At 31.8% G+C, this 144,179-nt stretch overlaps 1 long non-coding RNA gene across 1 annotated transcript; it reads left to right on the forward strand.

Moving 5' to 3' along the window:
- The first annotated feature begins 6,302 nt into the window (after positions 1–6,302).
- On the forward strand, positions 6,303–99,718 carry LOC142330597 (uncharacterized). Its single transcript, XR_012757816.1, has 3 exons — positions 6,303–6,327; positions 20,451–20,503; positions 99,660–99,718. It is a non-coding gene; the product is annotated as an uncharacterized LOC142330597 (long non-coding RNA).
- Positions 99,719–144,179: the final 44,461 nt, after the last annotated feature.

A 144,179-nucleotide genomic window follows, 5' to 3' on the forward strand; every position in this document is an offset into this window, starting at 1 on the left:
ACTAAAAAAAAAGGTAAAAAAAACTTTAACATTCTATTTTTTGTATAAAATAAAATATAATAGTAAACTGTAAAATTATACCATAATATATCCTTTAACATGATAAAAAAATGAAATTTTATTTTTATTATGATGTCAAGTATAATGTCATCTTAAACGACACTTTGTATTGTTGCTTCTTTTTGTAATTTTTCTTTTGTAATAAATAAATAGGAAAATGTTTGGCTCGTGTTCTATATGAACTACTGGGAGTAATAATTTGACACAATCTATTCAGCTGTCAAAAAAAGAGGAAAAAATGGGTTAAACATCTTTACAAATCTTCCTAGTTTTTCTATTGTTATTAATACAGAGTTATAAAAGTAATTTGCAAATAAGATTTTCCACTAGAATGATACAAACACTATGAAATAACTGAGTACCGATAAATTTAGATGTCAGTTTGTCAGATTTTTTAACTCGCAAGTAAAAGCTAAAAAACTTATTTCCTTTAAGTCCTTTGAATATAAAATTTCTAAAAATAATTTTGTACCGTGATATATAATTTTTTACGGTTACATCAGATTAATGAAGGTTTATGAGATTTAGTTATATAGAAGTAGTAATGATTAAAGTGTAATTATATCAATTTAGTTAGATTATATTACCCACCAGGTTGGTTTAGTGGTGAACGCGTCTTCCCAAATCAGCTGATTTGGAAGTCGAGAGTTTCAGCATTCAAGCCCTAGTAAAGTCAGTTATTTTTACATGGATTTGAATACTAGATTGTAAATATCGGTGTTCTTTGACGGTGGACCTGAGACCATACAAGACTACACTTCATTTACACTCATACATATCATCCTCTGAAGTATTTTCTGAATGGTAATTACCGGATGCTAAACAGGAAAAATAAAAGTTAGTTATATTAAATTTTATTTTGAATTACAATAGCTTGGCTTCACTCGATATCACCTCAGCCATGCTTAATGGACTTAGGAATGCCTGATAGGTATAGGAAATTTGAATTAATATATTTTGCTTCTTTTTTTTACTGGCTGTCAGTTGGTACAGTAAGTTAAGATAAATAAATAGTAAGTAGTGGGTTTTAACAAATTCATTAAAATGGTAACAACTTGTGGTCATCTTCCACTAGAAAAATAATTAATGCATACTGAAATTAATAAAATATATAGAAACCACCATTTCTTGTTTTATTTTTATTATGATATAAACTGCAAGCCTATGTATTATATGATTTAGAGTGAGTGATCAACTATAAAACAAAGTGATCCAAAGTGGCTTGATTTCTTTTGAGAATAAAAATTAGTTAAAGATTTTATTTATTAATAATAAAATCAGTCCTTGTATTATGGGTTGAATAAAGCGAAGTTTATTTTTTCTCTGTTTACAACATAGTTAATGTCCAAACATATTTTCTAAATTTTTATAAAGTTCCTTGCTATTAGGCAGAACAACAAACACCAGATTAGAACAAACCCACCAGGTTGGTCTAGTGATGAACTCGTCATTGCAAATCAGTTGATTTTGAAGTTGAGAGTTCTGATTTTGTTGAGATTTTGAGTTTCAAATCCTAGTTACTTTTGTACGGATTTGAATACTAGATCATGGATACTGGTGTTCTTTTGGTGGTTGGGTTTCAATTAACCATACATCTCAGGAATGGTCGACCTGAGGCTCTACAAGACTACCCTTCATTTACATTCACATGTATCATCCTCATTCATCTTCTGAAGTAATACCTTGTGGTGGTTCTGGAAGCTAAACAGAAAAAGAGAGAGGCAGAACAATAAATGCATAATTTTCCATAAGATTCTCTAATTTAAAATACTTTTATTAAACATGGGATGTGGGAGATTAGTAGAAAAGAAGTTTCTGTCACCAAGCCATCACTGCTAAAAGACTGAGCACATGGTTTCTCCTCAAATCATCACACAATCGACTCGTGAAATCTCCCCCACTTCTAGTTTATCCTTAATGGTACATATAAGATACTTCATTGTGTTATGTTTTACTTGTATTTCATCTGCAAGTTTATATTGTCTCTTAAGACCATTCTCCTACTTTTATACAGTGTTGTGCCTTTCTTAATGAATTCTTAAGCATATAATGTTACATTGATGATTAACTTATTTTTCATTCGGACTCTGTACTTATAAAAAAAATGTAAAGTCCAAAAAACATGGAAACATGGAAGAACTTTATGCCAGGATCAGATCACTAGAAAATAGTGCTAACAGGAGTCTGCTATTACAGTCAGATAATTTAAACACTGCCTGAAACTTACACAATTAATTATGATTAGGGATTTCATTTTAACTTTATTAATTCTCTGCTTTTCCTGTTTAGCCTCCGGGAATTACCGTTCAGGTATTACTTCAGAAGGTAAATGAGAATGATATGTATGAATGTAAATGAAGTGTAGTCTTGTTCAGTCTCAGTTCAACCATTCCTGAGATGTGTGGCTAATTCAAACCCAACCACCAAAGAGCACTGATATCCACGATCTTGCATTCAAATCCGTATAAAAATAACTGACTTTACTAGTACTTGAATGTTGGAATTCTCGATTTCCAAATCAGCTGATTTGGGAGGATGCGTTTACCACTAGACCAACCCAGTGGGTTTACTTTATTAATTCAGTTTCATTGGACAGTTTGATTTCTTAAATTCAGTACAAATTGAATAAGAGCTACTGTTCACTTAACTATTCATATAAATATTATTATAAGTTACACTTCTTTAAATTACATTATAAGCTGACATGAATGTACCTACTCAATATTATTTTCCTGTATAAATAACTATTAAATTAAATAGAAATTTCTATTAGCGTAACAGAAAATTATAATATTAAAATATTAACACAGGTGTCTTTAGGTATACTAGTTCACGTATCTGTCTGTGAGCAGTACAATCAAGTGAAAAAAAAAACAACTTTAACAGGAAGGACAAGGCTGGACAACTTGTGTCTTGTACAGTTATACTGCCACCATTTTACTTAATGTGATACAGTATTAAATGCTGCGGGCTATACCGGACTGCACCGAGTATGCGGCACCGGTTCACTTACTGACAACAACTTGACAACTTGCCCTCCTTTCACAAACTGAATAAAATAATTTTTTATTGATTTTAAATATTTACAAATGTTTAAATAAAAGAGTCCGTTAAAAAAAAAAATATGCGTGTGTTTAGACAGATATGATACTTCCAATTTTTAAATAATTTCATTAAAAGTTATTAAATACATTATAAAAAATTATAATCCAATATTATTAAGTTCTGTGTTTCTGTCACTTATAAATATATATATATTTTTAAATCTTTGACGTTAAACTTTGCTTTAACAGATGTTATATTAAGAGTATTAACTGAATAAAAAATAACATAAATAACAGTTAAAAAAAAATTTATCACCTAACTGTAGCAATTTTATGACAACATTAAAAGTCAACTTCTGTCCTACACACAAGAATAAAATTATATACATTATTTTTTGTTAAAATATATTTAAATGTTAATCGCTGACAATATTTCTTCAGTTAAGAATAACAGGAACACAACTACAAAATTTATATAACAAATACTACATTTTATTAACTAATACAAAACAAAGCTAATTTAAAAGTTGTGGTTCCATTGTTAATTTGTTATTATTTACTCATATGTCTAATAATTTTGTTTATTTATGTTTAAAGAATTATTGGCCATTCCAGTTTGTAAAATAAAAATGTAGAAAAAGTATATTGCTGTACAACTTTCTAAAACTTATCGTGAAAACTTAATATTAATGCATAAGTTAAACTAACTAAAACCAAGGTACTAAATTGAATAATAAGACCAAGGTCATCAACATTGCTGCCGGAAAGCAAGAAGCGACCGGCGGAGCCACCGACCACCACGGTGGTGGTCAAGGCGGAAGGAAGGTCCTACGCTGATCTCCTCCGCTTTGTGGACGGTGAAGTGTCGCCGAGTGAAATCCGGGTCCTTTCCGTACGAAATGGCCAAGGGGAGGATCTACACCTCCGGGTGCGAGCCGATACTGGTGCGGCCGAACAGTTGAGCAGAGATATCGCCGAAAAAGTGGAGTGTGTTAATACGGCCCTAGGTACAAGAGAGTATCCACGACCTTAACCAGGACGTGGATTTTCTCACGACGCAGGATGAGTTTCTCAGGAAAGTTCGTAAAATAACTGGTTAGTCGATCATTATAAATGTTTTATCAATGCGGCCGGCTTACGGCTCGACGCAAGTAGTAACATTAGCTGTGTTCTCCATCCTTGCAGACAAACTGTTGTCTGATGGGTGTGTTTGCATTGAGTGGGTGGCCTGTCGGGTGATACGACGTGCCTCCCTTCGATGTTGGTGTCCAGGCCACAGGGCCAAGTTCTGTTATGGCGCAGATAGAGGTGTCCATTGTTTTACATATGGTAAGGCCGACCATATACATAAAGATTGTAAGCAGGAGCCTCTATGTATATGCTGCAAGTTGTACGGTCGAGGATGCAAGACGGGTCCATCTGCGTCAGGAGTTGTGTCTTCAGAGTAACTTCATGGTGTCTTTGACGGACAGCTTTACCCGGGAAGGGAGGGAGGCTTCGGTCTTCCACCTTCAATGATCGGTTGGAACTCCTTTGAGATGTCATTGGGGGGGGGGGGGGATGTAAGACCGGAGTCCCGGTGCGGAGTGTTCCCTTTTGGGAACTCCTCATTTGAGGCATGGCATGCAAAAAGGACGAACCCGGCTGCCTGGGCGAGGCCTTGCGTCCTTCCGAGGTAGTTTGAGGCGAACTCCGAAGCTGAGTTTATGCTTAATTGCGTGTCCGGCTCTGGAGGGCGGGGAAACTACAGATGTATAACAAAAACGGTACTAAATTACATAATGTACATAGTAATTTCAGATAGTTTTAAAACCCCACTTAAGTAATGCTGCATATCTTGTTTTATTCATGGAATTTTAAATATGATTCAATTCTATTTCTCTCAAAATTTACAATGTAGGAATTTGTAATTACCTAATAATACTTTGGGTTCTTTTCCGTTATCCTCCCTCAAAACTTCTACCAATTCCGTTAGCGTTCCTACAATTTAGCTTATAATTTGGATTTTATTAAACTTACACAAGCATTGTTATGTGATATACCTTGCAGACTGGGGTTTGGGTAGATTAAATAAACTATCGGAGGTAAGAAAAGAAAACAAAAGTTATACGTATTTATGCTACCTTATATTGTGGCTTGCTGAATACTAACAAAATATTACATTGAAACTAAATAAAAATATAACTTATTACACTGCCAAAAAAGCAGCAATGTCTTCCAGTTTAAGTTAAAACTTAACTTCTTTGCTTTTTATAAAGGATTCTTTTTCCTTTAATATTTTTGGTTTATTTAATGATTTTTTATATAAATTGTTTATTTTTGTTACGCTTGCAAATACTTTTATACATTTTTTTGTTAATAAATTTAAAACAGATTAGTTTTCATAAAGAAAAAATTCATGAAGTTAAGTAACGTTTACTAAATCAAAAATTAAGTTACTTTGGGGAAACGAGGTTTAAATGTTGGGAGAAGGATAACGGGAAATAAACATACATTGTATAAAATAAGAATAAATAATTATGTAAAAAAAATTCTTTAAACAACAGTAAGATTACAGAAAGTGAAAATTAAAGTGCATTTTCAAAAAGAAATAAACTACTGCACGAAATAATAAAAAATGTATGTTTTGTTTAAACAATTATTAAATTTGAAAAGTAACATTTATCAAAAATATTTTTTTTTAGATTACACTTTTACGGGGTAGAACTTTGGATACACAAATTCCACACCAAGCAAATTCAATAGCCTATTACAAACAATATAATAAAACTTAGAAATAATCGTAAGATTACGTAGTTAGATTTTTAAAAAAAGAAGACAATAGAAATTCTTAATTACAATAAAAGAAACGCTGAACGAAAGTATTTTTCATATTTTGAAACATACGATAAAATGATAGGTTAATGATAGATGTATGGAGTTTAATAAAATACAATTAACCAAAAGTGAGGTTAAGCCTGGACTAATTGAATCATTTCACCCCTTTTATAATGGACTCGCCTGCAAAATTTTAACAGATGTGTTTCTTACTACCACTCTAATTCTTCCCTTGTGTTACGCAATTAATAATAACAGATTTCTTGACCACTGTTGCTCAGATCACGTAATAATATATTATAGATAGCGTTACAGTCGCCTGTAACTAGCAAATTAAGAAAGTAACCTAGTAAGACTGTGCGTAAAACAGTGATAAATCTGGTTTAGTGTTCAACGTCTCTAATTAGTAAGTTTTCTCATGTATTTACTTTATAATTTGTTTCTTATGTATATGCAATTGTATGATTATTTAGCAATTACACTTTTTTATATACCTTATTTATATCAATGAACTGGACTTGTTTTTTAACCGGATTTTTTATTTCTGTTTTTGAAATCTTGAGTTCTGACTAAAAAAAAACTTTAATCTTGGTCACAGAATTCTATATTTATATGTTATGATGAAACTTGAATTCAAAGCAGTAGATTAACTACTTTGAATAGTAGACTAATTATAAAAGTGAAACTAAAAAATGTTATAACTGTAAAGAAATATTTCATGTGTAAGCTTTGAGTTTTGTAAATTTAAGTACCGAATATTAGTTTAAATTTAAAATATCTAACATATTTAAATTCTCGTTACCGTAAATAACTGTACTGTTTTGCTTACGTCTTAGTAAATAACGTCTTGGTGAAACGTTAAACTTGTAATCATTATTAAATTTATTATTCCAACAAATAATTTCCGTCTGAAATATAATGCACACGCGCGTATACAACACACACACACACACACACACACTCAGTAGTGTAATCATAGAATAATGAAATTTCGTGTTGTACATTTCCACTGAGGGAAGTGTTGTTAGGCTTTGCTGTCATTCCCTAAGTAGCCACACTAACCTGACTTATTCGATTATAATCTACAACTGGTAGGTATGTAACATATCTTTTTGCGGCCAGGAAGTGAGAATATACTTAATCGTGTGAACTACGTATTTTTTCTCGTTCATTCTGCTTGTCTGCAGTTATAATCCTTTCTTTTTTACACTATTGTATAAAAAAACACACATGCGCATGCACCCACTCATACCTCTAATTAATATTAAATTCAGATATATTTAATTAAAAATAATCAATGATATTTTAAATATACATAGTGATTTGGGGAAAAGGTTTAACTGATTAATTCGAAAATGTTTATTAATAAATTACGTTAAAACTAATTATTTTTTTTCTTTTAAATTTTGATAAATTTTCACTTTACTTATCATTAGCCTATTTTCTTTAGAGCTCTCTTTTTCTGTTTAGCCTTCGGAAAAACCGTAAGGTATTAAAGAATGTTGGAATCCACGATCTAGTATTCAAATCCGTACAAAAGTACCTCCGTTTACTGTGATTTGAACCTTAAACCTTCTCGACTTCGAAATCAATTGATTTGTGATGACGAGTTAACCACTAGGCCAGCCCGGTGGGCTAGCCACGTTATCTTTTTCTTTACTTTTGCATATCTCATTTCTAATTAATGTTCTTTTAGATTCTTTTTCTTTTTTATATTTTAGTCATTCATCTTTTTCATGCCCTTTTCCATTTTCTTAGCTTTTCTGATTACACAGTTGGTTTTTTGTGTAATATTTTCAATTATCGCTTACTAGGTTAAATCAGTGACTACGTCGTATTGCTTTATTTCATAAAAGGAAAATAAAGTTTATTAACTTATTACTTGTCCCAGTATTTCTTATAGCAGAATGTAAAACACCTTGAGATATAAGTGTTGTTTCTTTGAGAGTAAAGATGATCGCTATTCAAACAGTTACTACTGTAAATGTAAATAAAAAAAAAATAATTTATACGGAGTATTCCGGACGTATTCTTCGAACTTCGGATACTGACTCAGGACACTAAAATGAGCAAAAATATTCGGTACTTATGGGTTATACCGGGACCCCTACTAAAATCTAAATGATATTTGGTTAGGTTATATTGATATACGTGCGCGATTCGTCATTATTCGGAATCAACATAATATAATCAAACATAATCTACGCTCGCTTCGCTCGCTAACCTCGTCTGATTAACGTTAAAAATAAAATAAATTTATTGCGGCAAATTGATGAAGAAAGAAGCGTTTGGAAAAATATAGTTACAAGAAGAGACAGACTTATAAGCCACATATTAACGCATCCTGGAATAGTCGCTTTGATATTGGAGGGACAGATAGATGGGAAAAATTGTGCAGGCAGGCGACGCTTGGAATAGGTATAACACATTTTTAGGGTTGTAGGATGTACGGAGTATACCGAAATGAAACGCCTGGCAATAGTTAGGGAATCTTGGAGAGCTGCATCAAACCAGTCAAATGACTGAAGACAAAATTTTATTCAGTAGGGGTCTCGTATAACTGATAAGTACCAAAAGTTCATTTCGACATAAGTCTTATTTTGCTTTGTTTTCCTTCTAGACGCCATTTTGTGATTTTCAACAAAAAAATATATTTCTTAGAAACAGTTAAGCCTAATTTAATTAAATTTGGCACATCTAATACTAGCGGCTTATTCTACTAAGTAACAAATTTTGAAAACGCCAACTTCGAAAACTTCAAAATGGTGGCCATCTTATTTTTTTTTTAATTTTTAACATCTTTATAATTATTTATTTGTTCAAATTTCTACTTATTACAAAATTTATTAAGCATTTTATTTTGAACAAAATTATACTTTATTTATAAAAATCCGTTGGTAAACAATCGAGTTATTGCAGATTATTAACCCGCAGTAGGCTTGCGCACCGTAATGAAGCTGATAATTTTTTGCCTGTTTTTATTTCCTTCATTAAAGTAATAAAAATTATTAATAATAAATAATAATAGTAGTGAATTAATAAAAATTATATCGCTTTACTTAGAATCATTGAATTAAATAAACGAAACAAATATTATATTTAAATAAAATTATAAATATTTTAAATTAAGTTGTATGTGTAAGCCGTGGATCAGAAACAACCTACAACTTTTTTTTGGAGGGGAGCTTTAACCTCTGGGACTTAGGTATTGTTTCAGAGGATGAGATATATGATTTATAGCGTGTGTGAAAATGCCATGCCTGACTGGGATTCGAACCCGGGACCTCCGGATGAAAAGCTCCGGGTTCTACCCGAGTGTGAAACAACATATAGCTGTCAGCTTTATTTTTATTTTATTTTATTTTAATTCATTTTATTTTAGTAATAAATTATGATGCAACGATGTGTGTAATAATGATTTTTCATTTGATAAGTAAACGAATTAGATAATAAAATTACGATTATAAAGATATTAATTTTTTTCATTTTTTATCTTTAAATTTTAAAGTCTTTGAGGTCAAAATCTGTTATATGCACACAACGCTTCCGTTAGTTAGTTCTTAGATGGCGCTACTGAAACGCTATATTGAAATAAGAAAATAAATAAATATAATCTAACCAGACTTAATCTACGCTCGCTTCGCTCGCTAACCCTGACTAGCGAGCGTAGGCTAACTTTGGTTAGATTATATTTATAATTTTTTTATTTATTTTCTTATTTCAATATCGCGTCTCAGGAGCGCCATCGAAGAACTAACTACAGAAGCGTTCCGGGCATATAACGGATTTTGACCGTCTTTGAAAATGCTGGGAAACAACTCTTCAAAAATATATATATGTATCAATACATCTAAACGATCAATGACAAAAAGTGTTATTTCTCAGGATTATATAGGATATACTTTTTTATAATACGACTGTACTCGTACAGTCTGTATAATACTGTACTCTTTTCTATTGTATTGAATGAGCTTACGGTGTTGTAAATTATTTTTAAGACATTATATACTTTTTATACGGTTTATACGTGCGAATAACTTAGCCCGATTTCTTTTTATAATAATAGTAATAATAATAATACGATACTGAATAGTTTTTAAGTGAAACTGAATAAGTGTGAACAAAAACAGAAGAAATATAAGGGTTGTAAAATATATTATTCGAGTGTATTCAATTGATAAAATTAATTCTTATAAGAAGAAATTTTTATTTGATATCCTGGCCTCTTCTTATTTTTATAACGTAATCTATAGTTTCATATGTAGTTTAAGCATTCTCATCTTTCCATCTGATTAATCATTTTTCATATGTTCTTTATTGTTTTTTTTTATTATAAATTATTATTTCGTGTTGAAACTAGTTACGTAGTGCAATTTTTAATATTATATTACGTGAGTGAAAGTAGAGCGCATCATCATTAAAAAAAAAGAAGTAATCAAGCCGTCGTCTTCGTTTTATGTTTATCTTTGCATCTTCTGTTTGTACTACACTCTCCTCTTCATCATCTACGTACGTTTGACTGATGTTAAAATGTTATAATATTACAGTTATGCTTTTTCTTCATTAATCATTTTTCGAATTTATTATTATTATTATTATTACTATTATTGTACCACGCCCCTTTATTATTACCTACTATTTTATCATACTTAATCGGCTATAAATACTATAACCTATTTTCGTTTTTATATATTTTAAAACAGGTAATCGTAATTATTATCGTTAATATTATGATAAAGTTTACATATTAATAATTAATAACGAGAACGTGATTTAAAATTCATATTTTTCCCGTCATCATATGGTATTTGCCTTGAGGCAGGTCCTTCACTCTATTCTTAAATGAACTTTTGAGTTATTGACAGCTTCCATTTCTTTTTAAATTGTTTCCTTTCTGGTCTTTGATTTGTTGTTCCATTTACTTATCCTACTAGCACTGTTTTAATTAACCTTTCTCTTTATCGATTTATCCTAGACAGTTAGCTTTCCTTTTCCAGATAATTTTGCGTCGCTTTCTTTATTACTGTATTTCATTTTTTGTACCTCAGATCTCTTCTGTACCTATATTTCAAATTCCTCCTGTTATTCTTATTTTTCTTAATATCCACTAGAAAAAAGGTATTACACGTGATTTTGTTAAATAAATAACTTTTGTGAATTTAGCGTACCAATAACGAAAAGCTTCGAAATCCTGAAACTTTTTACTTGTTTCTTGAGTTGTGATTTTTTAACCCGGTTCTAACCCCAATGTTTTCGATTTTATCCCCAAAACACAAATATCATTTTAGACAAATCGTTCGAGCCAACGCATCATGCTTTTTTGTAATTTTTTATTTTTTTTAATTTACAGTGTTGCGGAGAAATACCGTTTACGTACCCCCCACAAAGTGGGGGAGTGTCGGACTCGTATAGGTTCGGCTAGATGTTGTTATCAGAACCTATGTGTGCCCGTACCCTACCGACTAAAACTCCTATTTCACCGTATCTCGCCACCCGAGGCCGGATCAACAGTCAAGCGTAGCACAACCTCGGGAGTGTCTTTTGGGCTCAGGCGATCAAGAGTCCCCGTGCCTCATCACCGGCACCCATCCGCTCAGATGCAGACGAGTGATGGCTCTGCAGAGGGCTGTCCTTCACCCCTTCGCTCTCTGTTTAATTTACGTCTTGTGGTCTTCCTAACCGCCAGTAGTGTATGTTACACTTTGACGCTGTTTTGTGGAGGTTATCCCTCATCTCTTGTGATTCCGTCCTCTCTGCTTTTGGTTGTGAATACATGTGTTACGTATCTCACCACGGTGTTAAATTTATCTCTGCTGCTTAACATCACCTGTATTATCGTGTCGGTTGTTATAGGTTTGGTGACGTTGACGCATCTGCTCCGTTCACCTTCCCAGTACCTACATTCGAACATGGCGTGCTCTGGGGTATCGGTCTTTCCGCAGTATCGACATAGTGCGTCATCTGCTCTTCTCCTACCGTGGAGGTAGGTTCGGAACATGCCGTGGCCCGTCAGTAGTCGGGTCAACCGGTAGTTCAAGTCCCCGAACTTCCGGTTGACCCCTCTTATTAATTGACCCCTTATTAGTTGACCCCTCTTATTAGTTGACCTCTTATTAGTTGACCCCTCTTATTAACCTCTGACGGTTCGACCTCTCTTATTAATTGGTGGGTCCATCTTCCAGTTGTCGATCGGTCCCACCGTTCCGTGTTTTTTTATTGGAGAGATGTTACGTAACGTTCCACAATTAATATTTTACAAAATGCTTCTTAATCCTTTAACATTTTAACTCTTTCTATTTAAATGCTTCCTTAATCATCAGCATTCCTGTGGTTTTTTTGTTTTCATTTTTGGAATTTACTGTTAATATAATACTTAAACAATCGTTTGTTTTACTCGTTTAATTATTCTTTATTTTGTTTATTCGTATCATTTTAATTTTTCTTGTCGATTCCTGTCTAATATTTGATCGCCACAATCTGTCATGCTGCTTCCTTCCCGGTAATACTAACGGGAAATGATTTTACTTCCGGAACATTTAACAGAAGAAGATTGGCTCGTGATGCTAAAACTTGCAGATCATCGGGCAGATTAGTCACTTCTTAACAGGAAGAGGAGATATTTTTATGCTGCACATAAATCCGGTGATCGGCAAAGTTATTCTTTTTTTAATCTAATAGGGTTTTTCTACATTAAAATAGAATTTTTTTAACGTAAATTTATTCTGGTATTTCTATCTTGAATAAAATTCCCGAGGGACTGTTAGCGGGATGATTGTCTGTCGTCTGGAGAAGATTTTTAGCTGTCCTCTGGATAAGGTTGTTTTGTTCTATTGTAGTCAAATAAAAATTATTTAACGGTCAGGACTTAAATTAGATTTAGATGGCAATAATCGACTTACTTTGAGGTACGGCTTCTTTTTATAGCCTTTTGGGAAGGAAAAATAATTTTTGGAAGAGCCAACCCTTCAAACCACATTAAGAGCAACGTTTTAAGTTAATGCTATAGTTCCTCAGTATTAAATCGCCCTTTTTCTACACCATCCCTTTTAAGAATCCTTGATCCATTTTTTCTAGTTTTAGAATTCTGGTTTAGATCGTATTCTGTTTGATCCACGTTAAGGATGCCAGAATTTGTAGATGTATTGTGATCTGTAGAACTCATGGTTATCTGCAAGGGAAGGGGGTCGGTCTATCTACGGACTAATCTGCTCACTTGAGGTTGCATATAAGCATAACTGGTGAATTAAAGCCTGCTGTTTCATAAAATCTAATCCTTTATAAAATTTGAAATACCGATCACATATAAGATACGTTTTACTGTTAATATTACGATTATATTTTTGAAGGTCATATAGAAATTAAAATTCATGAGGTTGTTGGAATGCGGTTCACTATAACTTCTACTTGGGTATGTCGACATACTGTAGATAGAATCTTTTTATACGGCATTTATAAGCTCGTCATTACGATTGCTATTCTAGTCATCAATGTCAATCAAGAGGCCGGTCTTTTTATATCGGAGAATAGTGAAATTATATTTAAGTTTTTATCCATCTGGCTGCAACGATCCTAACTGGGATTAACGACTGCATTATATATACAGTACATTTATCTAATATACAATAGTATATGATTTGAGAAGTGAAACAAAAACTGGCCCTAATTACACGTTTTCCAGTTAATTTAAATGCTTTATAAGTTGTATTTTATGTCCAAAAAAAGTTTCGATCTGTTTTATCAGTTGCGTACTAATTTTTCTGTCAGCGGTAAGAAAATTTATCTTGATTTTCAAGCGCTTATAATGTTTTATGCGATATTGAGATTTATTTACAAATGTTTTAAGCGACCTTTTTAATAATGTTTTACTATTCTTAAATGAATCGTTTACTTATTGTTGTTAATTAATTTAGATAAGAATGAATTTCGTGATAAGGAAGTAAATATTGTTAGCTTTTTTTTTTGTTTCGTAACCAAGCTTTTAAATACAAAGTGTAGTATCGAAAGAGTAAGGAGAAGCAGAGACAGAAAAGTGGGGAGTCATCGCTGTTTAACGGCATCTAAGTTAATTAGTAACTGTATTACGCAGTCGGTTCTAGTCGTCTTGTTAAGTACAAAAAAAGAAACATACCATTAATGGTTAAAAGTTAACGTCACAGCAGTTGTTCACCGCTACTATAGCCATTCACTCGAACGAACGGCAACCAGTTGTAACTTGCCGATCAAGTACATGAACAGAGAATACTTCATTTGTCTCTGTTCTTTAATAAACTTTTTTTGCGCATGTGTTGTCTACGACCATATTTCAAACGTATAGTAGCCGTTATGTTTAACAATGAATTTCACCAGCACACATAAAACGGACGTTCGTATGTACATAAAAAGAAAAAAAAAGTTGCGTTTACGAACGTCTTTATACCAGGAAATGAGACGTAAGTATAAAATAAATTTACGTTTAGTATCTTCTTACACATAAATTATAAATAAAAATATTTCATAATTAACGTTTACGTAACAATGCGTGAATTTAAAAAAAAAACGTACTGTGTAATTAAACATAACATTATTTACGGCACTTTTTGTTTCTAATTATTAGGTTTTGAAATATTATAAAAGTAGATGTTAATTTTCTAATTTCTTTTATTTGTACGGTATTTATTTTTTGTCGTATGTCATTTGACTGGTCTGATGCAGTTTTCCGATCTGTGATATATTTGAAAAGTTTCATACTTTGGTGTTAAAGTACGGCAACTCTTTTAATAAATTTCTAACCGTTAAACAGAGAAATAATAAATTTATCAAATGCTTTTACCTCGAAAAGATCTTTTTTTTTATGAGGCCACTAAAATTAAACCATCCCGGATGTGGTAACTTAACAAATTCAAATGGAAGCGGTAGGATAGTAACATATAATTTTATAGAGGATTGAAAAAAGATTTGATGTAAAAAAAAAATTGGTTTACAAACATGTTGGCCATTTAATGTTTTTGTAAGGTAGTTTCATAAGTGATTTACGGTACCTTTTAAATAACTGTTCAACAGTGAAAAGCAAAAATAAGATTTAACAAGTGTATCTACCTCAAAGGGTTCTATTTTTTCTTTTTCTTCTTCTTCTTGTAGGCGGGTGTTTACAGCTATAAAGGCCATCATCTCTCACGTCCCAATCGCTAAACTCTTCTATCCCGCCAACTTTTCTCCTCCGAATTCCTTCTCTCCGTCGCTTTTATCATTTCAGAATCCACTGTTTTGGAGGTCGTCCACATTTCCTCCTCTCTCCTGGAGTCCATTCCAACATCCTCCATTCTCCGAATATTCCCGTACTATTGTAGTCTTCTTCTCTCCAAAACATCAGTCACAGTACCGGTTATTCCGATTCTTCTTCTGATCTCCTTATTTCTCACGCACCGCATTCTAGGAACTGCACAATTCCTGTGCAACAAATCCATCTCCACAGGCGATAACCTGCCCTCTTCTCTTTTTCTAATTTCCCAATCTTCTGACCTTTATAATAAAATGCTCTCGATAATAGTCAGTTCCTTTCCGTATCCCTTAAGACCACCGCAACGAATTGCAATTTTGGATAACCATCCGCCCCAAAGCTATACGATGAATTATATCTTTTACACTATATCCTTCCTGTGATAATATAGTGCCAAGGTACTTAAATTCCTCACGCGCCTTGATGATATTCTCATCTATGTTCAAGTCATCTCCTTTTTCATCAGCCGCTTGATACTTCGTCTTACTGAAATTTATCTTCAAGTTTCTGTCACCAAGCCGTCACTGCTAAAAGTGCATGGTTTACCTCCAATCATCACACAATCTACTCGTGAAATCCCCCGTCACTTCTAGTTTGTCCTTAATGGTTACATAAAATACACTTCACCGTGTTATGATTTACTTGTATTTCATCTGTAAGTTTAATATTCTCTTAAGACCATTTTCCTACTTCTATACAGTGTTGTGCCTTTCTTAATGAATTCTTAAGCATATAATGTTACATTGATCATTAACTTAAGACTCCTTACTTATAAAAAAATTTAAAGTACAAAAAACATGGGGACGAGGAAGAACTTTCTTGTCAGTATCAGATCACTAGAAAACAGTGCTAACAGGAGTCTGCTATTACAGTCAGATAATTTAAACACTGCCTGAAACTTATACATTTAATTACGATCAGGGATTTCATTGTAACTTTATAAATTCTCTCCTTTTCCTGTTTAGCCTCCGGGAATTATCGTTCAGGTATTACTTCAGAGGATGAATGAGGATGATGTACGAGTGTAAGTGAAGTGTAGTCTTGTACAGTCTCAGTTCGACCACTCCTGAGATGCGTGGTTAATTGAAACCCAACCACCAAAGAACACCGGTATTCACATCTAGTATTCAAATCCGTGTAAAAATAACTGACTTTACTAGAACTTGAACGCTGGAATTCTCCACTACCAAATCAACTGATTTGGGAAGATGCGTTCACCACTAGAGCAACCCGGTGGGTTTTACTGGGACTCCTATTCCCTTTGAGTTCACCCGTTTGTCGAGAGTAAGTTAACAACCGATGGAATAATCATGTTATTACGGTATTAATAATAATTCGTAACGAAATTAATTATACTATTATTGCAATTCATTAGACCAGTAAGGAAACTTATTAGTTTAATTATAAATTAACTTATATGGTCGCTGTATTTTATTTGTACGTATAATGTATCGTTAGATTACAATTTCATGCTTGTTGAACAGTGCACTCATGAGAATTATTAAATAAATAGTAGGGCTATTATTATCCTCTTGTTTTTACTGCATGACTGAAAATTATAGCATTTTAAATTATAAAGCACCATGTTATATAATTTCATTATTAGTATTGTTCGCTTAACTTAACGGAATATTAAAATGATCGTCTTGAATACTGTATTTTTGAATTTATGTTTTTAAATAATATTTTATTAACTTTTACAGTAAAATAGAGGTATAAATCTGATGATAAGTAAAGAAATCACCATTACGCAATCATACCCGATTAAATTTTTTATAAATTGCCAAATTAATAATAATCTAGCTGATAATTAATGTGAAGCATTGTATTCTAACCTAGAAAAATTAAATTAATTAATTTAAAAAATGTAATTACTATTTTCTCGGATAAATTTCAGGAAGAATCTTAAGCTTATGTTATCTTTAGGTACTTCATTCATTAACCTCTTAATACACTGTAGTTGAACAGGAAACCGGATCTCTGAATAGATCCACAGATCTCTTCAACTAGATCGCATCGAAGATGTAACGCTTTTACATAACCTGGCATCTTCAGCGTAATCCTAACAGGGTCAGAATTTTTTTTTTTTGGTTTGTCTTGTATTTCTCCCACCATCACCCCATTCGGTCGCTCTAAAGCATAAGACCGAATGTCCGTACCACAAACGGCTACTGTGCCTCAAAACGGTTTAGCGACCAATATCCTAATTAGCTCCTAGAGCTTACCTAACTGCGTGAGCGGAATGAGCGTGGTGCAGTACACCACTCGCTTGCGTGTCCCACCGCTCACTGGTCATATATTGACCCACCGGGTTGGTCTAGTGGTGAACGCGTCTTCCCAAATCAGCTGATTTGGAAGTCGAGAGTTCCATCGTTCAAATCCTAGTAAAGCCAGCTATTTTTACACGGATTTGAATACCAGATTGTGGATACCGGTGTTCTTTGGTGGTTGGGTTTTAATTAACCACACATTTCAGGAACGGTCGAACTGAGAATGTACAAGACTACACTTCATTTACACTCATACATATCATCCTCTGAAGTATTATCTAAACGGTAGTTACCGGAGGCTAAACAGGAAAGAAAGAAAATTACGTTAAATATATTACTAAAATGGGTAGGAGCACACCCCGTCTACATACTAAAATATATGACTTGTCAATAAATTAAAATTTATTCCGTCAAGAACGGAGATTCGCTGCCACGCCTAAGTCGCTGAATGTCAGCAGTACCTATTTCGTTTTGACCGACTTTCTCATCGGTTAAATATAGCACTTGGAGCTATATTTGATCGATGGCAAGCTATTTCTCGAGGGTAGCTTCCTATAGCAAGCGATAGGAGTCTTATATCCCTTAAACTACTGATGCCGATTGAACAAAGCAACGGCATCAAGGAACTCCCACACGGTCCGACAATACGGCTTACCGCCACATTGACTCGCCGCTTATGAGTGATTTTTTACTAGGAAAGATTTTTAGATTTAATGTAAACGTTGAGAGCATTCAACGACGTCGTTGACAGCTTTTTAAAAACTAATAACACTGTACGGTTTCAGTGTTACCGAGTTCGATATTTTTGTGCCAAGTAGTATATTCTAGTATGTATCGAAATCGTTTGATTCCTGTTTTTCTCACTCCGTTATCTTTCTTTCTCTGTTTCGCCTATTTCTTTTTTCTTTCTCTTTCTTTTAGTTTTGTTCTATGACTTTTTCTTCAACCCGTCTTCATTCACTCGGAACGGGATCGTGATAACTCATCCATTCATTATTACTTAACGTGTACTACGCTTTGTACGTATTATATTTGTAATAAGATAATTCTTGTTTTGTTATTACTAAACTGAAATTATTTATCCTTATTACATTCTTGTACAGTATCTTCCTTTCTCCACTCTGATTATTATGAGGTGAAAACACTTTAATAGCTTATTCATTTTCCATACTTCTAATAATTGTTTGATCGGTCGTTGTAATATCGATTACATTCTAAAAGGTATTGTCGATGTTAATAATTAAGCACTTCAAGTACAGTATTATAGAAATATCATCGTTATTGTAATAAATAAATATACAATTTTTAAATAGATAATTTAGATTTTATTAAGAAATCTTTTCTTAGAAATTATACTGATTTTCTGTTGTTTGATAATATTTTATTTCAGATCTATTGCGAAAGAGAATGAAGAGATGGCTCTTTAATTCGTCTTTTTTTAGTGAAATACATTAAATAATAGTTTAATTGACGATGTTCGTTAAATAAATAGATTACACAGGAAATTTAGAAAATTCCCAATTTATTTTCATTTATTGAAAATAAATGTTACTTAAAATGTAATACTAGATGGTCGTTTCGATTGTTAAACTATCATTAGCAGGTCTACCCACCGTTAAATTTTAAATAAAGTTAAAAGATTTCTTTTTTTAGTAGCGGTATTAATCTGTTGATAAATTTTTAAATAATATTAACTTAAAAAAAATTTTCTTCATTTGTGTTTATCGAGTACATTATTTTGTTCTCGAATAATATTCATTAACATATTCTAAATTGTGCGCAATCCTCAATTTTTTTTTATTGTTTTTAAAATAAGTTATTGTGACTGAAACAGATAATATACGAAAAATAAAAAATGGCCAATAACTAGAAAAACGGTTAAATTTGGAGAGGCTGTTTTACAAAAAAAAAAAAATATATATATATTTTTGGTAATAAGTAGGGAAAATTTGTATAATGTCTTTTTCAATTGCACACAATCTAGTTAGGTACGTAGTATTAAAAATCTGATATGGACAACACATGACTTCGTTGTACGTCTATTAAATTACATTTACATTGAGAGGTTAAAAATGATTAAAAAATCAATATAATTAAATTTAAAAAAAGAGTAAAAAAAAAAGGGAGATGAAGTCTAATTCGAACCGATGTGCCTTTCCCTTCTAAGATCCAAATATTTCATTAATTAAAATTTCAGTTGGCTATAACTCTGGAACCAATGAAAATGAGTACCGCTTATAATATATCGTTGAAAAACTCTCAATGAGTGCTTATTACTGCAGTTAAGAAAACATCCAAAATCCAAATTGTTTTTGATTTTGGGCTTTTTTTGGATACTTCTGATTCAGCCGATTGCAATCAAAAAGGGAGGCGCAGATTTTACAACAGTCCTAAATCAAAAATTTCAACATCCTACGGCTAATCCTTTTTGAGTTAATGCGAGATACATCATACGGACGTACACACGTCAACGACGAAACTAGTCAAAATGAATTCAAGGATGGTCAAAATGGATATTTCTGTTGAAATCTGAAAATCGAAATATTTTGCGATTACAATACTTCGTACAAGGAAGTAAAAAGTGGCCGATAATTGTAAAAACGGTTAAATTTGAAGATGCCATTATTAAAAAAAAATTATTTTTTTGGCAATAAGTAGGGAAAATTTGTGTAACATTTTTTTGGTTTCTCCCAATCTAGTTAGGTAGATAGTATTAAAAAAGAATAATTTCCTTTATTTCCCTTTCTGGAATTTCATTATTGTTAAATTGAACTGCAAAGATTTGTGATTGAGAAATTCAGTCACCTTTGATTTTTTTTTGTGGTTTGTACCTATTATAAAATTCTTAACTATTAAAATAATTTTTATATAGTTTATTTTGATAAAAGAATAGTTTTTGTTTTTAACAAAAAATATTATTATTTTTTTTTTTTTTTAGAACAATAATTATTTTGCATTTCGTATCTTATTAAATCATAATAAAAGTTTTTGTTTTTTTTCCAGGTGAGTGACAGTTGTATAAAAAAATTGAAATAACATTGAAGTACAGTTGTGCAGTAAGTTTGAAATTTAATTTAATTATTATTAATTTTTCTTTTTTTTTAGTTAAAACTTAGAATAGTTATTTTTCTTCATATTTTTTTAATTTTGAATTGTTCTTTAACAGCAGTGAAAATCTGTTATGCACTTTTTGGTCCTGTACAAGAAATTTTGAACCAGATCTGTTTTCACTTTGCCGGCTATAGCTCTATAGCTGTTGCAACAGCATAGCTATAACACTCGGCCAAAATTTTGGGAATTAGGATTTTTGTAAATTTCGACGTTTCAAGACCCCTTACAAAAAAAAAGTTTTAATCATTTCCGGAAGATGTTTATAAGTGCGTACGTGTGATGGCATGTATTTTGATTTATATCTCCAAACTCAACATAAATTTTTCGAAAAAGGTTCACAAAATATCATGTATATATGGTGTATTGATGATATTAGATTTCTTTTAAATTTGTAAAAAATAGGGGAGGAGGAGAAGTTTTCCCATTTTTTATTTTTAGTAGTCATATAAAACTGAGGTTTACTTCGATCAAAATATCTATAAGATAAAATTCCAGAGTTTTAAGTCGATTGGATTTTGTGGTGGGGGAAATTCAATATTATTTCTAAATACTTTTTACAACTTCAAAAATTTAAAGTTCTGTCCCCACTTTACGACTTGGGGTTTGATCGATTCGTAATTCAGGGACGACAATGTAGGATGTACTTAATATACCGCCTGATTAAAAAAGGATTTCACAACTTTAAAAACATATAAACATTTATTGATATAATTTACAGGTTCGGTTGAGGTCTGATTTTATGAAAAAATACAGCAAGTTTATCACCCAAACTCACTTTGGTTCTAATTAGCTTCCATTTGTAATGCTTCATACATCCCACCTGAGATCGATTTCATTCCGGACTGTAGCCAGCAAGCCGGGCGTTAATTCGAAGTCTTAGCTCAACAAGATTTACAGGTAAAGACGGCACATAAAGCGGATTTTTAATAAAATCTCCGCAATAAAAATCTAGCGGGATCAAATCTGGGGAACGAGGTGGCCATGCGATTTGTACTTCACGACCGATCCACCTACTTAGGAATCGAGTATTAAGAAAGTTTCGGACTTCCACGCGGTGGTGAGGTGGTGACCCATCTTGATGATAGTAATGGCGTATATCTTGGTCATCGTCGTCTAACTAAGAAATTAGAAAATTTTGAAGCTTGTCCACACAAACATTTACGGTTACCTCCTGGAAGAAGAACGTACCGTACAGTCTTTTTTTGCTTAGGTAGTTATGAGTGTTCCCTTGCCGGTGATTTGAAACGTTGATTCGCCGCTAAAAATTACATCGTCTAAAAATATATCGTTGTTTGCAATTTTATCTATCATTTTCACACAAAATACAGCCGAGTAACTTTGTCGTCATCCATAATGCGTTAAACGACGGTAAGTTTGTTTGGCTTCAAGTACGAACGTTTACGTAATATGCACCAAACAGTCGTTTGTGGAATGTCAGTCTCATGTGACACGCACGTCTACTTGATTTCTTCGGATCACGAGCAAAGCTTTCTCGAGTTCTTCCAGAACAGCTTTTGGGACGCTTGAGCGTCCTGGTGATCTCGTATGTTTAATAGAACAACCTCTCTCAAAGAAGGTTTGATGCCAAAAGTAAATTGTATGCATACTGGGTGGCTTCCTACCGTACTCTCTATGAAAATTAGGTTGAACTGCAGTTTCTGACTGCAAATCGTGAAATTAAAACACCCAGCGAGTACGTTTCGGACCAGTAAATCTATCCGTTTTTAACAAAACTGGTGACAACGCCGGTGGCCGAATTCGTTACTAATGAACTACACGAGTCAAACCTCGATGTGTTTTACTATGAAATGAGATCTCAACCTTATATGTATGTTATCTAAAGACATTTTTACAAGTTGTGAAGTCCTTTTTGAATCACTAGGTTCTATATCAAGATAGGTCAAATTAGGACTATACTGGGAATTTAATCAAATTCGGTTGGTCAGTTCAGACGTGATGAACTAACAAAAAATCTTTCATTATTATTATTATTATTATTATTATTATTATTCCGCGTATCGGACGGTCTCCGAGCCTGCAGTACTTGTGGTCGCCGGCGTCATACCCACTGTTATTTTGGCAAGGGAGCGCCAGGTGATCTACAGGAGGCGACGGACAGGCGAAGACCGGGAGACCATTGCCAACCAGGAACGCACTCGCACGTTCCTCGCACGGCAAGAGACCTAGGACCACGAGACCAGAGGACGATGGACCGCAAGGCTTATCTCTCTGGTCAGACCGTTAACGGAGCGACGGCACGGAGAGGTAGAGTACTACATGACCCAATTTTTAACGGGTCACGGGTACTTCCGCTCTTCCCTCCATGTCATAGGGAAAGCGCCGTCCCCCGACTGCCACTATTTCTCCGGTGTACCGGACGACGCTGAGCGCACCTTTTTCAAATGTGCTTGGTGGGCGGCAGATCGAGGGACACTAGAGGCGGATATCGGAGTACTGAACCCTCACAACGTAGTTGCGATGATGCTCCGTGATCTGAGCAGCTGGAAAAGTGTAGCCCGATTCGTCGGCAACATTCTCAGGGCCAAAAAGGTTGACCTGGATTGTCCTGAAAATTATGTAGCACCTAATCAGGCTAGTATAGGAGAACTCGACCGGAAGTAATGTGTTAAACGGTTCCGAGTCGAGTCCTGGTAGAAAGGGAGCTGGTTTTAGTCGGTAGTCTGCTGATAGTGATTGGAAAGTACCATCAGCGGGAACCCGACACTCCCTGAGTAAATGAATTTCCACCTCCCTCCGCAAAAAAAAAACTATTATATATTTTGAAAAATAATTAATTGATTTTTTTTTTTATGTATTCCATTTCTACGAGAAAGATTACGTAAATTCATAATTTAAATTTTGTTGAAGTTCTTCTCTATGTTCCGTCTGTATTCTAAAGAAAGGATGAATAGGGAGGGAGTAAGATGTCGATTGATTACGGACCATTATAAGACATAATCAATCGGGTAAGGAAATTTATTCAAAGCGTAATTCACCGATTTCCTTGGCGGAGTGGTTGTGTCAACCGCTTCTTTCCATCTTTCACCCGGATGACTTAGTAATTTCGTACTACAAGATCTATCAGTAAATCCTTATTGGCCATAAGCCTGCTATTGCTTTATAAATTAAGACAAAATTAAATTGGCGATATCGTAGATTCTGATAGATATTATAACCGTGTTAGTTTGCTGTATGTGTTAATTAATTCTTTTGATTTTCAACATTCATTAAAAAGATCAGTCTTCTACCACATTTGATATTTTAAGGAGGATGATTGCCGTTCATTATAAAGTGATTGAATCTTTAAAAACGTGTACAACGGTTAATGATTTTATGTTCGTCGTACATATTCGACATTAAAAATACAGTACTTTGGATCTTTATTTTATAGATTTTCTCAATATCGGATCTCGGTGTTAAGTCTATAAAAAAAAATAATGGAAATAATAATTTCGTGATAATATATTTTTTACATTTCTGATTTAAAATTTCAATTAAATCTTTACTTTTTCTTACAAAAGAGAAAAATAACTAGGTAAAAATAAACAGTTAATCTTTAATGCATGTTTGTAATGTAAAAAGTATGCAAACTAGTACAATAATCGATTGATCGATATTAAATGGTGAAAGGACTATTCTAGAAAGAAAAAAATCGATATTTTTATAATAATCATACTCAATGTAGAGCTACATCGATGATTATCGTGATTATTGACCCTTGTTTTTACCGTTTAGTGGAAGAAGAAAAGAAAAAAGATAAGTGTGGTCGCAATGGGAACGATCAAAACCATAATATTTTGTCACGCTATGCCGTCATTCAAATCATGGAATTACGGCACACTTTTATATGTAGTACCCTTTACTCTTATAATATTACTACACTAAAATAATGTTTATTGTAACTAAACTGTTGCGTGTCGTTGTAGTTGATTTTCATCTTTTTTTTATTTCTTTTACTTGTTTCTAATTCGTGATTTGTGGCTGTTACAAAACAGTTATGTTTTTCCATCTACTACTATTGTTTTTATTACTGTTTTTTTTTTATCTTTATTTTTGACCAAAAGAGAAACTATAATTTTTAACAGATCGTTTTATATTTGTTTATTTTTTTTGAAAACAATGAAGTTTGGAATTTAAAAAATAGGCGCGTTCCGGGAAAGTCCAACAACTATGGAGTGTTTCTAACGCTTGGCATACACACACAACTTAATTTAAATAGCTACCGTTTTATTTGAATGTAATATTTCTTTCGTTCATTTAATTCAATGATTCTAACTAAAGCGCATACCGTATTTAATTCGCGCGGGTGTGACACTACTAGCGACGACGGTCGGCACTAACTACTATAGTGATGTAATTTCACAACTTACGTAGAACAAATTTCGCTTGTACGGTCGGAAGACTGGTGTAGCCACGAGGCTTAACGCACCAGATACCGAGTAGACCAAGCGATCGAGTTTGAGACCCGGCAGGACCGAGTTACTTTTTTATACTTTAAATACTACTCGTTTATTTAATTCTACCGCTCACCTATGTCGTCATAACATAGCAGACGACTACAACAGCATTTTTTTGGGGTGGGGGTGCAATTTTGCAAAAACCTTTTATTTGAAAATACTATTTTTTATAGTTAAGTTATCTGCCTAAGAAATATATGACCTTAATTAGGTGAATTCTCAAGATAGCAAAGGACCTTGCTCTACAGCATCACTCCCTTGACCTTTGTCAAGGGTATTAAAAAGGCTTAAGTGGAAAATTTAATGGCATCATCGTCCCGTACAGAGAAGTAATCTGACCAAGTTTAGTTAAAATTGGTTCGGTAATACTGGAGATATAAGGTGATTTAGAGGCTGACACCGAAAAAACACACTGCGAATATAAACATCCGGAAATTTTCCATTCGATTTTTTGGGTTCCTTAAGTTTCAAAATGTCAAGATCCGGTAAAAACCGTATCCGCCCAAACTAGACCGATTACAATAATCTCCTTTCTAAAGTTATAGTCCTATAAAAATGGGAAAGTAAAAAGTAATTATGTCGGTTTTATTACGGAGTTCGTTAGAACTTCGTCGGTAAGTGGCGATGAAGTCAACGAACTACGTTTACAGTTCTAAAAAAACGTTTTCAGTGAAATGAAAATGGGGAAAAAATAAGCGTGAAAACATTATATTTCAGTTCAATTAGATTACTAATAAAAAGAATACTTTCAAAAAATATTTCGAATTTTGTTAGACAACGTTTTTTTTTTCCATTTCATAAACCGCGGAACTCGAATATGTTATTATTTTAAGGTGGCTTTACGAATCGTGCCGCTAGATAGCAGTACTTAATAGTACTAGGTAGCGTGCAAAAACTTGATAATGTACTTGAAATAATAAAATTTAAAAGAAAATATACTACAGCTTGTTTTAATAATAAATGCTCTTATGCAGATCAAAGTACTGAAGATGAAAGATTTTTTTTAATTCCCATCACTTCTTTAAAAAAAAAAAAGTATTAGTTTACAAGAGATTATATTAGTTTTATTTAAAAAGGAATAAATAGAACAGAAATAAATCCGATTAGTAAAATCGAATTTAACGATAAAATTCGAGGGTTACACTTACAAAGTAATAAGTGCAATATTACATCACGGATTTTCGATTTGTAAAGGTCATTATACTAGTTTTATTAAAAAAGAAAAAATCCGTATATTTGTGAATTTTTTAAATAAAATTCGGTATCGTGTGTAAAATGAAAGAAAGCCTTTTCCTGTTCCTAGTAGGTTTTTTTTAATAAACGTGTAAATATAAATAATAACGGTAGTTTTCAATGTTACATTTTTAACAGGTTTACCTTCTGTGAATTTATTAGAAATTTTAATAATTTGTTTACTTACCTTACTGCCTGACGTAAAATATTATCACAAATCCTGATTGATGAAAGTTAACCCGTAGGTATTCTGATTTTTAGCCTTCAGGTTTGATTCTAATGAATAACTTTCACATGAACGTTTGGAATTTTAGGAAGGGGAGGTTTTTTGTTACGGGTTTGTGTAGGTATTTGTATTATTATTTGTTATTGGAATCTCTCCGTTTCCTTTCTCATTCTACCTCTGTTTTTTTTTTTTTAATTTTTTTTTTCTTATATTAGTTTATACATTATGATTTCTTCTTAATAATGAGGTTAAGTGTATGAGATAATCGTATGAAGTGGATAAAAACTATGTTGACGACCTTAAAAACAGTTACTGGAATCGATCAGTCTCTCTTTCGATCTTTTTCACCGTCTTTCTCTTTGCTTCATCTTCATTTAACATTACCTTCAAGTTAATGATAACATAGTGTACAACAGCTGTATCTAATTTTACTGTAGAGATATTAAACACAAGAAATATTATCGATTTTAAAATTATGTTTATTGAGGTGATATTACTATAATGTTTTTAGTTTATATATATATATATATGTGTGTGTGTGTGTGTGTGTGTGTGTGTGTTTAAATCTAAGTCTATCAATAGTAGATTTGACTCATTATTATTAAATTTAACATCTTTCACGTAACTGAATTTATTCACTAAAATATTTAAGTACAAAATGCAACTGACGATCAAAAATTAATTGTATGTTTCAGTCAGTACTAAAAAAGAAACTACACGTTCTCTCTAATTACTTGTCAGTTTCTAGACAAAATGGTAACACATCTATTAAGCTTTAAAAAAAAAATAAATATTTTTAATTCCTTGTACGAAAGAAGGAAATATTTTGATCGGGAAAAATTCAGGTTTTCAAATTTCAACGGAAATATTAATTTTGGCCATCCCTGAATCCATTTTGACCAGTACCGGATTTACCTTGGACGAGGCCCCAAGCAAATCGATATTTTTGAGGCCCCCCGGAAGTTCCAATTGCCTATTATCCTACAAAATTTCATTTGATAAACATATAGGTTATGATAACAGAAATAATCAGACACAACCTGATACAATTTTTAATGAATTTTATTGACTTTAATTTTTCGTTTGAGTTTTTAAATAGTATGATTCGAATACGTACCTTGTATCTTTGACTCGAGCAACGAAACAAGATGCTTCAAGAATCTCTGCCGGTTTACACAAAGACGAACAAAACGTTTGACCAAGGCGCCATCTTTTTGTTACGCATGGAAATGACGCGCGGGAAAAAATGGTTTGCATGACAAACCAATTTTAAAATATACTATCATTATAATCTACGCTATAAATATAAATGAAACTTTTACATAATTGAAGATAGCAATTATACTTATGCATAAGTTATAAAAGTAATACGTAAAGTATTATAAATATATTTATTTTTTGTTAATTTTACTTTTATTTTTCAAAATTTTTTACTTCGAAGCCCCTGTCAAAGTGAGGCCTCAAGCAGCTGCTTGTTTTTCTTTATGGTAAATCCGTCACTGATTTTGACAAGTTTCGGTTTGACGTCTGTACTTACATATGTATGTCGCATAACTCAAAAACGATTAGCCGTAAGATGTTGAAATTTTGGATTTAGGGCTGTTGTAACATCTACTTGTGCACCTCCCTTTTTTATTGCAATCAACTGTCCAGAATGAACCAAAACTGTCCAAAAAAGCCCAAAATCCAATTTTCTTGAATTTTGGACTTTTTCTTAACTAAAGTAATAAGTTCTCATCGAGAGCTTTTCAACTTTATGTCACAGTGGTACTTATTTTCATTGGTTCCAAGGTTATAGCCAGATGAAATTTTAATTGATGAAATATTTGGATCTTAAAAGGGGAAGGCAAGTCGGTTCGAATCAGACTTTTATTAACTTTTTGTTAAGACTTTTTGTTTTTAACTTTTTTTTTAGTTTAAATACATTGATTTATTAATAATTTATTAACCTCTGATTGTAAAAACAATTTAGAATAAATAATAATTAAAAAAAAAAATAAATATGAAAAAATATCAAACGTTACTAATGAAATAAAATTTTATGTATTTTCATTTAAAAAAAATGTGTATATGTAATTTAATATGCGTATAAGGAAGTTATGTGGTGCCCACATCAGATTAAAAAAAAAAATCATTTAGCTGTAATAAAATTAAGCCACCGTGTTGGTCTGGTGGCGAACTCGTAATCACAAATCAGCTGATTTCGAAGTCGAAAGTTCTAAGATTCAAATCCTAATAAAGGCAGTTACGTTTGTACGGATTGGAATACAATATAATGGCTTTGGTGGTTGGGTTTCAATTAATCACACATCTCAGGAACGATCGACCTGAGACCGTAAAAGAGTACACTTCATTTACATTCATACCATATCATTCTCTGAAGTAATAACTTTTAACCGTAGTTCCGGAGGCTAAACAGAAAAAAGAGAAAAAGCTATAATAAAATTTATTTAAATGAAACGCTTAAATGTTGATAGTATACAATGTAAAATTGGTCGCCTGTTTAAAACAGACATTTTTATTAAAAATGTTAACACAAGTATGTTGTCTGTAATTCAAGGGAACTTTAGTGCAAAATTTCATAAAAATCTGTTAACACGTTTGGTCGTAATTATATCACATATTCATTAAAAGACAAAATGATGTTGAGATCGCGTTTATAACAGGACCTCGTGCTTCTTTTTATTATTTATTACTAATATTATTTCGATCTCTGGTTTATTAATAAACAAATTAAAAAAACCTCGTTTGGAAAATTTAATACTGTTATTTTTTTAAATCACTTTAATAGACTATTAAATGTTTATTCCATTTAATATGTAAATGATTAATTATAAGATTTTAAATTTATTATTCTAATAAATTAATTGAATTAAGTAATTTAAAAATACTATGTTATAAATTATTAAAATAGTTTTTAATTTTATAAATTCTGTAGATAATTATAATAGTGTATTATTAATTACAAAATAATTGGTATGTAGTGGAATTATATACGATGTGAAATGTTTACCGTGAGAATTTTTCCATCCGATTTTAATTTATAATCTTGTGAATTATATAACTTGTTACTAGGAATAATTATATTTTCTGTTATTATAATTAATATTTAATAAAAGAATTGGGGTATGTTGTAGGAATATTGCAGTACACATATATATATATTTAAAGGAAAACAATAGGATTACAAGTTTAGGATAATATGTTAAATATTGGCCTACATTTAATCTATATTTATTACCGACTTGCTACATAATATTGTATAATTAGTATTGTTTTTTTAAAAAATAACTGTTAAAATAATTTGTAATGAATGAAATATATTACATATACTTTTAATCACGCATTCATATGTTCGTGTAACCACTATTGATTGCCCTTGTTTTTCATTAAAAAAAAATGATTGTTTTTTATGTAATAGTTTCCAAGAGATAAGAAAATTAACATGATAGAATAAAATGGATATTTTTTCAATATTTAAAAAAAAAATCTAATAATTTACTATAACGCCGGCAGCCATGGTAGTGTAGTAGCGATCTAGTCTCTTATGTAGAAGATCCCGGGTTCAAATAATTTCAAACCTATGCGATAGTTAAATCACATGATATTAATTAATTAAGTTTGGATTTAAACTGGAAAATATGTCTGAAGATGGTTAGATAAGTATTTTTACCGATGCTAAAAGATTTAATTTGTTGATAAGAATTAAATATTTTAAGAAATTATATCTTCAAAGTATATACGAGGTGTGTGAGAAAAGTAATGAGACTGACGTTTTACTTACCAAAGTTTTTTAATTTTTTTCAAACAAAAATATTATCCCCTTCAAAGTAGTTGCCTTGGGCAGCCATACACCGGCGGAGTCGTTCCCACTCATGGTAGCAGCGCTGGAAGGCTTCAACTGGTAGGACTTTTATCTGGTTGGTCAGTCTTTTGAATATTCTTCAGAGTTCCAAAATGACGTCCTTTTAAGATATGTTTCAATTTCGGGAAAAGGAAAAAGTTATAAGGACTCAAATCAGGTGATTAGGGGGGTTCAGGAACCGTAAGAATGCGTTTTGAGGTAAAAAATTCCCTGATGGAAATGGCCGTGTTACATGAAGCATTGTCGTGATGAAGCATCCATTTATCTTCAATGTCTGGTCTCACGCGAATCACTCTTTTCCTGAGCCTTTTAAGGATACCTTTGTAAAACACTTGGTTGACAGTTTGTCCTTGGAGGAACAAATTATTTATGTACGATACCCCTACTGAAAAAAAAGCAAATCAGCATGATTTTGCTCTTTGATTTGATATAAAAAACAGGGTATTTTACCCCAATTTATTCGATTTCAACTTGTAGGGCTTTTAACTGGTCGGTCACAGTCTTTTGAATGTTCTCCAGAGTTCCAAAATGACGTTCTTTTAAGACAAGTTTCAATTTTGGGAAAAGGAAATAGTCATGAGAACTCAAATCAGGTGATTAGGGAGGTTTAGGAACCGTAGGGATGCGATTTGAGGTCAAACATTCCGTGATGGAAATGGCCGTGTGACACGGGGAATTGTCATGATGAAGCATCCACTTGTCTGCAATGTCTGGTCTCACGCGAATCACTCTTTTACTGGGCGTTCCGAGGACATCTTTGTAAAACACTTGGTTGACAGTTTGTCCTGGAGGAACAAATTCTTTATGCACGATACCCCTACTGTCAAAAAAGCAAATCATCATGGTTTTGATATTTGATTTGCTCATTCGACATTTTTTCGGTCGAGGAGATGGCGTAGTGTGCCACTCTTCGCTTATTATATAGCCAGGATTCATCACCTGTGCTTACACGATTGAAGAATTCTTGGTCTTTGTCGAACCTCTCAAGTAGATCAACGTACACGTTTTTTCGATTGTCCTTCTGTTCCGTTGTGAGGTTTTTCGGCACCGATTTCGTACAAACCTTTCGCATGTCCAAATCGTCTGTCAAAATTTGATGTATGGTGAAAGCGTTTAAATTTAACTGTTCATTCATCATCCGTATTGTTAAAGACGATCTGATCTCACAAGAACCCCCACACGCTCAACGTTTTCGTCGGATTTTGAAGTTGAAGGTCTCCTTGAACGAGGTTGATCTTCAAAGTATTCTCGGCCTTCCATAAATGATTTGTGGAGAGCAGAGCGGAAAACTAGTGCTCTTCATAAGCAATGTTCCCCATAGGCCTGTTTCAACTTTTCAAAGGATTCCCCAAGTTTAACATAAAACTTGCCGCACAATGTCGCTCTAAATTGCAGTGCTCCATTTTCGTAACACACAACGAAAACATAACTTCACTGATGGCGCTGTCAAAAATAATGTGTTGGCTGAACGGAGTTGAAACTCGTACTGATCATGTGGAAGGGATGAACAAACCGGTCTAGCACAGACCGGTAGATCAGCGTTGCTCGATCGCTTGCAGTGTTACCAATCTCATTACATTTCTCACACTCGTCGTAAATAACATAAATTTTTGTTTTAATATATTTATCTTGTTTAAATTATTTTGAAAAGCGTAATATGAGATCAAAAGAAGAAATTCCTTAACAAAAAACAAATACGGATCGAATATCAGAAATTCATGTTTCTTTAAGCGCGTTAAAAATAATTTTAATGGGTTGCTAGAAAGCCATTCTGATAACCAATCTATTTTACAATTCTATTAAATAATCGTTATTAGTAAATCGATTAAGGATCGTTTTTTAAAAGAAAAATCTGATAACACAGTTGTTTCTGATGCACGGCTTACATATACACACACAAAACTTAATTTAAAATATTTATCATTCTGTTTTAAATATAATATTTATTCATTTATTCAATTCTGCGATTCTAACTAAATGCGCGCATACCGTATTTAATTCGCACGGGTGTGGTGCTATTTTTAGTGCCGACGACGGTTGGCCACTAAATAAACTAATGTAATTTCACAACTTACATAGAATAAATTTCGCTAGTACGTCGGCAGACCGGTGTAGCCGCGAAGCTTAACGCACCAGGTATCCATACGACCGGCGATAGAGTTAATAATCCGGTCAGAGCGAGTTACATTTTTAAACTTTAAATATTATTAATTTATTTAATTCTACCGTTCACCTGTGACGTCACAACATAACAGTCGACTACAACAGCATTTATCGGGTGTGGGTGCGATTTTGCAAAAAACATTACTTTTTAAAATTAATCGTTAATAAATGAGCCTAAGAAAAATATGACTTTAATTAGGCGAAATCTCAAGAGACTGAGGGTGACTTTGCTCTACAACCTCACCTCCTTGACCTTTTACGTTGAAAATTAAATGGCATCAATGCCCCATATATATATATATATATATATATAAGTAATCTAACCATGTTTAGTCAGTCGGTCTAGTAGTTCTGGATATATATGGTGATTTAGAGTCCCACACCGAATTCACGTATATACGAACATTAACATCCGGAAAATTTCCATCCGGTTTTTTGGGTTCCTTAGGCGTCAAAACATCAAGATCCGGTGAAAATCTCAAAAGTCCAAATGGGACCGATTACAATACTTTCCCTTCTAGAGCTACAGCTCCCCTATAGCGCTATCTAGACGGGAAAGTAATATTTAACCATAAAGGTAAGTTATAATTGAAGTTCAAATTTTAATTATTTTATAAAATCGATGAAATTTTGAATGTTCATTAATAAGTTATCAAGTTCCTCGTATTTAATCGACGTCGCAATGCAACTCAATTTTTCTTTTAAGCCGTAGAGTATTTGTCCAATATATAAGCTCGTAGCTTATGCGTGGTAATTTGGAAACTTTTTAGCATATGAAAAATGCCACGTCCTGACCGGGATTCGAATTCGTTATTTTTGTAATGAAAGGCTATTCCGCTACCACTCTACCATGGAGGTAAGCAGTCGCATAAATTCCTGTCTTATTAAAATATGTTCTTTCTTCAATTTTTGTTAAAACAAGTTCTACCGTTCATGTGCAATCACTACAAACAATAAAAAAGAAACATACTGATTTCATTATTGAAATTAAAAGAGCTGTACTTATATCGTTTTTATGAAATAGGTTCTTAGATCTTTTATCATTTGATATCTTTTTTTTTGTCTTCAGTCATTTGACTGGTTTGATGCAGCTCTCCAAGATTCCCTATCTAGTGCTAGTCGTTTCATTTCAGTATACCCTCTACATCCTACATCCCCAACAATTTGTTTTACATACTCCAAACGTGGCCTGCCTACACAATTTTTCCCTTCTACCTGTCCTTCCAATATTAAAGCGACTATTCCAGGATGCCTTAGTATGTGGCCTATAAGTCTGTCTCTTCTTTTAACTATATTTTTTCAAATGCTTATTTCTTCATCTATTTGCCGCAATACCTCTTCATTTGTCACTTTATCCACCCATCTGATTCTTAACATTCTCCTATAGCACCTCATTTCAAAAGCTTCTAATCTTTTCTTCTCAGATACTCCGATCGTCCAAGTTTCACTTCCACATAAAGTGACACTCCAAACATACACTTTCAAAAATCTTTTCCTGACATTTAAATTAATTTTTGATGTAAACAAAATATATTTCTTACTGAAGGCTCGTTTAGCTTGTGCTATTCGGCATTTTATATCGCTCCTGCTTCGTCCATCTTTAGTAATTCTACTTCCCAAATAACAAAATTCTTCTACCTCCGTAATCTTTTCTCCTCCTATTTTCACATTCAGCGGTCCATCTTTGTTATTTCTACTACATTTCATTACTTTTGTTTGATATCAAGGTTTCAATATTTACAAACGGTTTTAAGATGTAAAAATGTTTATAAAAATCGAAATATTTGCTCAGATTTAAATAAATAAAGCCTTTAAAGCAAAGCGCATAACAGCAATAATTTGTAGAATAATTTTAAATGTATCTATAGCACATAGTTCGCTATCTATGCAACCCACCTGGTTGGTCTAGTGGTGAACTCGTCATCGCAAATCAGCTGATTTCGAAGTCGAGCGTTCTAAGGTTCAAATCCTAATAAAGGCCTACTTTTATACGTATTTGAATACTAGATCGTAGATACTGGTGTTTTTTGGCGGTTGGGTCTCAATTAACCACACATCTCAGAAATGGTACGTTCATAGATATCATCCTCATTCATCGTCTGAAGTAATACCTTACGGTGGTTCCGGAGGCTAAACAGAAAAAAAAAATAGCGTTCGTTATGAAAAAATAGTTGTTTAATCTACCTACGGAAATCATGGGAAAAAATTTTTCTGTTAATTAGATTATATTTTGAATCGGCCCACCGGGTTGGTCTAGTGGTGAACGCGTCTTCCCAAATCAGCTGATTTGGCAGTCGAGAGTTCCAGCGTTCAAGTTCTAGTAAAATCAGTTATTTTTACACGGATTTGAATACTAGATCGTGGATACCGGTGTTCTTTGACGGTCGGGTTTCAATTAACCACTCATCTCAGGAACGGTCGACGTGAGACTGTACAATACTGCACTTCATTTACATTCATACATATCATATCATCCTCATTCATCCTCTGAAGTATTATCTGATAGATAATAACGGAGGCTAAACAGAGAAAAGAAAGTAAAAAGGTGATATTTTGAAAACAGTTTATCCGATGTTGATAAATGAAATCAATTTATTTTTGTAAATTTCTCTCGCGGTAATCTTGTATATGGGACATCCCATTCGCGGAATTCTCTTACAGAGTGTGTTGTAGTCAGCAACTCGAAAAATGGGTGTGAAATATAATAAACGTTTTGTTTAAGTTTTACTAGTCACTAAATAAAATTATCCGGTTAAATCTACACCTAAAACCATCCTCAACTTTCAATAAATCTTTCAAATTGTCCCAGCAGTACTTACATTTTATGGCTCAATGGTACATACAGAATATCAGTTTTACATAAGTTATAATTGTATATGTTATATTCTCCCACATAGTAACGCCGTACCTTACTTTATCAATTATTAATTTTTTAATTCATATGTTGCATTCATTGTCATATTATAAATATATATATATATTTCTCTGTTCATTAGGCTTCTTGAGTAAATTAGGCTTGTCTATGTTACTGATAGATAAATAGTAATTAATTAAATAATTATTAATTTTATTGTGTACTTAATTTCTAAAACAATAGACCCTTATTATTATAATTATAACTAATTATATCAATAATTTATCATTTTTTGTTAATAATAATAATATACTGTATTATTATTATTATTATTATACTTAGTGTAGAATTATGACATGGTACAGATTACGTGGTTTATTACGTTGGAGTCTACATTGATTTTTTCACATGATTTAAAATGAGAATATTAAAACAGAATTCTATAATGTTTTACGTAATTTGTTAAAATTTATCTTTAATATAATTTTCTATGTAATTTTCCTATTTTGAGAATTTGGATGAATAATTTTTAAAGTATTTCTAACGAACGGTCTTGTAGTTTTGTTCTTCCAGTGAATGCGATGTTGACACTGCGCTGTAACTTCCTAACTTAAAGTTAAAAAGCTGATGGCAAATCAACTATTCACTAGCTTCTCCGTAGCAAAAAACCTCGTTTTTTTTTTATAACAGGATTGCTACAACACTTGTCTCTACCAGTCATTCAGCAGGGACGTGTTACTATGACACCTACTCGTAACTTCATCTTGCAAATGCTTCTCTCATTAAAAGTACTTTCGTTAAATTGGATGTTTCTACGTATTAATCAATTCTTTGATGAACAAGGGTTTGGCTTGAAGAAAATTTGTATTTTGATAGCACGTTTCAGTATTACAAATATTAAATCTAAAACGTTTGCTTTATCTGTGATTAAAAGCAAATTGTTGTCGCTTACATTTGTAAAGACAAGCGCAAAATAATTGACCGGTAATATTATATACTATTTTGATTAAACAGTATAGTTCCCGACTTAACGAGAAATTAATGGTGTAATTAATCCGTAACCGGGATCAGTTTCCGGTTGTTTTGTTTATTCTTTGATTTTGGGTTCGATTCTTTATCTTTCTTTTTGCGTTATTTTTGATCCCTTCTTTGCTGAGTTGTAGCGGTTTTTCAGTTAAGTAAATCCAAGAGGATTTAATCTAAGTACAATTAGGATGTGAAAACTGAAATCCAAGTAAATTGTATGTACTTATAACGTTTATAGCGGTCGCTATTTTATTTGATTTGATGGGAGTGACTGTGTTTGTGGACTATCTGGCGGCTTTGTTTCTCATCACAAAACGCCTCGCCCACGCCTACGGTTTTCAGGTTAGCAGTCTTAGTAATTTTTAATGTCCAAATCATATATCTTTCTCTTTTTCACTAATCTAGTATCCTTGGTCGGACGACGGATCAAAGACCGCTTTTGGTTCTATATTTTTAACATTCTTCCTCTGTAATCTTTCGTATTTTCATACCTCTTATATTATTATCTTCACCTTTTATCTACCTCTTTTTCTCTTTCTATTTATCGTATAATTAAACATTTTAATTCTTCTTCTCTGTACCCAGTCCTTTACATGTTTATTTGCATTTACTTCTAAATTTCTCACGAGAATGAATTTCTCTTTCACTTGGATATTGCGCTTCTAAGAAATCGGTTGATAACAGCACATACATGTTTGCGTTGTCACTGTTTTATTTGCGGTGCTGTAACCTATTAATAAGACTATAAATATAATTAGCCCAACATTCCGACAAGTGGACTTATGTTTTCCACGATCGGCTTGCAAGCCATTAGTGTACGTACTCCAGACACCACGTTGTCTATGATATACAGTCTACCATCTCTGAAATTACTCGACGTAATACAACAGTGGGCTTCTGCTGGATCCCCAGCCGTATTGGAATTTCAGGCAATGAGCGCGCTGATTATGCGGCAACAGAGCCTTGTTTGCAGCTTCCTTTCGCTAATCGCGTTGTTCCGAATGATCTTGTCTCTTTTTTGAAGAGATGAGAGAGAGTGAATGGAATGCCGCCATCAATAATAAACTTCGTCCAATTAAAGACCCCTGTCACCATGGAGCTCGTCATGTAGGAATGGCCATCAGGAGGAGGTTATTACTTGCCGTTTGCGAGTACGGGACAGTTGGCTTACTCATGGATATCCGATGGCTCAGACTGATGCGCCTTTTGTATTCGCTGCGATTGACAAATGACGATTTACTATTCGGTCGTGGACTATGTCTGTTATGCGGCTTTACGTCGGAAATCCTAAATTGGGTCTCCCATCAGAAATATCCTAGCTAATAATGAGACGATGTTATCAAATGTTTTACGTTTTCTAAGGACCGTCCGGTTTTACTCAATTTTTTTTAGTTTTCTATTGTATGTTTCAGCTATTTATGCTATTTGGCGTATAGCGGAATAGTAAATTTATTGTTTTAATTTAGATTATTAATATAACATCTCATCGTGTTTTTATTTCGCTTTTAGCACACGTCACAGGCGTTTTTCAATTTATGATGTTTTTTTTTTGTTTTAGTTTTTAATTTAATTTTTATTTATTTACTGTGTAGATATCGTGTCCGGTTCCTCGTAACAACAGTTCGTTGTGTGTCCAGAAAAAACAATTCTAAGAAATTTCCGCAGCTTGTAATTTATATTCCTTGTAGCCGTATTCAATCCAAATATCTGCCTCAATATTAGAATTGATTGAAGTAAATATATTGTGTAAACAAGCATATGTAATTCTTTATATTTCCTTGCGATTTTCTTAATCCGTAGATAAAACTTTCTTTCATTCCGTAGTCTACTTATCTTTCTACCGTTCGTTTCGATCTCAGTTTGTTCAGTACTAGAATATTTAAAATTATTTATCACTTCAAGAAATTCGTGTTGTAATATTACGTTTTCTTTATTACTGTTAATACATTTCTCTTTTCGTAACTTACTTTTATACTTTATACTATAATCATTTTACCCGAAACATAAAAGTTCTCCTAACTTCATTTTCACTTTCAACTCTCCCCCCCTCGTTATCCATAAAACTTTTTTCTTTTCATGCCTACAAATGTTTTTAAATTTCATCTATCTGTATTATAAACACACTTAGTTGCAGTATATTTCCATTTTCCAAGCCATCAAACATTAAGTTTTCTTTTCTCACTGTTTATTTTCATACTGTTTCCTTCTAAAAACCCTTCATACAGATTGTCTTTTGTCCGCCATCATGTGGAAAAATAAATCCGGAAAAATTATCCCAAACTTCGTATACATGTATTTGTGTATCCGTATCTAATGGGTGAGTTACAAGGAATTCAGCCGACTCTCCGATATGGAACTCTCAGTCAAAACTCTGACGTATTTTGTAACAAACGTTTTACTGGTAAATAATTTTCAAATTTACATTGTTTTTTTTTAAAAATGTTTTTACGTTTATTTCAACTAAATTATTGTCTTTCTTTAGTAAGTATAAATTTTGTGTGTCATAAAATACCGTAAGATTTAATTATTAACACGCCTGTGTTCCACCACATATAACCGCCTTCCTAATCGGTGGAACGATCATTGAATTATGCGTGTAGTAATTAAATAATTAAATTTATCAAGAAATTATTTTGTCGGTTAGGAAATTTAAGGAGAACATTTTTTTGACGGATGAATTTTGTTGTAAGTTCTTTTTACCCGTTCTCCATTCTCTCTCATTTCTCTCCGACTTTTACCTCTTTTTCTTCAGAATTGCAAGTCCACGTAGGACGGTATCGGGGGATTGGTTTTCCATACTTGGCAGGCTAAACGCGCACATGCGTACATAAGTTAAGTTTTATAATATATATGTGCGCGCGCGAGCGAGCGCGTGTGTATGATAACCGACCAAGCCTATACTTTATTATAAAAAGAGGAAAGCGGATCTGTTTAAGCCGGCCAACTTCTCTCTGTTTAACTTTCAGCCGACAAGCAAGACAGTGCCGGTGGATAGTGGATAATACTAATGTATATTGTGAGGTCGGTCATGTCTCTTTTCTCTCTCACTCTCTCTCTCTCTCTCTATCGTACAGACACAACAAAACTGAGAACCAATCGAGATGAGATCCGGTCCGTCTACATACATACCGCTGCCATGTGTTCTGTTAGGTTCGATTGTGGGTCGAATCGTTAATCTGTAATACATCATTCGATATAATCGATAGTTTACCGACTCTCATTTTATTTATTCATTCATTATTTATCCGTACCAATTATAAAAACAGTTTCCTTGTAAATCATATGATTCATAATAAAAAAGTAGGGTAATGGAATGATTTTTTTTAATTGTCTGATTACGCTTAAGAGGAGGGCAGTAATATTTTTCCGCGCTCCCTTTATTAGAAGAATGACTGTACCGATTTTTATGAGATAATGTATTCTTCTTTATCATTCGATATTAACATTCTGTAGTTAAGTTTTAGGAATACCGTTTGGAAGTTATTTAGAAAATAATTTGAAAAGTAAATACGAGTATATCGTTTTCGTAATTATTTAAAATTAATACGATTAATTTAAAGTAAATTTAAATAGTCTGATATTGCTAGTAGAAAAAAAAAATACGAACTATAAATAAAGTTAGAAATTAACATTTTCTGTTTTTGTCTTATGACGTTAGGGAATAAAAATTTCTTTAAAGAATAAATGTTTAGACTTCTGTTTGTATCGGATTATAAAAAATTTAATAAAAATATTACGTTTCAAAACTTACATCATAATGTTCGCTCATTTTTTATAACTTACGTCATTTCAGTCGCTCTTGCGGTCATCTTCAGAGATTAGTGCTGCTGTTCTCTCAGTGGCGCAAGCTGATGTAATTGCTAATGGCTTTATTATTCGGATTATTTTGATTTTGTGTTTTTTTTGTTTTTTTTTTAACCAACGTATTATTATGAAATATATGAGCATATTGAACACGAAATATATATTTGAAATATATGAACAGATGTGATCGAACTTCAACGTACATTTACAGGTTAATATGTGTTTCCTAACTCAATAAACATCAGCAGTGACATAATTTTCTGAATATGATATTTAAGAAAATATATATTTTTTATTTAAAAACAAAAATCAGTCAGAACTTCTAATAAAAAAATAAATCTTTTATTATAATTGGTGCATAATAATACTTTTCTTAGATCACAACTTTATAAGATACAAAATAGATGTGATTAAAGTCAGATATTAATTATTTAACATTTAAACCCAAGACATGATATAATAATAGTAAATAGTTTAAACAAAACGATTTCAACATAATATTCCACAATACAGATGGCGTTATTGAAAATTATTTTGAGCAGATATTTGTGGATACGTTGAACGGGATGCAGAAACATCAGAATTATTAGGTATTCATAACAAAGTTACCTATTGTAATGGTTACCATGATTCGACTTACGGAAAATTTCGACATATCTTCGTCTTTCACATCCCCCAGACCTCAAAATCACCGTCATCTCAAAATTTTATATATATATTTCACTTTCTTGTAGACACGATAACTCCGTAATTTTGTACCAATTACTTTCAAATTGTTTCCTAACAGTAACTCGACTGAAAATCTCGGTCGAGTTCGTTAACGGCCAAAATCGGACCATGGGGTGGATTATTCGGAAAAAAAACAAAATATTGCTATAACGTTTTTATTAAGTAAAATATCGGATTCGTTTAAAGTTCCTACTATTCTTTGGATAAAGGCCTAAAACTTATGTAAGTAAATTTTTTTGATATCGCCAAACATTGGCCTAGGAGGTGGAAAAAATAAGGTTTTGAAGACAAAAAAAATCATATCTTCCTTAATAGGCATAGTATCACATCGGATTAAAGTGATCGTTATTCCTCGAAACATTATCTAACACTTTTATCTGAAACAATTTTTGATATGACCAATCCTTACGGCAAAGGATGAACAAAACCAAAAAAACATAAAAAAAACAAAATATCGCTATATCTTTATTATTAAGTAAAACATCGAATTTAATTAAAGTTCTTACTATTCTTTGGATAAGGGTATAATACTTATCTAAGTAAATTTTTTTTATATAATCAACCATTGGCCCAGGGGATGGAAAAAATGGGGTTTTCAAAACATAAAAACCATACCTACCTTAATAGGCACAGGATCGAATCGGTTTTAAGTGGTTGTTAGTCCTCTAAACATTACCTAACACTTTTGTCTGAAACAATTTTTGATATGGTCAACCCTTACGGCAAGGGATGACCAAAATGCTGCTGGAATTGTAAGAAGATGGGGCTTGTCGTATGCTAAACTTGTAAAACTTTTTTCACTTGCAACCATTGTCGTATTGAGTAAATTTGAAGTTTTTCTTAACTTTAAGATGGACATTTTTTTTATCCCCTACTTAGCACCGGTGAAATCTTTTTTTTTCAACTTTTTAAAAAAATTTAATTAAATTGATTTATTAATAATTTATTTTTAACCTCTGATTGTAAAAAGAAGTTTTACTATAAATAATAACTCAATAATTGCAATAAAAAAAAAATATATATATAAAAAATCAGAAGTGATTAGTGAAATAAAATTTGATGTACTTTTCTTTTTTAAAAAAAAGGTAATGAAGTCGGATTCGAACCTATGTACCTTCCCCTTGTAAGAGCAAAATATTTCATTAATTAAAAATTTATTTGGTTATAACTCTGCAACCAATGAAAATAAGTACCACTTATTATGATATATCGTTGAAAAGCTTTCAATGAGGTCTTATTACTGCAGTTAATAAAAACTCCAAAATCCAAATGTTTTGGATTTTGGGCTTTTTTGGACACGTTTGGTCAAGTCGATTGGAATCAAAAAGGGAGGTAACAATAAGATGTTACAGCAGTCCTAAATCCAAAATTTTAACATTCTACGCCCAATCGTTTTTGAGTTATGCGAAATACATACGTACGTACAGACGTCACGACGAAATTAGTCAAAATGGATTCAGAGATAATCAAAGGTAAATTTCCGTTGAAATCTGAATCACAATATTTCCTATACTTCGTACAAGGATGTAAAAATCGAGATTTATAAATAACAGTTAATTATTTTAATCGGTCCCAAATTATCTTTATTGGTAACTGGTTCGTGGTTATTGAATTCACTGCTGTAATAATTCAATTTTGCAGATCTTGAAGAGTAGCAGGCTTAATTGGTAAACCCACCGGGTTGGTCTAGTGGTGAACTCATCGCAAATCGGCTAATTTCGAAGTCGAGAGTTCTAAGGTTCAAATCCTAGTAAAGGCAAGAATAACGTTTTTGAATACTAGACAGTGGATACCAGTGTTCTTTGGTGGTTGGGATCAATTAATCATCTCAGGAATGATCGACCTGAAACTGTACAAGACTATACTTTACTTACACATTCATACATATCATCCTCATTCATCGTCTGATGTAATATGTTACGGAAGTTTCGGAGGCTAAACAAAAAAAAAAAGAATAAAAAAGATAACCGTGAAGTAAAAGGTTTCGTGTATATATATATATATATATATATATATATATATATATATATATATGTTGTTGTTAAATTCTAATGTCAACATATTACAAAATAGAATTATAAACGAGGGTTGTGGTCTAAAGTAATAAATAGTATTATTACATTTGCTATTTAAAAATTAAAGAGATAAAACATTTCATATAATATTAAAAAAATTGCCTATTTATAAAAACAAAATAAAAATGAAACTATCTCTTTAAAAATTAGAGAGATAAAACATTTCATTTCATTAAATAAAACTCAATAATATTAAAAAAAAACTGCCTGTTTATTAAAAAAATAAATAAATAAATAAAAATTAAATTATCTCTTTAAAAATTAAAGAGATAAATCATTTCATTTAAGAGATCATAATAATATTAAAAATGCCTATTTAAATGACTTGAAAATAATGAGGTGATATTTAATAATTAAAGGTCCGATGTTTACTGTAATATAAACGAGGTCATGGATTTAATGGACTTTTATTCAAAATCAGTAAAAGATTTTTAATAATTAAAAATAACTTATTTTTTTTATTTTTACGTAAAATATTTTTTTTCAAACCTAATGAATTATTCAATTTTAAGGGGTTGTAAATGGGTAAAATCCCCCAAATTTCAAAATAGTTTATTTCATTATATTTTTGGAAAATCTAATGTTTTAAGCAGATTTCATAAGAAAGCTACCTATTGTAATGTATACCAAGATTCGACTTCCGGAAAATTTCGACACATCCCCCAAAACCAAAAACCACCGTCATCTCAAAAGTTTATATATATATATATATATATATATATATATATGTATATTTCACTTTATTGTGAACACGATAACTGCAGTAATTTTGCGCCAGTTACTTTTGAACTGGTACATAAATTACAATGACCCAAATTCTCGGTTGAATTTGTTAATGACAAAATCGAACCATAGGGGTGAAAATGGTTTTTTTTTTTTGAAAAACCAAAATATTGCTATAACTTTCTTATTATGTAAAATATCGAATTCGTTTAAAGTTCCTACTATTCTTTGGATAAAGGTCTAAAATTTATCCACATAGTTTTTTCATATCACCAACCATTCACCCAGGGGGTGGAAAAAATGGGGTTTCGAATACAAAATTCATACTTCCCTTAATAGGCACAATATCGAATGGGTTTTAAGTGGTCGTTAGTCTTCTAAACATTACCTAAATACTTTTCCCTGAAATAATTTTTGATATGACCAACCCTTACGGTAAGGGATGACCAAAATGTTGCTGGAATTGTAAGAAGATGGGGTTTATCGTGTTCTAAACATATGAAACTTTTTTTCATATGCAACCATAGTCGTAATGAGTAAATTTGAAGTTTTTTAATTTTAAGATGGAAATCTTTTTCATCCCCTACTTAGCAACGATGAAATCTACCTTCACCTTCCGGCGTGCCGAAAGGGAATTTTTTAATTAAAGTTTTACTTCTCCGGTGAATGTAGCTAGATTAAAGGAGAAAGTACGGTGATCGTGTCAAAAATGGGTTATCGATTTTTTAGAAAATTTTTATGTTTTAGAGTCCAACTAGTTCATTTACACAATAGAATGTATGTACGATGTACGTATGTTAGTCTCACTTGTTTTGGCCTTGTATCTCAGGTTTGAGTGAATCGTTTGCCTTCAAATTTTCCTCAAATATTTCTATATTTAGGACATTGGTCTTAGTAATTCTTTTTTCAAAATTCGTTAAGGGGGTGGGGAATATGACGAAAAAACCAATCGAAATTTTCTTCAGAAGCTTTATAAAAAAAAATTATTAAACCAAATTCGTTATCTACAATGAAAAAATTAACCCCCGCCTCTTAAAACTGAATTATATATTTTTTTGTTTTGCTCTGTCTCCCTTCCGTTGAAATGTTGTTCAAAAAGCTTTTGAAAGGTTATACTTTCATATATAGAGCTATCAAGAAATGTCTTCAATTTTTTTAAACTTTATACCCCGAACCTAAAATAAGTTTCAATAAGTTTTATTGAATTTTTTTTTTTCTTGTTTTAGCCTTTATTGAAACAGGAGTTAAATTTTAAAAAAGCTTGCTTAACCAAGTTTTCTTAAGTTTAATCTACATATGAATATTTTTAGAAACTTTTTCATAAAATTTATTCCCCACCTCTAAAAAATATATATTCTGGTTTTTTTTTGGTTCTAACTCTTTTAATTTTTATTATTTGGCAGTAAAAAATCATGCTTTACATTTTTTTTTTTAAATTCATCGACTCTATAATATTGTTTCCCTAGAAAAAATCATTTAATTATATTTTTAAAAATTGGTGGGAAGATTTTTCAAATGGTAATTTATTAAAAATGGCAAAATTAGCGTTAGACCCTTTTTCGTAAGCCGAACGATTTTGTCGAGTTACACGAAAACTGTTCCGTTGTCTGGTAGAAGTTGTTACTGTTATTTTTACTTTTTGTACGAAGTAATGAAAGTATTATAATCGCAAAAGATTGTTGTTTTGAAATTTCAACACAAATATCCAATCTGATCATCCCTGAATTTATTTTGACTAGTTTCGGCGTGACGTCTGTACGAACGTATGTATCTCGCATAACTAAAAAAATGATTACCTATAGCATGTTGAAATTTTGAATTTAGAACTGTTGTAACATCTAGTTGTGTGCACCTTTCCTTTTGATTGCAATCGACTTGACCAAAAATAACCAAAAAAGACCTAAATTCAAAGAATTTGGATTTAGTTCGTTTTTTTAACTGCAGTAATAAGCCCTCATTGAGAGTTTTTCAACGATATATCATAAGTGGTACTTATTTTCATTGGTTCCAGAGTTATAGCCAAATTAAATTTTAATTAATGAATATTTGGATCTTACAAGGCGAAGTCACATGGGTTCGAATTAGACTTCATTTCTTTTTTTTAAAGTTTTTTTAAATTTAAATATGTTGATTTATTAATAATTTTTATCTTATGATTGTAAAAAAAAATTAAAATAAATAATAATTCAATAACAATCAAAATAAATATTTAAAAAAAAATCTGAAGTTATTAGTGAAATAAAATTTTATGTACTTTTCATTTTAAAAAATGTTTATATGTAATTTATTATGCGTACAAGGAAGTCATGTAGTGTCCACATCAGATATTTTAAGAAATAGTACTGTGAACAGTTTTACTCCTGTAAAAGTAAAAAGTGTAAATGATGAAAAAAAGGGATATTTTCTACTTTACAAAAATCGTATGTTAACAAAAAAATTTTTTTTTTAAATGATAAACTCAAAAAGTGTAGGAATTTTGTTGGTCGAATAAGGGACATCAAAAAAAGATTGCAGCGATTTAAAAAAAAATCGTATCTCAAAAACTATTAGAGATAATCAAACGAGTATTTTTTTTTTTTTTAATTCACAAACTCGAAAATTTTTTTTACATACCCTAGAATGTTTCAAAATGAGCTCCGTTGATCGTTCTGCAAACATCCAACCGATTATCGACTTCTGCTCAGGATCGCTGGATCATCGCAGGCGTAACTGTGGTAATAGCAGCGGTGATCCGTTGTCTTACATGTGTACAGCCCTGATTTTTTTCAAACAATCATCTTCTTTTCGAACAATTGAAATTGTACGTTTTCCCGGAAATTGACTAAATTGAATAAGAAAGTAACATTGCTGTAATGTTTCAAAAAGATGATGCGCTTCTACACTTCAGCCTAGGCGTTCGACGAGGTCTTAATGAAAGATTGCCTAATTGTTGGTTCGGTAGAGCCAGTCCCATATTTTGGCTTCCGAGAATCCTAAATTTGATACCCGTAGACTTTATTCTACGGGGATATGTTAAAAACATTGTCTGCAGTAAAAAAATCAGGGATGTACAACATTTAAGACAACGGATAACTCTTGCAGTTACGTCTGCGATGATCCAGCGATCCTGGGCAGAAGTCGATTATTTTCTGGGTATTTGCAAAGCGACCAACGGAGCTCATATTGAAACATTCTATGGTATGTAAAAATACTTTTTGAGTTGTTGAATTTAAAAAAAAAACACTCGTTTGATTATCTCCAGTAGTTACTGAGGAACGATTTTTTAAAAATTGTTACAAGCTTTTTCGATGACTCTATTTATAGACAAATATACATTTACGTCCGCGCAAAAGGACAACCGTTCACACACATTAATATTTAGGGGTTAGTTCTATATTTGATCGATAATGTTTTAGTAGATGTTAATTTTGTTTTTATAGAAATAAGATTCCTACGAGCTGCTGAATGTAGTGCGCAGGTGTCAGTCAACAACAGAGGCCAGCCAAGGTTACTGGTGACTTGTAGTCAACGGACCACAACGGATGCTTCTTAACCTCTATCATTGTCTCGCTCTCTCTCTCTCTCTCTCTCTTCATCCACCCACTCCTACCCAATCGTTATAAAACTACTATTATTACTACAACTATTCTTGTTTTACCTATTCCACTATGATTCTTTTACTCTTTTTCTCCTTTCTTACTGATGATGATGAGGTCTCTTGTTGCTTACCACTTGAAAAGACCGCAATATCGGCGCAAAAAAAGATCATTTCCTCTTAAAAATGATAGCCACCAACCAAGAACATTCACTTCCCTACTGATGAAGAAAAAAAGATAGTTGTTGTTATTCAAGTAAGATACTGTTATTTTTATACAAGTTGCTCATATTTACAAAACTACAATATATGTAGCCCGTCAAAGATTTGTTACGATCCTTAGATTGTTCCTGTTAAGATCGGAATAAACGAAAAAGTATATAAATGAAAATTATCTTAGTTTTTGAAATTTAATCTTTTTTCTTGTCTATAAAATAGTATCACTATTTACGTAAACACTATAGATTTTAATATTATGTAACAGGACATCTTACAATAGAACTTTGCCTTTATTAAAGAATCCTTTCGCTACTTTCTTTAATTTGTGTGAGGTGTGGAAATGTATAACTGGAAAAATAATTTTTCCAGTTTTCTCCTGGAGAGAGATCATTTACGTACGAGAATAATTTTTTATCCGGTAAAAATCGTTTTGTCATAAACTAATAAGAATTTATTCTAACTCATTATTCTTATTTCTTATATTGAAAATATGTTTTAAACTATTCTTACTTTCCCGTCTAGAGATATAGCTCTAGAAGAGAAGCTTTCGTAATCGATCCGATATGGGCATATACGGTTTTTATCAAATTTTGACACTTAAGGAACCCAAAAAACCGAATAGAAAATTTTCGAATGTTAATGTTCGTATATACGTGTGTGTATGTGTCCGGTATCCGCATCCAAATCGCCTTATATCTCCAAAACTGTTGGACCGATTTTGACTAAACTTGGTCAAATTACTTCTATATATGGAGCATTGATGCAGTTAATTTTCAAATTAAAAGGTCATTAGGGTGAACTATAGAGCAAGGTGACCTTCAGTATCTCCAGATTTCGCCCAGTTAAGGCCATATTTTTCTTAGGCGCATTTGTTAACGATTGAAAAATAACCGTATTTGTAAAATCGCACCCTTACCCCAAAAAGTGCTGTTATAGTCGTCTGATATGTTATGACGTCACAGGTGAGCGATAGAATTGAATAAATGAGTAATATTTAAAGTGTATAAAAGTAACTCGGTCTGGCCGGGTCTCAAACTCGATCCCTTGTTAGACTCGATACCTGGTGTGTTTAGCCTCGCGGCTACAACAGTCTACCGATCGTACACACGAAATTTCTTCTATATAAGTTGTGAAATTACATTATTCTAGTTAGTATCACCACACATCTGCGTGAATGAAATACGGTATGCGCGCGGGCTTTAGTTAGAATCATCGAATTAAATAGGCGAAAAAATATTATATTTAAATAAGATGATAAATATTTTAAATTAAATTGTGTGTATGTGTGTATAAACCGTGCGTCAGAAATAATCCACAGTTGTAGGACTTTCCCGGAGACGCGGTTTAACCGCGTGACGGGAAAGTCCTACAATTGTGTTGTCAGCTTTTTTAACACAATCCCCGTTGCCATCCAAGAATTTTTGTGGTCGGGAGCCGAATTTTTTATTCTTTCCTAATTGAACACCCAGATTTATACTGTATGGAGGATGGTCCAAAATCTCTCGTAGAAATTTTCTGTTCTGTCATGTTTAGAAATACGTGAACACGTATTGTCGTGTAACAAATACATTTCCTTTAACGATCAGGCCATGCCGATGATTTTGTATAGCATACCGAATCTTTTTTTACGGTTTCTCAGTAAATCTTAACGTTGCAGTTTTTCATCGAGGAAATTAATCGAAACATAAGAAATCGCTTATAAAGTCTCAAAAAAAAATTTCAATGATAACGCACATCTTGTTTCTTCGTTCAAATTTGTTCTGTCTTCGTGGAATAATTGATACGGTTTTCGCGTATTTCCCTCGTTCTTTATACTCCAATTAACTGTCGATGAATTTCAGCTGAAGGAACGTTATCGCTTTTTTAAAAAACGAATCGCCAATCTTACCGTTGGCGACGAAGTTGATGATTTACGTGATTAATGAAATGCTGCTGAAGAATAACGTTTATTATTAACTATGTATGTCAAAGGTGAATTAAGCCACGTTCCCAATCAGGTTGCATTTCAAAGTATCTTTCTCTATTTTTCTGTTTAGCCACCGGAATCACGTAAGGTATTACTTCAAAGGACGATATGTATGAATGTCAATAAAGTGTAGTCTTGTACTGTGTCAGGTCGACCATTCGTGAGATACGTGGTTAATTGAAAACTACCAACTACCAAAGAATACCGGTATTCAAATCTGTATAAAAGTAACTGCCTTTACTAGGATTTCAACCTCAGTACTCTCGACTTTGAAATCAGCTGATTTGCGATAACGAGTTCACCACTAGACCAACTCGGTAGGTTATTTCAAAGTACCAACTTGTTAATACACGAAAATATTCTTACTTTAAAATTATCTTATTTATAGTTATCAGTATTATTTCTAGTTCATTGAATTTTTTTAAAATCTTCCTAAAATATATTTACCAAAGAAGAGTTTTTCTTGTTTTTTAACAAAATCGAAATTCCTGACAATCATTGCAGATTCCGGTCGTTGGAATATCCGATTTTGAAGTCTGGTAATCTATTCTCAATTTATAAGATGTAAGTTAAGCTAGTTAGTTAAGTTTACTAAAATTCTGATGGAATTTTGTTAATATAAACTAAGTTGCTAAATCACATATTTATCAATGCAGGAAGTTTTTGTTCGATTAGTAATAGTCGGGAAGTGTAAAAGATAAAAAGTTTAGAATAGACGAAGATTGGAACATATGAAACAGACAACTGAAGATTTTGAATATGATAAATATGTTGAGGGTAAAAGATTGACACGGAACAAAAAGGAATGGAAAATACATCAAATCAATAAAGTGATTGAAGATTTCTCCTCTCGCTATAAAAAAAAAGAAAAAGAAAAAGAAGCAGATAGAACAAACGTTTAGATTCCGATGTAACAAAAACGTTTACTTTAATATTTTCTGTAAATTTTTACAGCATTTTCTCTAATAAAAAAAAAATGTTGCGTTGTTTTTTTTGTTTGCTATATGCGCTCACAATTTTATTTTGAATAAAGCGCACGGACGATTCATTCTTTCAAACGACTTATACTTCTTTATAAGAACGATTTATCTAAAATTATATTTCTGTTTTGGGGATAAAAAAGAAAAACATTGCGGTTAGAGCCGGGTAAAAAAAATCACCACATAAAAATCTTATAAATATAAATGCGAAAGTTTATCTGTTTGCAAGAGCATCACGCGACAATCAGTCTTACCGATTGCTTTCAAATTTTCAGGATACATTTGTGATATCCCAGAAAGGTTTTAAGCCAAGATCGAGGTTCTGACCCCCCTCGGAAGTAAATTTATGAATAAAACATATTCATTAAAGAAAAATGTATCCTTTTACTTCATTATTATATTTTTCTCACCGTGACAACTGAAATATCTAATCCTACTAAAGGCCATTTGTATGTCGGCTGTGTCCGTCCCTCTTAGCTTAGCAACGGAATGTACCGAACACTATCGGAAAATACCGATTCGTTAGCGTCAATTTCTACAAGTTAAATTTCTAATTTAACTTTCGTTATATCAACTTTTATCATTCAATAAAAGAATATTTTTACACAAAAGGTAATCAATTTTGGACATTTAATAATCCCATTCCGAGACTCCGCCCGCTTGGGCAACCCTGCCCGGAGGGCCTAGCTGCGGAGAGCGTGCCTACGACACGCCTCTGCAGCTACTAATGAAGTAAAATGATTAATTTTTTTTCTCTAATGAATAGATATAAAATATTTAAGATTCTAACAACCAAGAGGATAACGAATGCGTTGTGATCCAGGGAGCGAAGCCCCTGACTAGACGGTCGAGCGAGCGATGCGACTCCTGACAGGCTAGTAATTTTTAATAATTATAATATTCCTGTGTCATTATTAGATTATTAAATGGTGTAAAGGGCAAGTAAATATTAAAATAAAATATTTCTGGTTTTGTCAACAAGAAATTCATTAAAAAATATGTATATGCTTTACCGTCTTACAGGTATAACGGTAAATACGATTTGTTAACGTACATAGGAAGGAATCGTACATGAAAAACTTTATGGTGATGAGGACACGCATTTTTGTGCGTGCGTGTGTGTGTGTGTGTTTAGAAGAATATTACGGTAATATGCATGTAAATAAGGAATGTAAATTTTGTTGTTTTCCAGTGTAATTCATTAAGAAGAAAATATGCAAAAATACTACGCTCGTACCTAATTTCTTATTTCTTTTTAAGTGTGTAACCGTTAGACAAACCGTATTTACAAAAATATAAGTAAAGAAACGAGACTAAGCAAACAGTTTTTATTTGTAATTTCTAGTTTTTAACACTGTTAAACAGGAAAAAATTTAAAAAGCTGGTATTCTTAATATTACCTACCGCAATATTTACTTTCCACACCTTTAATTACTTTGTTCAAAAAAAAAATAAATACAACTACTGTAAGAATGATGCTAGTATTAATGATTGGTTGTTAACTTACTTTAAATGTAGAGCGCAGCAGTGTAAATTTAACTGTATATAACAATTGTTTATTTCTATTGTTAATAAAGGAGTGTTATAAGATTTATTTTAAACCTAATGTAGGATTAGGTTTTGACGAGCTATTTTGCCGATAAATTGAAAACTTAATAATTCGCTTCATTATGTTTGCAAAATATTTTTTGCGATTGTATTTTATCACTTTTCTGTTAACGTTTCATTACTTACACGGTTTTTTTTTTAAATTTGGACAAAAATGAAACCCTTTTTTTGTGATGCTTCTTTTTAATCCGATTCGTTTTCACATCCGTGTAAAATACATAACTATTCCAGTTAGGAATAGTTATTTGTAAAAATTAATAAAACACTGAAAACAAAATATTTAACGCTTAAAAAACACTCGTTTTAATGGGCCGAGTTTGATAATATATAAATATAATAATGAAAGAATAACATCGTTAAATTGCAGATGAATTGATATTTTTTTAACGAAAATTTCATTTATAATTTTTACGCCAAGGCGGGTAATGTAAAATTCTTGCAAAAAAATGATCTTTATGCGCATTTTCTTTTGAGCAGCAGTGTTCTCTATTAGATCAACATTTTTTTTTTGTCTCAGTCATTTGACTGGTTTGATGCAGCTCTCCAAGATTCCCTATCTAGTGCTAGTCGTTTCATTTCAGTATACCCTCTAAATCCTACATCCCTAACAATTTGTTTTACATATTCCAAACGTGGCCTGCCTACACAATTTTTCCCTTCTACCTGTCCTTCCAATATTAAAGCGACTATTCCAGGATGCCTTAGTATGTGGCCTATAAGTCTGTCTCTTCTTTTAACTGTATTTATCCAAATGCTTCTTTCTTCATCTATTTGTCGCAATACCTCTTCATCTGTCACTTTATCCACCCGTCTGATTTTTAACATTCTCCTATAGCACCGCATTTCAAAAGCTTCTAATCTTTTCTTCTCAGATACTCCGATCGTCCAAGTTTCACTTCCAGATAAAGCTACGCTCAACATATACTTTAAAAAATGTTTTCCTGATGTTTAAATTAATTTTTGATTTAACCAAATTATATTTGTGAATAAAAGCTCGCTTCGCCTGTGCTATTCGTCATTTTATATCGCTCCTGCTTTGTCCATCTTTAGTAATTCTACTTCCCAAATAACAAAATTCTTCTACCTCCATAATCTTTTCTCCTCCTATTTTCACATTCAGTGGACCATCTTTGTTATTTCTTAGATCAATATAGTACTACGTTATATGTTGTTGCAGTACTTTTTCAGATTTTTGCAACGGTTATCTCTAACGAATCTTTCTTATTAATATCATTTCACTTTTTTTTAATGTTACTTTTGATTAATAGCTAGTTTTTTTCTTCATATTAAAACGAATTTAATATATTTTAATGCATATAGGCTTAAATTTATGATTGTTAAAAAATATTCAAAAAAAAGGTATTTTTGTACAGGTTTTTTAAGGCGGATTTTCATAATGAAATAAAGCGTTAGGTTTACGAGATTATAAAAAGGGATCCAAAATACACGCGCAACAAAGTAATAAAAAAAATAATAAGACATTAAGTAATAATATTTAAAAATTTATTTATTTTCACAACATACGCTGAAATTTCTTGCCCCCTTCAGTAATATGAATACGAATTCTGTTTACCATGTTTGAGACCACTTTGCGGAGCACGTGTGTATTCATGTTGTTAATCTCCGTTGTTATGTTCATCTTTAATTCCTATAGTGTGTGTGTGTGGCTTGTTTTATAAACGTTTTGTTTAAGAAAACCCCATAGGAAGATATCTGAGGACATCAAATCGGGTGAATCTGAAAACCATAATTCTTTAGAGATGGATACAAAGATGGATTTAGATACGCTCGTCAAAAACTCGCAATGCATTCTGACATGTGGCACCGTCCTACTGGAAACAAAAATCACGTTCATCACCTTCAAGAATCGCAATAAACCGTGTAACAATGTCTTGGTGTGCAACACTGTTTATGTACTTTCAACGAAAATGAGGCTCATTATTCGACGACGTGATACGGGACACCCGCTCCCATTTTCTGAGAATCTAAGGGGTGTTTGTGTAAAACATGGGATTTTCAGTCGACCAAATTCAAATCAAATAGTATTTTGACTTTTCACGTAGTCACTGAGGTGAAACCGCATTTCATCAGTGAAGAGAATACAGTCAAGCTCTTTCAATTCCACGGTTGTCAACAAATGACCGAAACCATGTACAGTACACTACGCGATTTTTTTTTTATCCGACTCCTTCGATTTCTGAACACTACGAACATGATATGCACGAATCTAACCGCTTTATGGCCCTCTGAGCAGTTCCATATGAAATCTGAGAGTGCGCTGATAGTCTCCTCAAGCTTTCTGAAGGCGAACGCTGCATAAAATTTTTAACCTCAGCCGGTTTAGTATCGGTCAAAAAGGCCGGTCTCCCGGTTCTCTTCTTGTCCATAACCAATCCGCATTCTCTAAAACCGGGCGATTAATCTTAATAGGTCTAATTGTTAAGCACTGTCGCATCAGGATATTTCCCACGAAATTCGTCTACAACACGTCCATAAGAACAACTGAAAACATATTGTTCAAATTGAAAACTCGTTGATCTTGGGAAAATGACATGTTTACCGAAAAATCAACAAAAGCATTACTGCAAGCGTCGTGTGATTAATACACATCATAATGGCGTCTACGTTTGTTGTTGTTAATACCCATGGTGCCCGATACACCTTTTTCAACTTTTTCTTTTTTTTTTAAAGAGGTTGTAGAACCCCGAAGCGCCGAAGCAGTGTCGGACTCGCTAATAGGATCCGTAAGATAGTAAAAAAAGACGTATGTATTCCTGCGCACTACCGACTAAACCTCCACCCCCCCCCCCGGGAATACTTGGTAAATCATTACTTCAGAAGGAGGGGTAAGCGCCCACTCACACACACACACACACACACACACACACACACACACACACACACACACACACACACACACACACACACACACACACACACACACACACACACACACACACACACACACACACACACACACACACACACACACACACACACACACACACACACACTTAAACAACAAAGCAAATCGCTAGGCACAACACACAAAAACAGATGCACACATAACTAAAAAAAACCAGCACAAAACAACACCAAACACTTGAACCAAATTTTTTATTTTTGTTTTACAAAAACAAGTACAAATATTTTTTTATAGTTTTTTGTAAGTACGGGTATTTATTTATTATAATATTTTTTTATCGCCAATATTTCTTTTATTTGCATTTCTATTAACTTCCTTCTATCTACTAATAATAAATGTTTAACTATTGTAATGCACGTCTAGTTTACATTTCTAATTTTATTTCTTTAGTCGTTTAGCAGAGAGCTTTTTTATAAAAAATTTATGACGTCGTTTTCCGTATTTATTATTTAAATTGACAAAAAATATATCCATTCAAGGAACTAAAAATTATTGTTATTTACAAATATTTTTTTATTAAAAATCACGAAATACAAGATAAAATTTTTTACATGTATATATGTTGTGTGTGTGTGTGTGTGTGTGTGTGAGTTAATTTCTTCTCGATAATACTCGGTCGAAAGAAATTGGAATGGAATAATTAATAAAACAGGTTAATCAATACAAAGAAAAAAACAAAAGTTAACTGCTAATGTGTGTGTGTGTGTGTATATATATATATTTATATATTTATTATTCAGTTTATAACGTAGATAAACGGCAGGGTGCGGTCAACATAATTATTCCGTATTAAATATGTAGTCTACACGGTCTGCATATATTTAATACCGGCGTCTGTTAAAAAAAAAATTAAAAAAAATTGTGCATTGCTTGCTTCCGTTTCCTTGAATGACCTCGTACTATTATTATTATTATCCACGTAAATGTACGTACTCATTTATTATACGCTAAAGTATGTAACGGAACAGCTGATTATAACATATCTTTTATGGCTTAAGTAAGAAGGTGAACAAGCTGTCACAAACACCGTGTGTGACATTGTGTTTAAATATTAATACTTTTTTTTTACGCCTGTAAATTATAATTAGTATTAATATACAATAGAACAACCAATATAATTTGATTAATTTGCTTTTTTTTAATTGATTTAGAACTGGCCTTTTGAAAAATGTTAATGACGTTGCTATATTATTTAACGAGGTATGATATGAATTGATTAGGATATAATATTATTGATTAGAATGTATTATATATATATATACTGGAAGACTGAAAAGTAACTTGCACTCTTTTACTTATATTTCACTCTTTTTGATTTTTGGGCGTCGGGTGATGGAGGTGTACAACTCAGAGATTTCAAAAGGGAGCAATGGTCATTCTGAATATAATTTTAAAGAGCTCGATGAGATGAGAAAAATGATACAATTAAAAGTAAAATACGGAAAAAAATAGCGAAATTATTAATGAATACGAAAAAAAAAACTGTTTATTTTGCCAATCGCAAACAAATGAGCCAAATTCAAAAGTTGTTTCCTTTAATGGAAGACCAAAAAAAGTAATTGTCTTAAAAAGAAAATTAATGGTATCATAAAAGATAGGAATTTCTTTATTTCAACTCCTATTACGTCTGTTGTTACTCGTATTGGTTTATTTTCTTCCGAAAGTGAAATTCCTTTCCAAAAATTGAACAGCCAAATTCTAATCGCCCAATCCGAAACGGCGGCCATCAACGTGTTTGTTTTAGATAGCTAGAACTACGGTTGTTTGCTCCTATTTAATTTTTTTTTATTTATTTTGTTATTTGAGGTATTCCGATTCTCTCTTTGGAAATCTTCTTCGATAAGAGAGGCTAACTCAGTTAAGTCCCAGTTTAGACTACTCGGCCTTTAGTGAGGGGCGATGTTCGACTAGAAGCGTGTTCGACACAGGTCAGTTTTAACGACGCATTCGTACAGGGTATTAAAGCGGCAGTAAAAAGACCTCGCAGATTTTTACGAAGATTAAGCAGGGAAACGAAAGTTGTACTAGGTTCAGCCCACACTGCACTGAGAAGAACGCTGATATATTATATGTATCGAATGCGGGTTTTCCACGAGCTAACTTACGCTGATTATGCTAAAAAGATTCATTACTCTCAACTGTTTAAGAACTTCAGATCGGAACAGATAATACAAAGCAACAGATTAATGTACCTTTTTCTGTAATGAAACATTGCGTTATACATAGTTCTGATCAACAAGGGAAATTCAGTTAGAAATCGACGTAGAAGTGTTAATGGATCTAAAATATAACAGATGTTTTTTTTTATAGATATTTCAAAAGGTTTTTTGCTCGTATTATCTACCAAAATACCACTTGTACTGTCTACTGGTTTAATTCTTCGATGTACTACCATTTTGCGAACACAGTTCGGACAATGCGAGGTTAAAGAAAAATTTGACGAACAATCGGTACGCTCATATAAAACTTTTAAACAGTTTTTTTAATTTCTTATATTTATATTTAAAAAAAAGAGATTTTTAAAAATATTACGTAATTTTTATTTTCAATCAAGTTAATTGTTATATAATAATATATATACATATATATATATTGAATTATATAAATATGAAAGGCATTTATGTTATATATAATTTTTTTTTAATAACTATGTAACGTATTATGACGTAATATATGATGAAATTTATATATATTCTATATAATAACGCTTCTGTCGTTCAATAATTCAGGCTGCTGCATAAAAATATTGAGTTACAATAATTTTTTTGGCTATGATACAAAATACATTCATTGATGTTTTGAACTTATTGCATTGTTTTATTATTATTATTACATTTTTGTTTTTTACTTCCTATATATATATATATATATATATATATATATATATATTATATCTAAGCCAAATTAAAAGTAGAACTAACTCTTTTTTTGTGTCAATATGACTTGCAATCGTCATAGTAAACGTGTCTATTAGGTATGTGATAAACCAACCTACTAATCTAATTGGCATTTTTACAAATACTTTTTGTTTACAATTTGTTATGTTCTAGAGTTCCGTGTATGAATACGTAAAAAAATTCAGTACTGTACGTTCATAGTTTTGTTGTTAGAGTTTGATTATTTTATATAAGTAGGTTTTTTAAGTTTTTACTATTTCTGAGTTGCCAACTGGCATATTATTATTGGAGCCAATTCAGTCAATAGGTTAATTTAATTCACTGTTTAACATAATTTTTATTAGATGTCTATTTTCCTGTTATTTTCTTAAATAAAAAATTTACGGTCTAGATTCTTTTTAAAAAATTCTTCGATGTATTATTTATTTTTGATGTACTGTTATTTATCATTTTGTAAAATGACCGTTTACGTCCATAAAATTGGAAAGAAAAATACGGTTTCGGTTTGTCATCAGATTAAATACCCGGCGATTCAAAAAGGGTTTCACAACTTTAAAATTATAATTTTTTTAAAGGGGTTAACGTTGTACAATTAAATTAACATTAGAGAAAACTGAAATAAAGAAATAATTACAATTAACTTAGAGTCTTAAACACTGAAAGAAGAATTATTCTGTCTACCACAGTTTGTCCATATTTGCTACATATTTTTTGTTTAAGTTGTGGAGCTATGGTTACCTCTACTTTTATTACAGACACTGCTGTTTCATTAATGCTTATAAGCATACTTTAGTGTAATGCTTTAATCTTTACTTACCTTTTGGTAAAAAAATCAAAAAACAAACAAACAAAATTAAAAAATCTCAGCCAGTTTTTTGTTATATAAAGATTTATTTTGTATCTGGGTGGTCAGTTTGAGGGTGAACTAACTGCTTGTCTGAAGATGGTTAGAAAATTGCAAAGAGATGATGATTAAATATCCCACCAAAGTTGAAAACAGTATAATCCACCATTATGTACAGTATTAGTAGTTACATTTGTCTATATTTTGTAGGTTGGGATAAAGTTACTATAAAACTTTAAGTTGTTTGAGAAAATTGTATAAATACGAGTTCATTGATATTTAATTTTTAGAATTTCAATAAAAACAAAAAAAAGTGTCGTCTTTAATTATACTTATTTGAGATTTTACGATTGTACATCTTCTGTCAGATTTTTATTACATAATCAACCCGTAGTATTCTTCTGTCATGTAACATACTATTTAATTTTTCATTTTCTATCTTATCATTGTGTTTATTTTTTTCCTTATGTTTGACACGGTATGTTGTATAAAACAATACTTTATTACGTAATGCTATAATATACATACAATTACACTTGGGTACATCGTCCTCTGCATATATTCATCCTTGTATTTGCACGATATTATTATTATTAGTACAATTAAAAAACTTGCACCGTTATGTTATACAATCTTTTAAAAAATATTTATCTTTTTACGGAAACATTTTTAAATTTTTAAGATGTTATGTGTGTGAAGTATAATTAAGTCCCTCCGTATAAACTCTAACATTAAAACAGATCCCTAAAAAAAATCGGGAAAAAATTAATTAACCCTAATACAAAAGGTCTAAAAAAAATTATTATTATTATTATTATTCTTAAATAAACCTTAATTATCCATTACAGTGCAATTAACTAAATTTAAAAAAAAATCACATAAAAAGAACAAAAAAATACTTTTACTGAAAAAAAGAAATATTCTATCAGATCATCCGAATTGAACAGTAATCTTACAAAAGACACCTAAACTTAACAACCAAAAGTAAAAAAAAAATATAGTTTTTAACCCAACTATCAAAAAAGGCACTACATCACCAAGCAGGTATAGATGAAACTACCACCCAAAATATTACATTAATCTAACGTAAAAAAACAAGAATTTCCTCAAATACATCTCCAGTACATCTTCTGTTACGACTTATTACAATTTATGAGAGTGACGGGCGATATGAACATAATTAAGAACAAAATTCAAAATATTACTTAAAAAAAAATTACTATTAAATCCAAATTCAAAATAATAATCAAAATAAAAAAATCCAAAAACGAAAATTAAAGCAACCCGTAATAATTTTTAAATAACTGTATCTTGACCTAACATAAATGTAAAAAATCTGATGTGGACACCACATAATTTCCTTGTACCCCTATTAAATTACATATACACATTTTTTTCTGCACTTCATTTAAATTTATTTCATTTGAAAATGAGATACGATATTCCAATTCTTTAATACTTTAATAAAGTGGACAGTTACACAATTGCTGAAATATTAGTTTTTATTTTTTTTGTCTTCAGCCATTTGACTGGTTTGATGCAGCTCTCCAATATTCTCTATCTAGTGCTAGTCGTTTCATTTCTGTATACCCTCTACATTCTACATCCCTAACAATTTGTTTTACATATTCCAAACGTGGCCTGCCTACACAATTTTTCCCTTCTACCTGTCCTTCCAATATTAAAGCGACTATTCCAGGATGCCTTAGTATGTGGCCTATAAGTCTGTCTCTTCTTTTAACTGTATTTATCTAAATGCTTCTTTCTTCATCTATTTGTCGCAATACCTCTTCATCTGTCACTTTATCCACCCGTCTGATTTTTAACATTCTCCTACAGCACCGCATTTCAAAAGCTTCTAATCTTTTCTTCTCAGTTACTCCGATCGTCCAAGTTTCACTTCCATATAAAGCGACACTCCAAACATATACTTTCAAAAATCTTTTCCTGACATTTAAATTAATTTTTGATGTAAACAAATTATATTTCTTATTGAAGGCTCGTTTCGCTTGTGCTATTCGGCATTTTATATCGCTCCTGCTTCGTCCATCTTTAGTAATTCTACTTCCCAAATAACAAAATTCTTCTACCTCCATAATCTTTTCTCCTCCTATTTTCACATTCAGTGGTCCATATTTGTTATTTCTACTAGTTTTTATTAACATCAAATATTTATACGATTATTAATTCAATAATCTTACATGAAATATTAGGATAGAGTAAAAGTCCCTTAATTACTCGTATTACTAGGTCAGTATTATTCGAATCTTTGTGAGTAGTTGTTTAACAAAATATCAGATTTCTGGTGTCTCGTATAAAAAAAGTTTAATAATAAATAAAACTATTCCGTTTAGTGAACTCCTGTATACCGGTTACAAATCTTAATTTCGACCTTACGGTGTAAAATATTCAGTTTCCATTGTCGGATTATTTGGTGAATAATAAAAAATGAAAAAGAAATAATCATATTGGAAAAAAAAGATAACTTGAAGAAATATATCTCAAAAAAACGACAAGAAGATGAATATGAAGAGGAAGAAAATGTTAAGACCAAGAGAACGAAAACGAAAGAATAAAACGATTAAGAGACGATGATGAATATAAAGAGAGAGAGAGAGAGAGAGAGAGAGAGAGAGAGAGAGAGAGAGAGAATTTTAAAAATAGAGAACGTGTACACAAATTAAGATCACAAGAATTATATTAAAGCAAAGACCGATTAAATGATCGGAAAAAAAACAACAAATAAACAGAGTGATAATCAACTGCGACTTAGGGAGAATATTGTCCGACAGTAATGAACTAAAAGAGAAGAATATTTTGCATTTTATTAAAGATTAGGCATGTGTATCTCGATGTATATATGTTGTTCTTGTGAGGGTTTATTTTTCAGTCACTCTGTAGTTAACTTCAATGTAGATAAAATTAAACAGAAGTTTCAGAATAATTAAATAAAATTAAACAGAAATTAAACTAGAAAATCCAAAATAATACGATTCTAAATTATAATTTTCAATTAATATTAAATGATCAGATGTTTCACCAAGTCAATTAAATATACAAATATGTAATAATGTAGGTTAAATTACATATACACATTTTTAAAAATACATAAAATTTCATTTCACTAATAACTTCTAATTTTTCCAATTTTTTTTTAATTGTTATTATTGAATTATTAGTTAATGTAATTTTTTTTTTTACAGTCACGGGTTCATAATTATTAATAAATCAATAAATATAAATTTAAAAAAAAGGTAAAGTCTGATTAGACCTATGTGCCTTCCCATGTAAGATCCAAATATTTCATTAATTGAAATTTTATTTGGCTATAATCCTGGAACCAATGAAATTAAGTAGCACTTATGATATATCGTTGAAAAGCTCACAATGAGGGCTTATAACTGCAGTTTATTAATGTTCTTTCATTAATAGGGTAGTTAACCATTTAATTAATAATTAAATATATTTGGTTTTTAGTTTTTGATAAATTTGTTTTAATTAAAAAGAGAATTTATTCATCGATTGAGTATGAACTTATAACTTTAGTTTTAGCTTATCTCTTTTGTAAAAAAAAATCCCTTTCGGCACGCCGGAAGGTGGAGGTAGATTTCACCAGTACTAAGTAGAAGATAAAAAAAATGTTCACCTTAAAGTTAAGAAAAACTTCAAATTTACTCAATACGACTATGGTTGCATAAACGTTTTACATGTTTACCGTACGACAAGCCCCATCTCTTATAATTCCAGCAACATTTTGGTCATCCCTTGCCGTAAAATCAATCAAAAATTGTTTCAGACAAACGTTTTAGGTAATGTTTAAAGGACTAACGACCACTTTAAACCGATTCTATATTGTGTCTATTAAGGGAGGTATGATTTTTTGTCTTCGAAACGCAATTTTTTCCACCCCCTGGACCAATGGTTGGTGATATCAAAAACTTTACTTAGATAGGTTTTAGATCCTTATCCAAAGAATAGGCGAAACTTTAAACGAATTCGATATTTTACTTAATAAGAAAGTTATAGCGATATTATGTTTTTTCGAAAAAGCCCCCCCACCCCACCAATTTGCACCCCAATGGTTCGAGTTTGCCCATTAACAAACTCAACTGAGATTTTCGGTCGTTATATTTTATGTATAAATTTGAAAGTGATTGGCGCAAAACTACGGCAGTTATTGTGTCCACAGAAACTGAAAAATATATATAAATATATATATATATAAAGTTTTGAGCTGATAGTGGTTTTGGGGTCTGGAGGATGTGAAACGCGAAGATATGTCGAACTTTTCTGGATTTCTAATCGTGGTACCCATTACAATAGGTAGCTTTCTTATGAAATCTATCTAAAATGTACGATGCGTTAAGAATTTTGATTTCTTTAGTTTCAGCTTGAATCTGGATTTTACATTATACTGTATTTTTTTTTTATTTTTTAGCACGAGATTTCACTTGTTTTACTACATTAATAAAAGTTCATAATACTTTTAAACGTACTGTACAAACAGTATTTTAACATTTTTTTATTTAAAAATTACTCTTCCACGTATAAGTATAGTTTTATATTGTTACAATTTTGTTTTGTTAGTCGAAAGGCGTTAAGAGTGAAAGCATTTTACGATTCCCGCCGTCTCCTTTTACTTATGCCAGTTAATTTGTTGAAATCGGATTAACACTTTTATTTTCTCTCCCTTATATATTAACGCTAATTATTTTAAACCTAGTCTGCAGGCTATGTTTTCCTCGATAATCAAATCTTAGTACAGGTGTGTTCGTTAGTTAAAGCTCGTTTAAATTTACCGTCTTTCTCAAGGAAGCGGGAAGTAAAGTTAAATTATATTGTCTTGACGTGAAGAAAAAGAAAAGATTGTTTAGGTTCGGTTAAGTCGTTCGCCTTTCTTTTAGAGATAAAAATCTTCCTACTCTCGGATATTTACACACGTCGTATAATTATTTATTTAATTAACGCCTGTACCGTATTTAAATAGTCGATTAGTATTTCTTTTTCTATTAAGATGTTGTTATTCCTAAAAACGTTTAATGTTTTTTTTTTTTTTTTTTTGTAATGGTTGACAGTAGAATTGTTTCCTGTGTATAATACCGTTAACATTTTGGATTTTATAGCTTTTTTACTTTAAAATAAAATTTAGTAAAATCATCGCTGGCTTTATTTTATTTCCAATAAACATTTTTGTTAATCTGTATAATTTCATTTCATTTCTTTAATAAAATATTTATTTTTAAAAAATAAGGTAGAAAATTATCATTTTTTGATTACTTTTAGGTAGATTTCATAAAAAAGCTACCTATTGTAATGGGCAACATGATTTGATTCCCGGAAAATTTCGACATATCTTCGCGTTTCACATCCCACAAATCCCAAAACCACCTCAGCTCAAAAGTTTATATATACATTTATATACATAATAGGATTAATTCCTTATGTATTTACATCTACAAGTCACTTAGTAGTATCAATGACAATTGCATTACCAAGTTGAATTATAATTATATATATATATATTTCATTTTTTTGTGGACACGATAACTGCCGTAATTTTGCGCCAATCACTTTCAAATTTTTCCCTAAAAATAATTCGATCCAAAATCTTAATCGATTTTGTTAACGGCAAAAATTGGACCATGAAGGTGGAAATGGGGTGGCTTTTTCGAAAAAACAAAATATCGCTACAAATTTTTTATGTAATAAAATATCGAATTCGTTTAAACTTTCTACTATTCTTTGGATAAGAGCCTAAAACTTATATAAGTAAAGTTTTTTGATATCACCAAGCACTGCCCCAGGGGTTGGAAAAAATGGAATTTCGAAGACAAAAAAAAATCATACCTCCTTTAATAGACACAGTATCGAATTAAAGTGGTTGTTATTCCTCTAAACATTACCTAAAACTTTCATTTGAAACAATTTTTGATATAACCAACCATAACGGCAAGGGATGACCAAACCCAAAAAACAAGTAAAAATACAGAAAAGAAATATCGCTATAACTTACTTATTAAGTAAAATATCGAATTTTTTTTAGTTTCTACTATTCTTTGATAATAGCGTAAAACTTATCTAAGTAAATTTTTCTGATATCACCAACCACTGGCTGAGGGGGTGGAATAAATTGGGTTTCAAAGACAAACCATACCTACCTTAATAGGCCTGGTTTAAGGTGGTTGTTAGTTCTAAAAAATTACCTAAATCTTTTGTTTGAAACAATTTTTGATATGACCAATCCTTACGGCAAGGGATGATCAAAATATTATTGGATATGTAAGATAGAGCTTGTCGTATGTTAAACATGTGAAACTTTTTTCACATCCAGCCGTTGTCGTATTGAATAAATTTGGAGTTTTTCTTAACTTTAAGGTATAAATCTTTATTATCCCCTACTTAGCATCGGTGAATCTACCTCCGCCTTCCGGCGTGCCGAAAGGAATTTTTTATATTATAGATGTCATTATACGCGTAATTATTATAAAGTTTTCTTGAACCGTTATCTTTGAAATTAAGCGATTGACGTAACTTTATATGTATCTCAAGAAAAGAAAAGAATTTTATTTTTTATTTTTTATTTTTTTGTCTTCAGTCATTTGACTGGTTTGATGCAGCTCTCCAAGATTCCCTATCTAGTGCTAGTCGTTTCATTTCAGTATACCCTCTACATCCTACATCCCTAACAATTTGTTTTACATATTCCAAACGTGGCCTGCCTACACAATTTTTCCCTTCTACCTGTCCTTCCAAAATTAAAGCGACTATTCCAGGATGCCTTAGTATGTGGCCTATAAGTCTGTCTCTTCTTTTAAGTATATTTTTCCAAATGCTTCTTTCTTCATCTATTTGCCGCAATACCTCCTCATTTATCACTTTATCCACCCATCTGATTTTTAACATTCTCCTATAGCACTACATTTCAAAAGCTTCTAACCTTTTCTTCTCAGATACTCCGATTGTCCAAGTTTCACTTCCATATAAAGCGACACTCCAAACATACACTTTCAAAAATCTTTTCCTGACATTTAAATTAATTTTTGATGTAAACAACTTATATTTCTTACTGAAGGCTCGTTTAGCTTGTGCTATTCGGCATTTTATATCGCTCCTGCTTCGTCCATCTTTAGTAATTCTACTTCCCAAATAACAAAATTCTTCTACCTCCATAATCTTTTCTCCTCCTATTTTCACATTCAGTGGTCCATCTTTGTTATTTATTAAGAATTTTATAACATTTATTATAACTTTAAACCAAGCACTTATTTTTGCCACGTTTCTGTGTTTTTTAAACCCTTCTTTATGTTAATTTCTTCTTCTTTACTTTTGTTGTCGATTGTAGGATTGGTTTGCAGCTGATCTCCGTACATCGCGATTCTCCTCTATTCCCTTCAATTCCGTGTAAGTTCCACAATCTATATCGACCGTAATCCGATACATGTATCTCAGTCTTGGCCTACCTGTAGCGTTTTTCCCCTTTCAAAATACCTTCTTATCCTTTTAATTAAGCCACTTGTATCTTCTTCGATTCAATTTATTTAAACAAGACTTCGCCACATCAATCCTGTTTAACACGTCATCGGACAATCTATCCACCCGTCGAACTTTTATGAATCTCCATACCTTCAATTGACGTTACTTACATATATTTTCTCAGAGATTATTCTCTAGAAACGTTTTACAAAATTTTGTTTATTTACTGGCAGTTCGAACCGATTTATTGTATATAAAACGTAAAAGATTATCTTTTGCGACACCAGTTTTTTATGTTTTACAATAATTATCTAAAACCTTCCTAAACACATAATTTAGGAATCTATTTTATTATTTACTTATTTAGTTAGAAAACATCATATTTAATCCTTTATTTTTAGTTTATGTCGTTTACTTTAACAAAGCGTAGAGGTGGGGTGATTTTTAGCAATATTTTTTTTTTGTGGAAAAGTTGTTTATTAATATTCACAACATTATCAAAAAAATATAACCTTAATTATGCAAAATCTGGAGACGATGTCGTTTTATCCCTGAATCCTCCTCCCCGACCATTTAAATTGAATATTTAATAGCATCAATGCCCCTACTATAGATATATTTTAGCCAGGTTTGGTGAAAATCGGTCGAGAAATTCTGGAGATACAAGGCGTTTTACACGCCAACATACATACGTACGTACATTTTGTCGCGGAAATTTCGATGCTATTTTTTGGTTTTCTGGGGTTCTAAGGGGTCGTTCGTCAAGTTTCAGTGTAAACCGGATATGCCCAATTTTGACCGATCACCTATTATACTGCTGTATAGTTTCGCTATAGCCGCTATATACACAGGAAAGTAAAAGCAAAGTCAAAAAATTCATTATTTTAGATTTACTGTAAAATAGCTTCATTAAATTGTCGATTTATAAATTTTCAATTTTATAACAAATTTTGAAGAAAATTTAATTATGAGAAAATTAATTTAAATAAAGCCAAGAAGAAAAAAAAATATCAGAGAAATCCAACTTTAATTAATCGTTTCCTGACCTATGTTTTATGTATCTCTTTTAAAATTATTGTTAGGTATAGAATCGCTTTACGAAAGTTTTCATTTGTTGGTGGAACACATTGTAACTCCGACCGCCGGGCTGTACGAGTTTCATTCGTAAGGTTATGGTTTCGAATCCTAATTAATTTTTTTTTCACGCTTTACAAAACTCATTTTTTTCTATAAAAAAAAAAAAAGAAATAACGAGTTTTACTTTCATTCGAAAGGTTTTTTGTTTCAATAGCTTTGTTTATTTAAATTTGTGGCCGTTATTTTGTCGTCTTTTTATTACTTTTACGATGTTTTACTTTATCGTGTTTTAAGTAGAAAATAGAAGAATTAACTCTATTTGAAGTACTGAATATAGGAATTTATTCGATTGAAATTTTAAGAAATTCTGTTATTTCTAGCTATTACTGGAAATATTTACCAGTACGCCATTCCTTCGTTAAGAAAAATGGATTTTTCACATTTACTCGCTACGGATGAGCTTTCGGAAAAAAAAAATAGAAAAGCAATAAACCCGATTTTACTTTTCAAAAGATTGATTTTAATTTACATAATCAGAATGAGTTTAGTTACAAATTTGTATTGTTGAAAATTTAACAAAACAGAATGCTGTGCAACTTTTATAGAAATGTACTTTATATTTCATATGGAGAGGGGATTTCTTATCGCATCTTGTGTGAATAGTTTTTAGCGAATTACATGTTCTGGGATTATAAAAGCTTCACACAGAAATGTTTTGTGTGATTTCCTTATTTCAAATTTCGGTTTCTTTCCCGGTTTTGTACGTAACATTTTTTTATAATTTACTTAACCTATGAAAGTTATTTAATTTATGGATAAAACTTAATAAAATATTTCGAGGAATAAATATTAAAGGAAATAAAATTTGAGACGATTTTGTTTCGTAACATTTTTTTTTATTTTTTATTTTGCCCGAGAGTCTTTTATACAGAGGAGGTTGTCCGCAATTCGCCTCCAGCGCGTTCTTAGCTTTTTCGGACATATATTTCGTAGGTCCGATGAAGATATTGAAAAGCTAGTCGCACAGGGACAAATCGAAGGCAACAGGTCACGTGGTAGACCGCCGAAAGGATGGCTAGACAAATTGAAAAGGCGACTGGAGATACGTTAGGCGCATCGATTCAAAAGGCAGAGGACTGTGAACTATTGCGCGATATGAATCGGGTCACCGGCTCTCAGGTATGAGAGGAATGATTACCGATGATAATTAGGGTTTCTTTTACAAATAACATCTGCCACCCGTAGAGATAACTCGGCTTGTTCATTATATTTTACTGACAGTGAAATTATTACTATACGGATGTAATTTGCTAAGTGATATTTAATTAAAACAGTTTATTCTGATCGCCTTCGTTTGTAAACGAAGACGATCGAAATAAACGAGGCGGACTTGTTTTTATATTATTAATACAGTAAAATTACGTGTTTTCTAGTTTCATTTTACGATGCAGTCTGAACAGATTCATTTTCATTTATTTACTTCACTTATAATATACTTTGTGTAAGTTATATCTTTTTTTTACGTTTAGTTCATTTTAGTATTGGATGTCCAGGAAGGCTCCGCCTCCTGGACACCCGTACTGTTCGTTATCCTCCTCATGGTTGTAATAATAATACGGATAAATAGCAATTAAAGTAGTCAGACTTTGTAGAAACTTGAAACAGAATTACAAAAGATAAAATAATAATAACTTTGGTAACTAAAGTACACACACCTTTGACAATGAAAAATTCATAACTTATTCCACTGCCATGGAGACAGCAATATAAAAGGAAATAAAAGGATTAATCTATTTTTTTCCTTAATAGATATCTTTAATTCACAACTTCACCCTCCTAGGGGATTAAAACCTTCAATAGTATAATAAGAATATATCTTGAAAATTTGAAAGTAATCGGTCGTTTGGATCTTGCGTCGTGCGATAAAAAAGAGACAAACTTTATATATATAAACATTTTCGAATAACCGTGATCTGTTAGATGGACAATGTACCTGATGGATACAAAAGTTAGCCTTCAATCTACTAACAATTACCCCGCTTGAATTTTGAAAATCGGACGATTGTTTGCAGAGATATTATAAGAGCATTCCATTGCACCTCCCAAAACAGCGCCACAGGGGCATCCCGTTTGTTACCAGTTGATGGTGAATGGTTGATCTAGCCACTTGATCAAGGCACTCGCATCACCTCATTACTCTAGCCTCACACACAGTCCCCACGGGAAGCCCGTTATTTTTAAACAGAATATTTTTAAATTTATTTAATATTTCTCGTATTTTATTTAACGAGCAATCGATCGGTCGATTCTTCAAGATGGAATATATCTAAAAACCCTTCTCAGTTATGCCAAGAAACACGGGTAAAAATTTGGTTGCAATTGATCGAGTAGTTTTTCTGTTTACCACGAACAAACAAAACCCTCTTCTCTTTATATAATATTGTACTATAGATATAGATGTTATATCTACATTTCTGATGAAATTGAATTTCTGGTGTTATATACGTGATGAAGTAGATCTTAGGTACCTTCTAAGAAATTAACTTAAAAAAAATCATACCCTTAATGTGTAAAAAGAGGGATTGAACCGATTTACTGATTAATACTAAGTTTCTTATAATTATTTAATATTTATTACACTTATGAAAATTGCTGTCTAAAGTATATGATCTCATAGGATTCCCCGAAAAAGGGCAAACGTGTTTTTAATATACAAAAAATTGTCCTATCATTGGTGCCCTTAAATATGCAAGGTTTTACTCGTATTACGTTTGTTATTAATTGCAACATATAATTCTTTTAATTAAATATGAAAGTTCTTGGTCCGGTAAACGCCTTATATTATTATTTTAATAACCATTATCATATAGTCGAAATCCCCACAATAAATATAAAGGTTGTCTAATCAGCTGGGTAAGTTGCCGTTCAGCAACCATGGACGTCGTGTCTGTGATGCAGAAACTTAGGAGGACTGCTCGGAAAGACTATGGGCTGTCGGGCCGTCAGTTTTACATGGTGTACATAATTGAACATGGTGGTCTTCGAGAGTATGACCACTTACGCGGCGCTCGTATGGGCACATAGGTTGGATAAGAATAGAACACTTATTCTAAATTTAAGTAGTGCCTAGCGCAGACCCGTGATTGTATGCACTGGTGTTTTTAACAACCTCTTATGAGGCTACTACCGCATTAGGAAAGGCTCTCCGATTTATCGGTAAAAGTTCGGGTATCCGTGTGGAGATTGCGAAGAGGTCGTGAGGCTGAGGTATTTGGGATGCGGTTTCGAGCCGGCCCAGTACCGGAGCGGAACGGTGATCACAATGCACCGGATCTAAATTTCGAACAGTTACCCATCTCCCTCCCGCCTGTAGAAGAGGCTTCAGAGCCTCGTGATAGAAGCACGGCAGCAGGAATGGAACGCCACGACTAAGAGACAATCCTTGTATAAATTTATACAGGATCTGGAAGGATCATACGCCTCAAGTTCATTTTTAAGGGCAACGGATGCCCAGGTGCTCATCAACCACGTTAATTTGAGACAATGCCTGTTCAGGTTCCGCCTGGAAACTGATGGGCTCTGCGTCTGCGGGGAGGTCCAGTCGAATGAACATATGAGTTCGATTGCCCCGCTCTTGTAGGAGCCAGAAATCGGGCCACTCTGGAACTTAGACGTGAAGGGGAAAGTAGGCCACTCACAGACGACGAGTAAATGTTACGTTAGCCGCATTATTGGACCGCACGGGTGTTCCTTGATGTTGTATATGATTATGATTGAATAATATCCACCTTGGTAAATAAATATTAAATATTAAAAAATAAATAAATATTAGTAAATAAATATAGACATTTATTAGTTTGTAATTATACATGATATTTTAATATTTGAATGAATATATATATATATAATAAGATTATGTATATTTCACATGAATATATAATATACTTTTTAATGATTCCATAAATGATTTATTGTTGAATATTATACGTAATTTACTGTATATAGATATTAACAGTAAGAGGTGTAAATTTGGAATGGATAATAGTACAGTTAAATACATTGTTATATTATTTATGTAAAATATTAGCTGTTAACAGGCCAACTGAATTTTAACGTCTTATATACTTTGCATGATTAAGAAGAAGGCAGTTAATTTCTACGTTTATAAATAATGAGGAGGAAATTATACATAAGTCTGAACAGATGCTGTTGCGTTGTTCAACCGGCATCAGTAGTTTATTAAGGGAAAAGACTCCTACCGTGATGCTGTAGGAGGAACGGTCGGCCATCGGCCAACAGCTTCAAGCGCTATAAATTGTGGACAAGTACTTCCTGCGATTCAATGACGTAGGCGTGGCAGCGAATTGCTGTCCTTAGATTTAAGTTGACGCGATAAATTTTATATTTATGGTAGACATACGTTATAGTATAAACGAGGTGCGTTTACCTAGTTTAGTTTAATATATGACAAGCGAACGGCTGGACATAAAAAGCTAATGGTATATTTAGCAAGCTTAAACCATTCACGCTATTAGATTAGCTCTAAATAGTTAGGAACTAAATAGGATATTGGTCGCTTAAACTGTTTAAGACACAGTAGCCCTTCGTGCCACGACCATTCGGTCTGATGCTGAAGGGCGACCGAATTGGGTGGTGGCGGGAGAAATGACAGTAAACCAGTTACGTTGTGATATTATTATTTTAATAAGAGTTGCATCGAGTTTTGCTGACTTTGTTTGTTTTTATATAACCAGTAGCAGAAGGCGGTGTCTATAAATACGTTTATTATTTTCCACTTTGTTATGTATATTGTTAAACTAGGAAGACTTTAATACCTACGGCGGTGAAAGTGATCAAATTACCAAATAACGATAAATTGTAATTTATTAAATAAAGATTATATTATACCAAGTATTCTTACATTACTTATTTAATCCGGGTGAAATTGTATCCTGCGTGTAGTTATTCAAACGACAAGTGTATTTCCAAATTTTTACCGAATTTTCAAAGATAAGTACGATATTACTTTCGGTCACAGAGTGGGGATGCAGTTGAATTTCCCTTATTTTTTAAAGTATATAGAGTAAAATTTTCAAAATACCATTCACTTAAAATATAATTTCCTTAAATATATATATAGACCTATGAATAAAATTTGCGGCTCGAAAATTTTCAAAACTTCTGGATCAATTTCGTTGACATTTAGATATGTTGCAGTAGTGTATCTGAAATTGTGCATTTGAAATTTTGATTATGATTAGTTGAGTCATTCCTGAATTAAAGTCAATTTAAGGTCGATAACAGACAACAACATAACTTTAAATTGAGGTTAGGTTAAATCTGTATTGGTGTATTTTTCTTACGCGCTTATGCAGTGAATCACAGTGGTGAGAGTTAGATTTGACGCTTGTGTGTAGGGTTTACTCGTTTTTTTAAAATTATTTCATCGAATTGCTGTTATAATAATTTAATTCTCTTATAAACGGAAAGTATATTTAATAAAAAAAAAATTATACCTCTTTTAGTTTTCTCATTTAATTTATGTATTGGATATTTTTTTGGGAAAAAAATGATATAAAATAAAATAACAAAAAGTCAGTCTCTTTGTGCAGTTCTGCGCAAGAAATTTTTTCTGTTTATTAGACTTACTTTTCCTTTATATGCTGAACGATTTAAAAAAAAAAAAAATTGTTTTATTTAAATATAATAAAATTAAATAAACCCGATGGTTTGATCTAGTGGTAAACTCGTCGTCGTAAATCAGCTGATTTCGTCAGTTAAAGTTCTCAGGTTCAAATCCTTATAAAGGTACTTGCTTTTATTTCGATTTGAATACTAGATAGTGGATACCAGTGTTCTTTGGTGGATTTATTTTTTTTTAGATCCGGAACCATCGTTCAGAGGATGAGATGAATGATTTATAGCGTATGTGAAAATGCCATGCCTGACCGGGATTCGAACCCCGGACTTCCGGATGAAATACCGAAACCCTACCACTCGCGCCACGGAGGCCGGCGTTCTTTGGTGGTTGGGTTTCAATTAACCACAAGTCTCAGGAATGGTCAAGACTACACATTTACCGCTACAGTTTCATTACAAGTCGCTAATCTGTGTGTGTACGGGTGATGGAGTTATTTTTTCTTTATTGAAAACCAGAGCAGTTGTTTTGAAGTTGTAGGAATACAAAACAAAAAACATAGCAATCATGCACGTTACTCGTTTTCTTATATTACTTCTATTTATAAAAATAACTAATTCTAACTGTGCCTTGTTTTTTTTTTTTTTTTTTTTTTTTTTTTTGTTGCAACTTGTATAATTTGGCATAGCCTTATATGGATCGCTTCACCTGTCTTTTAATTAAGTAAGAAACAAATTTAAGGTAACTTGTTTATACCGGCTCCATTGTTTGTCCATAGAGAAGCCATTTTAGATGTGTGAGTAGATTGTCGTTAAAAAACACTTAATTTTTATTTAAAATTCTTTATACTTCCTTGTACGAAATAAAGGAAGTATTGTGATCGCAAAAATTTCGGTTTTCAGATTTCAACGGAAATATACATTTTCACCATCCCTGAATCCATTTTGACTAGTTTTGGCATGACGTCTCCAAGTACGTACGTATGTATCTCGCATAACTCAAAAACAATTATCCGTAGGATGTTGAAATTTTGGATTTAGAACTGCTATAACATCTAGTTGTGCACCTTACCTTTTAATTGTAATCGACTCAACCAAAAGTGTCAAGTTTCCAAAGAAAGCTCAAAATCCCCAAAAAATTGGATTTTGGACTTTTTCTTAACTGCAGCAATAAGCCCTCATTGAGAGCTTTTCAACGTTGTATAATAAGCGGTACTTATTTTCATTGGTTCTATAGTTATAGCCGAATAAAATTTGAATTAATTAAATATTTGGATCTTACAAGAGAAGGCACATCGGTTCGAATCACACTTCATCTCAGTTTTTAAAAAATTAAATATATTGATTTATTAATAATTATTAACCCGTGATTGTAAAAAAAATTCACAATAACTAACAATTCAATAATAACAATAAAAAAATTTAAAAAATGTAAATAATTAGTAGTTAAAAGCGAAATATAATTTTATGTACTTTTAAAAATGTGTTTAAGTAGTTTAACCGGCATTATTATATATTTGTATACGTGATAGATTTGGTGAAACTTCTGATTATTTAATATTAATTGAAAATTATAATTTATAATGGTATTATTTTTGGATTTTGTAGTTTAATTTGTCTTTAATTTTATTTAATTATTCTGGAATTTCTGTCTAATTTTATCTACATTAAGGTTAACTACAAAGTAACTGAAAATTAGACCATCACAAGAACAAAATATACACTGAAGCATACATGCCCGATCTTTAATAAATTCACAAAAAATTCTTATCTTTTAGTTCATTACTCCTCTGATATTGTCAGACAATATTCTCCCTAAGTCGGAATTGATCATCATTTCGTATATTTGTTTTTTGTTGCCGATCATTTAATCCCTTTTCGGTTTGATATAATTCTTCTGATCTTAATTGGTATACACGTTCTCTAGTTTCAGCAATTGTGTAATTGTCGACTTTATTAAAGAACTGGAGGATCGTATCTCACTTTCAAATGAAATAAGTTTAAATGAAGTGCAGCAAAAAAATGTGTATGTGTAATTTAATAGGCGTAGAACGATGTCATGTAGTGTCCACAACAGATTTTTTATTTTGGAGGAATATTAATGACAAATTTCTGATCGGATAAATAATGAAGAGTACTAATAATAAAGAGTATTTATAATTTATTAGTAATTACCGTTTGCCGATCGGTAATTCTATGAAGTTTAAAGTTTTTAATATTAATAAAATGATAATTAATAAAATTGTTACGAATTCAGCGTTATATATTGTACGCTGAATTTCTTTTTAAATGTTTAATATGTCCAAAACATTATTTAAACATTGGAATTTCGGAACAAAAATAAATAACTTTAATAAAAAAACAGAATCATTTTCTTCGAACATTTCTTTAAGTATCCTTGAATCAATATAAGTCAAAGGTATCCTTTCATGTCAATAGTATCTTTTATAGACGACCTAAGATGATTCACAAATCACTCTTGAAAATGATACAGCCTCATGAAAATATGTATTCCATGCCAGGGTTAGTATGAAAAAGGAGGAATGAAATAATTTCTCGTTGCCTTCTTAACGCAGCCGTATAACTGAAACAGTCTAGTTGTTTTTCCTTCAAATATAAAAGAGATACCTCAGACTACGGTCAGGCTTTCTTTAAGAAAAATTCTCTCACCCTCAGAATCGTGCGGCTTGAGAAATCAACTGAACTACACGATGTTCAAAAAGTGACGTAACCTTATGGGAAAATGAGCAAATTACAATAGTTTTTGAAAGCGTCCTCCGTTCTGCAATTCACATAATTGAATACGACGTTGGATGCTCTTAAAGACGTGTTGTAGAGTTTGTCGAGAAATTGCAGCGACACATCGTTCAATTTCGCTCTGCAATTCAGGAACGGTGTGAGGATGAGTTTTGTAAGCGGTATCCTTAAGGTATCACCGCAATAAAAAGTCAGGAGCGATAAATCAGGAGATCGAGAGGACCACAATCCCTTCGAAATCACTTGTCCGTGAAAAACTAATCCAAGAAAGTCATAGTGTTGTTGGCTGTACGAGCCGTAACATTACCCTGCTGAAATCACGTGTACTGTAGCCGATCTGCCGGTTTACAAATCATTGTACCATCTGTGTGTAGTGCTCACTGTTCACTGTACCGTGAAATAATGTCATGAAGACATTATTCGCCTTTGGTCATCGTACGAGTATACCAAACACCCGCTTTTTGTCCGTGCAGAAGAGACTCGTGCGGTTGGATTTTCCGTACTCAAACGCGTGAATTCTGTGCATTCACTATCCATCAAGATGAGACCGTGGCTCGTCAAACTGAAACCGATCATCGAGTTCTGCCCTGTCTGGCGTTACAGATGACATGAACTGTTGTCCGAAAGCTACACGTTTTCCATTGTCTGCAGGTAAACGACTCGTGAACAACACGAATTTTGTACGGATGTATCTTTAAATTAACGCCTGCGGGAACTACTGACGGAGAAACAAGACTTGCTAGATAGGCGTCGCACAGACTTCTCGGGAGTAATAGAATATGCAGCTTGCACGTCGATCTACTTTTCTAGTGTTAGCACTTTCGGTTGACCACTTTTAGTTGCATCTCCACATTCCCTGTCTATTGGAACTTGTACAGCCGCTTGACTGATGATTGGTACACCCACACCTTAATTTTCTGTGAAGGCATTCTGGGTCTGGGTATAACTGACACATCTAATATATCGATAGACAATAAATATTCTCTGCCGCATTGTGTAACTCAATTTTCCTCAATTAAACCTTCAAGAAAAGAAAGAAACATTATTCTATAAGGTTATGTCACTTTTTGAACACTGTTTTTAAAAACCGTTCGTCCAGTACAGTCTACCGTGGGTTGTTGATCCGGCTTTTTTGTGAACGGGGGCATAAGCTAAGTCCTCACATCAGTTTTGTTCTTTTCTTTAATATTTTGATTAACTGCTCATATAGTAAGCTAATTGATTGTCGTAAATATTATAATTTACTCTTCTTTCTATACATTTCAATCCTATTGTTTTTAAAGTATATTAAAAATTATATTGTTTTCTACAGTCAAATTATTAATATTAATTAATTTTTATTTGGAATTGTAAGAAAATATACAGTGTTTATGGAGATGAAAGTGTATTGATCTTCTGGGATAGTTAAGATTAACGGTAGCAAGTTTTTATTTTATTTTCTTTGATAATTATTATTTCTTTTGAAGATAAAAATTAGTTTTTCTTACCGTAAATTTGTAAAATATAAAATAATGTTAAAACGGTGGAATGAAAAATAGTTTAGTCGGCTTTAACAATAGTTCGTCTGTTTGGTTGTATTACTTTCTTTATGTTTTGTACAAATTTAATAATAATATTTTTTACTAAATTCACAATGGTCAATGAAAAATCAACGGAGACAAGAAAATGACATCCGCCATTTATAATAAATTCTTATAGTTACTACTGCTACATTTTTTATTTCTTTTATTCTTTCTTTTTAAGCTGAATAGTTTCTTTATTTCTACTCTTATTTTCTTTTTACTCTTTTGTTATAAAAAGACAAAATGTTACAGAGTTAAGATATTTATAAAATGAATGGTAGAGGAAGTAAAATTGTGTTGTCCCATTGTACATTCGATCACAGCTAACTTCATCTTCACTTATCATTCAGGTTGTCTGATTTTCTTGGCTGTAAATTTTAGTATTATATATATATATATATATATATATATATATATATATATATAATATACATACGCATATATGTTGTATTATTAGTTTGCTGCTTTCTCCACTATTTTTTTATTTTATATTTCTATCATTCCGTAAAAATAATAAATAACATTTTATACCACACTGTTAGAAATAATAATTTTATTTTTTAATAAATGAACAGAAAAAAGGGGTATTTTCTCATTTCTTCTTTGAAAAATCATATTTTTCGGTATAGTTTTCATATAATTCATAGGCATCTTTTAATAAATTGTTTTTTGTATTTTTTTACACTAAACGGCAATAATAATAATAATAATAATAATAGGGGTTGCAGTGACTGGCTGACTCGTTTTTAGTAGCCAAATTTATTAGACATAAATAAATAATAACAATGTATGTATATATATATATATATATATATATATATATATATATATATACACGAGGTGTTTGAGAAAAGTAATGAGACTGACTTTTTACTTACCAAAGTTTATTTTTTTCAAACAACAATATTTTCCCCTTCAAAGTAATCCCCTTGGGCAGCTATACACCGGCGGAGTTGTTCCCACTCCTGGAAGCAGCGCTGGAAGGCTTCAAGTGGTAGGACTTTTATCTGGTCGGTCAGTCTTTTGAATATTCTTCAGAGTTCCAAAATGACGTCTTTTTAAGACACGTTTCAATTTCGGGAAAAGGAAAAAGTTATAAGGACTCAAATCAGGTAATTAGGGAGGGTTCAGGAACCGTAAGAATGCGTTTTGAGATAAAAAATTCTTTGATGGAAATGGCCGTGTTACATAAAGCATTGTCCTGATGAAGCATCCATTTATCTTCAATCTCTGGTCTCACGCGAATCACTCTTTTCCTGAGCCTTTCTAGGATATCTTTGTAAAACACTTGGTTGACAGTTTGTTCTGGGGGAACAAATTCTTTATGTACGATACCCCTACTGTAAAAAAAGCAAACCAGCGTGATTTTGCTCGTTGATTTGATATAAAAAACAGGGTATTTTACCCCAATTTATTCGTTTTCATCCCAAATTTCTCGAAGATTAATGCATATACGGTTCCGGGACCTATTTTATTCGATTTTTTCAGGTCAAAAACCATAAGAAATCACTAATTCTGTGCTTTGAAAGGCTTGATACAATTTTTTTTTTGTGTTTGCCTCCTTTTATAGTCCTTCAGTGAATCTATCGTCCTTTTCCCATATCCACCCATCCCCTTTATTCTAAATCTAACGATCCAGAAAATTTTCATTCTAAAGACATAGCCTGTGAGAACATATTTAGTTTCTACATCCTGGACATTCCATTTTCCAGTCGTTTCAGTCATAAAGACATTCCAGTCCTAAAATTTTCAGTTTACCTTATTTTACCGAGATTGCTAAAATCGGATCGAAATCTTTCACTAGCCGTAACTCGCAAACAAAGCAATTTAGGACGTATGTTTTTATATGAATTTTTTCCATTATGTTTACGAGTAGAGTACGTTATGAAAGTTCCGTGAGGACTTCGTGATACATTCTATATATAAACATATCCTCTAGATTATTTTTCTCTTACATTATTATAGTTTGTTTATTTTACAGTGTTTTCTTCACGAGTAGATCATCTTTTCTTATATTCAGCCTTTCTTTTTTTTCCTAATCGTTGATCCGTTTTTTCTTCTTTGAGATCTTCGGATAGCAGGTCAGCGCAATCGTCGGTAGGTGTAAGATCGTGTGCAGGTACCTTGGATCGAGTTACATTCTCGATGTAATTTGTCGACTCCCTCGTGAATATTTCTGCACGGCAATTAAAACCTGCCTTATAATTTCTCCTTAAAAATAAATACATTGTCTTGTATTTTACAGTTGTGCTTTATACGAGTAGTTAAAAAAAATCAAGGTATTGTTTTTTTTTCTAAGTTATTTATTATATCGTTTTATATTTAAATTTAATAAAATGTTTTTCAATACTTGATAATGTTATGTTTATAACCACCGTATCGTAATTCATATTGAGTAATTACGTCATTAAAAAGCGGCAGGTGTTCAGTGAATATAACCCGGTTGAATGCTAGTGTAATACACGTTAATCTAATACGTTTATTAAACTAGTAAATCGGTGATCTAGCTGAATAAAAGAGATATAAAGACGAGATACACATAGTCGGCGGTCGGTAGGGATGCGGGTTTTTTTTTTATCTTACTTTTAGCCCGGAGGAAGAAAGTCGCTGAATTCCAAGGCGCGCGCACTTTCTCCTCTAACTAACCGACTACGAGAGGTAATACTGTACTTATATTATAAGATGCCAGTTGTTATTTTGTCGTTTATATATATTATATTGTTGCTCTCGGTATTGTTGAATGGACCTAACACGACTCACGATGTAGCTTACTATGTATAGATAGAATATCTCTCTTCTTACTCTTCTCGCTAATACTGACGTCCTTTTTAACAAACACACTCGTACATCTAAAAATGAAAAAAGAGAAAAGAAATCACAAAAGAGTTGAAAATGTTTAGTAATAGTTTTTACTTTTTTTTTACAGTTTATGTTTTTGCGTAAGTTAATATTCTTTTTTTTAATAGATCGACTGAAATAATTTGAAATATATTTTTGGTGGTTAACCATTTCATTATAATTTTATAAACTTTCTAAAATAATGATGTTTCGGACGGTATAAAGTTAAATACACCGTATATTTTATATAAGAGATAAATACATTTATCTCTTTATTAGCCAGCTATCTCTTTGCTTATACCTTCCACCTGTTTAATTTAAAACATGTGATGCCTTCGTATTTTCATTTTATATTTATTTCGAGTCGTCTGGTTCCTTTAAGGTAATAATTAATGCCATTAATTTTTCTCCAGATGTGTATTAAGTTCTCATACGTATAAATTAATTATTATCTTACCTTTCAAGTTTAGAATTTCTAAGGGAAAGGCTAAATTAAATTTTTCGACAAATCAATTTTTAGAGAGAACTACATTCAGTACAACGATAAATGATATCTACTTTTAGATCCGCGATTATCAAAAGAACAAATCGATTAAAATTTGAGACGTGGATTGTTTTAAAATGTATTCGTTTATAAATAATTATTCTTACATGATATCGAACCGTACTCCGAGATATTTCACAAAGGGCGTTGTTTCTAGTCCTCTTTCTTTTTCCTATTTAGCCTCCGGTAATTACCGTTCAGATATTACTTCAGAGGATGAATGAGAATGATATGTATGAATGTAAATGAAGTTTAGTCTTATACAGTCTCAGGTCGACCGTTCCTGAGATGTGTGGGTAATTGAAACCAAACCGCTAAAGAACATCGGTATCTACGATCTAGTATTGAATCCGTATAAAAATAACTGGCTTTACTAGGACTTCAACGCTGGAACTCTCGACTTCCAAATCAGCTGATTTGGGAAGACGCGTTCACCAGCAGACCAACCCGGTGGCTTAGTTGTTTCTAGTCTAACCCCATCGACCGTAACTAGAATCCTTCTAATCTTACGTCGGTTTGCTACAACTACGAGATGCATTTTTTGTGGATCGAGTCGTAGCCCCCGTACTCGCTCGTAATACTACGAGCGAGTTGAAGTATTGCAATCTGGGGTCCGTGTTTGAAACTCTACGATACGTACTTTCAAATGGTGCAGATGTCATTCACCAACAATGCGTGGTCGCACAGGTGTATGGTTTTAATATCGGTTGATTCTTTTTGATACATGGTATATTATAACTTACAAAATATATATTATATTGTAATATATAACATATTATATTATGTAACTATAATACTTATATTACTACATTATATGAGTATTATACACTGTATATTATGGCTTTTAATGCGATTTTTTTTTTTTAAATCGGTTTTATCAAATATAAAAGTTAATTTTATTATAACTATTGATTTACCCCTCCTCTATGAATCATGAGACCTTGCCGTTGGTGAGGGGGCTTGAGTGCTCAGGGATACAGAGTAGCTGGACCGAAGGTGCAACCATATCGGAGAGGTATCTGTTTGAGAGCCAGACTAAGGAATGATTCCTTAAAGAGGGCAGCAGCTCTTTCAGTAGTTGTTAGGGGCGTGAGTCAGGACGACTTAAACGGCCGTATCAACATCACTCAGTCCTCTGAGTACTGCGCAGCTGAAAGCAATGGAAAACTACAGCTGCTTTTTTCCAAGAAAATGTGGTTCTCTGCATTTTCACATAGCAATAATGGAGCCGCCTTCCTTGGTAAAATATTCCGGAGGTAAAATAGTCCCCCGTTCGGATCTCCGGGTGGGGACTACTAAGGAAGGGGTCACCAGAAAATTAAAAAAAAACATTCTACGAGTCGGAGCGTGGAATGTTAGAAGCTTGAAAAAGGTTGGTAGGCTAGAAAATTTAAAAAGGGAACAAATTGTTGGGGATGTAGGATGTAGAGGGTATACTGAAATGAAACGACTAGCACTAGATAGGGAATCTTGGAGAGCTGCATCAAACCAGTCAAATGACTGAAGACAAAAAAAAAAAAATTGATTTACCAAAAAAATTACTGCATCCTTCAGTTAAGTAAAAGGTAAGATCGAAAGGATAATAATACTAATTCCTAAATATCACAAAAAAAGGATTCATTTAATCCTCTTACAAGTTCACGGAAAGTTTAGCTATATATATATATATATATATATATATATATATATATATCATAGACAGATTTATTTTTAATACATTATTGTTTTTGAAAGAAATCTTCAACTTTATAATCTAAACATATTCTTCTGCGTGGCGTTAGATTTCTTATGCCACTGCTTTCTCCATTCATTTCAATTCCAAGCCTTTTTCTTCATCCCCTTGTAGTTTCCACTCTTCATTTCACGTATTACCTTTATCTTTCTTCTTCCTCATTTCCTTTCTCCTTCTACTGACACTTTCGATAGAAGCTGAGAATCCAAACTTTCTTAATAAATTTACGTCTAATTAATTTATAAATAAAAACAACGAATCTATATGCAAATGTTATGGATTTATATTCAAAATAATCCTGACAACGAAATGGACGCTATATTATGAAATTTTAATGTAAAAAAATCGGTTTAATAATGAAATAAAATTCCACAGCACATGTTCAATCCTTTTAAAATTGCAAAACAGGTAAGGTTTCACGATAAGTTATATGTTATATTTTAACATTTTTTTAATATTTTAACGGGGTAATCGTAAAAATACGTTTTTATAAAGTTAATAATTTTTGTATGAAATTTAATGGCAGAGATTAATGTATGAATATACAGGGTCATTCACGGGAACCGGATGCTTTTGAAGTGGGTTGTACTCGGGCGTTCGTGGTGGGAGGGGCACGTGGCTGGTGTCTGACGTTTCCTTTGTTCATAGCATTTACATTTTAGTCGTTGAGATGGAGCCCTGGATGCTAGACCAACGCCTGTACGCGTATGACAGTTTTGTGCGAAATGACGAATCCGTAACTTCTGTTCAGCGAGATTTCCACCGTCAGTTTAATATCCATCGTAATGCAAGCGTCCCTTCTCGTAACACAATATTGCAACGGGTAAACAACCTTCGAACAAGCAGTTCAATATTGAAGAAAAAACCACCGGGTCCCCGACGAACCGCTAACTCCCGACTCCGGAGAACATCCAACGAGTAAGGGAAGCCATTGTCAGAAGCCCACGCTGCTCTATTCAGAGGCATTCAGCAGCGCTTCAAACGAGCACAAGTACGGTAAGACGAATTCTGCATACAGACCTGCATTTCCATCCTTTCAAGATAGCCGTCGTGCAGCAGTTAAACGAGCAAGATTTCACGCAGCGATTACAATTTTGTCGACAAATGCTTACCGTTTTTGAAGAAAATGAAAATTTGTTATTGTTAATGAGTGACGAAGCCCGTTTTCATCCGAATGGCTTCGTCAACAAACAGAATTGCCGGTATCGGGCAGAAAGAAACCCACATCAACTTCACGAAAGACCACTTCATAGCCCAAAGGTGAACTGTCTGGTGTGCAATAGGTCGGTGTTATTGGACCGTATTTTTTTGAAGAAAATGACGGTGCCGTAACTGTAACAGCCGATCGTTATATTGCGATGTTGAATACGTTTTTCATCCCCGAGTTACGAAACCGGGGAATCGATTTTCAAAATGCGTTATTCCAGCAGGATGGAGCTACAGCGCACACAGCGAGGGCAACGATGGCTGTTCTCCGTAACTTGTTTCCGGGACGGATCGTTTCCTGATTCGGCGACATCCCTTGATCCCCTCGGTCCCCCGACTTAAGTAGTTGTGATTTTTTCTGTGGGGGTTTCTGAAATCGCGTGTGTACGGCAATAAACCGCGTACATTACAGGACCTAAAGATCGCAATTCGTCATCACGTCACTCAGATTGATGTAGACTTGCTGCAAAGAATTGAGGCCGGTTACCGTGAAAGGCTACAACAATGTATTGCCCAAAATGGACATCACTTGCCGGACATAATTTTTCGTTCACGAGTAAGTAACAAATGCTTTGATTTAACAAGTGTTTCAGTACCAATAAAACTTTTAAAGTAAATATTCAATTTTTTATGACTATTTTAAAAACATCCGGTTCCCGTGAATGACCCTGTATAAAGGCATTCACTAGTTTTTAAAAATAGTGTACTATGGTGAAACGTAATTTAACTTTTGGCCCCTTATTAACAATAACCTAACGTGCGTAAAAAGAAGAAAATACGGGCCAAACAGGATTCTAATCTTCCCTAAGCAAAGCCGATAACAAATAAACCATTGTCAATACACATTCATCCTCTCATATCACAGATTACACGAAGGTTTACCGCCCCCGCAGATTATTTCTGTAAGTAACCAATCAGGGTACGGTATTTTCCTAACCAATCACCAGTACGAATAGAATTGATCAATCAAAAAGTCACTACTACACCCAATCACAACTGTAAAAGGTACTCGCTGATTATTAGGTAGTAAATTCCAACAAGTCATAATCCCTGGTTTTAAGCGATCATAAGATGCGAATAAAATTTACCGACTGGAATACAACAAATTTTGACCAATAAAATACATACCGCTTCTGATTGCTGAACACTTTATCACATCCGATCACAAAACGTTGTATTTTATCAGACACAAAGAATGAAAATTATACAGACAACAGTAAATTTTGACCAGACATTATCATCACTATTATTTTATCCGATATGGATAAAATATTGGCTAATCAATCCAAATCCATTTATGATTCAGTATTTATATATTTAAATACAACTCCCTTTATACATATACTGTAAGATTTTAATTTAATATATTAAACGATCTATTTATATAAATCTAATACTTTCCGATAGAAGCAAACAAAAAAAAAATCTTTTTAGGCGATAAATTAACGTATTAACGGTTTAAATTTAATGTTTAAAATTGTAGAAGGTGAGGTTCCGATAGATGTGCTTAGAATCTACTTCTAACCACATGTCCTAAACAGTTTTCTTTTTCTGTACGAGTTAAAGAACATTTTGATTTCATCTATTTTTTTAATAATAAAGAAAGAAATGTAGATGTCAACGAACTAATGGCTCGTATTTTTTAAAATTTTTCTCTTCGTATCGTTCAAATCAGTAATCTTACTGCTGATTTAACTTTAAAATAACTTTCATTTTTTATTATTGAGACCATTATAATTTTTTTTTTAATAATTTCTTCACGATCTTCAACAAGAATTACTACTTCCATGTTATTAAAAATTTATGTCCAAATAAAATATTACTCAGTTATTTCAGACCGATCTTTATTTCTCGCAACAGCTTAGTTTTCTTAACAGTAAAACGTTTTCTTTTTATTATTTTATATTATTAAGGATTTTAATGGTTGTTTTTACGGTATGCCTAAATTATTTCATAATTTAATGTTGGTAAAACTGTTTTATTTTACTATCACTAAATTACGGACAGATATAATTATCAAAAAAAAATATTATAATTACCGTAATAATAATTAAATTTATTTCCTTGTGAAAATATATTTCTTATTTAATTAGTGGTGATTTCAAAAAAAAAAAAAAATTATTTTTATGTATATTTTCGTAATTAAAGTTTATTGAAATAATTTATACAAATTATGCAATATATTTTACGGTATATTTCATTTCCGTACCAATTAAAGATAGCTCTTTATCGTGTTTTTTTTCGTCGTTTTTGTCGTCCGTCGTGAGAATGAACTAACATTTTTCTTCTTTTATAATTTAAGTTGTAGTCATCATCTTTTGTCTCGTAAATGTGAATTACTATCATAACTGTCAAAATTAAAAAGTATTTCTTTTAATGAAAATAATTACTGCGATATTTTATTAATAAGTTATAACTTATTTTTTTCTTAAATATTCAACATTATAAATATTTTTTCAGTAATTATTTTTAAAAAAAGATGCAAAATATTTTTAATAAACGTCATAACATAAAATTTATTTACAGCAATTTTTATATTTAAAAAATTGAAATTCAATAGTAATAATATAGTAACAAAAAGGAATGTTTCTGAAAAGATGTATTTCGTATTTTAACATTACAGATACACCGAATAGCTAACAGAATTGGTCTGAGATTGCGCACATATTACTTAATGTCCTCTTACCCCTCCGGGCGCACAATCCTCAATCGTTACTCGTTACAGTTTAATATTAAAAATAAGGTATAAAATTTAGGATAATTCATTATTACTGCGTACACATGTTAGTTATTAGTCGTATAATACGATAATGTGTAACCATTTTTATTAAGAACGGAATTAGTTCGGTTAATTCATAACCAAAAATTGTACCTTAAAACGAGTACCTTAATTTAATACGGAAAATTATATCCTAAATTTGGATTTTTCAAATTACTTATTGTATATTTAACAACAGCGGTTGTTATTATACCATACGTCTATACCATTAGATAAAGAGGAAGCGGTTTTTGTTTGTTCGGGATAAACAAAAAAACTACTCGATCAATCGCAAACAAATTTTTACCCATGTTTCTTGGCATAACTAAGAAGGTTTTTAGATAATTTCATCTCCAAAAAAAAAATATATATATATATGCATGTATAAATGTATGTAATAGTGATTTGCGGTTGAAGCAGTAAGTTTAATGAATTCAGTTAATAAACCGTCAATTATGAGTCTTTATCACTATGTGAGCTGAGTTTGAACTGAATGATTCGAATCAATAATACAGTATTACCATAATAATAAAAAAATTAAATTTACTTAAATAATTTTAAGTAAATTTAAAAAAAAATTCTGTTTAACAATAATGGACTTCCCGTGGCCACTGCGTGTGAGGCGAGAGTGATGAGGTATGCAAACACCTCTTGAGAGGCTAGACCGATCGTCACCATCAATTGGTAACAAACGAGGTCCCTCAGAGGCGCTGTTTTGGGAGGTGCAATGGGGTATTCCTGTAATATTTCTGCAAATAATCGTCCGATTTTCAAAATTCAAACGTAGTATTTGTTAGCAGGTTGAAGAGTAACTTTTGCTTGTATCAGGTATACATATCAGAAATATATATATATATATATATATATATATATGCAAAGACCAACTTGAACTGGAATTTGGGGAATACCAAGGGGGATTTAGGCCATGGAGAGGTTGCCCGGAGCAAATAATATCCCTAAAACTTATGATGGACTTATATAAAAGACGGAAAAAACAACTAATAATCACCTTCGTCGACTTTAAAAGGGCCTATGATTGTATACACCGACCATCCATGCTGAATATTCTGAGAAACCTGGGCCTTCACCCTAAACTCGTAAACATGATAAAATTAACTTTAACCGATACCCAGTCCAGAGTGAAATTCAGAGGTGAACTCTCTCAACCCTTCTACATAAAAACTGGATTGAGGCAAGGAGACGGCCTCTCACCACTCCTTTTTAACTGCGCCCTCGAATTTGTCATGAGAAAATGGTATGAAATAAATCCCAAAAATATAAAAACGGGTACTAAGAAAAACTCCATCACACTAAATCGCCTAGGATTTGCAGATGACCTCGCTCTTTTAGCAAATAATATTCAAGAAGCCAAAACACAAATCATGAGCCTTCAAAACCTAGCACAAAAGATAGGGCTTCATATCTCTTTCGAAAAAACTGAACTAATGGCCATAGATCCTCTGGTAATAGAGCACATTACGGTAAACAATCAGAAAATTAAAATAGTAAAACAATTTAAATATCTAGGGGAAATAATAACTTATAATTTAAATGAAAAAGTGACATGGCAAAACAGGACAAATAAAATGATTAAATCCCAAAAATTAACTCGGCCAACATATAACAAAAAATGCCTTTCTGCTAAAACAAAACTTAAACATTATAAAACTGTAGTACAGCCAGAAGTCACCTACGGAAGCGAGACTCTTTTCAAAATCACTCAGAAAAACCGAATTGAAAAAATTCTGAAAATAGAGAGGAGAATTGTCAGAACGCGTATCAATAAAAAACACCAAAAAGAAGGCCGATGGTGGATTGTGCCAAATGAGGTGGTGTATCGAGAAATAGAGCCTGTTACTGATACTATGCGGAAAAAAAGAATCTCTTTCTTCGGTCATCTCATAAGGACACCGCAAACAAGACTGTCAAGAAATATCATTGAAAAGCTCTGGTTCCAAAAGCTAGAAGTAGGATGGATCAAAGAAATTAGAGAAGATATGAAAGAATTGGGAATTTCCCTGACCGACCTACAGAATAAAACTGGAAAAATTACAAAGCTAAAAGATAAAAGCATTAGATTTAAACAAAAGACAGACAAACGACAAAATACAACGAAGAGGGTGTTTACGGATGAAGAAAAGAAAGCAAGATCTGAACGGATGAAGAAATACTGGGCAGCTCGAAAGAGTAAAATAACACGCTTTTCTCAGAAAAGATCCAACTAAAATTGACTTAAGTGGTCCCATGTTGGCCGTAAAAGCATAATAATAATAATAATAATAATAATAATAATATATATATATATATATATATATATAAAATTTATTTGTTTGTTTGTTATTGCATAATGCGAGAACCAACCTACTGATTACTTTCAAATTTGCAGGATTCATTCGTGTTATCCCAGGGAAGGCTTTAGGCCATCGACTAAGTCCTAGCTACTTTGAAGTTTAAGATATTATAAGTATTCATTATTTATTCGCCCTCAAGGAGGGTGAAGTTGTGAATTAAACATATTCATTAAGGAAAAAAGAGATTAATCCTTTTACTTCATTATTATATTTCTATCAACAGGCAACATAAATAATTTGTGAATTTTTCGTCGTCAAAGGTGTTTGTGCTTTAGTTACTATTATTCTATCTTTTGTAATTTAATTTCTTTTTCAGGTTTCTATAAAGCCTGAATACTATAATTATTATTTATCGGTATTATTCTCATAATCATGAGGATAACGTAAAGTGCGGGGTCCAGAGGGTGGAGCCCTCTAGTAGATGGGAATGGCGACCGAAGCAAGCTTGTCCAAGGTACCGACTCCAAGGTTGTCCAAGGTACTGGACCTCCTGGTAAATTGGGAATGGCGAGCGAAGTGAGCTCTGCGGCCATGGGGTAGGCTCCTTGGCCCTAGGAGGCCCTGAGTCGGCTCCGGGATTCGATCGAGCCGATTTGAGTCCCGAAGATTCAGATTCTGGTTAGACGGGCCGGCTAGTTATTTATATGTTAATACGTGTGTACACCGTAAAAGGTATTCTACGATTTATAACAGTATTCAAAATGTTTTTCAAATTACCTAATGATGAATTAATTATAAGTATTCCACGCGTACATTAATGTAGATCATTTGAAATAGTGTAGATGTAAAGGGTACAAACAATTCATTTTTTATAACCAGTTTAATAAATTTAACGTAGTTTTATTTCGATATATTCGTCACTCGTTCATCAACATAAAAAATACCGTATAGATAAATAAAGATTTTAACCTTTGAAAAAAAAAATGAAAAAAATGAACTTTTATTTAAAAGTCGCTACAAAGCTATACCTTTTTACTCTGTCTACCAAACCAGTATTCGTTAACCGATATGTACATCTAAACTATTTCTTTTACAACTTAATAGTCAAATTATTCAGACGACATATGCATTTAATTGCAGAATTTTTTTTTTAAAGTTATGCTTAAAGAAAAATATCTTGAAGCCCAAGTTTTGAAGATTTAAGTGGTCAGATGTCTTTTGAGATTAAGATATTACTAACAATATTTTTCTATTACAAGGGTATTGTTTTTTTAACGTATTACACATCATCATCCAACACTTTCATTCATTTACCTTTACCGGTAACAAAAATATTTGATTAAATCACGATATAGACTTCACTGTGTATAATTTTATTTAAAAAAACCTGTTTCTAGGCTACAGAAGATTACAACACTGCTTTTACATTTACATTTCTTGAAAAGTGCCATTATTTTTACCGTTCCATATGCGAATATTTTGATTGTTCCCATGGACATCCCGTTAAAGCCAACAGGTCTCTTAAGGGGGGTGGGGGGGGATGGTGTGGCGACCGGAAAGTCACCAGGCGGGTGTCTTCCCCTGAGGGTTTGTGTTGTTCCCATGGACATAACAGTAAAATAGCTCGTTAAAATAGACGTTAGTAGTCCCCATTTTCATTAAAAAAATATCGAAACCAACAATTATACTTTAATCGTTTTTTCTGGGTCTGCTTCTTTTAATTCATGAACATCGCCGATTCGTTAAAAATAGTTTTAGTTTTTTAAAAGTTTGAAATCAGTAACTGTTGACGTAAGATTTGAGATAAAAACAGGGAAGAAAAGATTTTCCGGGCGAGCGAGATTTCCTTAGTCCTCAACCTTCCTTATCCCTCAGTATTTCCTTATCCCTCAGTATCCTTATCCCTTATCAGTATCACTGATAAGTATCCCTTATCAGTGTCCTTTCCTTATCCCTCAGTATTAACCGTGCACGGTTAATACTGAGGGATCTTGGCATTTTTATTTATTTTTACTTCTAATGCCATAAAACTTTTGTATTAAACATGTAAGGCGCTGTAGGCTGGAAAAAGTTTATTTGAAACTCAGTTTCACCCGTTCTAAAGACTTATATACAAAATAACTTTATAATGAACACACGTCATCCTTGGAAAACTTAGACAAAGAAACTTATATTGAAATGTCACTGGTGACGGCAAGGTTATTTCAAGTGCCAGTCCAGGTAACCTTGGATAGCGTTGCCCATCTAGGTAATACAGTTATTAACCCACGCGTAAGTTGTACGCTCTAATTCTAAGGGTTGGTTTTTTTTTAAATACAAATATTATTTGTTTTTTCTATTGCAAATCGAACAATAATTTTTTTTGAGATATCAGCCTGATTAACATAATATTTTTCCTATTTAATACACGAATATTTAAATCGGAACAATATCTGAATCTGTATACAGTTTTTTTGTACAGTTACGGGTATCGGGCTTAATTGGAAAAATGAGAGTAAAGTGTTTCTTCATTGAGACAAATTTACTGTTGTTGCATTTCCTTGCCAAACTGATGCAGGACTAACACCGCGTATATAATATTTAACACTTCCTTCATTTTGTTTACCGTAGGAAGTGGTTGTATGATCGACATCATTACTCATAGAAAAACCAATTTCTATATTTTATAATAACATTATGTTAATTGATGATGCACTCGTATATTATGTATTATTTAACCGTTGTTTTTCTTAATTTATTTTCATCTTAAATGTTCAGCATTTTAAAAAAACTTTATGGTTTAAGTATAGAGATAGAAGAACGATTGCTAATATTTACAGGAACAAAACTGCTACTGTAGTAAATAATTAGAAATATAACATAGAAGTGATAATAAAAAAGGAAGTCCGACAAGGATGTTCCTTATCCCCGTTACTTTTTAATCTTTACATAGAACTAGCAGTTAATGATGTTAAAGAACAATGTAGATTCGGAGTAACAGTACAAGGTGAAAAGATAAAGATGCTACGATTTGCTGATGATATAGTAATTCTAGCCGTGAGTAAAAGGATTTAGAAGAAACAATGAACGGCATAGATGAAGTCCTACGCAAGAACTATCGCATGAAAATAAACAAGAACAAAACGAAAGTAACGATATGTAGTAGAAATAACAAAGATGGACCACTGAATATACAAAATAGGAAGAGAAAAATGATGGCGGTAGAAGAATTTTGTTATTTGGAAAGTAGAATTACTAAAGATGGACAAAGCAGGAGCGATATAAAATGCCGAATAGCACAAGCAAAACGAGCCTTCAGAAAGAAATATAATTTGTTTACATCAAAAGTTAATTTAAACGTCAGGAAAAGATTTTTGAAAGTGTATGTTTGGAGTGTCGCTTTATATGGAAGTGAAACTTGGACGATCAGAGCACCTGAGAAGTAAACATTAGAGGCGTTTGAAATGTATAGGAGAATGGGTGGATAAAGTGACAAATGAAGAGGTGTTGCGGCAAATTGATGAAGAAAGAAGGATTTGGAAAAATATAGTTAAAAGAAGAGACAGACTTATAGGTCCCATATTAAGGCATCCTGAAATAGTCGCTTTAATATTGGAGGGACAGGTAGAAGGGAAAAATTGTGCAGGAAGGCAACGTTTGGAATATGTAAAACAAATTGTTAGGGATAAAGGATGTAGGGGCTATACAGAAAATGAAACGACTGACACTAGATAGAGAATATTGGAGAGCTGTATCAAACCAGTCAAATGATTAAAGACAAAAAAGACCGTTCTTTAATCGCTTTAAGTATCTGAATTAGAAGATTTTTTCGATGATGCAAAAAAGATTTACATCATTTTTGATGTAAATCTTACACTTATATTTATCAAAGCTGACAGCTTCCAAGTTTATTGTTCGGATTGGGTAATAATTCTCCATCAAACAATATAGAAATACTTTTAAAATGTTTTGATCAGCTGTAAAATAGAAAAGGTATAACCATCTTTATCGCTCCTTGAAAATAAAAATAAAAGTATCCAGAATTAAACTGGATTCAAGTGTTAGCAGAAGTGATTGAGAGGAGGTCCTTGCTAATTGTTATACGAAGAAGAAGAGCGAAATTGATGGACATGTAATTCGACATTCTTGACGAATATATTTGAGTGCAAGATTTTGGGTAAAATACTAGAGGTAGATCGAGAGCAACCGTCATCAATAATGTTAAAGAAGAGATGGGCCTTGGTTCATATAATGATTTGAAGAGAGAAGCGGAGATGAGAGTGACGTGGCTAAAATTATAAGGCGTAGCCTTTAGTGAATGATGATGATGACTTTTGAATATAAGTCATCAGTGCCATTTAATTTTGGGTGGAAGATACATTCATCATAGTCCGTATTTCAAAATTTACTCAGTACAATAATTTTTTTTTACTTCTTTACTTCCGTGCTTTGATGATTTATTACAGTAGTCTCTCGAAGACGAGCAACTCTTAGCTAGCTTTTTTTTAACATTAAACTTTTCTTTTTTTTTTGGTTGCCTGTAAACTACCTTATATATATATATATAAATGAAAGTTTGTTTGTTTGTCCCGTTTGCGTTCCTATACCATTCATCCGATTGCGATGAAACTTTGGTGAGTTGTACGGCCGCCGGTATCTGAATTACTTTCGACCTGTTACGTGGCACGGGGATCAAGATATTTCGAGAAGTATTTATGGTCCGATATGGCTCATATTCAGAATATATATTAGTTACGTGAAAAGAAATATTTTTTGCGAAAAATGGAAGAAAGGAAAAAGGTAAATAGGGAAGAGGGAAAGGTTAATATTTGTGATGTTCCGTAATGTTCAGTTTTTTAATGTTGTACGAAACTTTCATTTGTTTCATTTAATCTCTCTCTCTCTCTCTCTCTCTCTCTCTCTCTCTACATATATATATATATATATATATATATATATATATATATACTCAAATCTAGCATAGCAATGCATTGCCGGGTCAGCTAGTTATAAATAATAATTGAAAAAAATTGGTGGTGTTTTATATAATAATTTTAAAATTCATCTTATCGTATGCAAGTCACACTAACCATATATACGTGAAGTTCTATATGATATCTACCATATACGGGTCATAAACGCGACGTGTGACTGACTTAGGTTGCTCTACGTGGACGACGGTGTGCACACGTCCCGGCGTTTTTGCGTGGTTTATGTGTAGGTAGTTGATTGTTATGATTTTGTGTGTATACGTGTGTATTTTTTTTTCGTTTTTGATTTCATCTTCTTTTGATGGACGACCTCCAGTGAGTAATTGTCTGAACATGAAAAGAGTTCCGAAACGCGTTAAATGTAAGTACTTACCTACAAAAAGTTCGCTTAGACGGATATAATTTATTACAGTTTATTTAATGACTGGTTTGATGCAATTCACTGTTTTATGTATGAGGTAAATTGTAATAATAGTCATCCATTTGAATTAAATTGTTTAACAAGTCTGTTAATTTGTCTTTTCGTTAGAATTTCAAAATATATTTATATATTTTCAATTTAGTTAAGGAACTATTATATACATTGGATTTTGCGGATTTTTAGAAATTGTATCTTTGTTTAGTGTTCGTTAATTTTGTTATTGAAGTTCTTTCAATATTTATAATATTTTATTAAGGTAATGTATTTATATAAAATATTTATTTCGTATACAAAAGACGAGATTTATACATGCGTCACTATTATCTACGGTCGTATTTAGGAAGTAAATTGCCCTTGGTTATTGAGATAATAATTCATTAATATTTTTTTCGCTTTGATGAGTTTTAGGATTTAATAAATATTTATTTAGTATTTGATTTTTTTTTAGTTAAATGAAGTTTATATATTTTATGCGAAAATAAGATAATGATCAAACGAACATGAAATGGTTCCTAAATTGTCGTTATAAAATAACCTACATTTTGTTATAAAATATGGGTTATTTCCTTTTAATGTTATTATGTCATATTTGCATATATAGACATTCGTTGATATTACGTCTATTTATCCGTTAGTATCATCTATTTGACCGAGACGATAGTAATTTTATTATTATTAAAGCGTATCCTTTAGATCATTCCTTCTTATTTTAGATGTACCTATCTAATCTAAATAACTGTTTAAGGATACGATTTTATATTCAAAATTATTTTCAAATAGCATAAACTAAAATAATTAGAGTTTTCTAGGTTAAGTAAATATTTTATCTTATTCCCAAAAATACAACCGTACTGTAGATCTACTTTTATGCCGATCAGTTTGAAGTTTTATGTATTCGCTTCATAATCACGAAAAAAAAATTGCTGTCTTTACGAGATCAGTTTTCATGTCTTCTTTCATTACAAATTTGTCTTCGAGGAATGAAATTATAACCGAGGAAAAGTACTTTTTAACGTAACAAAATTTACTTCCTTAATAAAATGGGAAAAATTATAAAAATTTGCTTTATTAGTTCCCTAATAATTAACTGTTTTTCGTTATTGTTTATTTACAGATTCGTGTTTCACTTGGACATAACGTTTTATCGTGTTAAAAAAAACTCATTTTTTAATGAAATTTAGACAAATTTTAGTAATAGAAAAAAGAATAGGTTAATATTAGAAAGATTGAGGAATAAGATCAACTACTCTTTTTATACCGTTTTTCTTTTATTATACCGTGCGTTTCAAAATGAATAACGGGGTTTTAAATTTATATAATATTTATTAAGTTTTACTTACATTGATAAATTATACATGAACCGAATGATTAACTCAAACAGTTTTGCCGTTAAGTGTATAATGTGAGCATCGTTTGTTACACGGCACGCATACAACCGATAGAGGAATTCATCCCGTACTTTAATCAACAAGTCTGGAGTAATTAATGCGTCAGCTGCTTCAATCCTGTGTTTCAAGTCGAGCAGGTCGGCCTAACGTTGACACATACACTTGATCCGTTATAAAACCCCCTAAAGAAAAAAAATCGCACGGGTTAGATCGGGTGAACATGGAGGCCACGGCAAATAAGCCCTGTCATCTCGTCTCTGGCGACCGGTCCAGGGGTTGGGAAGAATTTCATTCGACCGAATTTCATCACGTACAGCGTTATGCCAGCGAGGAGGTGTACAATCTTGATGCCAAATAAAGTTACGTGGTTCGTGTTGCAATAGAGGAACGATTTTCTAGAACACAGAAAACTCTTATACGTTCAACATTGTATTTGGACACACACGGTCGTCCTTCGTTTTTCAAATGCAGCCAGTAGTTTAAAATTGTTTATATCATCTACGAATGTTATTGTCAGTCGGGGGATCACAACGGAACTTCAAAAGGAACTCACGTTGAACGGTAATTACAGATTAACACTTTACAAACTGCAAAGCACAGAACGCTTTCTGTTGGGGGGGTCGCCATCTTTATTACTAGCGTTTTTAAGCGGAAGGTATATGAGCTTGCATATAGAAAAAAACTGATTGAATTGCTATTTCATTTCACGTATAATTAATCAATGTACTTGAAACTTGAGAAATATTACATAGCTTTAAAACTCCGATATTCATTTTGAAACACTCTGTATTATATGAAGTTATAATATATGATTTAATTAATATTTAATATGTCATTGGCAAAGACGTATATATATAGTACTCATGTATATAAAACTATTAATGAAAAAATATTTAATATTGATTTTAAGAAATTCCATTTTTCATATATTTGACTATAGAAGTATTTTAACCCGGTTTTAATTTTTAATTCTTTTTAGTTATAATAAAAATTACAAATTTAAAATGTTTTTAAAATGAAATTTATTCGAAGACATTATATTTTTCTTTTTCTGTGTTTTAAAAAGAATGAGCTGGAACGTGTTATAAATATTAGAAAAATATACAATTCTCTATAGAATATTTAAAACACATACAAAACATACAGACACATACAAAACTGAACATAGATTCACTTGAGAATACCATTTTTATGTTGTTGAGCATGATGAAAATCATAAATAATGATTGAGTCCCTCCAAAAAAAAAAAGCGAAAGAAAATAGGTATTATTAACTAATGGTGACTGGTTTATATCCGAGAATATTTATTTGAAAGAAAATCTTAAAATTTTATTAGAAAATAACTTTTTTTTTTACATTTTGTAAATAAAATTTCATATTTTAATAAATTTATTTTAAACATTTTATTTTAATATAAAACACTTATAGTATTTTCCTGTCTATTGGTTTTTTTATATCTGATTGCCAGATAAGGAGCGTTTAACCAGTCTTGAATGTAGGCTATCCTGAGTTTTGTGTGAAATCACTTCAAAACAGCCACACCTGTTTTCTTAAATAAACTGTATTAAGTTTTTTGTTTTATAATCTTGCATCTGGCAACAATTTGGTTAAAAATATATACCAAATATATGTATCGAGAGTTGATTTAGTTATCGTGTAATACAACTGGAAGAGGATATCAGGCGAATATACTTAACAAAAGAATTCTGTTCTTATTGAATAAATGCAGAATGAGTTAATTTTATTTTATTTTAATTATTTAGTTATTATTAAAAGTTATCTAGATGAGAATGTGATAAAAAAACGTACGTAATTAAAATCCTGGATATGATTTTTCATGAAAAATTGAATTATTCGTGGCATATTAAATATATAGCGCGAACATTCAGCCGTTTAACACGGCTAAATGTATAAGGAGAAATATCATCATCAAAGTTCTCATATAATCCTATGACTGGGGTACGAACAGACGCGTTATCCGCAACAACTACAGAAGCAAAATATTGTCGAAGTTAGATTATTAATTAATTTTTTACGATTCTGCGAAAGAAAAAATGAAAGATTCATTAAACTGCATACACAACACCTTCATTCGACTATCCGTAGTATTTATAAGCCCAATACTCAGCTTAATAGCGGAATTCCATCAACTCCCGTCGTCATACCGGAGGAAATGCTAGATTATTAAAAATTCAGTCAGAAGGTAATATTTTCCTAAATATTCAAGAAGAGCAGCTGCCGGCCTCCGTGGCGCGAGTAGTAGCGTTTCATCCGGAGGTTCCGGGTTCGAATCCCGATCAGGCATGACATTTTCACACACTGCAAAACTGTCATTCCATCTCATTCCCTTAAGCAATGCATAACGGTAGTCCCGCGGCTACAACAAAAAAAAAAAAAACAAGCGGCTACAACTGCGCACGCATATCTGTCTGATAAGAAGAAATCAGTGTACCAACCTTTAGGCGAAAGATTAAATGTTTATCTGCAGGAATTGAATTTATCTTTTCCGAGGTTTCTACGAACAGAAAATAAATGTTTTTTACTATGAATAAGTACATTTTTAAAGATTGATTATTCGTCGAATACTAAATAAAATTTAAGTAAAAATTCGGTCACAATCCGATTCAACGAGATAGCTCAAACGTACAAAGACTACACAGACAGTTCTGTTTCACCTGTAGGGTGTGGCTGCTCTATTATATTCCGTGATAGCGAACTGTTATCCTAAACTCAATGTCTATTCTTCTATATTTTTTTTGTGAAGGTTACGCAATATATTATACTTTAATGATTATTTGGGTAATGATAAATTTCTTATTATAAAATATTTTAAAAGTTGGTCTACAGCTTGAACTTAGAGCCAATCAATCGAAATATTTACCGCACACTTTCAAATATAAACAAGAAGGTGGTATTTGTTTGGATTCCAAGCCATTTGGCCGTTCACAGAAGTGAACAGGCTGATAAAGCGGCTAAATAGATCCTCGTTAAATGGACTCTCAGTGGATTTAGTAGGTCAGAATGACTTCATAAAGGAACCCCGCAATAAACTAGATACCCAGAAGAACTGGGCACCTATATGGAGATTGTGAAGTGGCCGGGAGGCCGAGATATTTGGGATGCGGTATCGGGCCGGGCCAGTACCGGAACGGAACGGTGATCACAATGCACAGGTTCTAAATTTCGTCCAGTTACCCATCTTTTGCCTGCGGAAGAGGCTGCAAAACCTCGCGAAGAAAACATGGCAGTTGGAATGGAACACCATGACTAAGGGAAGTTCCTTGTACAGGTTTATACGGAATCTGGGGGGACGGTATGCCTCGAGTTCGTTTTTAAGGGCAACGGGTGACCAGGTCCTCACCAAACATATTAATTTGAACCAATATCTGTTTCGGTTCCGCTTGGCAGCTGATGAGCTGTATGTCTGCGGGGAGGTCCAGTCGAGACTGCCCTGCTCCTGGGGATGAATGAGGATGATATGTATAAGTGTAAATGAAGTGTAGTCTTGTACAGTCACAGTTCGACCATTCCTGAGATGTGCGTGGTTAATTGAAATCCAACCACCAAAGATCACCGGTATACACGATCTAGTATTCAAATCCGTGTAAAAATAACGGACTTTACTAGGTCTTGAACGCCGGAACTCTCCATTTCCAAATCAGCTGCCTTGGGAAGACGCGTTTACCGGTAGACCGACCCGGTGGATCAATATTTGAATCCTATTTTTTTTTTTAAATGCTGAACATTTTATTTCAATCTACGTTATCAAATGCTTTTTCTAGTTCTATAAATGCCAAGTATATTGGTTTGTTTTTCTTTAATCTTCCTTCTACTATTTATGTGACTGTTAAAATAAGATCTGAACGCTAATAAAGGAAATTTTTACTCTATCCTAATATTTTAGGTAAGATTGTAGAATTAATAATTGTATAAATATTTGACGTTAATAAAAATTAATATTTTAGGGATTTTGTAATTGTCTACTTTATTAAAGAATTGGAGGATCGTATCTCACTTTCAAATGAAATAAGTTTCAATGAAGTACAGCAAAAAATGTGTATATGTAATTTAATAGGCGTAAAAGGAAGTCATGTGGTTTCCACATCAGATTTTTATTAATTGTTTGAAACATAAATTACGTCTAAAACTAAAATTTGTGTTTTTATCACAGTATAATGTAATAAAATGATGTTTATATTATGTATTTATATATTTATTTCTTCTTTATAATATATATATATTTATGTAATTTTTTATATTTTATTATTCTGTTCACAGGTGAGTGAAATAAGGAATTTAATATGAAAATCTCTTTGGAAATTCTGGTGTTTTTCTGTAAGTTTGTTATACATTACGTACTTACAATGAAATGTTTCATGTTAAAAAAAAATCATAAGTGTTTTTTTTTTAATAAGTTTTAGTTGAATTACTAAACATTTGTGTAACTAAAATTTTTCGAGGTGGTCGTCTATTCAGTAGTTTTTTATTGTAATTTGATGCATGGAGAATTCTATAAAAAAATTTGTTGAATAACCAATTAAATTCTTTTTTATAACTTGCTTTAAAATTTTTTAATTGCTCATTATATAATTAAAAACAAAATCAATTCGTAATGACATCATAATAACAATAAAAAAAATTTAAAAAAATGATATTTCTTGTTAGCCGTCAGTCCTTCAACATGAAGAAGATTAAACGGCTTTGATGACGGAAAGGAAATTAAGAAAGAGGTCATATTAAAAATAGAGTAGTGTGACGGAAGGGTCCCTATGGTTCAACGTCCGCAGTAGCGACCGCGCGTCTATATTAAACACTCCTACAAAATACATAAGTTATTTAACTGTGATAATTCTTTTACATATTTATCTTAGGTTTGTTAGATTTAATAGTAAGCAGCCTCGTCCTATCATTTACCGCTTCACTTATGAGGCAAGCATACATTCAAATATTCTTACCATAATAAGGACTAACAATATCCTTGTCGTCCTTGTTCGATTTTCCTTTCAAGTCTTTTTTTACGATTGTTATTTTTTTTTTTAACATCTTTTATTAAGTATCATCAAACGATGAAGTAATAAACTGGATTTAATTCTACTTATGTGTTTACGACGAAGTATTAATTTATGTGTTCGGATTTATTTATTTATTTCATTTTTTACGCGTAAATTTTTAATGAACTATACGCTATGATTATAAATACAACGTCAAATTATATAACATTTTCATGTAATAGTAAGTTATTTATAGAAACTGGTTTATATTAAACCTACTATTACAATACTTTGTTAATGTTTTACTAATATTCGTTGCGTAACACGCAGGTGCGTGCGCATGTACACTCTAGTCATCTATTAGTATAAAAATGAAGTTTGTATGTCGTCTATACTGCATTGAATAGATTTTTTCACAATATTTTTATGTTTTTTATGTAAGTCAAGTAAATTTGATAGTCCAATTTTTCTTTTTAATCTAGTGAACGATGCAAATTAATTCTTATTTTAAAATATTTACAGGGAAGCTCACCTACTTTTGATGTAAAAACTTTTTTTTCGCATTTAATTGTTTAGAATTGACTTTATAAAGAAATAAAATAGCTATAGTACTAGGATAAAAATTAAACCGTTTGGCTGGGCCCTGTCATTCAGCTACATAGAAGCAACGTTTTGTTCTCTAATCGTTCGCGCTATAAGTCATACATTAGTTTATTTTGTATCCGCACGGGTAGTGCAGGATTATTTGTCAATTAATTTTTAACGTAAATTATTATGTTTACTATAATTATCATAGTATGTATATATGTTAACTGTCAAAGTTTAGATAGCTCAGTTGTGAGCACGGTGGAGATGAAACGCTGGACCGGCGCCTGGAATCTTGTACCTATGACATCCTGTCGCGGTACACTACATCCTCTAGTTACTTTTAACACTAACTGAGACACTACTAATATTACTTCAGAAACTACTATCCTAAATAAAACTGCTGTACATTTAAGTATTACGCATTTTAAGGATTAATGTGTCCTTTATTGTACATATTTAATGAATTTTACTTATTTTTTTTTTTTTACAGTGTGTACAGCGATTTATGAAAACAGTTGCGTAATTTGACTAAAGAATTTTTTCGTGATTTTATGCTTTCAGGATTTTATTCTAATTTTTCATTTATCTACGGAAATTTTTATAACCTTTTTCATTGTAAAAAAATTTACTGGAACATTTTTTAAATTTATTTTTGTTTATATAAGAACGTAAGAAAATAGATTGATAAGTAAGCGTATTAGAATATATTACTGGAGAAGAAATTAGATCTTAATCTTTATGTATAACTAAGTCCAACCACGTTACGTTTACGATAAAGGGGAAGAACTGTAAACCTAGTAAAGGCAGTTTAATTATATACAGATTTGAATAATAGATCGTGGATACCGGTGTTCTTTGGTGGTTGGGTTTCGATTAACCATACTTCTCAAAACGGTCCTCCTGAGACAGTACAATACTACTCTTCATTTACATTCATACACATCATCCTCTGAAATAATACCTTACGGTGGTTCCGGAGGTTAAACAGAAAGAGAGAGTAGTGTAAAAGCATTTCGAATACTTGCCTCACCTCCACCAACCCAATTTCAAAACAAAAAGGTTTGAATGTTTAATATTTTAAAATTTTTAAGCGATGAAGAAGCTGGAAGAAGCACGTATGTGTGTGTGTGTGTGTGTGTGTGTGTTTCATTCCAAACTGTCCACGAGTTCACTTTGATGACGTCGATAGTCCACTCTTTAACAGGGTTCGGTCCCTGAGTTTACATTTAGATCGTCGCATGACACGGAGGACCACGTAAGGGAGAAACGAAAGCAACTTCACACAAAAAAGGATGTTCTGGCTTCTAAGGGTTCTTAGCTTTCTCTGTTCACGAGATATTACTATACCAGGCGTTCTTAAATCCAGTTTGAACCTAAGGCAATTCAACTACGGAGCACTATTAGTAATAGCGATGTCGATATCATTCAGCGGTTTTAGAGCAAGACACTAAGGAACATAGCGCAGCTGCGGTTGTATATGAGGAATAACGAGATTCACGGGCATTACTGTGTCCCATTTGTCCTTGAAGAGATTGGACTTTGAACTCGAAGTACATATCTCGACTGAATTCGCTTACTAATCATCTTCCTTTAAATTTACTGGATAATGGAGGTTATATCAGATGTCACAAAATGCTCCACGTATTGGACCTAGGTGACGGATATTGATTTTAAAGTTGATGTGCCTATTTGGACAGTTTTACGTTATTAATCCACCAGGTTCGAGAGTTAAGGTTCAAGTCCTAGTAAAGGCAGTTACTTTTATACGGATTTGAATTCTAGATCGTGGATACCGGTGTTCTTTGGTGGTTGGGTTTTCAATTAACCACACATCTCAGGAATGGTCGACCTGAAACTGTACAAGACTACACTTGAATTCATACATATCATCCTCTGAAGTAACACCTTACGATGGTTCCGGAGGATAAACAGAAAATAAAAACACACCGGGTTGGTCTAGTGGTGAACCCGTCATCACAAATCAGTTGATTTTGAAGTCGACTGTTTTAAGGTTCAAATCCTAGTAAAGGCAGTTAGTTACTTTTATACGGATTTGAATGCAAGATCGTGGATACCGGTTTTCTTTGGTGGTCGGGTTTCAATTAACCACACATCTCAGGAACGGTCGACCTGTGACTGTACAAGACTACATTTCATTTGCTTTCGTACATGTCATCCTCTGAAGTAATACGGTGGTTTGGGAGGGTAAACAGGAAAAAAAAGTTTATTAGCAAGGCTAGTCTGTGTAATGACTCATTATTTATCTGTCCGTCTTCTGGGATTGTTCTTTCTTTTTAACCCAATGTCTTCTGTTTATCTGTAGTTCGTTACAATCTCATATCTTTCTTACCGAAAATAATCAATCGGCCTTATCGACGATTTTATTGTTTGACGAGTGGGTGAAGACGCTACCTGTAAGGCAACTATTTGAAGCGAGTTATAGATCCTAACAGTGAGGAAGACGTGTGTCTCGGATTGAGTATAATTAATACGTTTTACGATTTATTATTATTCCTTATTTGTGTTATTTACTAACTGGACTCGTTTTAAAATTATGTTTTTTCAACTCAGTTTGCTATCAGTTACTTATGTATTATTTGTTTGTTGTTTAATCTTAAATAATATGTTTGGATGATCCTCTTTCGTGCCATAGTGTGTTATATGATTTACTTATGATTCCAATTCGGGAAAGCAATGGTAAATAAATAAAAAAAAATATATATATATATATATATATATATCTACGTAAATATTGCAAAAAATCAGCAGCACCTTTGCTGTTTTTTTTTTTTTTTAATTTATAATTTCTTTCTTTAAGATGAATTTATTATTCGTATAATTCTTTCTTTTTTTTTTTTGTTTACTTCATCAATAGCCAGCTTATGCGTAAGATTATAAAATAGAAACGGGTGTTAAGTATAAAAAATTCCATGCCCGATCGGAATTCGAACCCAGGACTTGAGTGAACGGGTGAGATACTATCACTCACCACGGAGAATGGCGGTATAGTAGATAAGTTAATTTAATAATTAGACAATACGCGTAATAAAATCTTCCCGGTTAAAGTCTATTAACTTTATTGGCAAATAGAAAGCGGATAAAAAATGTTATACTTGTGTAATTCGTGAACCATACATTTTGTTTTATTTATTTTCTCTTAAACTTACTAACTAATTTTATTTTATTTTATTATTATTACTTTTTAATAGAAATTAAGAATACAGTTTGAGTATTATTGATAAACTGTTAGTAATCCTGAAACTAATTTCTACAGTAATTTTTTCTTTAATTTTAGTGCGTGCGCTACCCTTTTAACATACCAGATGCGTATAAATTTGTAACAAGAAAATATATAAAAAATACAGATTTTGTTTTAAATTTATATTCACTAATATTAAATTATACTTTCAACGTTGGAAATCTATTACAGAATTTTTAAGTGTTATTTTACGGACTTCTGTGTTATTTAACTGACAGGTATATTTACTGACCGTGTATGACGTGCGTGTAAAACATTTATATTTTTCTCGTTTTCGTAGAGTATTCTCTTATTATTCTAGATAAGCTACGTTTATAATAATTAATATTTATGAGGCGCCTAAGATTCTTTTAAATGATTTATGTACCGGAATTGTTAACAAGGGCTCATTGAATAATTGCCGCGTAATTTTAATTATTGTTTTTAACAACAAAATAGATAAATACAAGCACGTATAATGTATCTGTTATTTGTAACGATTTCACTCTTAACCTGTTGTTAGTAACGCTATATCTTTATTGATAAATATTAAGACTCTTTTTATAATAACACTAAAAGATCAAGGATTCTCTCATATTATATTATTACCCAACTAGTCATTAAGATTGTATCAGACAGAAAAAAAGTCGGTTTTATTAAATTAGAAATAATTACTTTTTTATTTGTAATTTTATAAAGATCCTTGCACCGATAGGTACGGGTTTTTTTTAATGTCACTCTAGTTCGACTAAAAATTCACTTTTACTTAACAACTCATCCGGGACTTTTTTTTTAATTTTTAAAAAAACTTTTTTTTTAATTTAAAAAATGAAGAGTGTGTTGTATTTCATGTGTTCAAGGTGTTATGTCGATTGAGATTGTAGTGAACCAGTGCCTAGCTAAAATATGTCATGTCTACATATAAATCAGAATTAGCAGGAACCATGGACAATCCTAGATATACCAGTACCTTTTTTATTTTATTAAAAAAAATAAAAAAACTATAAAAATCTATTATGAATACGGAGATTATGTATAAGTTTATTTTTTCCAATTACAATTTATTTACACCTCCTTAGGCAAAGTTAGTCTATTTCGGTTAATTGTTTTACATAGAAAAATACTTAATAACTTTTAACTTCGCGCATTTTTAAATGACATTTTAAATTTTTAAATGCATAATATTCCTCAGTCCTAATATTATTTAAATAATGCATTTAAAATTTAAAAAGAAATGAATTTTGCATTCGTTCAATAATAGGTTGTAATTTCTGTAAATGAACAAAAGTACAAGTACGGTATTTGTACTGAAATTAGATAGTTCAGTGCTGCTACCTACCGAGTAAAAATAGAGTCTCAATTTTATTAAAACTATATTGTACATTAAAGAAATTAAAAACGACCATTTAGTAAATTTTGTAAGATTTACTTTATAAAATTTTTAAAATAAAGAAATTTTAGAAAATTAATTTATAACCGATAAAAATCTTTTTATTTTTAACAAAATTTAAAGTAAATGATTACGGTATTATGAATAAACCCGTACATCCAAGGTTATGATTTTTCTCAATATGTTATATTTTCGCAGACCGTAAAACTAGAGAAGCAGTGTTTAAAAATCGCTTCTTAACTTGTGTTTAATAATAATTATAATTTATTCGTTAAGTAATGCGTGATAAGAATTTCATTTCGTTAAATTAAAATCATCAAAAATCGAAAAGGTACTAATTACAATCGTATAGTGTTACTATTTACAGAGTAAAAATAATAAATTGAACGTTACTAAATTTAAGCTACAATTTTTGTAAATTTTAAATAATTTTTATTATTTAGAGATGGAATTAATTCGTTTAAATTTATTTTCACACCGGAAGACGACGTATTTATTTTATTGGTAAAATTTTTACGAGTTTCATTTACGGAAAAATCGCCTAATAGAGAAAGCCGATTAGAATTTCATAATGTACAGAGTAGCCGCAAATAACTGTTTTGTTATTAAACTAGTTAATATCTTTAAGTTGAAAAGCTCTCGATGAAGGCTCATTACTGCAGTTAAGAAAAAACCCAAAATCCATTTTTTTTGTTGATTTTGGGCTTTTTTGGACGATTTTGTAAACAGTCAATCAAAAGGGGAGGTACACAACTAGGTGTTAGAACAGTCCTAGATCCAAAATTTCAACATCCTATGGCTTATCGTTTTTAAGTTACGCGAGATACATATATCCCAATCCCCGTAGGGGAAGAGATCCACTTTGTGACGATTCCGGTTGTCACACCACCACCCTCGTTCCTAGCCCTGAAGGGCTTTAACAGGAGTCGTATACAGACCCTCTAGCTGATTACCCCTCAGTAATAAGCCACGCCTCAGTCGGGGTACCTACATACAGACGTAACGACGAAAGTAGTCAAAATGGATTCAGGGATGGTCAAAATGGATAATTCCGTTGAAATCCGGAAACCTAAATTATTTTCCATCACGGTATATCCTTTACTTTGTACAAGGAAGTAAAAATGTGAGCACATACTACAGCAAACCAACGCGTCGTGCTTTTTTAATGGGGAGTTAAACTATTGTACAGTTTTATAAATTTGTATTTTTTAAACTTAAATTGTTGAATATAAAATCGATAACTCATCTTTAATTGTATTAATTAAATTGCTCGACACAAGATAATGTTTCAAAACATTATCTTGTGGGAGGTTCTGGCAACAAGCTGTCTTCTTAATTTTTTTTTTTTTTTTACATGTTTACATTTTGGAATCAAGGCTTCAGTTCCAATTAAACAACCTTTTTTTTTACATAATTCACATACTTAGTTTTAAACCAGTTCTTAACCGTGTATTTTTTATCTTTACCTCTTCCATATTAGCTCTATCCGACTTAAATATCCGGTTTTTATGGCGGGAAGCGAAAGACTTTATGTTTTTACTAAATCTTGATTTGTATATTTTTATGAGTTTGTACAAATCGGGTTTTAACAATTTCTCGTTGAAGTGTACATATTGTTTTTCAACTACGTATCGCATCTGCTTTCTGCTATTATCGTCGAGTGATTTGTCCTATTGTACATTCCAGTACGAAACGTTATCTAAAACCACAACCAATTTACTTTAACAGATTAAATTTTAGCCTTTTTTATATCCGCTTAATAATGTAAATCTTTCTATTACAATGAACTCTATCGTTATTATTCGATCGCCACATTACTAAATCATTAGGTATAAATCCGTTTTCACCTCCATTATAAACAAGTTACTTTCCTTTCGATGTAGGTTTATGCGATGCTTGACTTCTATCGTCAGACCACGATCTGCCGCTTCCATAGGAAAAAAGCGCATGCTATTCATCCATATAAATGACCGGTCATCTTTCTTCTTTATATTTTATAATTTTCCTAAAATAAATTAATTCTGTTTTCGGATGTAGAAGTTTTTGTCGAAGAAAATATTTTTTCCATTATTTCCGATTTTTTTCCGCTTGAATCCGATTTCCTGCAGTATTACTCACAAAATACAGTAGTCCCAGCCTTATGTATGAAAGTAGGCAGAAATTAAATTATATTATTCAAACAGCGTGTATATTGTTTGCTTACCACATCCGCTTAGCTGTTTTCTAGTTCATTGGCATCCTAAAGCTGTATTCCTATAAAAATAATATAAATTAAATCTTAAACATTCTGTAAAAAAAAATAAATCTTGTAAATATTCTCTAAACGTGATTAAAAAACTTCGTTTATTATACTTTTACGCACGTTTCTGAGACTGATGTCTAAAAGTAAAGATGTTGAAACCTTTATGAATTATAATCAATTTTGAAATAAAAAAATCATAAATAACATTATAAAGTAAAATTTAACGCGCGCGCACACACACACACACATACATACATATACATACATATATATATATATATACATAGAGTAATTGGTTTTTACAACAATTTCGTTTTTTCTTTTTAGTTTTTTAAAATTGGTGTAGTTCTCTCTTTTTATTAGGTTATTTTTTTTTTTTTTTTTTTTGTCTTCAGTCATTTGACTGGTTTGATGCAGCTCTCCAAGATTCCTTATCTAGAGCTAGTCGTTTCATTTCAGTATACCCTCTACATCCTACATCCCCAACAATTTGTTTTACATACTCCAAACGTGGCCTGCCTACACAATTTTTCCCTTCTTCCTGTCCTTCCAATATTAAAGCGACTATTCCAGGATGCCTTAGTATGTGGCCTATAAGTCTGTCTCTTCTTTTAACTATATTTTTCCAAATGCTTCTTTCTTCATCTATTTGCCGCAATACCTCTTCATTTGTCACTTTATCCACCCATCTGATTTTTAACATTCTCCTATAGCACCGCATTTCAAAAGCTTCTAATCTTTTCTTCTCAGATATTCCGATTGTCCAAGTTTCACTTCCATATAAAGCGACACTCCAAACATACACTTTCAAAAATGTTTTCCTGATGTTTAAATTAATTTTTGATGTAAACAAATTATATTTCTTACTGAAGGCTCGTTTAGCTTGTGCTATTCGGCATTTTATATCGCTCCTGCTTCGTCCATCTTTAGTAATTTTACTTCCCAAATAACAAAATTCTTCTACCTCCATAATCTTTTCTCCTCCTATTTTCACATTCAGTGGTCCATCTTTGTTATTTCTACTACATTTCATTACTTTTGTTTTGTTCTTATTTATTTTCATGCGATAGTTCTTGCGTAGGACTTCATCTATGCCGTTCATTGTTTCTTCTAAATCCTTTTTACTCTCGGCTAGAATTACTATATCATCAGCAAATCGTAGCATCTTTATCTTTTCACCTTGTACTGTTACTCCGAATCTAAATTGTTCTTTCACATCATTAACTGCTAGTTCCATGTAAAGATTAAAAAGTAACGGAGATAGGGAACATCCTTGTCGGACTCGCTTTCTTATTATGGCTTCTTTCTTATGTTCTTCAATTGTTATTGTTGCTGTTTGGTTCCTGTACATGTTAGCAATTGTTCTTCTATCTCTGTATTTGAACCCTAATTTTTTTAAAACGCTGAACATTATATTCCAATCTACGTTATCGAAAGCCTTTTCTAGGTCTATAAACGCCAAGTATGTTGGTTTGTTTTTCTTTAATCTTCCTTCTACTATTAATCTGAGGCCTAAAATTGCTTCCCTTGTCCCTATACTTTTTCTGAAACCAAATTGGTCTTCTCCTAACACTTCTTCCACTCTCCTCTCAATTCTTCTGTATAAAATTCTAGTTAAGATTTTTGATGCATGACTAGTTAAACTAATTGTTTTATATTCTTCACATTTATCTGCCCCTGCTTTCTTTGGTATCATAACTATAACACTTTTTTTGAAGTCTGATGGAAATTCCCCTTTTTATAAATATTACACACCAGTTTGTATAATCTATCAATCGCTTCCTCACCTGCACTGCGCAGTAATTCTACAGGTATTCCGTCTATTCCAGGAGCCTTTCTGCCATTTAAATCTTTTAATGCTCTCCTAAATTCAGATCTCAGTATAGTTTCTCCCATTTCATCCTCCTCAACTTCCTCTTCTTCCTCTATAACACCATTTTCTAATTCATTTCCTCCGTATATAGGTTATTTTATAAATTAAATTACCACAACAATTTTCAAAATATATTTCCAAGTAATTTCGCAGCCGTTACTCCATCATCAGGGATTTCTTATAAGATGTTATATCAAAATTAAAATGTATAATTATTTAAAATAAACATTTTTACGTTTATAATAGTAGTCGGTCATCATAAAATAAAAATAATTTGATGTCAATAAGACTGTAACGTCATGTCCGTGAGATGTTTACGACTATTATGAAATACAATATATTATGAATATATATTACGAAATACAATTGTAGTATTGAGTCTTTTGCGCACGAGGTAGCGTTAGCGTATTCAGGCAAAAATGGAGGAAGAACGGCTGTAAGCAGACATGACATGGACAATGATTAAACATCCATCACTGAAAAGCGTTAAACCGTTTTGAGAAAGCCGGCTACAAAAATAAGCCAGTTACTTTTCAGTAGATTCGCAGAATTTACTGAAACGTAACTGGCAGCAGTTTCTGAAGCGGTTGATCGCGAGTGATAAAATGTGGATAACCTACGACAACAATGTGCGAAAAAGATCGCGGTCGAATCGACGAGAAGCTTCACAGTCTGTGGCAAAGCCCACATTGACGCCCAGGAAGGTTATGCTGTGCGTTTAATGGGATCGGAAGGGCATCGTACATTGTTAGCAGACAGAACGATACTGTACTGTCTATATTTAGCGCGATTGCACCTACAAATTCAAAAGAAACGGCCTGTACCGGTCAACAGAAAGGATATCGTACACCGCGCTGACAACGCCAGATCGCATACCTCTTTAACGATCCATCACAAATCGTAATAACTTGATCGGGAGGTTAATGCATCCACCCATATTTGGTAAAATTTGGTTTGCTCGCCATTTCTCCCGCCACTACCCCATTCGATCGCCCTAAAGCATAAGACCGAGAATGTCTGTGCCACAAACGGCTACTGAGCCTTTAGCGACCAGTATCCTAAATAGCTCTTAGAACTTACCTAACAGCGTTAGTGAACTAAGCGTGGTGCCATACACCACCGGCTTACGTGTCCCAACCGCCCTCACTTGTCATATATTTACTAAAATGGGTAGGCGCAACCCGTTAACTACTAAAAATATATATGACATCCATAATAAAATTTATTTCGTTTAGGCAGCAATTCGCTGCCAAGCCGAGGTCGTTGAGCCTAAGTCGCCTAGGTTGTTGAATGCCAGCAAGTACCTGTCCACTATATTAAAGCGCTTAGAGCCTTAATTGGCTGCTGGTCAGCCGCATATCTCTAGGTTAGCTTCCCACAGCAATGCGGAAGGAGTCTTTCCCTTAAGTCAACTATTGAATGTCGATTGAACATAGCAACCCCATCAAGGAACTCCCACACGGTCCGACAATGCGGCTCTCGCCACATTCACTCGCTGCTTGTAAGCAGCCAATTTTCAGCCACTTTTACCTCTAAGTTCCAGGGTGGCCCGATGTCTGTTCCCCCCCAAGAGCAGGGTAGTCAAACATCAGGTGTTCATTTGACTGGACTTCCCCGCAGACGCACAGTTCATCAGATGCCAGGCGGAAGCGAAACAGATATCGGTTCAAATTGACACGGTGCATTCGCCCATATAGCCCGGACCTGGCACCGTCAACTAACATATTTGTTTCAGTCTCTGCAGAACTTCCGGAACGGTATTAAATTAGTTTCAAAATAAGCAGGCCTGTAATGACTACGTGTCACAATTTTTTGACCGGAAACTGCAGTAGTTGTACGGCGAAAGGATTATGATGTTGCCGGAAAAATGGTTGAAGGTCATCGAAAAAAATGGTGCATATGTGTGGTCTCGTAATGTTATTTTGTAATAGTCGTAAATTTTTTTGACCTCCAATATATTTTTTTTTGTATTAAGAGGATTAAAACGTATTAAATTTGTGCGCGCGCACGTGCTCGCGTTTGTGTATACTCGGATATAAAAAATGTCCAGTATAAATACTACTGCTAATGCCACTTAAAAATCTTCTTTTATTATGGTGCTATTTAATCTGATCACAAATACCACTTCTTTTAAATTTTTGAATAAATGTAATAAATACATGAAAAAACTGGAGGACCTTCATTAATACCTACAACTTTATTGTGTTATTTTATAGATTGCATAAATTTATTTCAATTCAGACGAAGAAATTTTTTTCTATGAAAAAAATATATTAAATTAAATAGTTTAAAAAGGTCTTGGCGCTTATTACATTACACAGTAGAATTTTAAATAATTTAATTCTTCGTTTTTATAATTTTTTGTTTGATTTCTTTATGGAAATTATCACAATTAGAATTTTAATATGTTGATTAACATTGAAAAAATCAAGGTTATGAAAAATTCATAATGTATTCAATATAATTTTTACTTTTTTATTTTCGGCTTGCAGTAACAAGTAAGCCGTACATTATTGTTTTTTTTTTCTTTATTTTCAAATGTGGCATATTTATAACCAAAAGATTTATTGTTCGCCTGTTTACTACTTGCCAATGATGAATTAAATACGACTAAGTAACATTTTTATTTTTTTAATAACTAAATTACCGGATAAAAGGAGTTAATTAATAAGAATTATTTGAAAAAGGAATTTTTTCTTTTTGTTCATTGAATTAAAAATAATTTCTGTTATTTAATTTTTATTTTTTAAAATCGGAGAATATATATATATATACTAGAAAAATGGCTGGCCTATGGCTCGCCAGGAAAATGTTTCACGGTTATGTTTCACTACACATGAGTTTGTTAAATGTTTTTGTCAATTACAGCTAAATAACGTTCATGAATTTAGCGTACTAGCAACAAAAACTTTTACAACGAAAAAATCTTGACCATTTTTATCCGTTTCATGAGTTGTGATTTTTTAACCAAGTACTAACCCCAATGTTTTCGATTTTATCCTCAAAACAAAATTGTAATTTTATATAAATCGTTCGTATCAAGAAGTATTAATCGATCGAACAAATGAATCGTTCGTACGCTGCGCGCAGCTGCCCAGCGCTTCCCGTTGGTCTGCTGTGAGCCAATAGCAGCTAAAATAAGATGTGATTATATACTTTTTTTTTCTTTTTTTTTTAACCTCCGAGTCCACAGTTAAGCATTACTTCAGAGGATGAGATGAATGATTTGTAGCGTGTGTGAAAATGCCATGCCTGACCGGGATTCGAACCCGGGACCTCTGGGTGAAAGGTGATAGTATATGTGATTACATACTACAAACAATGAAACCTACGCACCATCTTTTTTTATGGGAAAGATACGTGTATATATTAATAAATTGTCTTCTTATATATAAATTTTTCTAAGAAAATGATATTATGATATATATAATTACTTGTATTTAACTGAATTTAAAAAAATCAATACTGTTCGCAAATATGCAATTTTTTTTTTACAAAAAAAAGACTTAATTTTTAAAAAAAATACGTTCGTTAAAAAAAATTATTAAAATTTATGATTTTTTAATGAAAGAATTTTCTGAAAATAATTAAATAAATGCGATGAAAAGAAGTTGATGAATTAAATATTACGATACGGAAATACCAATATGAGGTACAAATAAGAGAATTCAGTTATTTAGGTAGTAAAATTACAAAGGATGGATAATGTAATGCAGATATAAAAAGCAGATTGACACAAGTAAGGAAAGTTTTCATGTAGAATAAGAAATTTGCAACTACTATATACAGATTTTAGATTAGGAAAGAAAATTTTGGAAGTATTTCTGTGTTTTTTGGTAGCGAAAAATGGGAAAAAGTAAAAAATAAAGCAAAAGAACGCGTTATAAAAGTAAATGTTGAAAATCAGGTGGGTTAATAAAATTCGAAATAATGTTGTCATTGGTTTAGCGATGGACGAATGTAAGGAAGGTAAAAACAGTAGACGGTAACATATAAAATAAATGATTTAAAATGCAGGATGTAGTAAATATGATGTATTTATAAAATTATTACAGAACTAGCCGGTCCGTCTAACGGAAACCTGGACCCTCGGGGCTCAGGTCTACCTAGGTGAATCCCGGAGACAACTCAGGGGAACCTGAGTAAACCAAGGGATCTACCTCTTGGCCACAGAGCCCGCCGCTTGCATTCCCAGTTTGCCAGGGAGGTCGGTTCCCTGGACAACCGTTGAGCTCGCTTCGGTCGCCATTCCTGTCCACCCAGAAGACTCCGCCGCCTGACCCTCGCACTGCAAGTTATCTTCATAGTTTTGAGAATAATATTTCTATTTCTCTAATAAAAATATAGAAAAGGCAAAAAAAACTTATAATTAAAAAAAAAACAAATAAATAATAAGATAAATAATAATTAATAAGATAATAATAATAATAAATAATAAATAATAAGATAAATAAGTAACTACGGTAACTAAAGTACACGACTCTTTGACGACGAAAAATTCATAACTTATTTCTTTCCCGTGGTGATAGAAATATAACAATGAAGTAAACGGATTAATCTATTTTTTCGTAATGAATATCTTTAATTCACAACCTCCCCCTCCTTGGAGGCGAAGAAGTTATGATTATTTTTAATACCTTAACATTCAAGGTATAAAAAACACTTTATATAAAAAAAAAGTGTTATAGTAATGATACCAAACAAAGCAGGGGCAGATAAATGTGAAGAATACAGAACAATTAGTTTAACTAGTCACGCATCAAAAATCTTAACTAGAATTCTATACAGAAGAATTGAGAGGAGAGTGGAAGAAGTTATAGGAGAAGACCAATTTGGTTTCAGGAAACGTATAGGGACAAGGGAAGCGATTTTAGGCCTCAGATTAATAGTAGAAGGAAGATTAAAGAAAAACAAACCGACATACTTGGCGTTTATAGACCTAGAAAAGGCATTCGATAACGTAGACTGGAATAAAATGTTCAGCATTTAAAAAAAATTAGGGTTCAAATACAGAGATAGAAGAACAATTGCTAACATGTACAGGAACCAAACAGCAACAGTAACAATCGAAGAACATAAGAAAGAAGCCGTAATAAGAAAGGGAGTCCGACAAGGATGTTCCCTATCTCCGTTACTTTTTAATCTTTACATGGAACTAGCAGTTAACGATGTTAAAGAACAATTTAGATTCGGAGTAACAGTACAAGGTGAAAAGATGCTACGATTTGCCGATGATATAGTAATTCTAGCCGAGAGTAAAAAGGATTTAGAAGAAACAATGAACGGCATAGATGAAGTCCTACGCAAGAACTATCACGTGAAAATAAACAAGAATAAAACAAATGTAATGAAATGTAGTAGAAATAACAAAGATGGACCACTGAATGTGAAAATAGGAGGAGAAAAGATTATGGAGGTAGAAGAATTTTGTTATTTGGGAAGTAGAATTACTAAAGATGGACGAAGCAGGAGCGATATAAAATGCCGAATAGCAAAAGCTAAACGAGCCTTCAGTAAGAAATATAATTTGTTTACATCAAAAATGAATTTAAATGTCAGGAAAAGATTTTTTAAAGTGTATGTTTGGAGTGTCGTTTTATATGGAAGTGAAACTTGGACGATCGGAGTATCTGAGAAGAAAAGATTAGAAGCTTTTGAAATGCGGTGCTATAGGAGAATGTTAAAAATCAGACGGGTGGATAAAGTGACAAGTGAAGAGGTATTGGGCAAATAGATGAAGAAAGAAGCTTTTGGAAAAATATAGTTAAAAGAAGAGACAGACTTATAGGCCACATATTAAGGCATCCTGGAATAGTCGCTTTAATATTGGAAGGACAGGTAGAAGGAAAAAATTGTGTAGGCGGGCCACGTTTGGAATATGTAAAACAAATTGTTAGGGATGTAGGATGTAGAGGGTATACTGAAATGAAACGACTAGCACTAGATAGAGAATCTTGGAGAGCTGCATCAAACCAGTCAAATGACTGAAGAAAAAAAAAAACATTCAAGGTAGCTAGGACTAAGTCGATGGCTTAAAGCTTTCCCTGGGACAACACGATGTATCCTGCAAATTTGAAAGTAATCGGTCGGTTGGTTCTCGCGTGATACGATAACAAAGACAAATGTTATTTATTTATATATATATATAAACACACACACACATTTCTGAATAACCGTGATCTGTTATATCGAGAATATACCTGACGCATTGAAAAGTTAGCCTTCAACTTACTAACAAATACCCCGTTGAATTTTGAAAATCGTACGACTGTTTGCAGAGATATTGTTAGCAGCTCATTGTACCTTTCAAAACAGCGACCTAGGGGCATCCCGTTTGTTACCAGTTGATGATGTTGATTGGTCTAGGCTTTCACGAGGTTTTCGCATTCCTCACCACTCTAGCATAACACGTAGTTCCCGTGGGGACAATCATAGCTAAAAATGATTAAAACTAGATTACGTATTGTTAAACAGCTGTTCACATTGAATAAAACAAATTAATAATCAATATAACCGTTAATAATTATCTAATTGTTTTTAATTATTCTACTTCTAATTATCATCTGTTTTAATCATTTTACCGGCTATTTTAATGAATAAAAAAATGCGGTTTATCTAAAATTGATATTTTTTTGAAAGCCGTCATTTTGTTTTTATAAAACCTTAAAGGCTGAAGTTTTCGCAGAACATTTTTAGAACCTTTGTTAAAAGGCTGTAAAATTCAATTGAATCGGTGAGGGATTGGGCGAGTGATACTAAACCATAAGCGTATTCCTGTTCGCGGGACATTCTGTATATATAAATAACAACTTTCCATTCGATAACCGATGTGTAAGTATAAAATTAATATTTAATTTCTGTTTAAATCTCACGGAATTTTAATAAATTATTTAATTAATTTTTTTTTTTTTTAATATTATCGCAAGGTATGTTTTTGTTAAGCAAAATCGTCTGTTGTATTTTCGTAATTAAAGTGAAATAATAGAAATATTAACTTCAGTTTTTAATAGAGTAGGAAAAAAGTAAAACGAATAATATTGGCAACACTGCCTTTAATAAAATTCAGTACTATAAATATTATAATAAAATAGTAATAATAATTATAACAATAACCACACCCTTTAAAAAACTGACAAGACAGGTTCTGTGCAACCTCAGCCTTGGAATTGTGATCCAATTATTTATCTGTAGTTTAGTTCCCGCTAACTTCGCACTACATTTATTTAGCGCACACATAGAAAAAACCAGATAACGTTATGAGTTTTAAATTTTAATGCCTTTACTTTTATTCGCTTGTATTTTTAATTCTTGAATTATACAATAGAACCGACTTAGTCTCCTTGCTTACAATCTTGTATGAATGCTCAGACATTGTGCGAAACAACTTAAGTAATACGGTTCAACCTTGTTACTGTAAAGTAACAAAAAAATCGCTATGAAAAAAATTCGGTTTTCAAAAGAAGAGAAAAAAGCCGTTAATTTTATTTATCGCGGTACGTTTTTTTAACTTCACAATCAATAAGACCGATCGTAATAATTAACCAATCGATTGATTTGTGTGATATCTCCAGATATATAACGCAACTTTAATTTTTCTGGACTTGCAAGCGGTTGCCGACGCTTATTTGTATAGAAAGTAAAAGAAAAATCCAAAATGATTTTAATATATTTAACCTGTTTTTTTTTTTTTTTGTCTTCAGTCATTTGACTGGTTTGATGCAGCTGTCCAAGATTCCCTATCTAGTGCTAGTCGTTTCATTTCAGTATACCCTCTACATCCTACATCCCTAACAATTTGTTTTACATATTCCAAACGTGGCCTGCCTACACAATTTTTTCCTTCTACCTGTCCTTCCAATATTAAAGCGACTATTCCAGGATGCCTTAGTATGTGGCCTATAATTCTATCTCTTCTTTTAACTATATTTTTTCAAATGCTTCTTTCTTCATCTATTTGCCGCAATACCTCTTCATTTGTCACTTTATCCACCCGTCTGATTTTTAACATTCTCCTATAGCACCGCATTTCAAAAGCTTCTAATCTTTTCTTGTCAGAAATTTAACCTGAGGTAAACAAATTTTAATTTATACAAATAGAATCGGACTGCCAAAAAATGCATTCCTTTAAAAAATAAAATATTCACAGATCGTTTGGAGTGACAGTATATTTAGTAAAAGACAGATACAGACTATTATTTAATAACATTTTTTAGTCGCGTCCTTGGATCGCGCGGCCAGAATTTCTTGTTAATTAGACACAAAAAACAGAGTGCTGGCCACGACTTAAATAACTGATTTGGCTCGATCTCGATCTGGTTACACATTTCGTCTGACTTCAATAAAAAGCAGATTTATAAAAATATTTAATTATTTTTTATTGCCTCTATTTACATTAATTTTCTCACAATTAAATTCTCTACAAGTTTTGTTTCGCGTTTATTAGTTACTAGTTGACCCGGCAATGCTTCGCTATTGCTAGATTTGAGTATATATATATATATATATATAGATTAAATGAACACAATCGAAAGTTTGATAAAACATTAAAAAAGTGAACATTACGCAACTTCACAAAATTTAACCTTTCACTTTATCCCTTTTCCCCATTTTCCTTTTATCCATTTTCCCTTTTTTATTTTTACTCCTTTTACTCCCGCGCGTAAAGCAGGCCAGTAGTTTTTTAGTCTATAGCGGACACACATACGAACGCTGCTTTATATATATATATATATATAGAAGAAGAAAGTCTGTTTGTTTGTTACGTAAATATCTCGACAACAGCTCTACTTAGCGGGTATAATTTTTGCAAAAATTTTTCTTTTCACGTAACTAATTATATATCTTAATACCAGACAAATCGGTCTATAAATACAATATTTCTAAATACCTCAACCACAGTGCCACTTAGCGGATCCTTTTTTGCAAAAAATATTTCTTTTCACGTAACTAATATATATATATATATATATATATATATATACCAAATATGAGCCAAATCCGACCGTAAATGCAATTTATTCAAGTACCTGAACCTCATTTACCTGGGTTCATTTTTCGCAGATATATTTCTTCCCGTGTAAGTAACACATATTCTTAATATAAGTACAATCGGTCATAAATACAATTTTTCGAAATATCTAGACCCCAGCGCTACCTAGCGGGTCGAAATTACTTCAGAAACCTTCGTGGACGTGCGCACAACAACTCAGCATAGTTTCATTGCAATCGGATGAATGGTATATATATATAATACACACACACACACATTTCTGAATAACCGTGATCTGTTCTATCGAGAATATACGTGATGCATGGAAAAGTTAGCCTTCAACTTACTAACAAATAACCCGTTAAATTTTGAAAATCGGACGACTTTTTGCAGAGAGCTTTGTTAAATAACATTTAACAAAGCTGTTATACTATAAAGCTAAAAAATCTTTTTTTCGATACCCAATTTTGTATTTTATTTCAGATATCTTAAAAACTTGATTTGCCAGTTCTGGGACCTCCTTTATCCTATTTTTCAGCTCAAATTTCATAACAAACCAAAATTAAATTTGATTTTTTCAAAATTTACCCTTAATTTTATTTATTTTCAGAAGATTTATTTTTAATAAAAAAAAATCCACTTTGCAACAAGAAAGTTAAATTCGGAAATAGAAATGGTTTTCTTTTCTTTCATTATTATTATTTTTTATTTCTAATAAGCTACATATAAAAGAATTGTTAAATAATAATTTAATAAGAATAAGAATAATACGTTAAATATATGCAATCGATAAGCGAATAATATGAATTACTTTCCCTCATGTCTTGTCACAAGCGCATGCTATAACCTATTATACGTATTTATATATATGCATATATTTTTTCGCTTTATTAAACTATCTTTTATATTTTTATGGTAAAAAAAAGAAACCGACTATAATTCAATTTACGGTAAACTTTTTCCTATCTTAAAAAAAGAAGAAAGAAAAGATTGTCCGTGTATGTGTGTCGGTACAAGAATTGCCTCCCATTAACTATAAAGAGTGTTGCATTAAGAATATACTATACAAGTTAGGAGTTTAAATTGCATTCATTGTGAATGAAAATATAAAAATAATAATAACTATTGAATACAATAAGGTTTTTTTTAAAAAAAAAAGAAAAAAGAAAGAACTTCCGCAATGACATTAACACGCTAATAGAAGTCACGTATGTGGTCCATACGCGTCAGTAAGCTACTTAACACGTATTCTACTGTCTTGTGTTACAATTTTCATAATTTTTTTCTTCTTTTTTTTTCAATAATATTTATTATAGAACATTTACAGTTTTTTATTATCGATCCACATAACCAACCTCTGTAGCAGAATGATAGCGCTCCGTCTTTCATCCGGAAAGTTCCAGAGTCGAATCCTGGTCAGGCGTAGAATTATTCGTAAGTTAGAAACCATGTTACTACATTTCTTCTCTAAGATTAACATTAGGAAATGTGTAAAAAAATAATTACAAATTAAAATAATGCCAAATCTATTTTGCCTAACGCCATAAACTGGAAAAAATTAGCGTAAAATGCTTTCTTTTTTTTACATGCATAAAGACAGAATAACTTTTCAATAGTTAAATATAGAAATATTTAATTTACCAAATTCTCGGTATTTCATTATCAGACCGCAACCCGGGGTTTACTGTTGATCCCCTTTGAAATTAAATATGAAAAATATTAAATGATAATAACCGTTTGGGTTTTCGTAGACCGATGTTTTTTACGTCAAACATTTTTGTTTTTGAACCATCTTTAAAATTATTTTAATACATCCTACCCTTTTTATTTAAAATTTTTGAGTTACCCCTTGTTAGGTACTTTAGGTTATGGTAGTCTCATACCGAAAAACATCGTTTTAAATTACGAAAATTTGCTAAATTTAATTTTTCTATGATTAACGTTTGAAAAGTTATTTAAGGATTTATTTTAAACAGAAAGACGCTTTACAATTATCTGTTAAAAAAAATAAAATATATATATGATTATTTTTATATATTTCCTCTAAGTAACGGTAGATATTGCTGGTTATAATCTAAGTAAAAACATGATAAAATTCGCTTTCTCTGAGAGTAATAATGTTCATTTTACTGTAATGATGACACTCACATCGATTTTTTAAAATATAAGTTAATACAGTGACACATTTTTCGTTTGCTTATAATTACGTTTAACGCTTCGGGCTATAAATCCAGTCTGATTTGTCGTGGAAAAATATGTCATATAACTGAAGTGAAATCACGTTTCTTATCGTCATTATTATTATATTATATTTGGAGAAAAGAAGACCAAAACAATGACGAATGTGAATACTTGTAAAACTTCTACTTCTACTTGTAAAACCAAATTAGACATTTTCAGGATTTAAAAATACTTTTCATAATTTTAAAAATATATATATATTTATATTAAATTTAAAGAATTTTAAAGTTTTAAATTGATTAATTCTGGAGATAACACGATGAGTTTTGTATTTTACGTATTTATTCGTTTATAGCATGGTCCATAAAGAAAGGACACATTTCGAGATGTGATTCTACAGTTAAACTAAAAAAAAAGTCAAAGTAACATATATTCGAATGAAATGTAAATCGGATTTATCCTAAGCTTTGCTCCATAAATAATACGGTATAGTTAAATCTTTTGACTAATTACGATGAAAAATTAGTATATTTTTATGTTATTTGACCGAAATATAATTCTTTTATATTGTTTCCGGATTTTGTTGTTTTTTTTTTAAATCGCGTAAAACTAAAACAAAAAAAAAATGAAATAAAACACATACTTTTAGGTTGTCATAAAATAACTTTGTTTTTGTTAAATTTGCTAATAAACTAATAAAACAGGCAATAAAACGGGGTTTACGGGTCTATCCTGCACTACTTTGCGAGAGAAAAACTTAAGGGCTTACTGGATTCCTTGTATAATACTTGCGTTGGAATATCCGTAGGGAAATTTGTTACAAGCCCTATATCAACCATATTAACAGAATCATATGAACTCCCACTACATTACAGAAGGAAGTAACATTTTATCAAGTGCGCGGTCAACAGATCCCGTCTCTCCGATTACTCAAGGTAGGCGACCAGGCCCGCTTACACTCAACAATTTCAGGAGAAGAAGTCCTTAATCCGCCTTTTCAGCCTCAAACTGCTTCGCTAGCTCCAGCAACTAGGCCTGCTACTTCTCGAGGCTTCTCGGGAAGGAAACAGGATGCGCCGCTCCTTGGCTGCGCGCACCTCTGAAGAGTGAATATTTACCGTCTGAAAGACGTAAACTAACCCGCATTACCGAGCTGCTAAGGACCAATTTAGCAAGGTTTTACAACGGTTACACACACATCAATACAGACGGCTGTGTCTCGACCGACAGGTGTGGCGTTCAATAATACTCCCTTATAACGAAATATATAAGCTTACTCCTCTGCGTTTTTTAACTCTGCCTTGAGAGTTATCTAGGCCCGCAGTGACGATTGTTTTCTGATATTAAACGACTCTAGGAGTGTATTTAAGAGCTTGAACTGAAGACGATCTGAGCCTATCATCGAGAGTTAACAAGACGTGGTATTTGTATCTGTCCCGGGCCATTGCGGTATCTTCTGGAACGAACGAGGTGATGAGGCTACCAAGAGAGCGGCAACTAAGGGCCTTCGGTTACAATTAACGCGTAAGAACGACTTCAAGAAAATAGTCCGTGTCAAACTAGGTACTCCGTGGAATAGATTCTATCTGCCGAGTCCTCCCTCACCCTTACATGGCATTCGAGAGAACGTCTTTCAGAAACTTGTTATCTCAAACAACAGAATACACGAAGTCATCTTAATGCGGCTGACGATCGGGCACACAAAGTTAACTCGTGCCTACTTACTTGGCTCTCCTCAGCAGAATCGTTGAGTGCAATGTAAAATAGTCTGTAAACCGCTTACTTGATCGCCCAATGTTCGGGACTATTCGTCATCAATTAAACGACGTCGTTCAGATGCGAAAGGTTTGCTCAACTGGAAGAAATAAATCAAAATATTTCTACGGTTTCTCTGTGATTGTGGGATGAAGAACTTAATTTAGCGGTTTTGCTTACGGGATATCCCGTACGGAGTAGTGTTTACGTAGTGAAAATAGTCTAGTGGTATTTTTCTGTTTCGAATCTATTATCCAGTGTTTGGTATTTATTGTCTAATTTCTTAGAACACTTAGCTTTATTAAATCGCTAATGACTCTTATCGCTGATGCGATAAAAAATACAGATGATAAACAAATCTGTAACAGTTTTGTAGAGAATATAATTCTAAAAAAAAAAACACGCTATATCATAAATAGAACAATAATTTATTAAAGAAAATGAATTTTTAAAGATGATTATACATTTTATTTACATACACACATATTAGTTGTTTGGATAAAAAAATAATAAGCTGATGACAATGAATAATTAGAAGTGTAGGCCGAATAGTGGATGATAAAAGACTGTATAATGAAGAAGAAATGAAAGAACCAGTACCGGATAATTAAAAACACGGTTGTTAGTGGTAAATTATCGTTTCTAGTAAAGAAAACAATTACAAAAATGAATGATCATCATCATAAACTTCAAACCTTTATTAAATAAACATAGGAGGGAATGATTAAAAGAAAGAAAGAGAAAAAATATAAAAAAATGTTTCTCTCTTTTTCCTTCTAAATTTAACCTGTCTGTCTATAGAATACAAATATGTAGTGAATTGATAGATCCTTAGAATCTTGGCTGATTATTATTAGACAGTATTTTTCTTATTCAGTTTTATTTATTAATTATTAGCTTTACAAATAAAAATATATAAAAAATTTAACAAGTAAAATAAACAAAAGATATGATATAAGTCTATTATTGATACAGTATTATATAAAAATAATTTTAAAAAACCAGTTAAGGATGAACAAATCATACCAGTCGGTCTTTAATAAATTTGTGAATACATTTATTGAAATAAATTTCATAGCAAAAATGCAGTTAAAATTCTAAAAATAGTTGGATATTTCGATCGTTAAACGAACATCATCAACAGATAATAACTTTCTTTTTCCTATTTAGCCTCTGGTAACTACCGTTCAGATAATACTTCAGAGGATGATGATATGTATCAGTAGATAATAAGAAAAAATATAAAAAAATTAAACAAAATTAATTCACTCTCCATTTTTCTTTCCCGTAAAGAATGATCCATGAATTTTTTGTTAAGTGCTCACACTTTTTTTTGGCTGCTATTGGCGCAGAGGGGACCAATGGTGGAGCGCCGGGCGGCTGCGCGCAGCGCACGAACGATTTCTACTTCTCGAACGATTCATTCATTTGAACGATTTATACTTCTTCATACGAACGATTTCGAAAAAAAAAATTTCGATCGGGTATAAAAAACGAAAACATTAGGGATACAGCTTTGTTGAAAAATCACAACTCAAAAGACGGGTAAAATTATTCAGGATTTTGAACCGTTCATTGTAAACATTTTTGTTGTTAGTACATGAAATTTATTTAGTTACAATTGACAAAAACATTTTTAAAAAAATCATGTGTAATGAAACAAAAACCAAGTAACATTTTCACGGCGATCCGTAGGCCCGCCTTTTTTTATAATGTACATCAAATAAAAAATACTTATGAAATTAAATAAAACGAGGATTTCTATTAGTAATAATAGAATAAAATTAAAAAATGATTTCGTTTTAGACAATCTTAATCAAAAAATTAAATTTATCGTAAAACATCACGATGATCGTGGCGAAGCGGTAGAGTGCCTTCATCCGGAGGTTCTGAGTTCGAGTCCCGCTCAGGGTTGGTATTTTTTCACACTACAAAAATTTCATTATCATCATCGTGATCCGTCGACAGCTTTTACAGGGTACCAGTAAGAATAAAATGGATCCATCGGGTTGGTCTAGTGGTGAACGCGTCTTTCCGAGTCAGCTAAATTGGAAGTCGAGAGTTCCAGCGTTCAAGTCCTAGTAAAGGCAGTTATTTTTATACGGATTCGAATACTAGATCGTGGATACCGGTGTTCTTTGGTGGTCGGGTTTTTCAATTAACCACACATCTCAGGAACGGTCGAACTGAGACTACTGTACAAGATTACACTTTATTTACACCAATACATATCATCCTCATTCATCCTCTGAAGTATTATCTGAACGGTAATTCCGGGAGGGTAAAACACGAAAAAGATAGAAAAATAAGAATAAAAAGGGAGTTAAATCGCTGTTGAGTTTTCTTTCCTTCAAACCAATTATAAACTTATACATATCCATTGATTACTCTGAGGGAACGGAGTTTAGATATATGTTTCAAAAAAAAATAAATCCTAACTACTGAAACCTTCAACTAAAATTTGTCACTTTATTATAATATTTTTGACAAGTTCATCGTATTTACTAAAGGTCTTTTTAGGTACCATTACTTTAAAAGAGAATAATTTTTACTAGTACCATTTATTTAGTATTTGGTTAATAATAAAGACTATTATATGTAGAAATTAATATACTGCATTGTGTTCGAAACGATACATTTTATATTCTCTCTCTAAGTTAGAAGAATTTACTACAGAAATGAAAAAAAATTGCGTATAACTGTACAAAAAAACGTATAAAAGAAGTTCTGTATATAGGGAATTCTCATTTAAGAGTACGTTAGGCAGATTCTTTACAGTCAATACTTTTTTTTAAATTGATCATTTTTAAGAAATTTTATGTTTTGATTATAATAAAAATATTTTTCCTTCTTGGCAATTGTCCTTAAGATTGTAAATAAATTCAATATCATTCGTAAAAGGTCTGTTATCTTTTTGTTCTCCGCGGATAGGCCTTCAAGGACCACGCAAATATCATTCCATATAGCTTCGTTCTTTTTCTTTCAGAGTTTCTTCATTCTGTTTTCAGTGCATTCTCTTGTGAGTTTTTATTTTCACCTCCAAGAACCTGTTATCTTTTTATTTTTAATTAAAAAATAAATAAAATATAAAATATAATAATTAATTATAAATAACTGTATTATAAACTGTACATTTCACTCGTTTATATTATTACGTATTTAATTTATTTGTCTTCTTTAGATTATAATAATGATTGTAAGAATCATATTAATTGCAACGATGAATCCGGGGATTAGATGAAAAATGTGTATGTTATAATATAATAGTAGAACATATATTTTGTATCTAGCAAGTAGAATAAGGTTGATTTGAAATTAGAAGTAATTTGTATTAGTATGCTCTTAAAGAAAAAAAATATATTACTCAACTAATAAAGATTGAATTATCTGAGAAGGAATGAAAGCAAGAAAGTGGTCTCAGTGTTAATTCATTATTATTATTATTATTATTAGTATTACTAATGGCTTAGTGTGGTGGTGACCCACTTCAATAGGTTGTAAGAATTATTATTATTAAAAGAAATAATATAATAGTAATAATAATGAAGAGGAGACGCGGACATACTTAAAAACATCCTCAAGGATAATTATTATTAATAGTATATATATATATATATATATATATATATATATACGCACGCGCACGCGCGAACACACACACTGTCACACTTAAGAATTTTAGAAATATTGTTCTGATTAAAGTCGTTCATAAATGAATGAGAATATAGAATGATTTAGGGTAGGATAGATAGTTTTTATCTAGGAGGCTCAGCTTTACTCGTTAAGTACTTAAACCCTGGTAGGGCCCTTTTTTAAAGTCAAATAACCTAAAAAAAATAGTTTGTTTATAAATCTATAGGCAAATCCCGTCCTTATATCCTTATACAATTAATAATTTTCCAGTAATTCAAAGATATTCTTCCACTTTTTTTCGTAGATCCATTAGATGTCTAGTAAATTTCCACGGGGAAGAAAAAGCTCTAGGATAAAAGAAAAATTTATTCTAAGCGGGATGCCAAATCGACTATCTATTCGATCTAAATGAGTTCTTAAGGTTCCCTAATAAATAGTGCGCATTCATAAAGCACAATTCGACGGGAGATTTGGGTATCGTTTCCCAGTTCGGGAGTAGCGTATTGCTTATTAATGATTTTTGTTTGGCGTAGTGCATACGATCGACGGTAAACGGTCGATAGTATGAGGAGGTCCCAACAAATTATTTATATTTAAAAGCCGATGACTCCAGGATAATGTCCCCGGCTACTTTTCCCTGTTATAATGTAAAGGAACGTATTTTATGTTTTCGACTTCTACTTTACAACACTTTCTTAATTTGGCGATCAATGGATGTAACAACCTGCAGATATATAATCATTACACATCTGTTTGCGGGCCAAGAATCACTTAATATTTAAAAACTTTCGGCATATCGATCGATCAATTGATAAATGATTTTATGTGGAGCAATCCTGTTTTAGATTGTTTTTCTTTCATTTATGTAAGTCACCTTAGTACAAAAACCTGCATCCTTGGGATTGTGGTATGTAGAAGTATCCGACTAAAATATACAGTTCAGGATTCCCATTAGAAAGCTTAGTATCGACCTGCAGTTCGATCATTCCGCTCCTTAACATTCAGAATAATACCGTATTCCAGGTTTAAAATAAACCGTTCCTTAAAGCCAGAAAGATGCCAACAGATGCACGTAAATAATAGGTAAATAAATATTCTAGGTAGATAAATTTTTAAAGTTTATTTTAATATGTTTGAATTTAGAGGACCTCAAAACGAGAAAAATAAGAAACTTTGGGGTTGGTCATTTTTTAAATGTTCACCATATTTCTTTTACTGCATTCTCGGGTCTTCATGTTTTCTACTATAGCTGTCGGAAAATTAAAACTCATACATTAAGTAGTTCTTATAAATTATTCGATTAGAAGTTAAACGGTATTATTTTACCGTTTAGTATTTTCTGAATTTCTTTTCAGATTTATCTTATTTTTATACGTTCCAGAAATAAGATTTAATTATAAAATTACCCAAATATTTCTTATTTTTAAAAGTAGGTAAGTGCAATCAATTGAGAAAATAACTCGTAAATTACAGTTTGGTAGAACTAGTACCGTAAGTAGCACAGTTACATTTCTACTTGTAGTAATTAATAATTTGATCGGAAATTTAGATTAATTATAAATATTAAAATTTTTAATTTTATGTGGAATTAAAACCTTACTTTAATAAATCATAATATATTGTGAATCGTTTTCTTTTCATTTTATTCACCGACTTAAAATAGAACCAGTTATTAATGAAAAGTTTAGACTTTCCCGAATGAGCGTTTTTATTATTATTACTGTTCTCTCAATTATTCATTTATTCTTAACAGAATTATTATCTCTAACTTCTACTAAACTCAGGTTATTACATATTACACGTTTATGTATATATTTATAGAGTTTCATATTAGAGTTCATATGTATAAATTTTAAATTTTAGAATTATTTAAAAAGTCTGTAGGTGGCGCAAATGAGTTTGTTATAATTTCAATAAATCTCTGTATGAGTCCTGCATACGTTGATATAATTGATTTATCTCGTGTTTTGGCGGTTTTATGGGATTCTTTTACAGTTATTATAAACTTAGTTTTTCCACCATTTTGAAGTCTTATACTTGATTTACAAAACTGATATTTACATAATTTATGCATTTTAGTAAATCTTATATCGGTGTATTTGACCCAACATGAAAGTTTAGACCGCCGTTATTACATAATGATTATTACAAAATTTAATCTTGGCAACCATTTTCAGGTAAACCCTACGACTGGTCGCGTCCATTTCTGTATTCTTTATCCTCTAACGATGCTTAAATCTGAATACGAAATCAAAATCCGAGACAAAAAGCGTTCACATACATATGTACTGAATTCAATAAACTGTTGGCCCGTTGAAAAGGTTCTCAATTTGAAAGTATATTTTTTATGTACTTGTAAGTCTTACTCTTCAGACAATCGATTTCAATGATCCATTTTTACTTCTTTGTACGTAGTAAAGGAAGTATTATAATCGCGAAAAATTTAGGTTTTCAGATTTCATTTATCTCGCATAACTCAAAAACGATTAGCCGTAGGTTATTTAAATGTTGTATTTAGGACTGTTGTAACATCTAATTGTGCACCTCCTCATTTGATTGCAATCTTCTGGGCCAAAACAGCCCAAAATCCAAAGCATTAGGATTTTGGAGTTTTTCTTGCACTGCAGCAATAAGCTCTCGTTGAGAGCTTTTCAACGATATATTATAAGTTGTAAATATTTTCATCGGTTGCAAAGTTATAGCCAAATAAAATTTTAATTAATAAAATATTTGGATCTTACAAGGGGAAAGTACATCGGTTCGAATCCGACTTCATATACATATATTTTTTAACTTTATTATTTTTTTTTAATTTTAATAATATATTAATAATTATTAACCTCTGATTGTAAAATAAAATCTAACAATAAATAATAATTCAATAACTATACAAAAAAAAATCAGAAGTTATTAATAAAATAAAATTCTATGTACTTTTAATTTTAATTCAAAAATTTTTACAATCAGAGGTTATAACTATTACTGAAGCAATATATTTAAATTCCGAATACTCCGAATATTTAAATCCCGAACAGCACAGGCGAAATGAGCCTTCAGTAAGAAATATAATTTGTTTGCATCAAAAATTAATTTAAACGTCAGGAAAATATTTTTGAAGGTATATATTTGGATCGTAGCTTCATATGGAAGTGAAACTTGGACGATCGGAGTACCTGAGAAGAAAAGATTAGAAGCTTTTGAAATGCGGTGCTATAGGAGAATGTTAAAAATCAGATGGGTGAATAAAGTGTCAAATGAAGAGGTGTTGCGGTAAATCGATGAAATATTTGGAAAAATATAGTTAAAAGAAGAGACAGACTTATAGGTCACATATTAATGCATCCTGGAATAATCGCTTTAATATTGGAAGGACAGGTAAAAGGAAAAAATTGTGTAGGCAGGCCACGTTTAGAATATGTAAAACAAATTCTTAGGGATGTAGGATGTATGAAGTATACCGAAATGAAACGACTAGCACTAGATAGAGAATCTTGGAGAGCTGCATCAAACCAGACAATCGATTGACTGGTTTGACAAAAAAGACCGTTCTTTAATCGCTTTAAGTATCTGAATTAGACGCTTTTTTTTTGACGATGCTAAAAAGCTTTCATCATTTTTTGATTTAGTCTTTCACTTATATTTATCAAAGCTGACAGCTTCCAAGTTTATTGTTCGGATTGGGTAATAATTCTCAATTAAACTTGGAAATCTTGGAGAGCTGAATCAAACCAGTCAAATAACAGAAACATAAAGAAATTTTAATAAAAAAAAAATTAAATGTATGAATATGAAATCGGATTCGAACCGTGCACGATTACGGTTCCGACGCGTTCTCACAAATACCACTTATTTACTTGAGCGACGTGAAACAAAATATAAACTAATAATTAAACTATTCCATTTAGTGAACTCCTGTATATTGGTTAAATAAAATTTAATTAAAATAATTTTAAATGAAATGCTGCAAAAAATGTGTTATGTAATCGGATAGACGTACAAGGAATTTATGTGGTGTCCGCATCAGATTCTTTTATTTTGTAACCAGTGTTTCTTTTAGTGTTTAATTTCTTGTAACTTTTCTCAAAATAAATGTAGCGCAAAATATTTCAAACAAAAATTTGTTGTAATATATTTTTGTTTTCATCACTACTTAACATTCTAATATTAAAGCGGAACTTACATACCTTGACAACATTGTAGCATTAAAAGTATTTCGTGCGATAATTCACGAAAGTTACAAAGATTAAATTAAAAAATCATTATATATTTACATTTTGACATTCCAGAGAGCGTTTAGCTCACGCTGATAGAAACTTAGGTATGTCGTTTCGCTATATTCCATTCCCTTTTATTTTTATAAAATTACAGATATCTCACTTTTTTCTTCTTGAGTGTGCCTTTTTTTCTCAGTAATATTTATTGTTATCTATCCATATTTTAAATAAAAATAAAATCGATTTAAAAAAATAAAAGTTGTTTCTAGCTGTTTTTAAATTATCTAACAGTTCTGAGAGCCGAAATTTAAATAATAATTGAAAAAGTGTTATTTTTTAAAACTTCTAATGCGGATTGGTTTTAGTTAGTTATGTATATTCAATCATGATCACAAAGCATGAACCGTTGTTACGTAGTCTATATTATATTATATAAATAATTGTTCGATTTCGTAATACTAAATACAGATTATTTATTAATAAACTTGTAATTTATTTATAAATTTATTCCATGATACAAAGTAATAGATTTATATAACCAAATATATTTCCTTCCTATTTAGAAAAGAACTTTATTTATCATCTTCTTATGTATATATATATATTTTTTATTTTATTATTAATACTTTTTTATTTTTATTTTAATTACAAGTATTTAAATTTCTATTTCACTTAATGTTGCCATATATAGAAATTATGGCATGATAAAATATTAATATTGCTATCAGGTAATGGCCTTCAATTTGTAATCAAATCATGTTTCCTAGACTAAAGAATATTTCTTACTTTTTACTGTTACCAGATCTTCTTTTTCTTTTTCTTAGTATCGTATTTATTCTCATTATTATTATTTTTTTTTTTGTTAAATCGTGATCGGTTGAAGATCATACTATTCACGATTAAAATGTTAGTAAATATTTTATCTTCAAATTTGGATAGTTCTTTTATTTAACTTTAACAGGAAAAATAATTGTCTATTATTAACTAGCATGAAATAGTTTATAATAATAATAATAATAATAAAATACGGTTTATAATAATAAAACTTTGCCCTTTTATAGTTTATTTTCTGTAAAATTATTTTATTTATGATTAAAAGTAAAATATACTTCTAAATCTAAAATATAAATTTATGTGACGACAAGCTGAAGTAAATTTTATAACAAAACTTTCTTTTTTGTACTTATTTCGAAAGGTTTTCAGTCGTCTTTACGACCATTCACCGATTAGTGCTGCTCTGTTCTAACATGTAATATCAATTGTTATATTTTGAGGTTTTTTTTTTGTTTTGACTTCTTTGTACGAAGTAAAGGAAATATTGTAATTGCGAAAAATTTAGATTTTAAGATTTCAACGGAAATATCCATTTTGATCATCCCTGAATCCATTTTGACTAGTTTTGGAGTGATGTCTGTACGTACGTAACTCGCATAACTCAAAAACGATTAGCTATAGGATGTTGAAATTTTGGATTTAGGATTGTTTTAACATCTAGTTGTGCACCTCCCCTTTTGATTATAATCGATTGGACCAAAAGTGACCAAAAAAACGCAAAATAAAAAAAAATGAATTTTGGAATTTTTCTTAAGTGTATTAATAAGCCCTACTTGAGAAGTTTTCAACAATATATAATAAAGGGTACTTATTTTCATTGGTTCCAAAGTTATAACCAAATAAACGTTTAATTAATGAAATATTTTGATCTTACGGGGGAAGGCACATCGGTTCAAATCCGACTTCGTTTCCTTTTCCTTTTTTTAAATTTAATTATATTGATTTATTAATCTCCGATTGAAAAAAAAAATTATGGAAAAAATCAGAAGTTATTAGTGAAAAAAATTCTATGGACTTTTAATTTTAATTCAAACATTTTTACAGAGGTTAGTAATTATTAATAAATCAATATATTTAAATTAAAAAAATATATAAAAAAAATATTTACATGAAGTCGGATTCGAACTGATGTGTGAATGATTACGGATCCGACCCGTTCTCACTTACACCACATAACTACTTGATCGGCGTGAAACAAAATTAATGTATAAACTAATATAAAATGCTGATACGGCACCACAAAAAAATGTAGTGTCCATCACCATGCAGTTGTGTAACTGTCCACTTTTTTAAAGAATTGGAGAATCGTATCTCACTTTCAAATTAAATAAGTTTAAATGAAGTGTAGTAAAAAATGTGTATGTGTAATTTAAAAGGCGTAAAGGAAGTCATGCGGTGTCCACTTCAGATTTTTTTGTTTCAATTACGCAAATACATATTAAACATCCGGTCGAGAAGGTTGACTGTTCGTTTAGTATATATTGTTGTTTTGTGTTTTTCTGTATTTGTCTATTTCATCAGATTCAAATACAGAGTGTTCCCCAAAGAAACGAAGAAACTTTCAGGATATGTTCTACTGGTACATAATAACGAAAAACGTTCATATAAACATAGGTATGGAAACGCTTTGTAATCGAGGGTTACACATACAAAGTAATAAGTGTAATATTACATTACGAATTTTCGATTCGTAAAGGTTATTTTACTAGTTTTATTTAAAAAGGAAAAATATGGTACTAAGTGATATGATTATCAACAAAAAAAAATTAGCCGTGAAATTCAGTTTATTTGTTCTAAGGCAATAAATTTTAATATAAATCCAAAAGATAACTATCAGTAATTCATAAAAAGAAAAAAATAATATAACAAAACGCAGTGATATTCAAAAAAAAATTACAATGAAATTGTAAACCGTACGGTAAGAGTCTCGCAGATATCATTACTTCCGCTCAAAAAAAAATATTTCGGTAATATAAATAAAACTGTTTATAACAAAATGATACAGATATCAAAAAAGATAAGACACTACATTATTATCAAAATCTGTTATTAATTTGTTAAATATATGTAATTTTTTTTTTTTTTGTCTTCAGTCATTTGACTGGTTTGATGCAGCTCTCCAAGATTCCCTATCTAGTGCTAGTCGTTTCATTTCAGTATACCCTCTACATCCTACATCCCCAACAATTTGTTTTACATACTCCAAACGTGGCCTGCCTACACAATTTTTCCCTTCTACCTGTCCTTCCAATATTAAAGCGACTATTCCAGGATGCCTTAGTATGTGGCCTATAAGTCTGTCTCTTCTTTTAACTATATTTTTCCAAATGCTTCTTTCTTCATCTATTTGCCGCAATACCTCTTCATTTGTCACTTTATCCACCCATCTGATTTTTAACATTCTCCTATAGCACCTCATTTCAAAAGCTTCTAATCTTTTCTTCTCAGATACTCCGATCGTCCAAGTTTCACTTCCATATAAAGCGACACTCCAAACATACACTTTCAAAAATCTTTTCCTGACATTTAAATTAATTTTTGATGTAAACAAAATACATTTCTTACTGAAGGCTCGTTTAGCTTGTGCTATTCGGCATTTTATATCGCTCCTGCTTCGTCCATCTTTAGTAATTCTACTTCCCAAATAACAAAATTCTTCTACCTCCATAATCTTTTCTCCTCCTATTTTCACATTCAGCGGTCCATCTTTGTTATTTCTACTACATTTCATTACTTTTGTTTTGTTCTTGTTTATTTTCATGCGATAGTTCTTGCGTAGGACTTCATCTATGCCGTTCATTGTTTCTTCTAAATCCATTTTACTCTCGGCTAGAATTACTATATCATCAGCAAATCGTAGCATCTTTATCTTTTCACCTTGTACTGTTACTCCGAATCTAAATTGTTCTTTAACATCATTAACTGCTAGTTCCATGTAAAGATTAAAAAGTAACGGAGATAGGGAACATCCTTGTCGGACTCCCTTTCTTATTAGGGCTTCTTTCTTATGTTCTTCAATTGTTATTGTTGCTGTTTGGTTCCTGTACATGTTAGCAATTGTTCTTCTATCTCTGTATTTGAACCCTAATTTTTTTAAAATGCTGAACATTTTATTCCAGTCTACGTTATCGAAAGCCTTTTCTAGGTCTATAAACGCCAAGTATGTTGGTTTGTTTTTCTTTAATCTTCCTTCTACTATTAATGTGAGGCCTAAAATTGCTTCCCTTGTCCCTATACTTTTCCTGAAACCAAATTGGTCTTCTCCTAACACTTCTTCCACTCTCCTCTCAATTCTTCTGTATAAAATTCTAGTTAAGATTTTTGATGCATGACTAGTTAAACTAATTGTTCTGTATTCTTCACATATATGTAATAGACAATAGATATACAGTAATAGATAATGAACAATGTTTAAGCGTTCCATATATTAAGCAAAAAAAAAAGAAAAATTTGTTAAATCTTACCGGCCCGATTTCATTTATTAAACAACGAATAATCATAAGAATTGAATTATTTCTGTAAATGTGATACGTATTGCATAAAAATGAAGTTCTGTAATAAAGTTTTCTTTTTTTTCTTATTATATGGAACGCTTAAACATTGTTTATTAATAGAAAATAGATATTGCATATCTACTGTCTATTACATATACTTAACATGTATTTTTTTTAAAGAAAATTCTAAATTAATAACAGATTTTGATAATAGAAATGAATAAAATAAATAAAATTATTTTAACAAAACGTCAAAATAATTTTATTTATATTAGAGAAATTTTTGTTTTCATTGTAATTTTTTTTAATTATAATTACTAACATATCTACGGTACGTTAGAGAAGTCCTATTACAATTATTTACATTTGCAGTAACGAATCCTGTGGATCTGTCTGTGAACCGTCGTGATAAACTTATGTATCTCCATGTCCTCCTTGAAAGGTTGTGAAGCATTTCCTGAATTATGGTTCAGAAGGTTTCTTCACACTGTTACGAAGATATTATTTCCCACATTGAGTTGTCAACTGCGATAAGGCCGAGGGGGGTTCAGAGCAGGCCATCGCAACGAAGTCCCGGTGATGCCCGTAAAACACGGCCGATCGAGGAAATCGCGTTCTTGAAGAGCCAAATAAACTGAAGTCTTCGTTTAGCCGAATTCAGACCGGTTTCATGATACCCTTTTCTTGAAATTGTGGTATTAATCATCTTTCGTTTGCAAATAGTGTTGGAAATATACAGCAAGTTACGTGAATCACCATTCATGTATATTTCTCTAGCGGTTCTAAGGCTTCTCGGATAAACTGTATAATTTAAATTCTTATATTGTACAAGTCTATAACAATCACGTGTGTATATCCCTTAGTCGACAATCCAAAACGTACATTATACTTGTAAATAAAATGTCATCATTACAGTCATTGATTCTTTTAAATATTCACAATATATTCATTCTGCATTTCACGTTCCCACACTGAAAGACTTCGAAGTCTCTCTCTCTTCCCAGTCACAATCGATAAATTACTATACAAATATCGTATATAAATAACAAAGAAATAAAAATAAAGATATCATGAAGATGCTACGTGGTTTTATTCCATTATTGATAATTTATTCTCTCTGCTCAATGAAAAAGTTTGTTTAAATTTTTCCTTTCTTTCTCCCTATCTCTCTCTTTTGTATATATGTATACACATACTTTCCCTTAACATTGAATCCCACCACAAAGCAAACATAGTTGTTATATTGTGTTATTTACAATGTATACACTTTGCATATTTATTTCCATTCCAACGCATAGTGTACGAATATAATGAAGTCGCACAGTAAAATTATTGTGATGTCACGTACAACAGCAGATATATATATATATAGAAAGAGAGAGAGAGAATATATATATATATATATATATCTTATGTTGCACTTTTAATGATCTTTTGTACATGACCTGTGCACCACATCTGTGACCAACCTCAAGTAATCTAGATTGCAATCTTACGTGAAATATTGTTGTTTGGTTACATTTCACAATTTCACGACGTAAGGGAAACCGCAAATTGTCATTAACTGGATATCAAATGCGAACCTTCTCTGTAATATATATAAGAAATAAGATAAATAAATGGCAAGGTTAGGTCAGGGGCTACTTTTATTATTGTTATTATTATTACATTTCGCTTATTCGTTTTTATATTAAACTTCTTTCTATTAATTGTATTATTATTATATTTTGTTTGTTGCCAGTAAATTTAGTTGTATTAATACAGACACATCAGCTTTCTTATAAATGATTGTAAGTAACGTCGGATTAAAAAATAAATTATGATTATTTTAAATTACGTGCTATTTGCATTTATTATTGTTTTGTTAGCATTAAGAATGACAATTGGCCGTAAAAATTCTCTTTTATTCTTCAAGGTAAAAACTACATATAAAATATGTAAAGGAATTGAACAGGGAAAAGTAACATTTGATATATATTTTTTTTGTTAGAAATTTTTACTGGATAATGATTATTATCCAGTAATCATTTTTCTCGTGTTTGAGAGCCGGTGACCAGATCCGTTTTCGGCCATAGCTCAGGTCTCCTACCATTTGAATCGATGTGCCTAACTTTTCTTCAGTCTCCTTTTCAGTTTAGTTCAACCCTCTTTTCGGCAGTCTTCAGCGTGACCTGTTGCCCTCGATTTTTCCCTGTATAACTACATTCTTAAGATTTTCGTCGAAAAATCTTTAAAGTTCAAAGTTATTCCTATATATCATATATATATATATAGGATGGTTATATATATATATATAAATATTTTTAATCAATCTGTTTATCTATCAATTTATTAATTTGGCTGGACTCAATGTAAATAAAATTATGATTTGGGAAATTTCTTTGTAACAGTCAATTTAAGAAAAAATATATGCGTTATAATAAAATACGCTAACACAGTTGTAGGACTTTACAGTCACGCGGCTTTTTTATGATGCACAGCCTACAGACTCAACCTAATTTAAAATATTTATAATTTAATTTAAATATAATATTTTTTGTACAGCTATACGTCAGTGCTACACTAGCGCTCCTTATGGCGACAGGGGGAACTATTGACGCAGTATACCCACTTAGCATTTTTTGGGGTGCAAATATTATATTTTACTTATTAAAAATTGTGCCCAAGAAAGAAACTGAGGGTAACCTTTCCCTACCCCTTGACCTTTTAAATTGAAAATTAATGGCATCAATGCCATTATACAGAAGTAATCTGACAAAGTTCGGTTAAAATCGGCCCAGTAGATCTGGAGATATAAGACCTTAATTAAGCGAAATCTCGAGTTGCCGAAGATGACCTTGCTCTACAGCCTCACCCCCTTCACCTTTTAAGTTGAACATTTAATGGCATCAATCTGATCAAGTTTGGTGAAAATCGATCCCGTAGTTGTGGGGATATTAAGTGATTTAGAAGCCAACAACGAACACACGTAAATACAAACATTTAGAAAATTTCCATCCGGTTTTTGGGTTGCTAAGGCATCAAAATGTCAAGATCCGTTGAAAACCACGTTTGCGCAAATTGGACGGATTAAAATATTTTCCCTTCTACAGCTATAGCTCTGTTATAGCGCTATCTAAACGGGAAAGAAAAATTACCCATGAAAGTAAAAAAATATAAAATCCTCTTTGGAATTAATTTTTCTTTTTCACTTAAATGGGTGCAGTATTAGGATTAATAAATTGCGGGTCGTTTTTATATTAATTTCGCACAACTTTTTTTAGATTGAAATTTAATGGAAAGCATAAAAAATATATGTTTTTTTACATTTTAGGGTAATCTTTAAAGACTAATTTTTTATTTCTTTTTGTTTTTATAATCTCATCAACAACTTATGAGTGTAATGACACTGATAAAGTCATTACCCTAACTTATCAGTGTTATATTGTGTAACAGTACGGGTAAATTTGTAGTCATGAACAAACTCAGGTCTTCTACTCCTGAGATGTGTGGTTAACTGAAACCCAACCACTAAAGAACTCCGGTATCCACGATCTAGTAATCAAATCCGAATAAAAATAACTTCCTTTATTAGGATTTGATGAGAATTTCGACTTCGAAATCAGCTGATTTACGACGACGAGTTTAACATTAGACCAATCCGGTGCGTTAGTTTATTTTTTTTTTTACGTTTGTTTTCGTATTTGTGATATTTCAATTTTAATGTACATGTTAATTAAAAAAAAAAAATATTGCGATTTTTAGTAATATTATTGCGTAAGTAAAGTGGTATTTTATCGTAAAATTTGTATTCATTTTCTATTATATTTCTCTTGCTTTAGGTATAACAAATTATTTCCTAAGTTATAAAATTTTTTATAGCGTTACCCCGAAAACACATTTCGATAATTATTATTTTCGTTGCTTTATTTTTACGAAATTGATATTTAATAAAAAATAGAAAAAAATGAAAAATAGGTTACCAAAAACAGTAAAACAATGCAAATGCTGTAATTACGATAGAGTAAAATATATGTCATTTCAACATTTTATAATATACAAAGGTTACATTCTTAAAATTAACTTATTACAAATCTTAATTGTTATTGCAAAATATTATTCTCAACTACGGATAAATTAATATCGTGTACAATTATTCTATTATACCTTGTAACTACCATGGTGTTTTTTCATATATTTATTAACATTTACGTGTATCAAATTCTGTTTGTTTGAACTTTTCTTTTGTATTGTTTCTTCGATTTACATCGAAATAAAACAAAACAAAATTATAATATCAACGCCCAAAGGTGTGCGTCTTTTTAGTTTGTTTTTATATTGCGATATACCACGTAAGTAAATTGTAATCGCTTTAAAATAATAGTGTATATAAAAGATTCAATAGTTACGAAATATTTAAGAGTATTTTTATAAAGAAGTACCCCTCCCGGCAAATTGTTCCGTACTATTCCTATCTAGAATAATACACACGTAAATGATTTATAGAATACAATAAAAATCTTTCGTACAGATTTGTACCTATCTTGTTAGTTAAACCAAACTAAGTTATACAAAAAGATACGTTTAAATAATATACGCGCAAATTCTAATTTAAATGTATTTCACTTTTAAAACCCCCTTCACGTATCTTTGAAAATGACTAAAAAAAAAATCTCAATTTATAGGTATATTTACTTTCTTTGGCGTGCTTTAGTTTTTTAGTTTTTTTTATTTACTTTGTTTTAGAGTTTATTTTGATTGTTTGAGAAGTATTTTTTTATAGTGATATGTGACAATGCTCTCTCTCTTCTCTCTCTCTCTCTCTCTCTCTCTCTCTCTCTCTCTCTCTCTCTCTCTCTCTCTCTCTCTCTCTCTCTCTCTCTCTCTCTCTGTGTGTGTGTGTGTGTGTGTGTGTGTGTGTGTGTGCGTGCGTGTGTGTGTGTGTGTGTGTGTGAAAATGAGTAGAATATGAATTTGATAGATGGTAATAGAGAATATTATAAGCAAAGTTGCATACACTTCATCAGCGCGTTCATTTATTTTCTCGTACAAAAAAACGGGTTATACTGTACAAAGTGTTAACAGAATATGGTAACCTATAAATAAATGTTTTTAATTATTAAACATAGAAAAATGAAATTTAGAAAATATTTCTACCTAAAAACGATCTGTTTTTCGGTATAAGACGACTAGTATGTTGACCGATCGAAATAACTAATTTAAAGGGGAAAAAATTGTTACCTGGACTTTTTAAATGGAAATGGTAAAGGGGCTTATAATAAACATAAAAAAAAATAAATGCGTGAGCGGGGATTGGTGGTGGGTTGATTTGAGGGGTTGAAAAGGAGTGAAAAATTATATTACAGCGATTTCCGGCAAAAGTTAACGTCAAAAAAAGTTTGTGGTTATTTAAGACACAGAAAAGTATATTTTCACAAAGTTTCGTCAAAATTAAATTATTTTTGCGGAAATGAAAAATATAAAACGGAAAAAAAGAAAAGTTTTTTCGTATTTTTCTCGGAAATTTTGAGGTTATGTTAAAACGTGACCTGTACAAAAGTTGTCAATCTTTGCATGATCTACAACTTTTGTATTGGAAAATTTTTTTTTCAACCCCCAACCTCCCAAAATCATCCTCCACCACCATCTCTCACGCATTTATTTTTTTTACCGTTTATTATAAGCCTCTTACCACTTCCACTTATAAAAGTACAGATAACAATTTTTTTTTCTCTAAGTGTAATTTGTTTGGACTAATGGTTGTATGTTACTTTTAACATTTTTTTGTGTTTTTTTTTACGTCGGAGGGGGAAGCTCTGTCAGCCACCGCCCGCTCGTAAGGATAGTAGTGTCGGGTTCTCGCCGACTAAAACCCATCCCTCATAATACAGCACGTCCCGCTATTACTCAGAGGCAAGTTGTCCTCGCTACGGGACTTGAGATTAGCTCAGGGAGTCCTAGACACCTCAATAGTTGCCGATCCCTGAGGTGACCTGACCACGTCTGTGTCCAGGCTATTTCCTACCCAAGTGAGTTACTTTTCCACTCTTAGTCCTCCACACTTTACTCTTCTTGCATCTTCGTTTGTAGGACTGCTCTAAACCGGTTAACAGAAAAACCTCTAACCGGTCTTGTTTCGTGATGTAAACTGCATCACCGCCTCTGGGCTAGCAAATTTCTCGCCATTTGGCCTGTCTCCCATCTATCTCGAACATATAAAAAAGGTACGTCCAATTGTATCCTCGTCTCCGCAGTACTTACGTTCAGTCGAGAGTTTCCTTCTCCTAACAGGTAACACTGGATCATCCAAAAGTCCACCGTGATGTCGTCGTATCCGGTTCTTAATCTCCGGAATCAGCGTGTACGTCCGTCTACCGACGGTAACTCTCCACCACCTAAGCAATAGTTTTGTACAATATTAAATGCTCGCCATTTTCTTTAGGTTTGTAGCCCGAAAATTGTTGTTTTGTCAAAAACTTTGTTTCCGAATGCTCATTAAAATAAAATGAGTTTTATAATCCTACACTTACCATTAAATTTTTAATTCGGTTCAGTATGGAACTTGGAGGCTGGTAGTGGTCTCATACAAAAAATAGATCGTTTTTAGAAACGAATTTTTTTGATTTTTGAAAATATCGTAATTTAAAAATATTCAAAATGCTTTAAATTTATTTAAAACATATACAGTAGGACGCCGATCATCCGGATTAATCTTTGTAAGATCGAAACCAACGTCTGAAAGAAATTAGAATTTACTATACTACTGTTTTATGAAATTTTTTTTTTTTTGTCTTCAGTCATTTGACTGGTTTGATGCAGCTCTCCAAGATTCCCTATCTAGTGCTAGTCACATTTCAGTATACCCTCTACATCCTACATCCCTAACAATTTGTTTTACATATTCCAAACGTGGCCTGCCTACACAATTTTTTCCCTTCTACCTGTCCTTCCAATATTAAAGCGAATATTCCAGGATGCCTTAGTATGTGGCCTATAAGTCTGTCTCTTCTTTTAACTATATTTTTCCAAATGCTTCTTTCTTCATCTATTTGCCGCAATACCTCTTCATTTGTCACTTTATCCACCCGTCTGATTTTTAACATTCTGCTATAGCACCGCATTTCAAAAGCTTCTAATCTTTTCTTCTCAGATACTCCGATTGTCCAAGTTTTTATGAAATATCTCATTTAAAAAAATTAATAAACTTTTTAGAAACAGTTGGAAAATTTAAGATGAGAAGTTATTTAAAGGATATTTTAGACCATTTTTGAGATTAAATATGTAAACATTAATTGACAGCCATTTTGGTTCGGAATTTCGGAGTCTGTAGATGTTTAAGTACGTACACTTATACGTGTTATATATTTACACCTTTGTGTATACAAAAGGAAGAAGGACTATCATGAGAAAAAAAGGTATGTTGGCATGTTAAAAAAAAATGTAAGAGAATTGAAAATGCCAATACCGTATTTTTGATACTAACAGAGAAATAAGTGAAATTTCCTCGTTTAAGAATTTTTTGCTCTTAACAATTTCAGAAATCCTATTGGTGACAATCTTAAAATTAACACTTGTGTGTATATATATATATATAGATAGATAGATAGATATATATATAATTACTTGTAAAATGTTTTGAATTATTTAGAAATTTAAAAAAATATATATAAGAATTGAATGTCGGTTATCCAAAAACCGATTTTCCCGGATGTACAATTAATTGCTTTCATTCCCGCTTGACAGTGTAAAAAAAAATGAATGCATTATTTATAACATTTAAAACACTATTCAAATAAAGCTTTGCGTCAACGTGAAATCTATTTTCTATCGATTTTTGTTTTTACTGGGTTTTTTAATTGATTTTTTTCGCTATTCACATGTCACAAAACTTATGTAAATTTAAACTTATGTAATTTTTATGTGTTAGAACAGTTATAAAATTAACTTTAAAAAAAAGATTGATGTAAACAACTTATTAATTGATAAAATTCATGAATGTTTGTCTATCGCTATGGGCTGGTTAAAGCAACAAAAAGAATTCGATTCTACAAGGTTCTTTGTTTAAAGCCAATACGTGATCTTGCACCTCATTAACGATCGGCATTAAAGCAGTACAGTTTAGAGATTTTTTAAGACAGAAATAGTGGTTTAATAAATATATATTTTGATTTTTAACTCGTCATTAAATTTTACTATAATAAACGTACTGTAATTTTTCGTTTTTTATAATTTTTGGAAATTATGCATTTTATAATGCGCAATAAAATAAGTTAATTTCTCTTCAATATTTTCTACTTTCCCGTCTATATAGCGCTGTAGCAGAACTATAGCTCTAGAAGGGAAAATATTGTAATAAGTACAATACGGGTATACGCGGTTTTCACCGGATCTTCACGTTTTGACATCTAAAGAACCCAAAAAAAGATGGAATTTTTTCGGATGTTAATGTTCGTATGTACATGTGTGTTTGGTATCGGCCTCTAAATCACCTTATATTTCCAGAACTGCTGGACCGATTTTGACAAAACTCGGTCAGATTACTTCTATATATTGGTGCTATTCAATTTTTAACTTAACAGATAACGTGGGTGAGGCTGTAGATCAAAGACACCGTCAACATCTCAAGATTTCGCCTAATTAAGGTTATATTTTTCTTAGGCGCATTTTTAAACATTAAGAAAATATAAGTTTCCACCAGAGTAAATCATGAATTGAACCAAAACTAATCCTCCTATATAAGATAAAACTGTTTACTTTTTCCCTTACTCTAACTAAAAAGATTAATAGAAAAAGGATGGTGACACAAAACGGGGCTAGACCCTTGTGGACACCTAATCTTTCCTCTTTTACAAATAATATAAATTAAGTATAATTAAGTTAAGTTAAGTAATAAATATTAAATTGTATTATAAAACAATGTTAAATTAAGTATGATTAAGTTAAGTTATATTATAATTAGTATTAGAAGTACTCCATTAATTATTAATTCTGTAAAATTGAAAGAAATAAAGAAATAAAAAAAAAAATATATATATATATATATAAATGGCAAAACAGGACAAATAAAATGATTAAATCCCAAAAATTAACTCGGTCAACATATAACAAAAAATGCCTTTCTGCTAAAACAAAACTTAAACATTATAAAACTGTAGTACAGCCAGAAGTCACCTACGGAAGCGAGACCCTTTTCAAAATCACTCAGAAAAACAGAATTGAAAAAATTCTGAAAATAGAGAGGAGAATTGTCAGAACGTGTATCAATAAAAAACACCAAAAAGAAGGCCGATGGTGGATTGTGCCAAATGAGGTGGTGTATCGAGAAATAGAGCCTGTTACTGATACTATGCGGAAAAAAAGAATGTCTTTCTTCGGTCATCTCATAAGGACACCGCAA

This window comes from Lycorma delicatula, chromosome 9 (genome assembly GCF_047948215.1).
Source record: "Lycorma delicatula isolate Av1 chromosome 9, ASM4794821v1, whole genome shotgun sequence".
NCBI classification, from domain to species: Eukaryota; Metazoa; Arthropoda; class Insecta; order Hemiptera; family Fulgoridae; genus Lycorma; species Lycorma delicatula.